This window comes from Anopheles funestus, chromosome 2RL, assembly GCF_943734845.2.
Source record: "Anopheles funestus chromosome 2RL, idAnoFuneDA-416_04, whole genome shotgun sequence".
Lineage (NCBI taxonomy): Eukaryota > Metazoa > Arthropoda > Insecta > Diptera > Culicidae > Anopheles > Anopheles funestus.
The window spans coordinates 83,532,912-83,661,425 of record NC_064598.1 but is presented as its reverse complement, the minus strand read 5'-3'; the positions used below and the strand labels follow the sequence as shown (position 1 = coordinate 83,661,425).

The 128,514-nt window shown below is 40.2% G+C and overlaps 1 protein-coding gene across 1 annotated transcript; it reads right to left on the bottom strand.

Annotated features, from left to right (window-relative positions):
• Window positions 1–54,498: 54,498 nt before the first annotated feature.
• Window positions 54,499–117,975, bottom strand: LOC125764504 (protein apterous). The gene is made up of 8 exons (XM_049428842.1): window positions 116,374–117,975; window positions 103,929–104,128; window positions 103,636–103,843; window positions 101,751–101,890; window positions 66,011–66,184; window positions 65,664–65,920; window positions 58,132–58,328; window positions 54,499–57,979 (listed from the first exon to the last, which is right to left on the bottom strand). The coding sequence occupies exons 1-8, from the start codon at window positions 116,410–116,412 to the stop codon at window positions 57,809–57,811; spliced, it is 1,386 nt and encodes a 461-aa protein (XP_049284799.1). The 5' UTR covers window positions 116,413–117,975; the 3' UTR covers window positions 54,499–57,808.
• Between the last annotated feature and the right edge of the window lie 10,539 nt (window positions 117,976–128,514).

Here is a 128,514-nt window from a genome sequence, read left to right as displayed (position 1 = left end):
TAGCTGGCCAGCGTTCATGTGAAACGTGATCGTTTTTTAATGAGAAGATCGGAGGTTTTGTTTTCTTTTCATGAAAACTTTTTACAGTAGTTTTTCGTTTTCTCTAACCCTTGAATTACACTTGGTCTGTTTGCGACAGAAGCCGATAACTTCCATTATTGGTCCGCTAACTATTTTCTCACACAAAAATCAGTTCCCATGAATTTGTCCATCATGTGTCTGTAACACAGAAATCGACAGAGAAACGGAGCAAAAAAAGGGAAGTAATTTTTCCGTCGGTAAAAGCAACTTAACCAAAACCGTTAATCGATCGACAACCATGTTTTGTTGGGAAGCTGGTAGCAAAACCAACTTTTCGCGTGTCGTTGCAAGTCGCCCTACTAAACACCAATCTACCTGGTGTGAGGCTGTATAGTTTGACAACTCGCTAAAACGTCGCTTTTGTGCAAGTATAAGAGAGAGATAGGAGAGAGGACAGAGAGTCAGTAAAACGCAAGCGCACTAAACAGTTCCTTGATTTTTCTTGACGGAACCGATCGGCAGACAAACATGGCGACATGGCAAGACAACAACACGGGACGGGCACGTTTTGCTGAAGAAAGAAATTCTCCAACGCGAAGCCACCCAACTTCACATACACACACACACGGCACATAAGCTCCACATGAGCGGGAAAGCAAGCAGTTTTCCCCCTTCGGAGTTGCATTAAAAATTCAGCATCATGAAACGTACAATTATGAAAATTAAACCATCCATTTGCAGACATTAATTAATTGATATCGTATCATTATGGAATTATAAATAAATTAAACCTGAATGTGTGGATAAGACGCACACACGGGGGGGGGGGGGGGGGGGGGTTTGATCGGGCCGGAGGTTGGAAGGTTTCGTCGGGAGGGCAATTGGAGGTTAATGTAATTCCGCTTCCGGACCCCTAGCCGTCCGTTTCTCCGGTTTTTTTTTGGTGAATGAGTGAACGTGCACCGCGAAACGGCAACTGTGGTGTGAACAACGATCAATAGATGGGATTGATTGTGATAGAAAATTTGCACAACCATCGAGGATGAAACGACCAACAAAAAAATGGCGCCAACTGGTGATGAAACATTGCGAGAGCTTTTAAAATATGTCAAGAAACAAAATTTACTTTCTTTTTGTTTCTTAATTTCTTAATTTTTTACAATAAATTCATTTCGATTGTCAGTGTTTTAAAAACGCTATTTTAAATAGTAATCATTTGATTCTGTTTATCTTTAAGCTTTAAAATACATGATTATTATATTTTAATTTGATAACCATTAGTGAATACCGATAAGTAAAGCTTTAAATCATCCTCAATCAACAGTTTTTTTATGGTTTTCATATTTCACGGAAAATATTTTTTTTCGTCAATTCTTATAATAGTTAACCGTTTAATAGAGCTATCATTTTGAATCATGTTCTTTTAGCAAATTGATTTAAACATATTTTGGAAAAGGCTTCTTAGTTTTGGACTTAGATTAATTATGATTTTTCTCAAGAAAAATGAATCATGTTTTGCTTCTTAAGAATGGCCAGGCGGAAGAAAAATGGATCATGTTGTTCTTTAAATTACAATTACGGATTCAAGATGCTTAATGATTCTTCAAATTTCCTGAATGTTTCTGAACATCTTTTATGAAAATTCATTAATTTCTCTCCAATAATCTCCGCTTTTAACGAGTTTAAAAGCTTTTTCCGGCGATTAACGATTTTGCGCTTTCGAAATAAAACTTTAAAAGAATTTTATGAAAATACACAGCTGCTGCTAGCCTTCACAGGTATTGACAAGTTGAACTATAAGTTTCGTATTTTGATACAATAACAACAATGAGAATCTTCAAACAGTCTTGAAAATTTGGGAAGTCAATTTGGGATTCGAAGGACTCTTCACTAAAGGTATGCATGAGTTTTCTAAAACATGACGCATAGCACTACAGTATCAAACTTTAGGATATTTTCAAATTATAAAATGTAGTAACTTGATTAAAAATTAGTTGATAATTGATAACTTTACTTCAAGTTGCTAATAGTTGATGTAAAATACTTATTGAAAAATACGTAAAATATAAAAGGAAATAATTTTTAACGCGTCTAATGTTGGGCGTAACGTCAAAGTCGTAAGCTGATTACTACCGTATTTGAGCTCCAAATAATTTTGCAAAACGTTTAATGAAAATTAAAAAAACCCCTTCGTAAAATACGAGTGCTGTATTAGTATTGTGAGCACTTGATAATCTCATTAACTTAACTACAATTTATTCACAATTCAAAAATTATTTTCAAACCAAATCATATTTATTCAATTAAATATTCAAATATTCAAATTTAAATATTCCATGGCTAATACAAGCATTTAAAGGTTACAAATGTTCCTTTCAAGCTGCCAAATTTGTCGCTTCCATTCAATGAAAAACGTCCCGACGGTACTTCAACACACACATCACCCAATTGTCGGCATAAGATCAAACAATCATATCCAAGGATCTTTCCGACGGCTTCACAACATTCAGCAGCTGTGATGCTTCCAAACAAACAAAAGTCTCTAAAAATATTTAAGTGCGACATGAAACACACTTCGACACAAAAGACTGCACAGATCTTATTGGTGTCGAAAATATAGTTCACCTTCAGTGCAAAACAGTGCACAGAAAAAACTGGAAAGCCGTGAAAAACACATAACAGCGATTACGGGTGTGCCTGATAGGGATCGGCACGGCACCACACGATACAGCAGTTAACCGACACGACAAAGAAAACGATCGTTCCCAGCCAGTTTGATTTGGAGAATTAATTAAATTCACTACACAGCTTCTCGCACGCGGTATGGCATTAATGTGACCGTTTGATTGATACGATCTAGTGGTGGTGAGCAAAATATTGCCACGAGTCAGACGAGACGACACAAACACATCCTTCCAAGCGGCACAGAAACACAAAAACACTACACAAGGATAGTTATTAGAACCACCATCATCATCGTATCAGCCACCCAATGTATCGGCACTTTCCCATCCTTTTTTTTTTGGTTTTTGTTGCACCAAGAGGAGTTGTTTTGTTGTGTAAATATCGGCCACTGCGTTATCGTCCTCTTCAAGTGTGGGTGTTTAGATAACCACCTTCAATAATCATCACTCTCAGACTCACAGACGCGTGTAGTGGTGTGCTGTCTGAAATGCTGTTAATTAGTATCCTCGGTAACGGTCGCGAGAGAAGACGGTTCTGTGGGGATTTTCTTTCCCAAACCCTGGATTTGGTTGCCTCTCAAGACGAGGCCACCGAAAGGAAATCGCCCCCAGGAGCAAGAGTGTCAGGATTGTTTGGCTTTTTGGGGGTTGTTGTCATCAGTGCGTTCACGCTGCAATTCACCGGACGAACGCTTTTGGCGGCATCCTTCAATTTAGGTCACTGAGTTAAAAGACGTACTGGAACTTCTTCCAAAAACCAGTTGAATAATTTAAATGCACAAACAACGTTAACCACTGTGAGCTTCCGTAGCTGGATGATAGTCGCACCACTTCGCTACTGGATGTACGGTTTCGAACTTATCACTCCACGACCACGGATAACTGTTTGGCGGCGTACAGCCTCATCTCCATACACTGGCCGAGAAAACAATGGTATTTGGGGCTCCAAGTTTTTCTCCAGTTTAGTTTTGGGACCCGACTTTTCCTGCTTTTTTTGCACCACCGCTCAGTGTTCGTGTTTGAGTGGCACAGACACCATCACAGACATTGTGGCTGTCGACATCGAAACCGCGGTGCGTAACCTTATCACATTCCCTTTTTGGAACGGAAGAGTTCCAATTGTTTGAGGAACAAGCTTCACACACACACTCGCCCGAACTCACGCTTGTTTTGCTCCAGGTTTTTGGTCAAACGCCTGCCGATACACGCGGACTAGGGGAACTTCGGTACGGTCGACGTTTTTCGACGCATGCAAAACGGGAAAAGAAAAGCCGCTCCGGAGCGCCGTGAACCACCGCCGGTGCGCGTCACAATAAAACAAAAATGCACACAAACCGACGACCAAATCGGAACTACTATTTCATGCACGTTCACGAGAGCAGAGGGATGTTGTTTTTTTTTCATAACCATTTTTGTTATCGCCACCAGTCATATTCAAAAACCATAACCAACCCTTGGGTACTGCAGCGTACTGCCTTGGATGGTGACTGGAGTAGAGTGAAAGACAGAGAGGGAGAGATAAAGAGAGAGAGAGAAAAGTACCATGTTTTAGGAGGGTAACTGTGGGTGGTGCTTTTCCAGTCGCGTCGCGACCCCCCGATATGCGCTACGCAATTGTGTCCTGCATCTTCTCTGCAACAATGGACGAGTTTTTGAGAATACATTCGCAACGCGGCGGCAGGTTTTTGCGTAAGTGTGTGGCACGTACGCAAACGGACACACGGATTTCAAAACGTGGGTGAATGGGAGAAATAAAAAAAAACATCTCCGAAAAGAAATGAAGTCTCTCGGTGTATGGATGTGGTGTAGGAACTGTTGGAACATTGCAATCCGAATCATACACCCGAGAGATGCGCGATGGCGCGTTTTGTGTGTGAAAAATTTTCCTCAACAAAAAAAAACCGGGGGAAAGGGGAAGCTATATCGTGAGCAAGAGAACAGAGCTCACCAAGGGGTGGTGAGTAAACAGTTCTCACACGTCGTGAACTAACGGTGTGTTATCCTCCTCCTCCAGATTGGTATTTGTCAGGGCGGCTGGAAATGTGTTGGGCGGACATGCGCAGAAACTTCTGCCGATCTAAGAATGCCTTTTAAAGCGAAAAAGTTCGTTCTTAAAAAAGGGAGAGCAATCGATGGGAGATTCTTAGTAGGCCGATTCGATGACGTGTGAGTACATTTTTGCGTTGGAATAGTTCTCATAAAGTTCGCGAAAGCTTTCTCAAAGTAGCCATAGACAAATCTTAAAGTGCAGCTGATAAGAACTTACCCCTATTCTAGTTCTGTCGAAACACACCAATACCAACGCCCCATCGCAATGACACAAAGAGACAGAAAAATGATTCTTTCCCTTTTTCTTGAACAGGGTGGAAAAAGTCGGAAAATCTCCCACTCATTTTCGCGCATACTAACACACGCACGTACACACAATTGTAGTGAAAAATGGTTAGTATGGGGTGGAGACATTTTTCCCACCCTCCCCTAATGTTGCAGTACCGACCCGTTTCGCAACCACCTCTGTGGGGCGACAAGCCATTCCCCCCCCAGGTTGCAACTACCATGACAACCATTGTTGTTTGATGGAAAATCACCTTCCAACAGCTTCACGCGGAGCAAGTGTTTGACATTGTGTCAATCACCGTGGATGATGGGAGCAAAAGGAAAGTGAACCGCGTCCAGGTAACGGTATCCAGTGGAAATGGCATAAGGATACGTGTTGGATTGGGGCCGGTTTTTTTTTAGTTTTTATCACTTAAGCTGATTCTGAGAATGAAAAATTATCGCCTCACTAATCGATATCGTCAAGGTCTTGGAATTACATTTTGGGGCCATTTTGAGTGGAAATTTTTATTAGCTTAGTTTTTCATTTCACTTACTCGATGGTTTTTTTAAACTTATTATTTTATTTACTGTGTGAACAGAATATTTTATTCTGTTCTGAATATTATATTCATTTTATTGTGTGTGTATTTTCCAGTACTCAAAATTTTGTCATTCGTAAGGCCATTTGTTTTTTGTATTTTCAAAAAAATATTACGTTAAATTGGCCACTAAAATACGTCAATATTTTTACGCACACTTTTACATGTTTTACATTAGAATAAATATTACTCTAGGTGACTTCACTGTTACTATTACTATTACGAAAAATAGGTGTAATTAAATTAAAAAAACTCTCTCAAAAATTCAAGTGGTTTTAAAAGTATCGAAAAGAGCATCAATGTTTCGTACATCTGTCCAGGTCTGGATTCGAGTTTTTAACGATTTTTGGTATTATTTTGTTAACAAATAAACAATTTAAATTTTATTAAAAAGGGCAGAGTATAACAAAAAAAATGGAGAATTGTGTTTTAGATATTTTTTTCTCATTTTTCGCAGAGGGTCAAAAGACCGACCCTGTTTCTTTCTTTCTCTTTCATTTTGTATCACTTCGCACAACATCATTTTTATTTATTTCCTCAATCATTTATTTTATTTTTAATATTAAAACCGTCTCACACTCAGGTTACAGCCTATATTACATTGAAAAAGAGATATACTTCTCTTTAGAAAGTAATTTTATAATTATGTTTTAGATCAATTTCCAACTGTCTTGGAAATCGTTTATCAAAAGAAAATCATTTATTTACTATTAAAATTATTAAACTTCCAATTAAATTCCCCGTCATCATTTAAGAGCTCCCATCGTTAAAAAAACTCCTCAATTCATCTTTAAAATCCCATTCCCGTCTAACGAATAATCACAATTTCCTTCACTCGCATATCGGCACCACGGTTACCGTTTATGGGTTTGTCACGAAACAAATTGTCACTCACTCATGCTGCGTCTACTCTCGCATCTGTTCACATTACCTTTTTACAGCAGAGTTTTCCTTTCAAAGCGTTTGAGACGCAACAGAAATTGAGAGAAAAAAAACTCCCTTAAACGGGGCTGCTCCATCTACACAAGCGTTTTGTGTCCTTCCTAGACCGTCTTCGTGGGTGAAATCGGTACAAACAGACAGAACTCCACGATGGACACGGTTTTATGTCGAAAACACCCTTCGGAAGCATCGGGAATGAATTTGTTGCTGAGCACAATTAATTAAGATTCCACAAGATCGCATCCAACCTTGTTTGGGGTTCCGTCTTTTGGATGGTTCTTAGTTTGTTTGCTGTGACATGTTGCAACTATTGTAACAAAAATCGCTTCATTTTCGCTATATCACTCGATCATCATAAAAAGATCATGCGAAAATATGTCATTAAACCATATAGGTCGTACCTATTAGGTACAAACAGAAAATATGCTCACAATTCAGATTCATCTCATCACATTTTTATTTCGATTCTTTCAATAAGTTTTTTTTGTCTGCGTGAGAACACAAAAGTTCTTGTGAAAACAAACACCTGTAGCTGATTGACCGTAGGAAAAAAAAACAATTAGTTCCTTGTAAGCATTCAACATGACAGCTCGTCCAACCCTGGAAGATCCTTGTTTGGATCACCACATTTCAAAGGACAGCATAATTTTCCTAGCTACAGCATAATGATCGCTAGATAGATCACCCTTTCATTCAGTCAGTAACATTCTTTTGAGGTGGAAAAATTTGACTAAAACATTCCTGCCGTACGACAAAACAACCTTCCCCTCGTTGGATTGTGGATTGTGTTTCACAACGCGTGAGTAAGTAATTTCCCCCACGGGCACATCATTTGCGGCTGATGAGCTAAATTCCGATGCTTTGTAAGAATGTTGGCAGTTTTGCAAACTTGTGCCCAGAAACTATTAATTGTTTTTTTTCCTTCTTTCTTTCGAAACTAATTGGCTGCGGGTGGGTATATTGCAAACTGAGCTATTACCGTAATTTGTTTCCTGATTAGAAAAAGAGCCTTATTTTGTTAAATGCGGTCAACTGTTTGTTGTTATACAAAACTCGAATCTGTTTGTGATAAGTTTTTGCTGGTTTAGATAAAAAAGTTGAACAAAAAACCTAACAAAAGAGAAACATTCAAATCTGCAAATAAACGATATTTGATAGCAACGAAACATTCCTAATTTTTTATTCACTGTCTTCACTTTAAGAATTTAGTACTTGTTTCGCATTTTTTTTTATTTTATCGAAAAAATGTTGTTCATTCTTTACAGGCACACATAAATAATTAAATCAAATAAGTCAATGAGCATACAATGGAATTATTTCGCGTTCGTTATTCATCGCACGGCAGTGGCCACATTTAGCATAACTGACCCATCAAGCTAATTGAAACAACCGAATAAATGTACGCTAGCCGTCATTAAGTCGTCGAAGTCGAAGGCCCGTTCGTGGCTAAATTTATTCAAATAGAACGTCCTATTGACAGCTAGAATAGCAATCGTTACAAATGAATTAAGGATAAGTTTGATGGAAACTAGTTTCACCAACCGTGACCGCTTATACCGAACTGGGGGGGTGGCTCTAACTCTCTAATGATAATCAAACAAAATGGTGCACCAGTCAGCAACATTTTTCTAGGGAAGGGTAAGAAGGTTTCACTAGGGAAAAGGCTCGAGAAGCGAAAAATAAAACTAAAATAAACACGTAACAACCTCAAAAAACAAACACACGGATGCTAAAAAAAAAGCCTGCTTTCGGATGAAGTCGACTTAATTCAATTACCAATTATCGCCTCCTAACTTCCCAGTCGTCAATCCACCCACTCATCATCAAGGGGTGGCCAAGAGGGGTTTTTTGGTGTGGTTTGATACAGGGAAGGATACATTATTTATCAACCGTTCTAAAGCCGTCAATCGCTTGTTTCTAATAGGTTTCGTATACGCTTATCCAAGGTTCAAACACGCGAAACAAAGTGATCTGAAAGCACGAACCACAAGCAACAAGGGGATGAATATGTATTTGGTCAGGAATTCGAATTCGAAAAACATGCCACTTCCGAATTGTGGCGCGGACACAACCGCCACAATCTGGCCCTGACATTAGAAGAGTGATGATTTTCTTCCTTGACTTGACCGAAATGGTTTGGCCTTTTTTTTCGGACGGCCGTTTGCTTGTTATTTGGCGCTAATGCGTGAATTTTTCTACCCCCCCAGGCCACTGAGAAACAAAGCTCCCCATCGCCGTATGGCGATGATTTACCGGTTTCGAATGGTTTGGAGGATTTCTTCAAAAGGGGAACGAGATCGCGAGAAGCGAGAGTTGCGTGCCGACGTTAGTCCGATCGTTTGATCGTGTGCTTTTTTTGTGTTGCGTACGCAGCCACTCGGTCGACTGGGAAGAAAATTAATGAATGAAATCTGAACCGCTGGTACCGTACGATGCCGTCCATGCCCGAATGTTGGAGAATCGGGAATTAGTTTTAGCTGCTGCTGCTTCGCTTTCGCTTCGGGAGTCCACAAATGCTGACAAAGTGATCGCTTCCTTTTGTGCTGGTGGTGCGCAGGATGCTAAATTGGGCGATTAACTTGATGAAAACGCCATTTTGCCGGTGTGGTAATGAATGATCGTCTGCACCGATCGGTGATCGGGGGGAAAAAGGTGAAAAATACAAACAAAAAGGCAAATACCAATCCCCAAAAACCGCAAATCTGCTGTAAATTGGATATATCTTTTTTCGTGTTTTTTTCTTCGGGTCACCGATAAAATCTGTTTGTGATATTCGCATTTTCGTAACAGTACGAACGATCATTTTATCTCTCGACTGTTGTTGTGCGGATGACACCTTTGATTTGTTTCACTTTGAATGCGATGTTTCAATGTTCGGGTGTAAATGTTGAGCTCCAGATTTTGTATCCAGAAGTTGATAAAGAAGAGAAGTTAAGAAACCTTTGGGGAAGAAAAAAGACTACACCAACTCTACGTACACAGCGTGAAGTAAAGCAACGAGGGCCACTTCATCAAAGTCGTGTTTGGTGGGATAATTGATTTAATTCGTTTTACAAAAATACCTTCTCCCATCCCTTGTTGCTTGGGTCGATATTTTACGAGTCTAACCATCCCCTACTGGAACTGTGTGTATGTGTGTGAGACTGTCGATCGAACCACTCTTTTGTAGCGAGTGTTTGTAGTCCCTCAAGCCCCAAAAAGGTCGTACGAGCAGCATTTAACGCAACCCGTCAACACGGTCCGGACGCACCATAAATTGGCAGTAAATCGAAATTAACGGACGGAAAGTACATGAAACTTAACGAAATGAAGCTAACATAAAGACGACACGACCGACCGACATCGACTGAGTGCTCTAAATGGTGCCGCGTAATCGCGGAAGCACAAAACGGTAGCACCATTCATCCGGTGGCTTTGTACGGGGAGGAGGCGAAAAAAAAAGGTGCTTAAGGGTTGCAGTTAATATGTACTGAAAATTAGTGTGTTTCGAGCCGTACGGTTCATTTCCAAACCTGCCCCTTTTTTCCGAACGGTTCGTTATCATCGTAAGCCCGTTCTACACCATGAACCCGACTCGGTTGGAAAACCGTTTTCCTTTCCGAAGATCGAACAGTAAGACGGGACCATCGAATAAAATGAACAGTTTATTACATGTAATGCCAAACCACCAAACCATGCCCCCGAGTATGTTCTTTTGCGGTTCCATCTGGTTCCACCCTTACTGCTCAGCCCCTTTTCTGCCACCCTCCCGAGGGAGGATCGTTCTCATCTCATCAAGTTTTCATTCTAAGCTGGGGAGGTTTTAATTTTTGAATTTGCTCACCCTCACCCGTTGTCAATGGGTAAATCGCGTGCTACTTAGATATTACCAGCCGCTGCACTGCTGACTGGCAAACTGCCTTGCACGATTGTACGGTGCTAATTAATGGATCAACAAATCGGGCTGAAGATAAGATAAGCCTAGTGGTGGAACAAATGGAACAAAACGGTATGAGGCATGTGTGTCAGCAATAGAATTGGGGATTTATTGTACGCGATCAGAACATATGAGGTATTGGTGTGAAAATTCTTAACTTTAACGAGACGCGCGAAAGCTCTGCAATTTTGTAAAACAAAAAATAAAACGATTAATTGCTCATTTTCCTTCAATTTGAAATTTTATTTTAATATTTCTACTTGGTTTTATTGAAACGTTTTAGAGTTAGAATTTTAGTTTTTGTTTTGTGTTTTATTTACTTTAATTTCTAATTTACACTTTTGATATTAGATATAATTTCTGGTCTCATTGATACCTATTTTACACAATCCTCTATTGTTTTATTCCACTAACTTTGAATGGCTTATTTAAATTATATTACGATGATATTTAAATTTATGATAAAATATGGCTATTTTTACTGTTTTTTTTGCAATTGTTTTTTACACGATTTTTTACTTCTGTTAGCTTGCTTTTTATTAAAGCAGTTTATACATTTTTGTTATAAGTTATTAGTTTGTTGATTTGTTTATTCATTTTTAACTTCTTTTTCTTCGTATATTTATTGCTTTTTTAACAAAATTTTTATTGATTTTCATCGTATTTTCATCCTCCGAAGTGTGCGCAATGTTGACGAGAAATTTTCTTCTTGTATTTTTCACTTATTTATTGTATTAATTAAAATTTACGTGTGGAACTAAACATGGATAACAAGAATGGTAAAAGAACTAGAATCTCCATCAATACCTTACCCTAAAAGTTTTTTCACCATACATGACGTCATGTCGTATGTGAGAAATGTGAGAAAACTTGTATCACATCAAGTGCAGAAAAGTCTTTTCGAGACATTCTTCTTGACACTTGTTTGTGACATGCGACTTGCGAATAAAAAAATTATGCCACAACAAAAAGAAACAAGAAACAAAGCTCCATTTTATTCACGGATTCCGGACTTACTAAAATGATTTAATAAAATAAATTAAAGAAAAAGCTTAATATAACCGATATAAATCTTTCATCAATTGCATTCAATCTAATAATCATTTTCTCTAATTAGAGCAAACAGATTTCCAATTAGAAATATTTATTTTGCTACTGTTTCTCTTGTAAACGTTTTTTGTGCAAAAGTTTGTAGAATAATATCACGTATTGGAGCCCTTCGATCAACCTCATCATGGAAGCTATACCTTTAAAAAAAAGATACAAAAAAACCGCCAACAGATCCTTCACGTCTTCAGCCGGTAATGGTGACGGTCTTTCGTTAAACACCGCACCAGCACCCGTGGTACCGTGAAATTGAACAATTAGTTCGTAATGCCACAAGCAGCAAACAAACCGGGCGCGTCCCAATCGCCCACAAGTCGCCCATCCTAAAGGGCTTCGGTGCGATCGCGATGGCGAAACGCGGGGGTAATTTGTTTTTAATTGTAACCAGTGTCGTTCGGTGTGTTTGGTCATTTTTACACCATTACCACCACCACTACCACCAACCATCCACCGGGGACATGTGTGTTCCGACATGAGCCGGGGAACAAAAGGGTCGGCCGGGTCGACATATTTGTGATTTGCAGCAGAAAGCTGGAAAGCTCGTGCAATCCTCACTAAAGGGTTTGTTGATTTGGTGAGTTTGGTTTTTTTTCTCTCCCTGCTCTTAAGTTCTTTCCTTTCTCAACCGATCGCTGGGGAAGTGTGTGGAAGGAAGCTTCGGTTTTTCTCATGCTCTGACGTTTGATGATGCGCGCGGTCCCATTTCTCGCGTCGACCGATTCTTCATTCCTCAGTTGTGACAGTTTTGCCGCACAACCAGGGGCTTTTGTGATTCGATTACGACCGCTCGTACGCGCCCCAGTCGATGCGCGAAAGCTTGCCCCGATGCGATCGATTGAAGAATTACGCATTGGCAGAAGGCTATTATTTTGCACGCGGCAAATGTGGATGTGCCGGTTGACAGCAGGCAAAAGACCTTTTTTCCCCGCTTTACGCTTCCCGTTCGTTTCGCCTGCATTACCTTTTCAGGAGCGGAAATATTTGAAAAATGTTTCATTTTTAATTCGCCCCATCCACGATTTGCAGCGAACCATCTTTGCGCAAAACCGGCGTATGCATAAAAACAGCACCGCTAAGGAACACATTTTCCCGCGAGATTTTTCTTATATGTCGATCGCGACTCGATCGGTTGCGCGCCTCCGTGTGTGTGTGTGTGTGCGTGTTTGAGTGTGTTACGGGGTTTTGTAGCGAATCAAATCGAAAACGGGCAGACGGAAGAAACTTCCAAATGCAACGGACGGTGGAGGAACAAAACAAAAAAGGTCGTTTTTGTTTCCATATGACCAACGGGAACACGTTTTGTGCCGAACGCTGGACAAGGGCATCACAGAGACCGTCCGTCTGGAAGTTTGCCGTTTGTCTACTTTAGCAATTCGAATTGCCCTAACGCACTGCAACACGTGTGAGGTAAGGAATGAAAGGGGAGATGGTGTTTTGGATGGATTTTTTTAATTGTAAAACATTTCCTAAATAATAATCAGCTGGTGTTTTAGCTTCTTTTGCGTAAATATAAAATTGTTTAAGGAAATTTTAGATTAAAAAGGGTTTTCTTTAGTGTTTTTTTTGTATTTCTATCATTTAATTACATTCATTCATCTATTTCCATTTAATTTCGTATTTTATAAAAACTTATGTTATTTTGCATTAAAGTTTGATTTTTTTTTGTTTTTTAAATGTTATCTGCTCGTGATTAAAAGTGCATCCACATGCAGGTCAAAATGCAGTTTATTCTCGTGCTGTTGCATTACGTATGTTGCGCAACAATGCCAGCGCCATTGCAACATAGCAACGATTTCATTTTGCGTCGTTTGTAAATGTGTGCGTGAGGAAGCGATTTGTACACGCCCCTTTTTTATGTTACCCGGCTACACATGAAGGTTGCCCACTAGCCCGTTATGATTTCAATTTGAAAAACACGTGATAACCGAGCATAGCCGTGTTAAGGAGTTCGTTAAATTTTGATGGTTAATTTATTTAAAAAATTTTATGGTAACTATTAGTAAATATAATTGTTTTTTTTTTCTATTTCTGATACTTACATTTTACAAATATTTGATATCCAGTATATTCTAAATAGTCAGAAAAATAGCTTTAGAATTAAAATATAATAAATAAAATCTTGCTCTTTAAGAAAAAAAAGGAAAGCGAAATGAAAACAATAGTACACCTTCCGCACCGGCACTTTGGGCCATGCATTTTATACTCGTTTTGTTTCTGCTTTCAATGGGCAAACTTCATCTTCTTCTCGCTCGAAAGAATTCCACACGCGTGGGTGACATTCGTGCACAGAACACACGGTCATAAATAAGTTGACGCATAGCAAAACCTCCTTCCTTGCCGACTGCATGGCGAACATACACAAAGAATGCATCTTGCACGACACCGGGCGCGAAGGAAGCTGATGAGCTGATGAGTTTTGTTTTGAGTCAACCAAACACCATACGCCATTACCTTGGTAACCATCCATCGCCACCTACGGTTAGGTAGAAGCACCGTCGTAGGTGTTTACGGATGGTAGAAAAAGTTGTTCGTTCAGCTTTTTGAATGCTTTATGCTACCCGTTTGGAGCATTGTTTATGTTTCACTTTTACTCTGTATTTGTGCATGTATGTGTGTGTGTGCGCCCTTTTTGTACGTTTCTTTGCTATAAAATCTTACCGCATCTTACTTGCCACCGTTTGTGATGATGAGACATTCCCCTACTTCATATATGTACTTCTCTTTTGTATGTGTCGTTTTGTTTTCATTTTGTTTCTTTGCCTTCGTGTTTTATCTTCTTTTTTTCTCTCTAACAACCCCAAAAAGCTTTGCAGCATAGTTTGAATGTTTATTATCCTCCGGTGGTAGGTAAGTGGAGCGTCTTTAAATAAATGCTGACAGGTTTTTGCGAACGATGGGCTAACTTTTATTAAAGCTACACTTAACGTCAAACGGATGTGGAGGACGGTCGAAATACAGTCTGTATTGGTGGACGCGCATCTGATTTTCCCTCTTCAACGCGCATAATCCTTCCCTTCCCTTCCTCCTCCCTACCCCCTCCCTTCCCCTTGGCGAACGTTATGTTTAATGATGTCGCTGCTACTACATTCACAGAGTCACCTTTCCAACGGCCACATTGACACGAGTTGTGTATTTTCATTGCTTTTACGGGATGTTTTGTTGTTGTCATAGCTTCGCCTCTCCACAAATCCTCCACTAATGTCACACCCCTGAGCCGGATGACACCCACGGCCGCGTACGGATGCGCGTACTATATTCATAGCGTTATAATTTATTTGTTGCGTACGCTTCTTGTCCGGGTGCTGCTTGCTTGCTTTGGTTACCAATTAAAGCTAGGGCGACAACAGCACCATCAACCGAAATGTAAATGTAACGTTCACTTTAAAGCTGCGTTTTTTTTGGTTGGGTTTTAAATGCTAACTTTAGTAGGAATGTGTTTGGTTTTTTTTTGTCGCAAGCTTGTAGTTTAGTGTTTTTGTATATCTGCTCATCACAGGAAGTACTTAAGAGCAGATTTATGTTTAATTGAAATTACTGTTACACAACGGTGCGACATTACATTCGTTGGTGTCGCATGTACTCGGAATTTATGACGTTTTTTTTTCGTTTTGTCTCGTTTTATTGTTTGATCTTGCTCTTTTTTTCTTCCTTTCAATAAAATCTTTAGTAGCTGCTTTGCTTCCTTTTAACTATTTTTTTATCATTTTCTTAAAACTACAAATAATAACAATAATTAAGTGTTTTGTTTGCTGGTTTTTTAAGCTTTAAATTATTTTCTTTTTTGATATTAAACTCAATATAATTTAGGTTCAGAAAGTATGGAATTTGATCAACTCGTTGCAGTTGTTGAGATATACATTAATGTACAATCTGCACTCTCGTCTTCTGAAAACATTATTCTTGTTTTATTTTTGCATCAATAATTTAACAAAATTTTATTTCCTTTTAATGATTCCTTCAACACAATCAACTCATTAAAATTTAGCAAAAGAAATGTCAACGTGCCATTTGCGAATATATAGACCGTACAAAAGTTTTTACGACCCACCAATGAGTGGAAGAAAATTCCAACAAACCATTCCGTATGCAACAAAAATAAGATCCACTAGAGTTAAAAATTTACAAATTGCTTCGATAAGCAGTTGGGAAATAAAAAGAAAAAAAACCCTCCCTAAACTATAAACTGAACCGTGTTCTTACTGCGGAGCACAATATTACGCGAAAGCTCCAACACTAACACAGGACGAATTCTGATCGACGGAACCAGGGAACGGAAGTTTGGTCCGGAAATGGGAAACTGAGCACGGTGTTGTTTCCTTGTTTTTTTTTTGTCGTTTTATTACTTGCACAGTGGCTTCAACAAATGGCCTCATTAAGGTGGTGTTTACTAAGAAATAAGAACAAAAGAAAAAACCTTCCGACTGGTGCAAATTGCATCACCCAGTCACCCAAAATGCAGTGTGCAGCAGCGGAAGGTTAAAATTTATTTCGTACAAATTTTACGTTTTTTTCCAAATGTACCATCATCATTTGTTTTGAGCGTTTATTTTTTAATGGCAGATGGAATCGGTGGTCATTTGTAAGCGGGTTTGAACTGCGATTTAAAAACGGGTTTTAGAAATGTAAAAAGGTGTCATAAAAATGCTTCATAACAAACGCATCCTTTCAGCAGGACCTTTTTGATGGACGAGCAGCTGGTGTTTTGGGAACCGTTTAAAGGAAGGTAAAAGTATTCATTTCTAAACTTATTTGCTAAATACCCTCATTACACTTACATGTGGCGCTTATAATTTATATTTTTATGATCAAATGTTTCCGCGCGTTCTAAATTTGTACCAACATTAAATAACTAAACACACAAGAAAACAAAAAACAAGACAGTTTTTTTTACACAAAAGTGAAGTAAAAAAAAGAACCCCCAAAAAACCCTGGTACGGTTCAGTTAGCAACGGCAGAAATTTATTTAGTGACCAACAGAAGTGATGTTGTCCCGGGGAGCTTATCGGGGGCCGGAATAAATTCATATTTATCGAAGCGATGTGGTGCCGAATGCTGGATATGCGCTTTTGTATTGTTCACCGTTTCGTTCCCATTTATCATTATTACGTACCGAAAGGCATTTGCTAGCCCAATATTAACCCATCTACTCGGTCAGCAGGCGGCATTATATGAGGCTTGATTGTGCAACAAGATATCCGGCAAATTTCCACGGAAAATTGGTTCGAGTGTGAAAGAGGAACGGATGGAATTTTTGCTAACGAAAAACAGAAACGAAAAAGGCAGTTTGCACAAATCATCACACCAGAAAAAACCCCTATTCATCTATTAATGACGAATGCATGTATTAAAAAGTGCATAGCGTCGTCTAATTAAAAGCATGCAGTCAGCGCATCTTATAGTTTGATACTATCGCCAACTTTTATTGAGGCAAATAAATGTGAGCCGCAAAAATGGCTTCAGCTTGCAATTGCAACAAGTTTGCATCCTTTTGCGGAAAAGGCCTTTTAATGAAACCACATGTGGAGAAATAATTTTCATAATTATATTCCTTTTTCTTGCCTTTTTTTGTTTTGTTTCCTTATTCTCGTTACCGGACGTCTCCAACACGTTCGAAATGCTCCAAATATGTTTAACGTTTGCTGACTGCTGACTGTGTGTTACCAGCTTCGGTTCGCTTAGTTTTACAATGATTTTTGATCGTAATCGTTCAGCGAAGATTTTACCCACCGTTTGCAACATTCTTGCCTGCGTTCGTTCATTTTGATCATTATATTTTTATTGCAACCATAGAGCTGCCGTTTTTTCGCTGCGCTTTCGATAAGCGGGCCAGAAAATCTGATAAGCGCAACAAATTCATCCTTTACCGGTTGCATCCGCGTTAGGGCCAAATGCATAATAAAACAGTTTGATTGCACACGAAAACGAGTCAGCGAGACTGCAGCGGCACACAAATTGACTTAAAATTGGGTCCGCATCCGGGACTATCTGTCCGACATTGGTGGAAAAACAGTCGGTGTCCAATCAGTGACGAAATGGCCACTTTTGCTTCCCACCAAGGCTGCGAAAGGGTGTACAAATTTTAGCCTACCTTCAGATCACGCTTTGCGATACATTTTAATTGTAGCTGTGGCCATGTTCCATGCTGTGTGTGCAAGATGCATTAAGCATAAACATTCGCGTTTGACCAGGCAGCGAAGAATTGAAGGAGAATACTGTATTGGAACGCTTTGCAGGGAGAAATGAGTAATGCTAATACATTGTTGCAAAATTATCAGATGTAGAAGATTATGTTTGTTCTTGTAAAAAAGCGTCAAACTTAAAATTATTAATTCGATTTAACAGATTACACAAAGCCGCCAAATACATCATTTAATGTATAAAGGCTGTGGGGATTAAAAAAAAAGGAATAAAACTTAAACAAATTTTGTTGTTGTTTTGTTCATTTTTAATCCGTATACTGTTTCAGTTATAGTGAAAATTTTTAAATAATTACCTAATTTTGCTATATTTTTATTAATTTTATTTTTTTTAATTTGTTGCATGTTTTAACATTTCTTTTTTCACATTTCATGCTTTCAGTGTTGATTTAATTAATTCTTCACGCGTGTAACTACTTATGCCTTTTTCTTGTAGTACTGTTTTCAAAGTCTATTGATTTTTTAAAAAATAGGATATCGAACGGCTTTTGTTATCTGCATTTGAAGCATTTGTCGCCATTGGAACTTGATGATTTAAATTCTTGAACTTTAGTTGTTATTTGTTGTTTTGATTAGCATGTGGTATTAGTTTCTTTATTTAGAGTTTAATAGTTATAAATATTATTATTCGAAATTTTCCAGCTTATTGTTTATTCTGTTTAATTAATTTCTTCCTTTTTTAATATTGATAAGTTGATGTGGTGAAGCTGACTTTATAATTAATTTTTTATTACTTTGATGTACTTTTATATGAACCCTTTTGTAGAATTTTTTCACTATTTTATACAGCTACTGAATATTACATTATTTTATGCCAAGTGCAAGTGCAACCACGAAAACACGTTTACAACGCTTAATGTTAACCCTGTCAGCGTAAAACAAGCATCGAAGTGATCTGATCGTTATTCCCTTTGCTACCGGTGTTGCTGATTTCGCTCTTACCATCCTCCTAACCCAACCATGAGTTTCAAGACCAAAAATACAGAAAAAGCGAAGCTTCGTAGCGGGAAAAGTAATCTTGCGAACATAGCTTCTCAATTAATTTCCATTTACTCGCGATTACGCACCCGATCGTCGGACGTACGATCGGGCGCACAAGAGCCGCCCGATCCGCCCGAATGGCCAATTCCGGTCCGGGTTGTATGTGTACATCTATCGCTGTTTGCAAAAAAGCCGCCAAACTGTGCAACCTGGCCTGGGTATATCAAGGCCGAACGTGGATTGCGCACGGATAGCGGACAGCAATAAATACTTCGGGTAGCGATGCGCTTCTGGACGCAACTGTGGATGTAACTGCATCTGCATCATCCACTTCACCTTTCCGGTGGCATCGATTGGGGGTTTTGTTTGCACGTTTTTTTTTTGTTTGGTTCGCTGCTAACGGAATGGGAGACGAAACGGACAATGACACGATTTCGATCCATTTCGATCGAACATCAAAGCTAGTGTCGATGTGTGAGCAGTTCGAATGAAGGCTAAACAACGAGAAGGTAGGAGCCCGTTGTGGTACAATGATAAAGCGTCGTTTTGCCGTCGGCCATGGTTTTTCGGGAGGCTGGGAGATTGTGCTCGAAACGATCAAATGCAACTTGAATAAAGAGAGGGGGTAGGATACATGAAAACCACATACACGCAGAGCGCCCGATAAAAGGGAACGATCGGTGCAAAAAAATGAGGGAAGAAATGGTTTCTGTTTTAGCGAACGTTCAAGTCCATCGCGACCAGCAGCCGATGGACCAGATGATGAAGATGAATTGTGGTTGTGTGTTGTGATGATTTGTTGGCTGATTTATGTGCGATCGGTTACACCGGTAGGCAGAGCAATGAATCGTTGCACTTTGAGCTTGCGATTCCTTGGGAAGAGTTTTTGGGGAGTTATTTTTTCGCAAATTGTTGGCAAAATTACAGAATTAGTTTATTAGTTTTTCTGTGTTTTATATATTTTATTTTATTTTAAGTTTTTTGTTTTCAATTTTAGCATCTTTATAAACTTGTTTGTTAAAAAGACATATGTTTAACAAACATAATTTTAAGGTTTTTATCAAAATAAAAGTGTCTCTTTGCTTCAGTGGTGTATATTTCAAAATTCCTGCATATAAAAATTTTTTATTAAAAAATTCATTCACCCAATAATAATGCATCATAACAGACAGGTAAACAACCAAAACAATCAAACACAGAAAAATGTCACCCGAAATAATATACTTGCTTCACTGCAATTAATGACAAATAAAAACCGGTTCAGACGAATGGTTCCTGTTCTACTTGAGTGGGAATTATGCTTCTTGCCGGTCAGTGATTCCAGACACAATACAGACCAATAATTCCAATTGTACCACTCATCATCGTATGATGCTCCTTGATACAGCTTTAATGCTTTCAAATCAGCATTTCTGGCCGACCATCGATCTGGCCAACGGCGAACATTCATTTGATTGCTACCGTGCTGCCAGCTCATTCACAAGTTTTGCCGTAAAATTTCCATTGCATCGTACCGAAATTCTCTCGGGAGGTATTTATCTTACAGTGGTGTTTTGTGAATGTTTTTTTTTTTTCATTTAGTTCTTTTTTCCTTAATGGGTACCCCAGAACGAATCGTCGCAGATTTATCTATTAGTGTTTTTTTTTAATTTCTTGTTGTATTTCTGTCACCTTTAGCTGGCGGGTCTAATGGCGCCAATGGGTGCAGCATCGGTACAGGCATCGGCATGTAATTATGAGTGCTAATGATTATTTATGACATCATTTTCCTACCGTGTGTAATGCGAAGCCCGGCAGCTATGAATCGGTTAAGCAGGTAAGGAACACCTTAAACGGGAGAAAGTAGATCGTTGGAAGATGAACCATAATAAGGTTCTTTCAATAATTGTTTCTTTGTGAAGAAATTCCAAATTTTACGATCGAGTATGAACCTCATTTTGGGTGTTGATCAAGCTGTATGAAGACTTGTGTGAATTGATTTGTGCCTTATTAAATATTTTAGTTCTCATTATATGATCGTCAACACATCTTTCAACACTTGCTTAGACATCGTTCTGGAAAATATTGATGAGATGACGTTTAAAAGAGTCCCTTACAACTCTAATGCATCAATTGCTATCTTAAGCTACATCAGCTACAGCTGTGAGATGCTGAGCTGTGACTCTAAAAGTAATAATCTCTCTCGCACAAATCTTTTTGTCCTCCATTCGTGATGGACCCTACAAACCGCACCTCTTCCCAGCAAAGGGTGATGACAGTTTAATGCAAATGAGACCACACTGTTGTATGTAAATTCCTAGACCTACACACGCACACCCTTGAGACCTATCGCTCGGGAGGGGGTTTCATTCTTATTCTAATGAGGTAATTTATTAAAGTTTTTTATTAGCACCCCGTTAATTGCGGTCGGGAAGCCTGTCGTCGCCTAGACCTACATACCGTTGTTCCGGTATTGTTCCCGAAATTAGTTGCCTCCGTTAATAATGTTGTTGGTTTTTATTTTGAATTTAGGTTTTTTAGTAACTCTTCCGATTGCTACGGCTTTTGCCGGAACTGGTCACAGAAAGATGAACTTGTTCCGGTTTTTATTTCCCCAGTCCCAGGCTGTTGTTTCGAAAGGTGCTTCGTTGCACTTTATGGTTATATTATGCGCAATTGTGAACATTAACACTTTGTTGTGTTGTTCATGCATAGGTAGCTCATCTTCTGGAGTGGAGTCATAAATCGTTTCAAAGTTGTCCCAAACGGTGTTCTGTTTTTTTTTGCTGATATTTTTGTATGAATAAAATACAGAAGGAAAATTTATGTTTCTCTTCCAAGCCCTTTCAAGCTGATAATGTTGAAAATCCAAGAAAAAAAACAGGATTTATGTTGAAAATGAAATATTACATCAAATGTGATTTATACTTGCAGGAACATTGCAACTGAATTATAACTTATTAATTGCTATAATCCTAATTTTGTATGCCTCAAGCTAAACCGCTGCTAAGCCCTCGCAGTAAAGAGAAACAAACTACAGCAGGGAAAAGAGTAACAAAAAAAACCATACGGAACCAATCCACCAGCAAGCATTTGATGTCTTTCTTCTGTCATCAGATGTTGCAATCGGATCCGCGCCAAGATCCGCGTTCCTCGTCATCAGTTTCCCGGACAACATTATTGGGCATTAGTCGGCCGAGTGAGCGTGTCAAATTTGAGCCTTTTTTGTTTGATTTTTGAAAACATTCACCAGAAAAACTCCCCCCCGGAGATGTCTATCGAGACCCCAGATATTCATTTCCCGCTTCATGAATTAAATGTTCGGGGAAAATGTTCGCCGGTCTACTCAGTCGGATTTGCCACGGATACGGCTTGCAATTTGATTTCTGTCAAAAATCCGTAACCGGATGCTGGAGGGTAAGGTCCGATTCGAGTGGGCGAATGAAATACGAGTGACACGAGTAGGACAGGGTTACGGTTCGCCGCCGTACCACACAGAGTCCTATCCCGGTGGTAGGCCGAAGGTTTTATGTTGCGGAGTGATACCGAGGTAGACAATTGATACGGAAGCGCCATGTAAGGATTAAGCGATACGGCTGACAGGACTCGAAGGCACTCGAGCGCATCCGATACGGGTACTGTCCGGGTTAGCTGGTGGAACAGCGGATGGACAGCGTAAGTTAGCGAAGATTATGAGTCGGGAAAATCGGTAAACAATGTTCGAGAACACCTGCAAATTTGAACGTTTTATCAGGTGTGACACCAGCGTATTCACCGGTACCGTTTGGAAAGGTCTGGAGCGATCTTTGTAAAGGACAAGCCATGCAGAGACAACTGTTGACAGATAGATGTTTGATGTTCAATGCAGTAAATTAGAAGAAAAAAGGCAATTATAAAGGTTGATGCCATCTTAAAATGACTTCAAAATTCTATAATTTCATAATGAAATTCTTAAACATTTGTTTTCCAAAAAAAAACGTTGTAGAAATTCAAAACCTTAATAGCTTCTTACTAAAAAAAAATGTTTAAATTTCTATCAAATTGTTAATGTACTATTATTTGAGATGGAGAATTACAAATAATTGAGCCTGCTTTCCACTTTGAGAAATTAGATTTTATTTTTACAAAATGAAACACAATTTTGTACAAAGCAGAAAACCACAATGATGCGTGAAAACCACAAACATATTTGCTCATTATTTGTCGCTACCTAGAATTAAGGAATTCCAACTAAAATACACAAGCTGATTGCTAATTTTCCACCTTATAAGCTTATTTCCAGATACATTTTTTCGCAACCAAGATTACTGAACAAGAAAAGAAAAAATAATTTCTCTTTTCGTTTATTTTCCATTTTGTAACAAACGTTTCTTCTCCGCGCCCAACGTATCCATCATAATGCTAAATAATTTTTCATATCGGCTTATGCTTTGAAACATACCAAAAGCACGCTTGCGTGAGACGAAATGGAGGAAAAAAGTGTTTATATTATTTTCCATTTTTTTGTTGCTGCTACTACCAATTTCTATAACAGTTGGTGGTGTTGAATGCAATCCATCACCTGGTAGACTGGGCGAAAGAATTCATCGCTGACCAGTCGGTCTTATCTTGTGTGGGGTTTTTGCTTCTTTGAAGTGAGCTGGAATCAGGTGCCTTAATTTACGTAAAATATAATCGCCAGGTTCAGCTGATGTAAGGAAATTGAACTAAAAATAAGATCACCTTTTTGGTACTTTTAAATATAAAAAATACTGTAGAAAAGAGTCCTCCGCTATGGTGCGAATGTTTGCTTTCAATTTAATCTAAAAAATAGAAGCAGCTGCGTTTTTGAAGGGTTTTTTTCTGGTTTCACTATTTTATAAAAAAAACTTAAAGCATATTAAACTGTTGCAACAGCACATTCGAGCCAATTTTCGAACGACCAAACACCACACAAACCATCCTCATAATTTTGCAACCGTATCACAACAGTCAGCTGTGAAGCCATTTACGGTGGAACATAAATGGAAAATAAGCGCAGCATGTGACCGAGTGCACGATTTCCACGAGTGCATTTGTAGAAAAAAAGTCACACACCATACATTATCACACCAGAAACTGATAAGTGAAAAACTGGTGTGTACTACTACGGTATACTAACTATGTCGTCCTGGCGCTGTATGCGCCTAGTACGTTACGAATTGGACCCTCACCATGGATGGTGAGTCGTCTGCACGCGTTTACCTCGTACGGGATAAAATTAAAAATAAAACAAAAAGGCACTATTGCCATGTACGATCCGATGAATCGATTGAGCAAAACTGTCACTGGCGTAATTCGTCTCATTTCGGTACCATCCCGCCCCACCCGGGGTCACACAAGGCTGGCGAAGGTTCAACGATGTGTTGCGATTCATTTTCGGTAGCAACCAGTTTCCATTTCCAGATGTTTCACCCATCCTCTCGCTGCGTACCAAAGAAGGATGGCGCGCGATCGTCGTGATGTCTGGTTTCGGTCCTCAATGAAAATGTCCTCACCAAAGATGGGAATCGATCGGTCGGGTCCATCGGTCTAACAAAACCGTCTGACCGGCGAGGGGGTTTCACGCAGACAAAACGGTTTTGTGTTGCACAATCGCAGTACCACCGGTTTGGACGATCGACCGGTACCATTTGGGGGAATGGAAAATGTGATTTGTGTGGTTTGGATTTTCCCCGCATTGCTGTGGTGGACAGCTGAGACAGTCTAATGACTGATATGCGATCGATCGCTACTCGATCAGCACGCAGTCCTATAATCCAATCAGTGGAGATGAGTGAGAATACTGGAAGGATTTTCCGGATTTAATCACGCCGGACCATCCGTTACTCGCCGTGGATCATCGTTAGCTGTTGTTGAGACCAAATTGCTGACATATGGCCATACTGTGGTGAGTCCCGGTTCATTTGCCGGTAGGCCCACCTGGGGTAGCTTTTCTAATCTTATCGAACTGCCTGTATCACCCTATCGCGATGACCGTAGGAATCGCTCAATAATAACCCCTTTATTTTTCCAACAAACGAATGTACCGAGAAAACTTGCCTCCGACAGACTCTCTAACAAGGTGAAATATTCACTTAGCAGCGGAAAATTGTAACCAAACATATTCGAGATGTTTATCGAACCATTCATATAAATCACAATTACTGAGTGCTTGGTGAAGTTTGGCCAGGTTTCACCCTATTGATTGGCGTATCAAACGAAGTAGAAGGATTGTAACATAAGTGGATTGTGGTATGAAGTGGTTGTACTTGTGGTGTGAATAAATAATAATTTATTACAAGATTTGGTTAATGACCACACAAAAACAAGGAGATGAATTTGTAATAAAAGGGATTAAATAAAACTTTTTCTTCGTTTTTATTGAAAAATCGTGCAGAAGAGTAATCAGAAATTGGAACGATAAATAAACACGCGTGTGGTGTGTGAGAAAGGAATAAGAAACACTTCCACGATATGATACAGCATGCGAGAAAATGATCGTTTAAGACCACAAAAAAAAACATTTCTCCCATTCCTGAACCGTATCGTTTCCCAGCTTTGGGCCCGTTTACTTCGGCAGACGCCTTCACGCCTTCTCAAACCACAATATGATCATCCTTCGTGTCGCATTGCTTTTTCTTTTGCAAACACATCGATAGAAACCCATCCGGAAGACAGAAAAGATCGACCAAGACGATGAAATTCGATGCTCTCTCTCGTGTTCTAGTTGGGTTTTTGTAATGGCATGTAGCGTAATACAAGCGCCACAGCTTGCACGGTGTTATTGCCACGCCGACCGACAAAAACATACCAAACAGCTTCAAACACCCGGTCAGGATGGTGTGCGCGGTACCGTTTGAGCATCATATTTCACGCAAATGGTAATATTTCATAGTTTTATGAGCTGCCTTTCAAACGCAGGAACGTAGTGCGCCGCGGGCAGCGTTTGGTTTGCGGATTGTCTCGTGCATGTTGGGAAAAATGGTGAGCTGTGATACTTGGTGGTGATGGGTTGGGTTTTTGCTCGGTTTCGTCTCACATTTATGGGACGTGTCACGTCACATTTTCGATATGCCCTAATGTCATGCGTAGCGGGGACGATTGACGAGATGCGTTGAAATTTGTAGCAAAAAGTAAAAAAAATTAGGAACAATTTTATCTTTCTTGATGTAACATAAATTAATCAAATGTTGGATCCAATGATATAAAAAGCTAAGGCTACAACAGCATTAGGAAATTTTCCAATTTTATGTTTTTTTACTATTTTTTTTTTCATTTAAAGCATTATTTGCGTGGAAAGAAACTTATTTCAACAAATTCGCATTAAAATACATCAATTTATAAAATTTTTCTAAATTTCCCAAAAAAAAAGGTAAGGCCTTAGGAAATTTTTAAATTTTTAGATTTTTTTTTATTTTTTTATTATTTTTTATTCTTTTTTATTTAATTCCCAAAAAAAAGGTAAAGCTATAGCCTTAGGAAATTTTCAAATTTTTAAAATTGTTTTAATTTTTTTTCTGATTTTTTATTCTTTTTTATTTAAAGCATTATTCGAGTGAAAAGAAACTTATTTCAACCAATTCGCATCAAAATAAATCAATTTTGTTTTTCTAAATTTCCCAAAGAAAACGTAAGGCTATAGCCTTAGGAAATTTTCAAATTGATAGAATTTTTTTTATTTATTTATTTCATTTAAAGCATTATTTGAGTCGAAAGAAACTTTCACTCAACTTGGTTTCAACAAATTCGCATTAAAAGTATAGCGATTTTTTGCAATTTTTATAACATGGAGTTTCGCAAAAAATTTCTTAATCCCGTACGCAAACGCGACAATTGCTAAGCGTTTAGTGACGGCGTCAGACAAAAAAGTATGCGATTTTCTTCTTAATCTTGATCTTCTTGTTAGACTTGCGCTTATGTAATTGATTTAGAAAGAGAAACTATCTCTCAATGAAGGTTACTGATTGTTAGAATAAAAAAGTGTAATTTGTTTTCCATGCAGGATACAAATGGTGTTTCGCTAGAATCTATAACTCTTCGATTGAAAAAAAATGCACACCTGAGGCCGTAATTCCATACCACATATCGTTTACTGAGATGAACGCTAATAAGGTAGCTCACGGAAAGAGCATGGCCCTGTTTCTACTTACCACCACCGTGCCTTCGCCCATACCGGTGCGTACCGTCACATGAATGTGGTTGACAGATTTCCACACATCTGCACTTTGATCTCGTGTACTCATTTCGCTTAACGAGACCAGCGAGACGAGTGAGTGTATCGAGGTGTTGTAGGTGTAGGTAGCGAAGTTGGCCACGGTTTGAAACGCAAAGTGCAGAGATGCTGGAAACGTACAAACGTTCCGGATCGTTTGTCACAGTTCAACGCCTGTAGTGGCACATACGACTCCCTTCCGATTTTTCCTTCACATGGTACTCCGCACATTGGATCTCCGACAGCTATTTCCGACGCTTTTCTTTTCACATCACATGTCGGAAAATTCGAACCCCGCTGAGAACGGTTGGTTGCAGGCCAGAGCGTGTGTGAGTGTTTTTTTTCTTCCTATATTCGGTGTCAGAAAGTAAGGTGACCCAAAGTCCCCGTCATCTCACGCCATCTGACTGACGGCTGCCGACGCTCAAGTGTCAGGTTTTCTTTTACCCGAAGGCGTCTATCGTTCGGAGGCGGAAGATAAATAATAAATAACTTTCTAATCGAACGATGGCAACGCACACACACACACCCGGGGAATTTTTTTTGTGAGAAGAGAGGAAAATTTGTTTCCGATTTATTAGGGACTTTTGTGACACGGGTGACACTTTTTCCCGGTTTTGCGGTTGTGAACGTGTTACTTCATCGATCAAATCTCGGTGATCTTCGTCGTGGTATGCTTGACGCGTACGCCAAACCCGGTTTCAGCGTCTGATCAGGAGACGATCGAGCAAAATTCAGTTTCAGGATCAACGTGGAAATGATAAATTATTCACCGGGCGCAACGATCTCATTCCCAGCAAGCAAAGAGAGCGAAAGAGAGACAGGGGCGGATAAAAAATGTCACGGAGATTATTAAAGTTCCTTCACAACTTGAGATTGCTTCTGACCGTGGCTAGTGTGATAGAGCGAACCTGAGTGCAAACCTGTTGCCTGATCCACACCATGGTACCACGGTAAAACAGAGAAAAAGTCGTTCCAATTGGCGCCCACAGACTGGCTTGTTGTGTTATCGCTTCCGGTCAGGTTTATGCTATCGTTGGAAATGGAATGCGCATTCGCGGAGCCATGGACCACATGTTGAAGATAATAAACTATCCATTTGGAAACAATAGGCATGAGAATATGCTAGAAAAGCTGGGACTACTACTCTTTTGTTGAATTATTTATTATTGAAAGTTTTTTACTATCATACATCTAATAACATATTAAAAATCTTAATAAATTATTACTTTTATATTGTTCGTGCTACTTCTTAATAGAAATTTTTTATTCCAATAATTATTTTAAATAAATTCATCAAAACACGAGAGTTAACTTCATCAAAACTTCACTTTTTTATCTGTACAATCTATTTTACAATAATTCTTGACATAAAATAAAAATAAAACAAAATACTTACCATGCTAATGCCCACGCCTATTGCAGCACACATTAAACAATAAATAATAATCGTCGATGATCAATCTATGTCCGTCCGCTTCGATTCCGGACGGTTGTAACCGATACCACATTGCCGTCAGCCAGTTGGGCCGTGTAATGGTTGTAGTTTTTTTTTATTTTGCTGTCTTTCCAATCCCTGTCCTCTTTCTTCATCCACAAAGTCTTCAAAAACCATTGCTTTCCATTCCGCTGGATGTCCAAACAGGAAGAATTCAAAAACTAAACTCACATGGGATAAAAACGGCACCGGTTTTGGACGGCGGTACGCCGTATGTCGTTTGGAAAGCAAGCAAGACGAGACAAACGTCAACAGCGAAACAACCTGATGCTGATCGATACGATGAAGGATCGACCGATCGATAGAACTGTCGTCCGGTACACGGGGGGGAGATGAAAACGGTGCGAGAATGAACTTGTTCCAGATAAAACGCTTCAACCGGACGGAACGAGAGGAGTCCAGCGTACTTCCTGAGGTTCGCCGAAGACTTGCTTGCTGCTCCTGGACATCTATCCTACTATTCCCAGCAACTCACCCTTGCTCGCCCGGGTATTATGAAATGCGATACGGTGTTATTTATGATTTTTAGATTGATTCGAATTGATTGGTGATGATTGTGGTGCGTCAGGTACGATTAGACCGGAGCGTTGACGGACCCGTGCGTCCTATACCCCAGGGGTGGGAGTGTAACTTTCCATCGGTACGCAAGCCGACCGATACAGGCCGAAAAATGAATGAGTAGGCTGTGATCGAATTGTCTCCAGGTGAGATGATCGTGTTCGTTGGTGAGTGGAGGGATAGCGCGAACACAAACAAGAACGTGTTTAGTGAGCTGTCAACCGATTGTCATTTCTGTTAAGCTAACATGTTAATATTTTGATAGATTCCAAAATTGTGGTACTTTTGTGTTTTGTCTCTTTTATCTCTTTGTTTTTTTTTGGTTTGCTTTTGAAAGATAAATTTACTGTTAGCGAATGGTTGTTTAAGAGCGAGTCACACCATGTTGTTTTATATATTAAAAACAATTGTTTATCATGTTTAAAATGTTTCGAATAATTGGTATTTGATAAGATGATTTGTATTTTTATAATCATTTATTGCAGCTACAGATGAAACATTCAATATATCATAATAGTATGTAATCATTTCCTCTCTACTGTTTGCAAGAACCCTCGTCTCTTCTTACTGACTTGAGGCGCTTACCGAACCCTTCACAAAAACGAATCTCACCGAATTACCGCAAGTACCTTTCGCTTCTGGGTACGGTACGCTGAAGTATGAACCTGAGGACACACCCGACCTATTTTTCTCCCCCCAAGAAGGGCACATATGCGTATGCTCACTCCCTTTTCCGTTCGTCTGCATTTGCAAGCGTCTAAGTTCAATTGTACTCAAAACACACAGCAAATTCCGACCGATTGAAATGTGTGCGCAAGACCCTTGTTGGAAGGAATCAAACCACTCGGCACCCGGCAAAACGTGTCGCTACTTGAGTCTTTCAATGATCAGTTTTCCAGGCGTATATAGGTGGTTGTTTTCATCGCTTGTGAAAAACTCCCTGCAATGGTATAGTAGAATTTGCGTACGAAGGGTTTTCTGATATGAATCATATGTTTTTTAAGCATCTTATATCACCCCGATCCTAAACCACCCACTTCCACGGTGAGTCTTTTGCATCGCATTAAATCGGCTTACGGGGGTTAACAAGCGAAAAAAAACAACGCACATGAATTGTGCCATGTAAGGCCCTTCAAAAAATAGAGGGATGCAACAACCCTTATTTTCAAGCGGCTCTGTATTCTTCGACGATACGGATATATCGGTGGAAAAAACAGGGAAACATAAGCGCCCTAGCTAAGGGTTACTCTTCAAACTTTCCCTCGCTCGAAACACATCCCGCTTTTCGACGTTTGGTGGGATTTATTTGCTAAACTTTTTGATCCTCACTCCAAACATGACTGCTGTCAGATTAGACCAGATTCTGCTGAATGATTGCTATCTTTGCCGTACCATCCTTCTACCGCGGGTAGTGTTATTTAGTTAAATTGATCAAGCATTGGCTTCCTTACGGTAGGAACTATTTGTCAAATATTTTGTTTATCTACCGGCAAAACAAAATGCGGGAAAAAATTCCAAACAAATTTGCTACCATATGTTCGATGCATTCGAATAAATAAATGTGACACTAAAATGCATTAATAATGCTTAATTTTATTTTTTGACGATCGCTACCACACACACACACACACACACACGACTGGAAACATTAATAACATTTTTACTTTCATTGCTTACACAAAACCCTTCTCCATTCCTTGCGTTGGTCGAAAAACGATCGCAGATCCGTTACTGCGTTGCGGTTACCACCCCATAGCCACCGTGGCGCTACGGACCCGTAACGAAAGCGTGCGATGCCCAACCATTATCAATTGCAATTATGCTAATAGTTTTAATGGCATTTGTTTTTTTTTTCGGGTGCGAAAGTTAGCTGCCCTCACGTTCGGGTGATGTGTATTATTGCATTAACGCTTGTATTGAGTTGAAGGTTTGTAATTTTTTTCACTCCACATCTCCCCTTGCAGGTCGATTAACTTCTCTTTCCCGCCGGCTCGCCGTTTTCTCGAGGAAAGTAATTATCATCAGGGTGGACAAAAAGATAACGATTAATTCTTTCATTAAAATTCTTACCGATCATTACTTTTGTCGGAGTTTTGTGTTTTTTTTTCTCCTGTTGTTGTCTTCTTGTTATTCTCACCGTGTGCTTTTCTTTTGGGGCCGGGCGTAAAATATTGGATTAACGCACGAATATCGTGTGCGCGTTTTATTGTTTGCGTGTGTGCGCGTTTCGGTTGGTACGAATCATCAAAGTGTCTGGTGAATGGTACGGGTACCGTACCGATCAACTACACGCAGTGGGTGACGAGTGAATTAACACCGATCGGCACGAGTTTTGGCCATTTTTTGGGTAAAGAATTTAATGATTTTGTGTAACAATTTTCACAGGCAGACGGTAATGGGATGGTTTCATTGCTACCGGTATCTGGATGAGACACGATAATGATTGCTCCAGCTGGCAGGACAAACGTGTGTGGTCGATTTTTGTCGTGTTTCATGATAATCTTTGTCACGTAAATATATTTGAATTTAATTATATTTTGTTACCACTCTTATTCAAAACTAAAAAGTAGTATATTATAATTTTATATATTTTTTAAAAACTAGTAGCAAAATTATATAAAACTGTGATGTCTTTCCAAGGAAGATATACTGCGGGCATTGCCGAAACAATAAAAAAATTGTTTTTCAACAACTTCATCACTTTACAAGAATAATGTCTTACAAATAACAAATATACACTTCGTTTTAATACACCAACAATAACAAAAATTAAAAATTTACTGACGAATTATAAGTTAGAATTAGCTTTTAGAATTAGAATTCCGAAGACCTTCGTTAAAACTATTTACAGACAAACAAAATCTTATAAAACATATTTTATCTGTGTTTTACCATTCATATCCGATGTCTATTAATTTTAATGATTGATATCAAATTTCAACATTTTTAAAGCTGAAGGAACTCCATTTGTTTGCATGTTTTTAAATAATTTAAAGCTTACTTTAAACTGTTTTTTTAAATCACCAAACCCATGAAACCGTTCACCATCGAACGGTGGAAAAATTCCATTGCAAACCGATCCCGATAACATAATTTTCCTTCGGGTGTTTGCAAATCCCGTGTTTTTCCTTTCGTTTTTCAGTTGGAAAAATGCCCTCCTACCCAACACCCTGAGGCGTACCGTATTTTTATACCACCCCGTGCCTTCCCTCACACCCCATAGAGCCGGATTATATCGGCTTACACCGGAGCGACACGCGGTAGAAACGGAACAAAGCGTACACCGATCCGTTGAGCTGAAATTCCGGCTTCCTGCACTCCTTCCATCGGATGTCCCGGCCGCGATACGAACCCACCGCATAACAAGCAAAACCCCGACCCGGTCGACTTACCGTCAGGGACGTAATGCGCCCTATTGGCATATCATGTAACACGCCACTAATGAGGAATCGGTGGCCACGTGGCATCGACAAACGACGTTCCAGACGAGCCGACGGCCCACCAATCGATTGTCGTCGTCATCGGCGAGGGCAAGGATTTAAAGGAACGCGTTTCGCTTCCGATTTCCACATAGCTCCCTACCCGATGTCCTTGTGCAAACATTTGCGCTTGTGCCGATTCGGTCTGACAATCGGTGGCAAATTCCGTCCACAATCTCGGGCATGCCGCCATTCAATGGAGAAGTATGTTTATCTTTCCCCTTGCTTTTTTTCTTTAGAGTAGGAACGGGTGAGATGTTGCATACCCGCGCCAAGATCCGGACGCAAGAATTACGCTAAATCGGATCGGTTCTTTCCGCTCCCGACCGGACAGAGCATGACTTGGCAGATGTATTAGGTCCATTCTTTGTGGGTAACGTTTGCGGCAGATGAACATTCCTACCTCTTTGGCTTCCTAGCGGCATAATAACACCCGCATTGTCCGCTGCTCGAAGGTGTTTGAGACGGACGCCACCGAGCTGGTTTTGCTTGGGAGAATGTCGACGATTTACGCGGTGTTCTCGGTGCAAAATTATGCTTGATCATCAACGCCAACGCCGCTACCAACAGCGGACTTCCAAAAGTGGCCGGAACATGTGCCCCATGAATGGCTTCATCCAGGGGGGGAGCATGGTTGGTTCGAAATAACAGATCAATGCGACAGTGACGCAGCGACTCAAGCGGTATTTACATGCCCAATACATTCCATTTTCGCCGCCTGGTACCTGCTGGTGTATTGTGGAAACTTACCCGGGACATGAAGATCGTACCCGTCATGACCGTCCGACAGGTTTTGCTTTATTGCACCGTATTCTTAGTATATTCAAACGTAAAACGCGCGTATAAGCTTACACAGCCACAACAGCATGTCATAATCTTCAAAGCCGAGTAATGAATGAAAAGCGGTGATCGTTTCGATGGTATGAATGAAAGCCGATGAATTACACCGAACGATGCGGTTTTGTTGGATGCCAGACGAAATGGTTGATTGGACGGATACGTGTTCTTCTTCTGCTCTCGCTTCACTTTACTCGCTTCTGTAACCAGAATAGAAAAACAATGCAAACGATCGACAGTGAATAGACTGGAATCAACGGGCAGCTTAGCGCAAAATCCTCAGTGGGAGGAGAATTGACATCAAATAACATCAAGGTCACATTTCAACGGTGTTTGATGAGCTATAGGAATGCATTTAGAAAAAAAAGTCCCAAACAAACATTAAGAAAAGAGTAAAAGCATCAGCAAGCAAAAAGTGATATTTATTTGTTTAAATATTTTAAAAGTAATATTTGAAAGAAAAAGAAATATTGATCTTGCAAGAAGATATTTCAATTTTCTTCAATTTGAAAAGTTTTCGAGTCCAAATCATCACAATTATAGTGTTGGGAACTACACATATCTTTGGTTGGTAACTCTAAAAAACATTAGCTTCAGTATTTGGCGACTTTCCCGAGCCGGTCCAACATCACTACCAAAACCCTTCGACAGGATTATAATTGAGAGACTTCAGGATACAAAAGTTGCCGTGGAGTTACCTTCCGTAAATTGACGATGGGTTTGGAAAAACATCAACAATCACCAACTGTCGTCAGTACAGTGAAGCAATCTGTATTTCATTCTTCTTTTATTCAAAGCTTTATTCGAGTAAAATTAAACTTATTTCAATAAATTCGCATTAAAATACATCAATTTACAAATTTTGCTAAATTTCCCCAAAAAGGCTAAGGCTAAGGCCTTAATAAGTTTTTAAATTAATAGATTTTTTTTTATTTGTCCTCCATATTGTTGTACACAACAATGAACAAAGATTGATGTAACAATCCTTAAATATTCTTTGTATACCCTGTACGCCATCCGTTCATTTTTGTCCATTCATTGCCTGAATTAGTATGTAAGATGTGTTTATTATACTCTTTAACATACAAAAAATTAAAGGCATTTCTTGCTTTCATTTCAAGTAGTAGTAGAACATGTAAAGCAATGGAATCTTTCTACCTATTTCGAGTTTCTTCCCAATGCAGAATTGTTTCTCGGCTAATTTTTACAAATGTGAGAAAACTTTGTAAAACATATTCCACTTGAAATCCAGTTAGAGCTCTAATGAAATATTTCTGTCATACGTGTGATCAGTGTGATGTATGTATTCCCACGAGAGCTTCTCCACCGAGTATCCGGCAAACCATTATCCTAACAAGATGGCACATAATATTATTATCATATTTATACCATTTAAGACACGGTTGCGCAAGCAATGATCAATGAGAAAATTATTATATGGATTCCAGCAAAATATGGTAAAAATTCATGTGGCGTGTAACATCATTTTCATAGTTCATTTTTTATTGTCCGGAAAAGTGGTACCGATCTCGTGCCGCTCCTTAATCGTTATTTTATCGCACAACGACAAAAAAAACTATGTCACTTTGCGACATGCGAACAGAAACCACAGCAGAACCCGACACACTCCCGGCACCAAATGAACCAAATTGAGCCATTCCATTTCCGGCGACACTGTGGCCCACCAGTGAGTGACCCTTGTCATAAATCTTTTCAACACGCACAATCGCCCCATCGTCGTAAGGGTACTCGCCCTGGTACGGCACGGCTGGACAAGTAACAGTGACACGTTCATTGAATTCATTATAATGCACCCGGTGAGGGTGTATGGCGAAAACTAGCAAACGCACCTAAACGGAAACATGTGTCGACAGCACTTTTCCGGCAGATCACTTTGGGAAATTCCAACTTCCTGCCTGGGTTGACATAATATGGGTGTTCGCTTTTTTGCGCTTTCCCCTTTTTTGTGTGAGCTCTGCTGGTGGAAAGGACACGAGCTCCGATTCAAGTCGAGGGCTACATATTGATACCCCTTTGTCGAATGGCTTGTTGTTATTTGTCATTTTGGCTAGTTAGCGAGATAACGATCGGTAGCACAATCGACGGTGCGAGCAACGAATCCAGTCGGGCTGTAGTGGCGAAGGAAGGATTTTATTTTCAACCCTCCATCATATTCACCCTTGTCGTGGTGGTGGGTGAACAAACCAAGCCGAAAGAATTCAATCGGGCGTGAATTTATGTTGTGATTTGACGTCGCTACGTCCCGTTTTTTTCACCCCACGTTTTACGGGAGAATTTTCCAGCATGTATCCGAAGGGACCCGCTAATGATAGGACACGGTTGATCGTCGATGTTGATAATGTCCTTTTCAATTTCCGCAAATCAACAATAGAGTGCTGACAGGACGGGGAAAAGGATTTTATGGGCGAATTGTTGACGATGAAGTAGTAGCTGGTGTGTGTCGGGGATAGAGATACCGATCGCGACAATGAATGGTATGAACGGGAAGTGATGGTTGAAGTGGTTGAAGAGAATGATTCAAAGGATGTGCGTAACGAAAGTAATGCGAATGTCAAATGATACTTAAAGATGTTTGACTTGTTTGAAATCAAGTAAAGTTCGCTACTTAACTTTTTTTTTTGAGAGCGGTAGAAACCAGTAAAATTAAAAGTGAAAAAATAATTAAAGTTTTATATGGAAATACTTACAATTATGTGTAGTGTTGGGTCAAGAGCGAAAGAGGTACCTCAATCGCTTCGCTCATCTTATTGTGCGCGCTTCCCGCACAGCCCACGGGAAAAAGAGGTAGCTCCGTACGGAGCGCTACACACAGGAGCGATTAGGCGATGCGCTCCCCGAAGCGAAGTTTCGCACCACAAGGAGCACTACACACAGGAGCGATTGTGCAATGCGCTCCCATTTGCAAATTTCCTAAGGCTATAGCTCTCTCTCTTCTTGGCTTTAACTACCTTACAGGTCACGCAGGCCATTTCTGGCTTACTAGACTTATTTTTACCACGTAGCCGGATAGTCAGTCCTTGCTACGGGGGGACGGTCCGGATGGGATATGAACCCGGTCCGGCCGTGAGGAGTGGCGCCGTTTAACACATGCACCGTCGGGCCGCCCTAGCATTAAGTTTTTTTGAGAAATTTTGCAAAAAAATTTAAATTGATTTATTTTAATGAAAAAAGGTTGAAATAAGTTCCTTTTCACTCAAATAATGCTTTAAATTGAAAAAGATTGCAAAATTGTAATAAAATCACAAAAAAATCTATAAAATTGCCTATCTCATAGGCTCATTTACCAAGTTTTGCTTATAACTCGGTCGGTATCCAACGGATCGCCAATCTTTAACCTGTGGTCGATAGATGGCACCAATGGCTACATTTTCTTCTTGGACGGCCATGCCCTCAGATGTCTGTGCCAGAAGTTATACGAGGATCTAAGTTCCACACCCTGTTTGTGAAAATTTAACATTTTCCTCATTTCTGCACCATGTTTTGCCTATAACTCGGTCGGTATCCAACGGATCGCCAATCTTTAACTTGTGGTCGATAGATGGCACCAATGGCTACATTTTCTTCTTGGACGGCCATGCTCTCAGATGTCTGTGTCAGAAGTTATTCGAGGAACCAAGTTCCATACCCTGTTTGTGAAAATGTAAAATTGTCCTCATTTTTGAGCAATGTAGCAAAATGTACAAATGTGATATATTTGAATGCAAATTTGTTGCAATAAGTTTCTTTTCACTCAAATAATGCTTTAAACTAAAAAAAGAATAAAAAATCAGAAAAAAATTTAAAAAAATTTTTCAACTCGAAAATTTTATAAGGGGTACCCCTTGCCATTTTTTGAGAAATTTTGCAAAAAAAATTAAATTGATTTATTTTAATGCCAATTGGTTCAAATAAGTTTCTTTTCACTTAAATAATGATTTAAATTGAAAAAGGTTGAAAAATTGTAATAAAATAACAAAAAAATCTATAAAATTGCCTATCTCATATGCTCATTTACCAAGTTTTGCTTATAACTCGGTCGGTATCCAACGGATCGCCAATCTTTAACCTGTGGTCGATAGATGGCACCAATGGCTACATTTTCTTCTTGGACGGCCATGCCTTCAGATGTCTGTGTCAGAAGTTATACGAGTAACTAAGTTCCATACCCTGTTTGAGAAAATGTAAAATTTTACTCATTTCTGCATCAAGTTTTGCCTATAACTCGGTCGGTATCCAACGGATCGCCAATCTTTAACCTGTGGTCGATAGATGGCACCAATGGCTACATTTTCTTCTTGGACGGCCATGCTCTCAGATGTCTGTGCCAGAAGTTATGCGAGGAACCAAGTTCCATACCCTGTTTGAGAAAATATAAAATTTTCCTCATTTCTGCATCAAGTTTTACTATAACTCTGTCGGTACCCAACAGATCGCCAATCTTTAACTTGTGATCGATAGATGGCACCAATGGCTACATTTTCTTCTTGGACGGCCATGCCCTCAGATGTCTGTGCCAGAAGTTATTCGAGGAACCAAGTTCCATACCCTGTTTGAGAAAATATAAAATTTTCCTCATTTTTGAGCAATGTAGCAAAATTTATAAATGTGATATATTTGAATGCAAATTTGTTGCAATAAGTTTCTTTTCACTCAAATAATGCTTTAAATTAAAAAAAGAATAAAAAATCAGAAAAAAATTTAAAAAAAAATTTTCAACTTGAAAATTTCATAAGGGGTACCCCTTGCCATTTTTTGAGAAATTTTGCAAAAAAATTTAAATTGATTTATTTTAATGCCAATTGGTTCAAATAAGTTTCTTTTCACTTAAATAATGCTTTAAATTGAAAAAGGTTGAAAAATTGTAATAAAATAACAAAAAAATCTATAAAATTGCCTATCTCATATGCTCATTTACCAAGTTTTGCTTATAACTCGGTCGGTATCCAACGGATCGCCAATCTTTAACCTGTAAGTTATACGAGTAACTAAGTTCCATACCCTGTTTGAGAAAATGTAAAATTTTACTCATTTCTGCATCAAGTTTTGCCTATAACTCTGTCGGTACCCAACGGATCGCCAATCTTTAAATTGTGATCGATAGATGGCACCAATGGCTACATTTTCTTCTTGGACGGCCATGCCTTCAGATGTCTGTGCCAGAAGTTATTCGAGGAACCAAGTTCCATACCCTGTTTGATAAAATGTAAAATTTTCTTCATTTTTCAGCAATTTAGCAAAATTTTTAAATGTGATATATTTGAATGGCAATTTGTTGCAATAAGTTTCTTTTCACTCAAATAATGCTTTAAAATAAAAAAAGAATAAAAAATCAGAAAAAAATTTAAAAAAAATTTTTAACTCGAAAATTTCATAAGAGGTACCCCTTGCCATTTTTTTGAGAAATTTTGCAAAAAAAAATAAATTGATTTATTTTAATGCCAATTGGTTCAAATAAGTTTCTTTTCACTCAAATAATGCTTTAAATTGAAAAAGATTAAACAATTGTAATAAAATCACAAAAAAATCTATAAAATTTCCTATCTCCTAGGCTCATTTTTGCATCAAGTTTTGCCTATAACTCTGTCGGTATCCAACGGATCGCCAATCTTTAACCTGTGGTCGATAGATGGCACCAATGGCTACATTTTCTTCTTGGACGGCCATGCCCTCAGATGTCTGTGTCAGAAGTTATACGAGGAACTAAGTTCCATACCCTGTTTGAGAAAATGTAAAATTTTACTCATTTCTGCATCAAGTTTTGTCTATAACTCTGTTGGTATCCAACGGATCGCCAATCTTTAAATTGTGATCGATAGATGGCACCAATGGCTACATTTTCTTCTTGGACGGCCATGCCCTCAGATGTCTGTGCCAGAAGTTATTCGAGGAACCAAGTTCCATACCCTGTTTGATAAAATATAAAATTTTCTTCATTTTTGAGCAATGTAGCAAAATTTATAAATGTGATATATTTGAATGCAAATTTGTTGCAATAAGTTTCTTTTCACTCAAATAATGCTTTAAATTAAAAAAAGAATAAAAAATCAGAAAAAAATTTAAACAAAATTTTCAACTTGAAAATTTCATAAGGGGTACCCCTTGCCATTTTTTTGAGAAATTTTGCAAAAAAATTTAAATTGATTTATTTTAATGCCAATTGGTTCAAATAAGTTTCTTTTCACTCAAATAATGCTTTAAATTGAGGTTTAAAAGGTTGAAAAATTGTAATAAAATAACAAAAAAATCTATAAAATTGCCTATCTCATAGGCTCATTTACCAAGTTTTGCTTATAACTCGGTCGGTATCCAACGGATCGCCAATCTTTAACCTGTGGTCGATAGATGGCACCAATGGCTACATTTTCTTCTTGGACGGTCATGCCCTCAGATGTCTGTGTCAGAAGTTATACGAGTAACTAAGTTCCATACCCTGTTTGAGAAAATGTAAAATTTTACTCATTTCTGCATCAAGTTTTGCCTATAACTCTGTCGGTACCCAACGGATCGCCAATCTTTAACCTGTGATCGATAGATGGCACCAATGGCTACATTTTCTTCTTGGACGGCCATTCCCTCAGATGTCTGTGCCAGAAGTTATTCGAGGAACCAAGTTCCATACCCTGTTTGATAAAATTTTGCAAAAAAAAATAAATTGATTTATTTTAATGCCAATTGGTTCAAATAAGTTTCTTTTCACTTAAATAATGCTTTAAATTGAAAAAGGTTGAAAAATTGTAATAAAATAACAAAAAAATCTATAAAATTGCCTATCTCATATGCTCATTTACCAAGTTTTGCTTATAACTCGGTCGGTATCCAACGGATCGCCAATCTTTAACCTGTGGTCGATAGATGGCACCAATGGCTACATTTTCTTCTTGGACGGCCATGCCTTCAGATGTCTGTGTCAGAAGTTATACGAGTAACTAAGTTCCATACCCTGTTTGAGAAAATGTAAAATTTTACTCATTTCTGCATCAAGTTTTGCCTATAACTCTGTCGGTACCCAACAGATCGCCAATCTTTAAATTGTGATCGATAGATGGCACCAATGGCTACATTTTCTTCTTGGACGGCCATGCCCTCAGATGTCTGTGCCAGAAGTTATTCAAGGAACCAAGTTCCATACCCTGTTTGATAAAATGTAAAATTTTCTTCATTTTTCAGCAATTTAGCAAAATTTTTAAATGTGATATATTTGAATGGCAATTTGTTGCAATAAGTTTCTTTTCACTCAAATAATGCTTTAAAATAAAAAAAGAATAAAAAATCAGAAAAAAATTTAAACAAAATTTTTAACTCGAAAATTTCATAAGGGGTACCCCTTGCCATTTTTTTGAGAAATTTTGCAAAAAAAAATAAATTGATTTATTTTAATGCCAATTGGTTCAAATAAGTTTCTTTTCACTCAAATAATGCTTTAAATTGAAAAAGATTAAACAATTGTAATAAAATCACAAAAAAATCTATAAAATTTCCTATCTCCTAGGCTCATTTTTGCATCAAGTTTTGCCTATAACTCGGTCGGTTTCCAACGGATCGCCAATCTTTAACCTGTGGTCGATAGATGGCACTAATGGCTACATTTTCTTCTTGGACGGCCATGCCCTCAGATGTCTGTGTCAGAAGTTATACGAGGAACTAAGTTCCATACCCTGTTTGAGAAAATGTAAAATTTTACTCATTTCTGCATCAAGTTTTGTCTATAACTCTGTCGGTATCCAACGGATCGCCAATCTTTAACCTGTGATCGATAGATGGCACCAATGGCTACATTTTCTTCTTGGACGGCCATGCCCTCAGATGTCTGTGCCAGAAGTTATTCGAGGAACCAAGTTCCATACCCTGTTTGAGAAAATATAAAATTTTCCTCATTTTTGAGCAATGTAGCAAAATTTATAAATGTGATATATTTGAATGCAAATTTGTTGCAATAAGTTTCTTTTCACTCAAATAATGCTTTAAATTAAAAAAAGAATAAAAAATCAGAAAAAAATTTAAACAAAATTTTCAACTTGAAAATTTCATAAGGGGTACCCCTTGCCATTTTTTTGAGAAATTTTGCAAAAAAAGTTAAATTGATTTATTTTAATGCCAATTGGTTCAAATAAGTTTCTTTTCACTTAAATAATGCTTTAAATTGAAAAAGGTTGAAAAATTGTAATAAAATAACAAAAAAATCTATAAAATTGCCTATCTCATAGGCTCATTTACCAAGTTTTGCTTATAACTCGGTCGGTATCCAACGGATCGCCAATCTTTAACCTGTGGTCGATAGATGGCACCAATGGCTACATTTTCTTCTTGGACGGTCATGCCCTCAGATGTCTGTGTCAGAAGTTATACGAGTAACTAAGTTCCATACCCTGTTTGAGAAAATGTAAAATTTTACTCATTTCTGCATCAAGTTTTGCCTATAACTCTGTCGGTACCCAACGGATCGCCAATCTTTAAATTGTGATCGATAGATGGCACCAATGGCTACATTTTCTTCTTGGACGGTCATGCCCTCAGATGTCTGTGTCAGAAGTTATACGAGTAACTAAGTTCCATACCCTGTTTGAGAATATGTAAAATTTTACTCATTTCTGCATCAAGTTTTGCCTATAACTCTGTCGGTATCCAACGGATCGCCAATCTTTAAATTGTGATCGATAGATGGCACCAATGGCTACATTTTCTTCTTGGACGGCCATGCTCTCAGATGTCTGTGCCAGAAGTTATTCGAGGAACCAAGTTCCATACCCTGTTTGAGAAAATATAAAATTTTACTCATTTCTGCATCAAGTTTTACTATAACTCTGTCGGTACCCAACGGATCGCCAATCTTTAACTTGTGATCGATAGATGGCACCAATGGCTACATTTTCTTCTTGGACGGCCATGCCCTCAGATGTCTGTGCCAGAAGTTATTCGAGGAACCAAGTTCCATACCCTGTTTGAGAAAATATAAAATTTTCCTCATTTTTGAGCAATTCAGCAAAATTTATAAATGTGATATATTTGAATGCAAATTTGTTGCAATAAGTTTCTTTTCACTCAAATAATGCTTTAAATTAAAAAAAGAATAAAAAATCAGAAAAAAATTTAAAAAAAATTTTCAACTTGAAAATTTCATAAGGGGTACCCCTTGCCATTTTTTGAGAAATTTTGCAAAAAAATTTAAATTGATTTATTTTAATGCCAATTGGTTCAAATAAGTTTCTTTTCACTTAAATAATGCTTTAAATTGAAAAAGGTTGAAAAATTGTAATAAAATAACAAAAAAATCTATAAAATTGCCTATCTCCTAGGCTCATTTACCAAGTTTTGCTTATAACTCGGTCGGTATCCAACGGATCGCCAATCTTTAACCTGTGGTCGATAGATGGCACCAATGGCTACATTTTCTTCTTGGACGACCATGCCCTCAGATGTCTGTGTCAGAAGTTATACGAGTAACTAAGTTCCATACCCTGTTTGAGAAAATGTAAAATTTTACTCATTTCTGCATCAAGTTTTGCCTATAACTCTGTCGGTATCCAACGGATCGCCAATCTTTAAATTGTGATCGATAGATGGCACCAATGGCTACATTTTCTTCTTGGACGGCCATGCTCTCAGATGTCTGTGCCAGAAGTTATTCGAGGAACCAAGTTCCATACCCTGTTTGAGAAAATATAAAATTTTCCTCATTTCTGCATCAAGTTTTACTATAACTCTGTCGGTACCCAACAGATCGCCAATCTTTAACTTGTGATCGATAGATGGCACCAATGGCTACATTTTCTTCTTGGACGGCCATGCCTTCAGATGTCTGTGCCAGAAGTTATTCGAGGAACCAAGTTCCATACCCTGTTTGATAAAATGTAAAATTTTCTTCATTTTTCAGCAATTTAGCAAAATTTTTAAATGTGATATATTTGAATGGCAATTTGTTGCAATAAGTTTCTTTTCACTCAAATAATGCTTTAAAATAAAAAAAGAATAAAAAATCAGAAAAAAATTTAAAAAAAATTTTCAACTTGAAAATTTCATAAGAGGTACCCCTTGCCATTTTTTTGAGAAATTTTGCAAAAAAAATAAATTGATTTATTTTAATGCCAATTGGTTCAAATAAGTTTCTTTTCACTCAAATAATGCTTTAAATTGAAAAAGATTAAACAATTGTAATAAAATCACAAAAAAATCTATAAAATTTCCTATCTCCTAGGCTCATTTTTGCATCAAGTTTTGCCTATAACTCTGTCGGTATCCAACGGATCGCCAATCTTTAACCTGTGGTCGATAGATGGCACCAATGGCTACATTTTCTTCTTGGACGGCCATGCCCTCAGATGTCTGTGTCAGAAGTTATACGAGTAACTAAGTTCCATACCCTGTTTGAGAAAATGTAAAATTTTACTCATTTCTGCATCAAGTTTTGCCTATAACTCTGTCGGTATCCAACGGATCGCCAATCTTTAAATTGTGATCGATAGATGGCACCAATGGCTACATTTTCTTCTTGGACGGCCATGCTCTCAGATGTCTGTGCCAGAAGTTATTCGAGGAACCAAGTTCCATACCCTGTTTGAGAAAATATAAAATTTTCCTCATTTCTGCATCAAGTTTTACTATAACTCTGTCGGTACCCAACAGATCGCCAATCTTTAACTTGTGATCGATAGATGGCACCAATGGCTACATTTTCTTCTTGGACGGCCATGCCTTCAGATGTCTGTGCCAGAAGTTATTCGAGGAACCAAGTTCCATACCCTGTTTGATAAAATGTAAAATTTTCTTCATTTTTCAGCAATTTAGCAAAATTTTTAAATGTGATATATTTGAATGGCAATTTGTTGCAATAAGTTTCTTTTCACTCAAATAATGCTTTAAAATAAAAAAAGAATAAAAAATCAGAAAAAAATTTAAAAAAAATTTTCAACTTGAAAATTTCATAAGGGGTACCCCTTGCCATTTTTTTGAGAAATTTTGCAAAAAAAAATAAATTGATTTATTTTAATGCCAATTGGTTCAAATAAGTTTCTTTTCACTCAAATAATGCTTTAAATTGAAAAAGATTAAACAATTGTAATAAAATCACAAAAAAATCTATAAAATTGCCTATCTCCTAGGCTCATTTTTGCATCAAGTTTTGCCTATAACTCGGTCGGTTTCCAACGGATCGCCAATCTTTAACCTGTGGTCGATAGATGGCACCAATGGCTACATTTTCTTCTTGGACGGCCATGCCCTCAGATGTCTGTGTCAGAAGTTATACGAGGAACTAAGTTCCATACCCTGTTTGAGAAAATGTAAAATTTTACTCATTTCTGCATCAAGTTTTGTCTATAACTCTGTTGGTACCCAACGGATCGCCAATCTTTAACCTGTGATCGATAGATGGCACCAATGGCTACATTTTCTTCTTGGACAGCCATGCCCTCAGATGTCTGTGCCAGAAGTTATTCGAGGAACCAAGTTCCATACCATGTTTGAGAAAATATAAAATTTTCCTCATTTTTGAGCAATGTAGCAAAATTTATAAATGTGATATATTTGAATGCAAATTTGTTGCAATAAGTTTCTTTTCACTCAAATAATGCTTTAAATTAAAAAAAGAATAAAAAATCAGAAAAAAATTTAAACAAAATTTTCAACTTGAAAATTTCATAAGGGGTACCCCTTGCAATTTTTTGAGAAATTTTGCAAAAAAATTTAAATTGATTTATTTTAATGCCAATTGGTTCAAATAAGTTTCTTTTCACTTAAATAATGCTTTAAATTGAAAAAGGTTGAAAAATTGTAATAAAATAACAAAAAAATCTATAAAATTGCCTATCTCATAGGCTCATTTACCAAGTTTTGCTTATAACTCGGTCGGTATCCAACGGATCGCCAATCTTTAACCTGTGGTCGATAGATGGCACCAATGGCTACATTTTCTTCTTGGACGGCCATGCCTTCAGATGTCTGTGTCAGAAGTTATACGAGTAACTAAGTTCCATACCCTGTTTGAGAAAATGTAAAATTTTACTCATTTCTGCATCAAGTTTTGCCTATAACTCTGTCGGTACCCAACGGATCGCCAATCTTTAAATTGTGATCGATAGATGGCACCAACGGCTACATTTTCTTCTTGGACGGCCATGCCCTCAGATGTCTGTGCCAGAAGTTATTCAAGGAACCAAGTTCCATACCCTGTTTGATAAAATGTAAAATTTTCTTCATTTTTCAGCAATTTAGCAAAATTTTTAAATGTGATATATTTGAATGGCAATTTGTTGCAATAAGTTTCTTTTCACTCAAATAATGCTTTAAAATAAAAAAAGAATAAAAAATCAGAAAAAAATTTAAAAAAAATTTTTAACTCGAAAATTTCATAAGGGGTACCCCTTGCCATTTTTTTGAGAAATTTTGCAAAAAAAAATAAATTGATTTATTTTAATGCCAATTGGTTCAAATAAGTTTCTTTTCACTTAAATAATGCTTTAAATTGAAAAAGGTTGAAAAATTGTAATAAAATAACAAAAAAATCTATAAAATTGCCTATCTCATAGGCTCATTTACCAAGTTTTGCTTATAACTCGGTCGGTATCCAACGGATCGCCAATCTTTAACCTGTGGTCGATAGATGGCACCAATGGCTACATTTTCTTCTTGGACGGCCATGCCTTCAGATGTCTGTGTCAGAAGTTATACGAGTAACTAAGTTCCATACCCTGTTTGAGAAAATGTAAAATTTTACTCATTTCTGCATCAAGTTTTGCCTATAACTCTGTCGGTACCCAACGGATCGCCAATCTTTAAATTGTGATCGATAGATGGCACCAATGGCTACATTTTCTTCTTGGACGGCCATGCCCTCAGATGTCTGTGCCAGAAGTTATTCAAGGAACCAAGTTCCATACCCTGTTTGATAAAATGTAAAATTTTCTTCATTTTTCAGCAATTTAGCAAAATTTTTAAATCTGATATATTTGAATGGCAATTTGTTGCAATAAGTTTCTTTTCACTCAAATAATGCTTTAAAATAAAAAAAGAATAAAAAATCAGAAAAAAATTTAAAAAAAATTTTTAACTCGAAAATTTCATAAGGGGTACCCCTTGCCATTTTTTTGAGAAATTTTGCAAAAAAAAATAAATTGATTTATTTTAATGCCAATTGGTTCAAATAAGTTTCTTTTCACTTAAATAATGCTTTAAATTGAAAAAGGTTGAAAAATTGTAATAAAATAACAAAAAAATCTATAAAATTGCCTATCTCATAGGCTCATTTACCAAGTTTTGCTTATAACTCGGTCGGTATCCAACGGATCGCCAATCTTTAACCTGTGGTCGATAGATGGCACCAATGGCTACATTTTCTTCTTGGACGGTCATGCCCTCAGATGTCTGTGTCAGAAGTTATACGAGTAACTAAGTTCCATACCCTGTTTGAGAAAATGTAAAATTTTACTCATTTCTGCATCAAGTTTTGCCTATAACTCTGTCGGTACCCAACGGATCGCCAATCTTTAACCTGTGATCGATAGATGGCACCAATGGCTACATTTTCTTCTTGGACGGCCATTCCCTCAGATGTCTGTGCCAGAAGTTATTCGAGGAACCAAGTTCCATACCCTGTTTGATAAAATGTAAAATTTTCTTCATTTTTCAGCAATTTAGCAAAATTTTTAAATGTGATATATTTGAATGGCAATTTGTTGCAATAAGTTTCTTTTCACTCAAATAATGCTTTAAAATAAAAAAAGAATAAAAAATCAGAAAAAAATTTAAACAAAATTTTTAACTCGAAAATTTCATAAGGGGTATCCCTTGCCATTTTTTTGAGAAATTTTGCAAAAAAAATTAAATTGATTTATTTTAATACCAATTGGTTCAAATAACTTTCTTTTCACTCAAATAATGCTTTAAATTGAAAAAGATTAAACAATTGTAATAAAATCACAAAAAAATCTATAAAATTTCCTATCTCCTAGGCTCATTTTTGCATCAAGTTTTGCCTATAACTCTGTCGGTATCCAACGGATCGCCAATCTTTAACATGTGGTCGATAGATGGCACCAATGGCTACATTTTCTTCTTGGACGGCCATGCCCTCAGATGTCTGTGTCAGAAGTTATACGAGGAACTAAGTTCCATACCCTGTTTGAGAAAATGTAAAATTTTACTCATTTCTACATCAAGTTTTGTCTATAACTCTGTTGGTATCCAACGGATCGCCAATCTTTAAATTGTGATCGATAGATGGCACCAATGGCTACATTTTCTTCTTGGGCGGCCATGCCCTCAGATGTCTGTGCCAGAAGTTATTCGAGGAACCAAGTTCCATACCCTGTTTGATAAAATGTAAAATATTCTTCATTTTTCAGCAATTTAGCAAAATTTTTAAATGTGATATATTTGAATGGCAATTTGTTGCAATAAGTTTCTTTTCACTCAAATAATGCTTTAAAATAAAAAAAGAATAAAAAATCAGAAAAAAATTTAAACAAAATTTTTAACTCGAAAATTTCATAAGGGGTACCCCTTGCCATTTTTTTGAGAAATTTTGCAAAAAAATTTAAATTGATTTATTTTAATGCCAATTGGTTCAAATAAGTTTCTTTTCACTTAAATAATGCTTTAAATTAAAAAAGATTGAAAAATTGTGATAAAATAACAAAAAAATCTATAAAATTTCCTATCTCCTAGGCTCATTTTTGCACCAAGTTTTGCCTTTAACTCTGTCGGTAGGTGGGCCAATCCTGCGTGCAGCGCTCCGTGTGGAGCTACCTCAAACGCACCGTACACTTTAGAGAGCGCTCCGCTCTTGCAAAAGAGCTACTTGACCCAACACTAATTATGTGGAAGAGCCTAATGCACTTTGATAAAATTTATACATGAATATGAAATGAAATACATGAAATATTTAATCGATTTTGTTTTTTTAAAAGACAACTGGAAGAATTGCTAAAGAAAGTAGCTCCCAACTAGACGACATGTTATGTTAAAGTGTTCGTAAAAATATTTGGAAAAAACTGGAAGCATTACATCATTGTAATATTTGTCTTCTACTGTATAGCTTAGAAGTTATTTGATAATTTATTAACCATTTCCGATTACAGTAAAGAATATTATTTTCGTTATTTTTACACCAACACCAACTCTCTATAGTAGCTTCTCGTGTTTTTTTTCTTTTCTCTACCATCTATCGTGATCCGATCAAACACTGTCCGATCAGTAGCGGAAGTCAATGGTTTAAGCCAAACGGATCAGATATCGGTTTTATGCTGCATCCGAAAGCCATTTCAGCAGCAACAAGCCCTCATCCAACAATGGCACTACACCGTACGAACTGACCAAATCGCACTCATCTATCTCGGACTCGAACGGCCGGGCCGCCATGTATCGAATTCCCAAATACATCGTTGTGTCTTCCGCATCAACCTCCACAGCACCGGCAACAACCAACCAACCAACCCCGAAAAAGCCTTCGCGTGTGGACAACTTATCTAAACACCATCATTCTAAAAACGATAAACTTTTATTTTATTGATTCTGAAATCTATCCACTCGCTCGCGAGCGAACTACAAATCCACCCGAGCATCGTTTCGGACGAAGCACAGGGAAACAGGACAGTCCGTTGCGGTGGGATGGGGTTTACGATCCCGAGAATGATCCCCAAGAGCCACCGCGGGATGTCATAAAACCCGGACCCCGAATAGATACTACGGCTACGCTGGCATCTCACAATAAAGGAAGCTTGACTATGGCTTCTTCGCTAGCTGGCAGCCTTTCCACACTCCATTCAACCGCGCTGAAGATGATTCGCGGGACTCGAATCGGTACGCAAATCGCAGACAAGGCATCGCAACAATTCGGCTATATACCTTGGGGAACCCGAAATGATGGCCATAAAACGTTCGAATACTACCATTTCAATCGTACCGCTCGGTACTCGGTATAAATTTTATTACACCCTCGCGACGCTTCATCGCATGATTGCAGCCGATGTTCCGTTTCCTTCTACGGCGTGTACGGGGAAGAGTCTTCCTCGCTGCACAAAACAAAAACATGATGGCACCTCAATGCCACCGAACGCTGAGCCTACGGGATCGAACCGGGGATGGGTCAGATCATTCGATCGGAGTATCGGAATATGATTATATGCCACTGTTGTTGTGTACCTTTTGCCTGAGTTTTGACTCACAACGCCTCGGGCTAAGGCGCGTATGGCTTGTTCCATTCGGTGGTCAAAAAAAAAGGCATTGACGAAAAACGGGTCTACAACAGTTTCCCAGTTCGCCCTGTTGGCGCCTCCGAAGGCGTCTCGTTACCATTTCGCCGCACTTTGTGCAGTTCGATCCGGTGTCCGGTTTCGGACCGATTTATCTTAGCTGCAAACCAAAGCGCTAAATAACCGCCAGAAAGAAACGCCCGTGACCGTGGTGCGATGTGCATATGGACCTTTTTGCTGGGCGAGGTGGAAATATGAGCTTTTGACCATTATTCATGGCAGACTGGAAGTCCCCTGCGAAATGGTTCTATGTTCTACTGTTCCGTTCTTCCATTATCTAATGTATGTTCTAAACCACTAAACAAGTGCCTTTTTACACGTTTTCTAGCGGGAACAGCCTAAAACCTAAATCAAACCTCGTTACGCATCGTGACCGATGATCGTGTAAAGAGATTTCCCGGCAAACATGCTTCGCGTGCACTTGCCTGTCTTTAAATCTACTGGAAGAAACAGGAGATGGACAATGTCTTCCTCTGGAGGATTCCAATGGCGTGTAGTATTTCTAATTTATTACACCAGGACCACCATTTCTGTGTACTCTTTCTTAAAAGAACCCTTTTTATGTAGTATGTTGGTGAAACATTGAAGCAAGCCAAAAGCACAATATTAAGAGACTTGAAACAGATTATTCTTTTTATATGGGTTTGGAAAAGATTAATGCAAGATATTTCAAAGAAATTTAGGAACGAGTGGCTCATTACATGTTGCATAACAAATGACTTTACCAACTGTGCTCTTCTATTAATTTATCATGTTGCATGTCTTTTTTTTTACTTTGTTGATTTTTAGTTAGAAAGTAAGTAATTTTTTAATGTGTATGGTTTTTTGCCGCACCGAATGTTACTCTTCTGTTAGGATTTATAACTCCTGACGAACTCAAGGTATAGCTATGCATTTTAAGGCCTTTCATTACTACAGTTCTCATCCGAAGGATTTTTCCACTTCACCGCTTTGGTAAGTTCGCATTTTTAATGAATAGGAGAAGGTTTCTCGTCTATTATTTTTTTTGCATTTTATCCAATTGCAATAGCTCATAATCGACAACCTCGCGATCATCCCTTTACATTCCCAGTTATCAACTTACTGGCAGGAATATTGAGTTTATGAAATATTGAGACCATTTTACTATAAGATCTCATAACCTTTTTCAATCGAAATATCGCTGAAAATACCGAATGTTACTTCCTAATGCATGGAGTTATCTAATGGCTTCAGTATTGAAAAATTCGTCAGGCTATCATCTTCAATAGAAAGCTTTTCTTCTATTCTATAAGGCACTATATGAATGAAGACTCTTTGAATGTTGTTTGTCTTTCAACGATCATTGCTTCCTTCAAAAGGACAATATACATGCCTGTTCTTATATCTCAGCAGGAATCATCACATTAAGAAATGAGGAATTTTGAAATGTTTGATATCTTATTATTCCCTATAACAAATAGTCAATAAGAAATATTCACACTTTTAGATACATGGCAGGGAAATTGTTTTTAAGGACCAGCCACATAGGTCATGGCCCAGGCGTGAAGTAAGACGATTGAGTATTATGTCATATTTCATTTTTTTAACACACTGTATTCGAATCTCATTTTTACACACAAAACCTTCCAGAGCAATTAATCATCTTCCAAGCTTGCTCTGAAAAAGTCCTTCAACAGTAGCCTCTCGGGTGCTGCACGCACATGCCTTCAAATCGCCTTCATCAGCCAACGACACACCCGATCCGAAACGATCACCAAACCGGTACAAGGACAGGAAAATGCCAGTCATTCAAATAATCATAACGTCCGGCGCATCGAAAAGGATGCCCCGATCATTCCAACTGCAATCCCTATAAATTACTCAATGAAACAGCAAACGGCTGATAACCGTTTATCTGAGATTTCCTTGAAATCGAACACGGCAAGGTTTGAGTTTGAGTCCGTTTCACCTTCAAGAAGAAAAAAATCCCGGCCGCTCCACCCTCAGGGCCAGGCAGACACCCAGACAGCATCACAAATGTCATTCCGTTTTGTAGGGAAAAAGTCATTGCTGTGGAGGATTTTTTTTTTCGTTGTAGTTGTTGATTTGATCGACCAGGAACATTACACCGTAACGATCGATTTTCGAACAACCGATCGATTCCAACCGTCTGCCGAGCGTTCAGAATCGGGCACAATTTCAGTAGCTTGACAATTCTATATTATTAGGTGGAAATTATGATCATTTGCGTGTCTCCACTCGACATTCATAGCTACCGCAAGTTGCCACCGACAACAGACTGCGGCACGATCGTTTGCGTTGAACACGAGAGGGAGCGCGAGAGAGAAACAGAGAATCGGGCCATCTTCCATTTCTTCCCGGCGTAGTAATTACTGTAATTTGAGGCATCTTTTCTTTGGCCTCCGGGTGTGCCATCTTCCGGCACCCAACGTTACGGAACTCGATTCCTGTTTTTTTTGTTGCACAATCAAAGAAGGTGCACGACTTTTTTGTTGCGTTATTTTTATATCCTTCTCTTTCTCTGTGTACAAATCAATGCCGGCTCTGATGTGCGTTTGTTCAAGTTTCAATTTCAGTTTTTTTAGAATTTTGAATGTCTTTGTCTGGGGTTACGTGTTTTTAAATTGCACTGTTTCTTGTGCAAAATTGTTCAGTTTTTTATTGCGCTTTTTTTTGTTCCATTTTTGCCCACCATTCTAGGACTTTCGGGACTTTTTTTATGCTTTGGTCTCTCACTAGAAGTTTTCTTTTATGATGTTTCCTTCGATTCCTTCTGACCAAGAAGCTTATAATTAGAAAGCGCTATATTTTGACCAATATTAATTGTGGCTGAATGGAATAAGGGTTGGAATGAAAAAAAAACACAAACCATGACTCCCTGCGAGAAGTTTGAACAAAAAAAAGGTAAGCGGGTGAGAAAATTCAAGGAAGATTTTGTTTTTTTTATGAGTTCCATTCTCCAAACGGATCATTTCGTTTCATTTCATGTTGTTTTTTGTTGCTTTATTGCGTTATACTTTTAACTGCCCGTAACTGAAGCCTGGTTCGGTAGTGAGTGATTTCTGGATTCGGCGTCTGGAAAGATGGTACGCAATGGTTACAACTAAAAACCCCTGCGCAAAGAAGCCGCCATTTACGCAAAACAGAGCGCACTGGCTACCGTACTACCCGTTGAAGTCTCTTTTCTCTGCGGCGTGCTTTCGTGCCCTAGCGGAGAAGGGTTTGTAAAACCGCCAAAAAATTACTTCCCTACAACCGAAATCGTGTGAATGGGGGTTACAGTTTAAGTTGTTTTTCCTGACCGTTTTTCTCAAAACTGGAATGTGGAGTAGAAAAGTAATCTATCGTATTGTGCTCGTAGTCTACTGCATCATCACGTCTCAATAGAACGGGGGTTTGTAGCACATAAAACAGGATAATAAAATGTAACGGTTAGTAATACTTTAGCTAAATTTAATTTTGGATTCGTATAAGATATTTTATGATTATCTTCTCTACCTACCAGAATAAAATAGCAAATGTTTTGTACATATAAAATTAGTATAATTTTTTCCCATCATTTTTCAAAAATAACTCCATCAAAAAGGATTGTTTTTTTTATTTAAGATAAAACAATTATAGATATATAATACTATTTTTACAGTGCCATTTGTTAACTATAACTAGGTTTAACTATCCTCATATTTATTTATTTTGTTTCATATAATTTATTTCTTTGTAAGTTCTAATACTCTTTTATTTCATTTAATTGTTTGCAATCGAAATTTTTTGCATGTTCTTTAATTAAATGAAAATATTAATAATCACTTTATTAATACCGAATATCAATCAATTTATAATCAACCAACTAAATTAGAAGCTTTAAACAACTCTAAAAAACTTTAACGAATCAAAATTTTAGTTATTTTCAGGATTTTTTAAATTCAATGTGAAAGTTGTAGCTATTTCTGGTTTGTTTTCAATTTGAAATAGAATAATTACACAGTTAGATCTGGAATTTTTCCATATTTTTCGAGTTTTTGAAATGTGAAATGATTTTCTCTGTTATAAAGCTTACCATGCAGTTGATTGAACCGAAACGGCTTTTCATGATCCAGAAATCCGGAAAGATTTCAGATCTTCTTCAGCATATTCTAGTTTAACTTGAAAATAATCAAGAAATAGTTAAAAAATTTAAACTTTACTTTAAAATATTAAATTCAAAATAATTGTAAACTAGAGACATCAAGCATGGATTAATTTTTTAATCGCTAAACTCTTGGCAGTAACAGCTTCACTAGCACTCAGCAGGTACTCAGCACTTTTCCCGCACTCCATGAAGCGCACAATTATTTCTGATTAAAATCGTATTAATGCACACCCACCGGATTGCAAACTAGAATGGACGGTGTATGCTAGCCACCACACAAATTGGAGCAAAATAAAAAAAAACCCTTACCAAGAACTCGTCCCGTTTGATCCGGCACGTGTCTTCGTTGTTGTTTCCTTTCCCGCCATTAAAATCGCCACCAAATCGCCACCACTTTTTTGTCACCCTGTAGAGATAGGGAGAAAATCCCACATCCCACACGACTATGTTCTTTCCACGCGCGTTAGCAAAGATTTTTTTTTATGAAGCATCCAGTCCTTTAACTTTGTCCTCGGTAACAACGGCACGGCGGGAGATGGGCGCAAGCTACACACGTGCGAGGTGAAATAATGAGCTCTCCATGTTCGGAGTCCACGAGTCGCATTATACCCGCGGTTGATGTGTTGGCGTGAATGGGAAACACGTGCGACAAACATAACCTCCCTGTGCGAAGGTCCTGCCACTACGAGTTTTTTTTCGTTCTGCATTTTCTTGTTAGTGCTGCTTACCTGACTAGATGTGCTCCCCCCCTCTCACCGGATTGTGTTTCGGAAGTAATAAATAGGAAAAACTAACATTTATTAAAGCACAAGTATTTTAATGTTTCTGTTCTCTTTCTCTTTATTTGTTCTACTTCACCGTACAGCTTGACGCCGCTTTTCGGTGCACTTTTTTGTAACAACCTTCATATCCATCCGTGGTTCAGTGAGAGGAAGGAAGTTTTTGAAAATGTTATCACTAGTTAAACTTTTTTGTCCCTTCCGCATTAGCACTGCCTTAAAATGTACGTGTGTGTTGTGTTGTATCGTATAGCTAGCTTCGCATTAATATAAATAAGAATCTTCGTTCCTTAGGATAAGCGCCCAACAGCGTCTTCCGCCCTTAAACAGCACGCTACAATCTAGTTCCTTCTCATGCGGAAAGGAAATATTTTTACCATCTAATCTTAAGGTATTTATTCGCTAGCCAGCGCTGTACAAAAAGGGGGTGTTTGGTGTCAGTGAATGCCACCACACTACTGCAGACTTATGTTTAGTGCTCGATCCCGGCTTCTGTTTTTTTGTCGCCTGAAACTGCTTACATCAATTGCTTGAGCATTTAATTTCGCTACCGTGAGTTACTGGGTCACCGTTATTAACCTAACACACTCCATTCTGTCCCACTTCAGCAAAAGGACCATAATACAGAAACGCATGGTGGAAAATCAAACCTTTCCCTCCAGCATTACGATAAATTATGAACTACCTTACTTGTTCGGGATCAAACCTGTTGTCCTGTTTTGTGACGCAGCCATACTTATTCTCGGGCTTTCCTTCCGTTTTTTTCTTTCTTTTTGGGTTGAGCATTTTTCTTCATCGCATGAACCTTACGTAGGAAAAGAGGGTCTCCTGCTTTGCTTCATAAATCTTAAACATTTGTTACATTTCTTTTAAAAAACACGACACAGTTACTACAGTGAGGCGGATAATACATCACCCGAAGTGGAAAATTAAGCAACACCGGAAGTAAATTAGGAATTTGGCTTTTTTTGTTTTGTTTCGATGTAACTTATGTAACTTTATGGTAAAGTGTTCCGTGTCATGTTTTGTGATACGAAAAGATTTAAATGAAATAAAAAGAAAGACACATAAATACTTGCTGATCGATCGAAAAACTACATTTAGTTAATGGTTCCATTCAATGGAAATGAGTACATGAGAATTGGCCATTTTCCCCTAACAAGCAAGCATCTGAATCAATTCCGTTCGTCGAAGTTGTTACAAGAAAACAACAACATACATATAAACGCACCGGGTCTACCAAAGAGGTGGACAAAAATCGATTGTCTTTTTATGTACACTGGATTGAATTTATTACACTGGAAGTCTTCGACTTCAGTCTGCGGAACACCATTGTGGGATAATCGCCATTGCGTATGGATTATCCTTCTTCCTTTCGGGTGGATTTCGTCCGCAAAACCGACCGCAACAACGGCCCTGGGCCACAATTTGCAATTCATGAGTCCTGAAACGGGCGTTTTTTTTTTTGCAAAATCAAATTCCCGGAAAGGAAACGTAGCTACCGGAGATTGATCAATCAACTCCGATTCAAATCAATAAACCCAACGTCACCAACGAACCATCGCTACTGGTGAGATTATCCTTGTGGACCAATCTTACGCATGCGCGGGGACATTCAATGTCCAAAGCAACGCCAAGAAGGAAAAACATGCTATAAAAAAATGGCCGTCGATCGGGTCGGGTAAGCGGATAGATCAAGCTGAAAGACATGGTTAGCCGGTCAACAAAAACGCACGAACGCGTTTGTTTTGTGGCCGATCATGAACATGAGAAAATCATACCAAGTATGCATATGTATGCTGGTAATCATATGTGCATACATTATTATTAAGAATCTCTTCCACACCGACTTATTCGGTTTATGTGAGTGTGCGCGATGATGTTTGACTAGCAAAAGCCTCAACTATGCCGCCATTTTTTTTTATACTCACTTTTAGTTGTTGTGTTTTCTTTTATCTCTTTCCACACACGCCAGCACTGGGTTTTAGCTACGAGTTGGAGGCATTTTTCCTACCCCAACCCCTAACAGTTCACTATTCGCGTTGGATTCGTTGGTTTATAAAAATGTGTACTCTTGTCTTTTCTTTTTTTTTCTCTGCTATGTTTGTTTCCTCTTCTCGTGTTCTATCTTTTGTTCATATCTCAGCATGTATGTATGTTGCACTGGGAGGTTTTTTTTTGCTGTTGTTGTGCTGCTTCTGCTTTTTTCCTACAGTTTGATACAAGTTTCGTTTTTTGTTTTGTTTGCTTCTCTTCAACCCTTTTGCTTTTTACTGGGCACGTTTATGTTCCTTTTTTTGTGTTGCGGTTTTTTTTATACATTTTTTACTACAACATTTTTGCTCACTATTGCTTCCTGTATGATGTTTTTTTGTGTGTTTTTTTTTCGTTGTATTGAACGTTGAGATTTTTCCATCATTTCGAACCCGCCCACTGAGACATGGGGCAAAAAGGGGGCAAACGCACATGAATACACATGGGGGGATTGGCTTTTGCCGAACGCCGAAAGCATTTACCCTCTAACAAAACCTCAACAACGACATGTGCTGAAAGGTGTACCGATGCAAGCCGCAAGGGAAAAGATGTTCCGGCATCCGGCGGCCAGTGAGTGGGAAGAATTCAATTCCACCGCAAAAGCTAACGGGGCGACATGCTTACGCTTTCGATACATTCATTGCATGTACAAGTAAGTTTCGTTTTACTTCTTGCTCCGTGCCAAAAACCCATTCCCGTTCCTGTTCCCGGCTTGCAGATTTCCTCCCCCATTTGCGATGCAGCGCGTTCCATTTCTCGTCCTCTGCTTACGAGCCGAATAATCGGTCGGAAATGGAGGAATTAAGAGAGAGAGAGAGAAAAGGAAAAAAAAGCACAAAAATTTGAATATAATAACATCATTGTGTTCCGCGACATGACCGTGAGCAGGCATGGTAGCACACGCACGATCAACGGTCCAAACGCAAAATGGTGAGACCACGAACGCACAACCTGTTTTTGGGGGATTCGATTTACATTTTCATTTCCACTGGTTTTTTTTCCTGCTTGCGTGTGCCGTGTTTTTTTCTTCTTTTCACTTGAGGTATTGTACGTTCGGAATTTTCCATTGGTTTTTGGTCGCATGATTGGATGTTTCTGTTGCAACTGTTGCACTTGTTACACAAACTTTCAAACACACACTAGCGCGCACACACGGTGCACAAGCCGCACTTGAGTTTTCACATTTCACTGCGAACGTGATGCCGGTGTGGTTGCTTCATTGTGGCCATTGCTGGGTGCCGTTCCACCGAGTAACCGTCGTATCCAGCGCCGAAGATGCACTTGCCATTGCATTCTCGACTGTGACTGTTGCTAGTCGAGGGACGATGGGCTACCCGGGCCGCCCATAATGTACGAACCGGGGCTGTGCGAAACGTACCCGTCCAGATCGAGCGAACCGTCGCCCTTGTCCGAATCAATGATTTTGCCTTCCTGCTTCATCATCATTCGGCGCCATTTTGCGCGTGCGTTCTGGAACCAAACCTGGTTAGATTCGGGGAGACAAGATACATGGTGCATATGTTAGAAATCGATATGAATTAATGGTGGATTGATAAGAAAATGGTTGCCTATTTTATATATCTCTGAATTCATTTTTTTAGGATAGATATATTTGTTATAAAAGTAATATTTACCTGTAGCACACGTTTCGGCAGTCCCGTTTTCTGTGACAGCTGCTTCAGATCCTTCGCGTCCGGATTGTGGTTGATGGCGAAGTAGGACTTCATCGTACGGAGCTGATGATGCTTGAAGGACGTCCGCATCCGTTTGGCGCGCGACGATGACCCAAGACCTCGGCTAAAGCCCAGATCCAAATACTCGGTGTTCAGGTCTGCAAATGCGGAACAGAGTAACAGCAAACAGGAGATTAAAGAAAATGGGAAAATGAAAAAAGCATCACGATTGGATTAGCCACGGCTTCGGTTCACGTGTATTTGCGTGTCTTAGCTTTATTGCTAACTCACTCCCAACCAGTCCCCAGAGCGCACAGTGAATTGCTGCTGCTGATTTTTTTTAATTTTTTTTCACTAGGCAACAAAACGTTGGACACAAGATGTGGTAGAAGGAAGAGGATAAACCTCGATTCACCCTGTCACTCCACACGTCCAGTGTTCCCTTCTGTGGTGGCTACTTGTTCATTGTGGTGTCGGTAGATATAAAGGCCTCAGGTTTTTAGTGTCGTAGCTCTCTCCACCTCAACCAATCGTCTCCCCCCTCACCCGTATGTCAAAGGGCCACTTGCCAGCAGCGGGTGTGACTATCCCTGAACTCAATGTGAGTTTTGTAGCTGGTCAGGCACCATAAAAACCGAATCGTAAGCTAACCGGCGCACCCTCCGCTTGCGCCGTACCGTTGGGTACGGTTGTTACAGTTGTGGAAGGAAATTGTACATCGTAACCTTCGGGGTTCGGGATGCTGTCTCGCAGAGTATACACCGGTCATGATCAGCACCACAACTTTCAACCTTTTTTTTGGTACGCACACGACGAGCACATAATAATCGTAAAACAAACCGATATGTCTTTATCGGGGACATCGTGAGTGTTACGAGTACGCAAGACTGTTTTACGGCAGTGTATTGCATCTATGAAAGGAAGGGTTTTTTTTGTGTTTTTTTGGAAAAACATGCTCACCCAAGCCTTAAGGTGACCGAGGTTGGCGATGTTTCTAGGTGAACAAAAACATCAACGAAGGAGAAAAGACTCATCCTGAAGGTCATCAAAATGTCCAAACTACCACAAACCGAAAACATGCAGTGCTAGTGACGCAAAAACTTGCTATACCTTAGACAGTCTTTAGTTTTTTGGAATGGAAAATTTACTATAAAAAAAAGAAAACAATCAACAGGTGAAACACAATCAAATACTGGCTTGGAGATGTACACTTCAAGGCACGGAATGTATGTAAGACAAAACCCCTCCGTACACTAAACAGGTACCAAATGTTTACAACTTTGTGTCATAAAATGTGCTCCATCTTCCCACCCAACGGAGCTGGGTGGAATTGAGCGTAATTCTAGCTCACTCTGTTCCCACGGTTTGCTTGGCTTTTTTCTTTAAACTCCCAGTTTTCAATTCAGATTCCCTTGGACGACTGGCGCTCTTGGGGTTTATGCATCGTTCCTGTCTTACTCCTAAAACTGGGTTGATCTGCTGTTGTCTGAACCCGACCTCTGACCAGTAGCCCGACCGGCTACCTGATGTTACGCAAATCCATAGCTTCCTATCACGCTTAAGGTCGTCTAGATCAACTTCAATCCAGTGGGTGGGTGCAATGCTGATCGGAAATCGGGCTCCAACTTCCAGTAGCCGAACAGCAGAACAAAGGCCACTCTACATAACAATGTTTAGAAAAAAAACCATAGATCATAGGATCGCCCTGTTGCTTTTTGGCGGCTATTGGCCAGCGATCGATACAGAACCGTACCTTCGTGCGTCCCAGACAAATTACAGACCTGCTCGACGGGACGGCAACGAACCCACCCCTTGAAGTTGTGATTTCGTGAGCCACTACAAGAAGAAGAAAAAAATACGGATCACTACAAAGCCGCCTGCAAAGCGCATGATCTATCCGATCGGACTATTAGAATTATGCTACCGCTACGCAACACGGTGTATATTATTTCTTCTCACTTGAAGGCGACCGCAGCACATTAACCGGTAGCCGTTGCCGTCAATAGTCCGACCGGCTGGATGGACCGACAAGGAGCCAACGATAAACGATCGCAGCCAAAAAGGGGCCGAAACGGTAGTACTCCCGCCAGGGGTACCGAGAGCAAATAATAACCGGGTTCCAAAGGCCCCTGGTCAGACGCACCAGACAATGATACTGTTTTCCTCGTCGGTTCGGGGTTTTTTTTATAATCTTTTGGTGTAGTTTTTTGTTTTGTTTTTTTTTTAGGAATAACGTTCCGAGTTGGAAGGTTTTCTTTGCTTAATATTACAGTTTAGCGTTGTGTTCTTGATGCCTTCGGGTTTCTTTCATTTACTTTTCTTTTCATTTGTTCATCTTTTTAGCGGTTTCGTTGTCTCGCTTTTACTGCGCGATGAAGTTACCTGAACGCATGCTTCGCCTCCCTTTTGATCGCATCGACCATGGGACCTTTAGGCGCCTGAAGTTGTCAAATCAAAGAAAATCGGAGAATAAACCTTTTGGGGGAGGAGAAACGCGTAAAACGAAGCAGAAATGAAGAGGAGAAGCAACAAAAAAACAATAACGGACAGCCACAGGAAACGGGAAACAGCCAAACATCTACCACCGGAGGGCGTTAAAGTCGACGGCTTAAGCTTCTGTTGTTTTTTTTTTTCTTTAAGCCTTCCCTACTTCCCAACAGTTGGCCACTTATTCTGGCAAAAGCCCAAAGGGAAGATCACTTTGAGGTGGTATAGAAAATTGTGTTCACGATTTTTTTTTCTTTCCTGCACAGCAAAACAAAAGGTGCGTAATTGTTGGCCGTTTGCTCGTGCTGAATTGCGTTGGAAAAGACTTAAACGATGTGGCTGGTGAAAATTGGATAAATGTCCCTTCAGGATAGAGGAAAACGCATCCCTATTCGGACAACTTTGGCAACAAAGTAATGGTTTAGTTTAGTAGAAATTATCTTTACATAAATTCAAACCATATTGACAGCTTAACCAAACTACTGTTCACGGTGTCGTTTAATTTCCGGCACATTAAGTAGTACAGAGTTACTTTGGCCGAGAGTAAAACCAACCGTTTAACGAACTAATCGTTGCGTTGCGGAAGATGTCTGGCATCGTCTTGTAAAAGCTCAACAAGAATGCCCCTTGGAAATGAGAAGGAGGAGCTCTCTGATTAAACAATCGAAAAACCGGTTCGGCGTTCGACCGAACTATCGACGACGACCAGCACGGGTAACACGGTTACTGCGACCAATTCGATGCACCCATCGCAAGTGGATCTTACCAAAAGGGTAGTGGGTCTCCCTTTAGCTCAAAATCAACCAGACTGACCCTGCAGCATCGTTGGCTTGTTTACCCGTTCCACTATGCATCTCTTCCACAAAGGGCTCCCGCTTGCAACGGACCGCGGAACAGGACGGTAGTCGTTAATCATTACAAAAAACAATGGTACTGTCTGCACTTCCTCGTGAGTTGATTTCCTTTTTATTGTTTGGGCCGTATTTTTTTTTGGTCTTTGTTTGTAATATATTTCCATCACCGAACGAATAACCACCGATACCCAAGGTACCTTTTGTGTGGCGGACACCGCCATCGCCGAGGGAGTCGAGTCTATCGGTCAGTAGGCAGTACAAACATAAACATTGACATAAAAACTGACTGGCAGCAGCCGAATGATGCCGATGCGCAAACAGATTTCATTTTCTTTCCACACTTTTCTCAGCCTGATTGCCAATCAACCCGTTCTGTCTACCAACCCTGGACTGGAACGGCGCGTCATCGATGGGTTTGTAGTCCTTGAAATTACAACGAAACATAGAAACGTGCAAAATCCTTTCAGTTGCTCAAGGACCGACCCGAAGAATCTCATGCCAGGCCGTTGGGGGAGCGGTTGTTGAAGGTTGTTATTAACATGTTTAACGCCAGCCCGCCAATAGGACCGCGAAGATCATAAAGGGATCGTAAAGCTCGTACAAATAATAAAACCTTCATATCAAGCTCTGTTTGCAGATTCTTCTTCACGTGCTTGAACATTCCTGGTTTTATGTCAATGTTTTTTTTTATTGCATGGTTTTGATTAAAAACTAAAAGAAGGATGGAGTATCACGAATGCCACGTTTCAAAAGCGATGCATTTTCAACTGGAAACACAGTAAAATGCGTGTGTTTTTAAAAACTGAAAATGATTTTTGTTTCCTGGAACGATTGCCGTTTATGATGCGAGCTGTGAGCTAAAACATACTATCCGATAAGCTTTCGGTTCGTAAATATTGCTTCCCAAATCATAAAGCGATAAATTAATCTATTCTGGAGCTGTTCTTTATTTTTTCCTTCCTTCCTCCTTGTCGTGCTTCAACCGTATTGAGGATCACGTTACATCTCAATATACACCAAGAGGTTACAGTATAGAGACAAAACCCAAATAAAACGTAACAGAACGTTTTACGAAATCAGGTCAGAATGCTGGGAAAGCAACTGTCGCGATCATAAATTAACCCAAAGTAATCCAATCTTAAAAAACAAAAACAAAAAAAAACACTCCAACCAGATGACAAAAAAAAACCTGCGCATCGTCACATCTGTGTGTCCTGCTGATCTTTGAGCGAGTGTGTAAGCTTCGAACCCGGTGGAAAATGTGTCCGATAAGAATCTTCTCTATGAACCCGATCGGGTCCTTTCGAACCGGTTGATAGCTCATTCTACACCCCTGCACACCTCCACAAACGGCGTTCCCGCGAACAGCCACAAGGACCGGTGTATCTTTCCCCCGGGGTCCTCGTACACACGCCGAGACACAGTGACCCGCTGGGCAATGCCCGTGGGCTTCGTGGCAGCGTGGCAAGCAAGCCACGGCTTTTATTGAACCTACGACCTTTTACAATCTCTTTCTTTATGATATGTTTATTAACTTTTCGACTTCTTTACTGCCTTATGGGCCGATGAAAGAATGATCGCACGAGAAAACAACAAAACCCCGCTCGTTTGCCGGGGTTAGGGAATCCGGTACGGTAGGGGCAATATAATCGTGAAGACCCGGCGAAACAGTCAGCGGCAGCATCGTCGTGGAAGACACTAAAGAAAGAGGTGCGACCTCGAGACAAGACCCGGGCGGCCTTGCTAGCGGAACCCTTCCCAGGGAGGCCAGAAGGCGTGCAACTCGCATTTGTCTATTTTTTCATCCATTTCGGGTGAGTGCTAATAGAGATAAGCGATCCCGCCGACAGACAGGTCCGGGTAATTCGGCCGCCGGGTATTCCTGGAAGCTGGCTAAACGCTCCCCTGCGTTTTTTTCTTTCGAGTTTCCTTGTCTCACCTTCTGCGCCGGTAGCAAATGGTGTTCCCCGGGTCCGGTGTTGATGTCTCTCTAATAGACATCACAAACATTTGCCCAAAAATGTTGGGACGGTCGGATGTTTCACGATTTCCAGCTTCTGATAGCAGGAAAGAACTTTCGATCATCCAATTTCCGAGAAAGGGTAGCATAACATGCAAAGCAACACGGAAGCCATTTCCGGCTGGAACTCCCATTGATGGATCTTAAAGTGATCGTAACTCCCCAATGATGATGGCCTATCACCTTAAAGGTCCGGAAGCTTACCACCTTTTTACGTCTGTGGGGTTATCATTTACTCTCATCAAATCACGTCCTATTAAGCTACCGAGTATCTCATCAACTCACAGCAATAGCTGACAAAATAAGACCAAAAGACTGTAGACAACCTTTAGAAAGGAGCATCCTGTAGCGTTGAAAGGAAACGAACCTCCAAGTTCTAAAGTCGATCACCGAATGGCGTGTCTTAAATGGATCACGTTTGTAAATGGCACGTCATTAGCACTCGCAACTGCTACTGCAGTTTACAGGAAACCATTTTTGAGGCTGTTAGAAAATGATTTCCTTCGAATCGCAAGACCCATAATCGAAAAATTCTTCTAAAATCTAAAACATGTCCAGTTACATATGGCTATTACATTGTTTTCCAGTTTTCTTATAACCATAAATATTTACATCGTGTTTACTATCAGGTTAATCATGGCATATTAATCATCTCTGCGAAATGTGCTCAGGCAGCCATGTCTTGTTTGTTGCTGTACAAAATAAAAAAACAAAAATCCTTCCATTTTTCATTCTTTACTCCTTCCTGTATAGTTGAGTTTTTTTCCTTCTGCGTTACACCACTACGGATCGCAAAACGTAACAACATTCCGCGACATGACCTGTCACTCAAAACCGAACACACACGCGGACAAACCATCTGCCTTGATGCCGACAACAGCATGCGGGGCAGTGAAGCAAAAAAAAAATGTAATAAAACGATACAGCGAAAAATTCAAACGGAAAAGGTCAAGTCAGCACTCTCTATGCTCGGTACGTGCACTGCGAGGAGTTGGAATTAAAAGCGTTACAGCATAAAACAATATCTGCAAAACCCAAACGGATAAACTCGGCTGTGGTCCCCATTCCAGATCTGCTGGCACATCGCCATCAAGCGGTAGCTAAAAGCTCACTGAAGCAATTACAACGATAGCCATCATGGTCGCAAGGCAGGTTCAGAGATCGCTACTTCTTGTGTTGTTGTTGTTGCTGCTCCCCTTGTTTTTGTGCGACCAGAGCGGCGCGAAACAGTTGCGCGAAAAACCCGCCCAACAACGGGCAGATGCCGCGAACACCATCGTATCAGCATCGTTCATCACTCCGCACAAACGTTACATACTAAATATTTATTTATTTCTGTCACCCCGGCGCTTGCCGCAAAAGCTGGCTATACCGTCCTCTCCCATCGAAAGATGTTGGCCCCCGGGATGGAAGGAGGCGGTGACGCTAGGAGGTAGGGGAGAACGACGGGTCTTTGGGTAGCATCATAAATTTTCACCGAACCATGTTGCGTAGAGGCGTGCGAACAGAGATCCCCTCAGCCGATCGTTTGCTGATGGAAGCCACTTTTTCCCCTCTTATCTTTCTGCTTTTCCCTATTTTCTTCTCTCCTTCTCTGTCTCTAGGTCAAAGGCAGCTTATCTGAAGCTAAGCCAGCGGTTCAAAACACGCGATCATAACACACAACCCGAACGCGAACAGAGCCAGAGTTACAGTCCGCGTTTGGAAAGAAAATGAAGACAAAATAAATGAATCTATGAGGCCGTGCGTGTCGCGGTTGTAACGGAGAGATGAGGTGGAGGACTCCGGGAGGTGAAACAACTGTATTACAAACTGCCCTGCCCTCTGCTCACATTTTCATTTTATCCAAACCTGATCATAAATTCATATTTTTGCGAAATTCAAACGTTAGCGATCGTTATCAGGACAATGTAACATATGATACGGTGAGTTCATCAGACCCCTCGCTAAGCCAATGCGGTGCGATGGTATGTGTGGTCTTACATTTTCAAACAGAAAAAAATACTCCTAGCAGATGAGACACTTTGTAACGTGTTTTTCCTACTCACTTTATAAATGGTGAAATTGTATCAAAGCTAGTTTACCCTCCATGAGATACAAAATATAATGGAACTAAGGAATATGCAACTTACCGAGGCTAGCCGTCATGGCTTCGATATCTTTGGGTTTCCGCTTCCGAGGTCGTCCCTTCTGACGAGGTTGTTGCGGTAGACCGGTGACGCCATGCGGTGGGTAATAGGTGGCCGGATTTAGCTTGCCACCGCTCGTCGTCGAGTCACTCGGGCTGAGCGGTGCACTCGGCGATGTGCCGTACTGGCTCTGGTAAGGACACTGCATCGGCATGCCAGGTAGCGGTGTCGTCGCCTCAAGCGGAAGCTCAATGTGTGATCTGAAGTGGAAGAAAGGCAAGAAGCCAAATACAGTTTCTTGCACTCACTTGCGGCGAAGAAACTATGGTTCGAATATCCAGCTAACTTACCGACAGAAGACGGCCGAGTCCCGTATCGTGAAGTGGTCGCCCTTGGTGAGTGGCGTATTGCAGACGGCGCAGGAAAAACATCGTATATGGAACACCAGGTGCCGGGCGCGCATCACCAACTCGGAGGAACTAATCGATGCCAAGCATTTGGAGCACCGTCGCGAACCGAATACCCTGCGGATGGAGGAGTGCCAAGACAAACGCCTTATTAAGTATACCATCATCGTTGCTATCCGGCAGTCGAGTTTTTCCCACCGGAATTCTACAAGTTCCTCCTTCGCTTCCGATATCGTCCCGTTGATGCTAACATTCCACCGCAAACCGAGACGCCATACCGTCCCATTAATCTTGCATAATGCTACACAAATCCCCCGAAGAGTCGCGACTCACATTACGCGCCTCGACAACAAGTGTCCTCAGCAATCCGTCTCCGAGCCCACCGGCGTCGAACTCCGGAGATCCGTTTCCGAGAATTCCAAACAAACTTACCAACCAAAGCAAGGAAGGCACCCTTCAAACATATCAGCTTAGAACGAAGTAAATAAAAAAAAAAACGACAACTATTTCCCAAATGTTTCAGCCCAAATCTTCGTTCCAGTTCGGTGGAAAAACGGAACGTTCGAAATTTATGTTGTAGGCGGTATGCAACATTTTTCGTTCTACATCGTTCGACCGAGTTTGTGTTGGGCCTTAATCATATTCCTCCCGATTTTCCACCGAACCCTCTCTATCTCTCATTTGCCTACGTCACTCGGTGGTGCGACCCCGGAGATCGGGTCCATCGATGCGCGAAGCGCTTGTCATGTGCAGAGACCCAGAACTAAAGCCCGCCGACGGCAACGATGAGTTATGATGTTGTTTTACGGCAAGGAAATTTTGGGCGTTACAAAATAGACAGTGAGCTGCATGTTATGAAATGAGTGAAAGATGGCGTAGTTATCTTACAGATTCAAGAAAAAAAAAAAGATTTTGTCTCCAAAGTAAACCTTATTATTTAAATTTCTTAGGATTTGTAGTAATTGAAGTATCTGCCGAGAAATAAAACATATTTTTTCGTAATAAGTGCTTTATTATTATTTAATGTAAATATCTATTTTTCTTGTTACACTAAGGTACACTTGTAACAAATATTGATGACAGAAATCGTTTGTAAAAAATACCGATTTGCGACCATTCCTCGTATCTCATATCATAAAGTGTCTACCTGCCGTGTGCGTACCAAAGCGTACGTACGACGATCTAAAAACTGACCCCAGAAAGTCTTCGTTCGCAGCGCTGCTGGATACCGCATTTTATGGGTGAAATTTTATTCCAAACTTTATGTTTTCCCGTGAGCCCACAGTGTTTCGAGACGACGAGGTGTTGTCCCCGATCCCAACACGGAATCCTAAGCACACGGAAACAGCTGACGGACGGACAAGCAGCGGGTACTCTCGTGCCCCCGCTGGGGATGCTGATTTTATGATCTTATGATTTAATCTATATTCCTATAAAATTGCCCACCACACAAACCGCCGGTCCGCATCGAATTGCCATCGGTTAACGGCCGTGTGCACCTGCAGTGTGCAGACGATTCCTACCAGCTCGCAACATCGCACAGGGGGTTTTCCAATTGGACACAAAATTATACGCATATACCCGCTTCGTAAGTGGGGTTTTTGATCTTCGCCCCCGATGACATGAATTAAGAACGGAGGTGAAACCGTTTTGCCCACTCCGCCGTTCAGCCCGGGTCGCTAACGGGTGTCAACCGAACCCACCTGAAAAAGCATTCCACAGCCAACGAAGTGCAAGTTGCAATCGAAATGCAACGAAAAACACTGCCAACTGATCACCGGAGTAGAGTGAAAAGTCAGTGTAAAAAGGCACGGACACGAAAGGTATAGAACGAGCTGCGACCCGCAGATATTCATAAATAGAGACATAAAATATTGGGTTTTACTGTTATCGCTCGCTGGGCTCTTTAGCAAGCTTATATGGGGTATTTAATGTTTTGTTTGTGGATCGTAAAAATTTCAATAATATCGCATCCACCCTCCCCAGTTAGCGTGCGTTTGTTTTGCGAAAATGAACCGTGCGGAGGAACCTAAATCAGGAGGCCCCATCAAGCCTCCCTGGATGATGTGGAGAAAAGCGAGAGAACGATCGTGGATCGGTTTCGACGATGAAGGTAGCAATGATACCGGTACGGTACGCGCATTGCTTATCCCAAATTTATCCATCACCTGCTGGGACGAGCATTCGTTTACGATCTTTCTCTCCGTTTTTGCGAACCCCGATGGAGAACGGTTCGAGTGAGGCAACAAAACGAAAACAGAAAAAGAAGCAAAACCCCAACAGCGATTCTTCGCAAGCTCCCGCGGATGCGTCAACGACTTTGGGGACAGCGAACGGCGTGCGAATACATCCAGCAGGTTCATAACTCATAACTGCTCCCAGCGAGGAACTCGATCCGCTCGGCAGCTTCCTGCCGGCAGCACTGACCCTTTAAAGGTCTCGGGGTGGGGGGGGGGGGATCCGGGGAGACGAATCCACGCTGAGGAACCCACACTGGGAAACCCAACCTGATGGCTAACAAATTTTCTTATTTACGACCTTTGGTTGCATAAATCCTCCCGCCATATGTGCCAACGGCGATCGCCAAGATTCTATCTTGTTCGGTCTATGCGCTTAACATTGAACCTGGTCGATGATTTCAATCTTGATGACAAAAGCCACTCGCGTTGACCGGTTGACTGATTTAGGGAGCGAAAGCGAAGCGTTTGGGCAGATTGGGAAGATTTCCGTTCGCAAAAAAAAAAACCATGTGGCCAACACACATCGTGTTTCATTCATAAATCTGCCTGTCGGCGTCACAATCATAGCGACTAGTGAGATCGCTACGCGATGGTTAACCATTGGTGCCATTCGCTAATCCTTGGGTGAGAATAGAACATCTGTTAATAGAAACCTGAGGATGCTTCGACGGCCCAGACACATACAGAACGTTGACAAATGGTTCATTTTAGGTGGTATAATTGTTCTACTGCCAAGTCCAACATCAACGAATGATAGAAATCAAAAGCAAGACATGTAGAGACAATGTACATGAGTAGTTTGCTAACTGTCCCCAATATTCCCTACTCAAATCGATTCGTTTCCCAATTCTTAAAGCAAACTCAACCGGTTTATAGTGTGTTCAAACTTCACATAATTGCAATTTGGTACGGTATGATAGGTAGAAAATTACTTCAAATCATTACAACTAACAAACGAGTTCGATTGTTCAAGAAATTGACATCCATATTTCAAACAGCTACCGAGCTGGTTAACTGTCACCATTATGCTTGCCTTCCATAATGATCCGCTTATCTGTGGTGGATTCCCTACTCCGTAAACTGACCGATCAACGCTAGGCTATCTTTGGGGTGTCATTTGTTTGCCTAACTAATTCGCTTCTCGACTGACAAAGACACCGCGACAATCGCTAACGGACTTCCAATCCCAAGTGGGATGTTGTCCGGAGCTAAAATGGCCCACACCATGAAGCTGTAAACATTCGCTGTTAATGTTCACAGAGTAAAGAATGCATGCTGATCATTTTTGAAGATTTCGAGAAGCAGAAGAAGAAACATCGACACATGTTTGCCTAAGTTCTTAAAAATGGCGCTTGATATTTAAGTTGTCTGAGAACATTTTTACTTTCGGATTTATTTTCAGTGATTTAGTGATAATTTTTTTTCTACTTCAACTCATTCTTAAAATCAATTCTGGATTTTGTTGAAACCAACCTTCTTTTCATTCATTCAAGAAAGACATGAGATAATCTACCGGGGTCTAGTTAATTCCATTCCGAAACAACCTGGCCGATAAGCATGGCCATCATCGTCACCGACGGCTTCCGCCGAAAAGTGCCAGAAATGCGCGATCATACCTCACCAAATTACGATAATGCCGAGCGCGCTCTCAGCGCGAGTCACGTTCGTTCGTTTATCATCGTCGATAGGGCAAACGACGTTGATTAAATTATCGTCCAAAAGTCGTCCCACAGCAGCACGGCAATGAAGCATAGCCCCGAAAGCTGCACCGTATATTAAGTTTGACACTTTACCGATAGCTTGAAGCCCAACGCAAACTACGCGTGGTGGCGACAACCAAGGTGCAACGCACCGGCAGTTATAAATCGGCCATGTCCGAAAAAATTAATTGACCCACTTAGCACCCAGCACTGGCCTGGCAGGAAGAGAAGCCCGTTGCAGTTTCGCTACCTTTCCGTAACGTGCATGCAGATGCAGTAGTTGCACGCCCGAAACGGTGGGACGTTTCTCCTAACAGAGCCATTTACTTTCCCAGCTCCCAAGAAAAAAAAACCGTACCCCACCAGCACGATACCACCGGCGAACATTTGCCGAGGTTGAAGAAGGCGCATGAAGCAATGAAGAAAGGAAAAGAACTAAACCACACATACGCACACAGTGGGTTCACCTTTCCACAAGAAGCCATTTCTCGTTTTTCGGTTCTTATCTTTATTAAAAGCTCAGAATACAAATGAGTAGTATCGCGCTGTCCTCGTATATTTCGTTGATGATCGCTCTGGTAGTCGACGCGGTTTTCTTGTGCCTTTTTGTTAATCTGTCCAAACCGTGTGGACATTGGCTTTCTGGTTGATATGCCTGGGACCAGAGAGATTGGGGCTGCAAAACGGCAGAACCAACAAAAAAAAACGAAACTTCCTTCGTTCGCTCCCACGTAACCATGCAGGCAAGTACGTCCACACTTAGTGCACGAGAGAATGTTGGATGTACACGTTACTCCGCGCTGTGTGGATGTGTGGCGAGTGAATGCGATTTTTTTTTTCGGGGGTTTTTATTTTGTTTCGTTTCCCCATTTTAAAAATTTGTATTTCGTTTCACTTGTTGTCGTTGGTTCGCCTTTCGTCTTATTCAAATTTTTCAAATATTCATAAATTACTCGTTGATTAAATAAAATTAACATTTAATTTGCATAATTTTTCAATTTTCAACTCTTTTCTTCACTCTTGTGTTCAGTGTTTTGTTTACGTATTTTGTTTGTTTTTCTTTCGTGTTGTTTTTTTGTTGTTGTTGTTGTTGGTTTTGTTTCCCGATTTTCCCTCATTCTACTTTTGCGTGTTCTTTGCAAGATCACTCCATTCAAAGGTGGCAAAGGTGGGTTCTTCTTGGTGCGAGTTTTTCTGTCTTTCTATCCCTTGCTTTGTTGCTCCCGTTTCATGCTGTTTTGACTAGCGCACAGTCACTCACGGCGGAAAGCTGTCAAAATCGTTTTCATTCATTCGGGATTATGATGGTACGTTTGAAGGAACGATAAAACGAGCATCCAACAAGATTAATCGATTTCCAGAAGGTTTTACCTTTGATTCGATTAACCTTGTTTATCTTGGATCCAAAACTGGATCAGTGATTGAAAGCTGAAAAGAGTAGCAATAAGCGACGAACCTCGGATATTTGAATATTTTGAAAATTGAACCGAATACCGCTCGACTTAATCACTGAATCCACCCACCCCAGTTGCTCATTGTATCATTATCCTCATTTACACAACGGTGCGGTAAACACATCATCACATCAACTGCCCACAAAACAAACAACGCAACCGTTTTTCCCAACGGTGGCATATATGCATTTGCATTTTGCACATCATATTTTGACAATCGTGAAATTCTTGTTTCGCTTGCCACTTTACGATGTCTCGATGTCTCGGCTGGCGTATATTCTGCTTTGTTTCGCGGAAATTGCACTTAGCCGCAGACAGGGTGCAGATTTTTCGCCTCACTGCATCCGTAACTCGCTGACGGTTGGTAACTTTTCCGAGGAATTCTGTTGCATTGTTATGCCGCTGTGCCGCTACGTAAGTGACTTGACGTCAATTTTTCGGCTAAATTAACATTCACAATAACATACACGAAAAAAGAAAAATGTGTCGGTATCTTTAGAGCTAGAGAGACATATTCCATACCGCTTGCCGACGAAATTCCTTGAAAGCGCCTTTCTGATGAGACTCATTTGCATGCCTCAGTTACTGCAAGATCAGCCCGGGAAATATTGCATCATTTAAGTAGAAAAAAATATTTCCCCAAAATAATTAAACTATTATACATACTTTTCCCTTAAAAGTATCAAGAAATTTTACTTAAAAATTAAATTTTTAATTCCTTACACTCGTCCCGATAGCCATCAAAACAATCGGGAAATCTGCGATTAAACGCAACCAGCTTTATAGGGCGTGAAAAATGAAGTATCTTTAGCGCAGACTCATCAGACACCGCCATCACCCGGCAGAGACCATCAGCTCGTCAGCTCGCGGATGATAAGACCCAATCCCAAGAATGTGACGCCACATCGGGACCAAACAAGGAATGGCATTTTTATTTGTTATTCGGATGAAAAATTTGCTCTGATTCCCAGAACACGACATTAAATCCATCTCGCACCGTGTCAACCGATGGCACCCATGGTACAGCAAGCCGATTCGTGGCAGTTTTTTTTTTCGGTTCAGTTTTCACGGGTTAGTTTTGTTCTTTTTCGAATGATTTATAAGATGCACATGTGACCGTTTTCGTAAGAAACAGTTTTGGGTCCTTTTTTTCGTGGGAAGGGTTGGGGCGGAGAGAGAGAGTACAATTTTTATGTTAAACATATTGTCCTCATTTTCCATCCTTCCTGCACCATGGTACGGAAAATTGCATCGTTTGCAATGTTTTTGGGTGATATTTTATCACCCCACCTTTAAAACTGCCTTGAAGGCCGGTAAAAGCAGAGCCCGCGATTGGTCGAAAGGCACGGCGATTATAGTGCCAAGCCCACGGGCACGATGCACCGGGATCAAATTTCCACCAGACGCGGTACATTAGGCCCATACACGGCAAAGACTTGAGACACATCGCTCAAGACACCGAAACCGAAAGCAGCATTCAGTGCCTTCACGTGAGGAAATTTATCATTCCCCACACTCATCCCACGTACCATCCCGCCGGCCCTTCCCGTTGGAAGACGAGAGGGGTGGCGAACTGTAAAATATGATATCTAAATTGAGATATCCGTAAATCATGTACCCGTTCACGGAAGACGAATGTCTCGGGTATGGCCATTCATCATAATCCCATTCGCAGTACCGAAGCACCGCCATGGAAAGGGAACGTCCGGGGTACGGGATTCGTTCCGGTTTTTGGAACACACCACACACCACCCAAAACGGTGGACGGTCGAGCGCGACGCGTTAAGGCGACAAACGGTTAGGATGGCAAGATTCGGATCCAAGAAGATCCGGAGCCGGACCAACAACTTGTACGTACAAGCCGTCATTCGTTGTTACCTCTTGTTTTCCCCCCTTTTTGGACGACTTTTGCTTCTTATTGGTTGTGAGCGCAGTAGATCCCTCTCTCTCTATCTCTCTCTCTCTCTCTCCACCAAAAACAGATCAAGTCCATCTTTAACTGACTGACTGACGGGCAGAATGGCCACAGTCGCTTAACTCATTTCGCTACAGCTCGGATTAGTATCCATTTTTTTGTTGTTGGTTGGTCTTACTCAGATTTCGTTTTGCAGAACGTTTTTATTCATTTCACTCCGTGCGAGGAATGATTTATTTGTCGTAAATTTAAGCTTTATGACTTTCGGAAATGTGCCCAAGATGCGTTTAAATGCTCGCACATCGTCTGCGCTGGTAGGTGCTAGGTACTGGTGGAACGCTTTTTACGCTTCTTTGAAGTAAGTTTGTGTTCGGGGCACACACTCAGAAGCAGGGCTACGATCGTTTATATGTGGTTTTTGCTTGAACTTGCGCTATTTGATCTTTGAATTCATCACTAGTAAAAACGCTCATTATACAGATTTATAAGACAGCTTCGCAAAACTACGCACTTTACGATCATATTTTTTTTCCTCCTAACTGTACGCAACAAGCTCTTCATTAAATTACGCAAGCAAAAGAAACTTAAACTAAATGTAAAAGGAAACTAAAATATACTACAAACAAAAAAAACAGTTCTGCTTGATCGATTGACATTAATGCACCGGTGTGTGTGCATTCGCCATCAACAGTGAAAGAAGAATTATATTTTTTTCAATTTTAACTTCCTTGAAAACCGTTCACCTAACAACATCACCAATATCCCGTGACCGTTGGCCATTGGCCAGTCTTGTTCGGTGTCGTGAATCACATCCGCCAAATGCAACAGCTTTACGATGACACCGACGCGAGCTCATATTCGCGACACAATAAAAAAAATACTGCCCAGAACATCGAGAATTTATGGTTCAATGAGCGCGCGCGCGCGCGTACTCACTCGTTTTACGATCGCTAAATGGCCTATGAATAGGTTTTATAGCACTGCCAAAGTCATGCGTCTGTGAGCATATAGGTAAAAAAACGAATCAATACGATTTGAGCTTACGAAGAATGCTGTGCAGCTGCACGGTAACGTCAGACTCAAGGTACAGGTGTAGTAAATCTTGCTAGTAAGGCAAGGTCTCCGATGCTACAATAATTGCAATGCATCAGATTTTACGGGACTCGTATATACCAAACTGTCAAACACCGAAAAATGTCATTCTGCACTGTAAATAAATCTTTCACTAAAGTTTGCTGTTAAAAATCTTGACCTCACAAAAAAGATCTTCTCATGCGTGTAAAGCTCAACCTCGTAACCAAAAACCATTCTCAGCGACATGTTGTTACATGATCACATTTTTGGGGGTTTTTTTTGGAGAGTTAAAACATCTCCCACAACGACAAGATTCACCGCATTTCATGACGCTCAGACGAATTTCTTGGAATGGAAACCTAAACCCATTGGTCACCATCCGGACGCAGTGCTAGAAATCTACAATAACTCTAAAACACTTTATCACTGGACACTATCGCTATCGTTACTCGATCTACAAAACAATCCAACACCAAACGCACTAAGCATAGTCGGCTTGTGGTTCCAAACAAAAACAAAAGCAAAAAAACACACACAAGTCATGTGTGTGGCAGTCTGTGATCGCCAAGATTTTGTGTCTATTTCGTTGATTTCCGAGTGCTGTAGAGATCACTCACGCGCAATAATAACCGTAAATTATTTCCCTAAACGATGCCTTAACCACCAGACCGAGCATTTCCATCGGGTGCCAGAAGCGGGCATTATTCTTCCTCTACTGATATCACCACTGTCTGTTGCGGCTAGGGTATCGTACGCTATGGACCACATCGATCTTTTGGCCGGCGGGGTGAAGTGGTCGCTCCACCTCTGGGGAAGACACGCGCGTCCGAACACAAATCACCATTAGCAGCGTTGTATGGTGCGGTGCGGTCCCCAAACCAGCGAGAACAACTCCACCGCGGAACGCTCGGCTCCCAATGTATTCGGGATGGGAGATCTAAAATTAAGATATTTTTTATTGATTTTCTTATAAAACGATAATAAAAAAGAAACAGAATCTCTTCTAGGGGCAGGTTACCATCGGCTCTGGAGAGGATCACGGAGAGCAGTGGGGGAAACGGTGGTACTGTTGTGGAAGATGAACAAGCGCTGGGAATGGAAAGCGCCCGCGATGGTGTAGACCGATAGCGATGATATCTGTCGCACCGGCAACAAACGGGGTTTACATAGTGGAAGGTTGCTGTTACTGCTGCTGCTGCTGCTGCTTCTGATGGGAAACTGATAAACGCTAAACAACTCACTAAAACGACACAAACCCTAGCTACATGGCGTATGATCGCCAGCTTCTGCTGTTCAACCTTTCCAGTGGAGACCGGGCAAAGCGAAGATGGGTCGAACACGAACAGAAAAGAAGGCCATGTTTTTGCTTCGCCAGGTATGCCCGGTACGAACAAGCGACAAGCTGTTCATGGTGCCAAGCCAAAACGGCCAGTTAAAGTTACTCACCGAGCTGAGGAGCTCGTACGGGAGGATCCCAAAATGTCACACGCCACTATTGGCGTCGATATAAAAATGAACACTATATTGAATTATAAATTAGCTTTATTGAATCATTCTCGTCTAAATCGGTAGACGATCGGTATAGTGTATCGTTGTTTGGCCATTTTCGGAGTTACCAAAAACCGACAAGCTTCTCTTAGAAGAAGATTCGTGAGTAATACGATACTGAAGCTTTGTAAGCTAGATCTTCCCATTGGGTGACAGTACGCAACGGGAGCAGATCGTAACAGTCCTGGTGTCGTCACGTAATAGTAGCATTTACATGTCCCGTTGGGACAGGGCGAGTTCCCATGCAATAGTCGCGTTCCCAAAAAAATAACGTGGTGTCCGACTAAGTCGCCAGTCGTCCAAATCGCGCTGTACCAATTCAGCAACTGGACGGTAAAATGTCTGATTTACGACCAAACCTTCAGCACGAAATGGTTAAGGACCTGCATCACCATTCGGTACGTCTGCGGGCTCGTTGTCATTCGCTTCGTTCCTGTCAGCTTGTCGACGAGTGCTTTAATTTATTGGGTGATTCTCTCCGTTCCCTTCGGTGCTGTACCGTTGCAAGGGTGAACCCGTTCCAGATTGTTGCTCCCCGATGGATCTTGTGCGAGGAAACGCGATACCATTTGTGTAGCGTTTGTTTGTCCCGGACCGGGGGCAAGGTCGTTGTCAACTCGTTACCCCGATCGGGTGAATACCGATCGTGAGCTCCGAACCGACGCTGATACACGTCACCGACATCAAAATGCATACATAACGAAACACGCCACACCGTTTGACACGTCGGATGAAACCAAGTGTCAGGAAATGTGGATGAGAATTTTATGCGTCACCAAACAGAACGCTACGCTGTAGGCATATCTAGTCCCGAAGATCTGGTGGATCCTTATCCGATAACTGTACGCAATGCTATGAGACGCAGCACTAAAACCATATCGTTTCTTTGTAAGGATTAAACCTCGACAATAATCAGCACCAGGGTTATTGCGGGGCCGAAAGTGCAGCAGCATAAATCATACTTTTTAAATCCTCCGTAATCTCCAACGAATCATCCACGAGCTGATACGGTGTGCTGCTGTGTGTTCGGCATTCACATGCGCTTGTAAACCATCGCTACATGCTCACCGTGCACCGAGTGTCCGGCCATGCACCACCGTCTTGCGCGGATGATATATATTTACACGTGTTGTATTATTTTTGCGTACTAGTACAAGCCTGTTTTTTGTTGTTTTGCTTGTTTAAGGCAATGATCTTCCCCAAGAACCGGATAATACCTGCGGCATAGAGCGCACCGGGGAACCCGATAAGGATCTAACCGGCCGCAAGATATCCGATTACGATTTCAAAATATCGTTCGCGGCGCCGTTACGCGTTAGTCTGTCGCCGGTTGCACCACGGGGACGGTCAATCGGACGCTGGCTGCTCACAGAAGACTTGGTCCACGGCGGAACGGAGTACGCGTACGCCCACCGGTACAACCCATACGTCCAGGGTCGGTACGGTTTTACAACGTTCTCGATATGTGCATCGTCAGCTTTATGGAGTGCAGTTTATTACCGCTGCGAGCGAAACGTGCTGATTATGCAAATAATACAACGACGCGTTGCGCGTCCAGTTCGCACAACTATGTCCTCCGGAGTGAAATGACGCTCCGTCCCAAAAACTAGCCACACAAGAGAATTATGAATGATGGCCCAAATACGTTCCAAGGGTTGTAAAAAAAAAATATTAGCACATCAGCTATAAATTTCGAACGTTCTAGCACGGATGCAGTATAATGTTTTTAATCCGGTTATGTGAAATAAAAACTCTCACCTAACCAGCTGAGTTTGACATGAAACATGCTCAGATAGGAACATGCCCTCGAGGCTATCATAAAGCAGCCGTTATCGAAACCACACTTTCCATACAACACTTATCCTTTTTTTCCCAATACAATTCCCATACGATGGTTGGGACGCTACAGTCAGGCTGTCCAGAATAGGAGGTAAGCAAAAAAAAAAAACCCACCCGAAATCATGCGTGACAGTGTTTATCCTTAAACAAATACCGTAATTATCGAATTTATTCAATCGACCCCTGGAGGATCGAAACAAACCCATCGAGTTTGCCCTTCATGGTCTGGTGTCTGGTGAAACGTGTAACCCGGGCATTACCAATGGCGGCGTTGTTTGAGCGATTCACAGCAAGACCCCCCACCGGGTACCGGGTGTTTACCCGACGGAAGTGGGAACCGGAACCAAGACCCTATCTTCCACCGGACAACCCACAAACAATGGATTACAATAACAGGAAAAATATGTTGTTTTCAAGCTGCACCACACCGAAACTGCAGGCCGCGCTGATTGACGCGACGTCTGTGTGGCTTTCCCCCTCGGTGTGCAGTAATAGAGATATAGCATAAACATGCGACGCTCCCGATACCGGCGCATTATCACAGCGGGAATCACCGGGTGGAAAATCTTCTGGGGTCACCGAGGGCTAAACCCTTCGCGTTAAACGCGAACGCGGAACAGAATCCTGCCGAGTCGACCGAGAAATGGGCGGGTAACGTGCGTCTCGATACGCTACGACGATGTGACAAATACCAGGGAAGGCTACAAATAAGGGACCGCCAAGGGCTGGGAAAACGCGACCTCCGTATATTGCGATGCTACCATAGGTAGTCTGTTGCCGGAGGCGATAGTTTTGATCCCGGCTCGCTTCTTATACACTGAGCTCCGCCCGAACTCGAACAACTCGAACTCGAGTTCCAACTTCCCAAGGTTACCCAATCGAGATACCCCTCGGCTGCTGTATGTTCATTGTTGATCACCAGAAGAATTTGAAGGGAAGAAAAGAAAGTACGATGCAGGAATACCCGCAAGGGTCAACTAGCGACCTATATATTTCTCTTCACACAACAAAAAACAAATCGCCCATATTTGTACCGCTCCATCGTAAAGCGATTTACGGTATTGCTTCATTCTCAAACCATACTCCAAACTTTGCCCGAACCGGAACGAAAATCGTCCCAAAAGAAGTGATAATTCTTAGTCACCATTAATGACTGGTAATGAGATTCATGTCAATAATTCTCCCCTTTTCGTCTGCGGACGAACATTTTTAACCAGAGATTTCGCTACCAAGATAATGCCCGGGATTCGCGAGATTCCAACAATGGTAGTAATCCTATAAATTCTAATATACACCAACATCAGCATTTTTCACCGCCCGAGGGTTAAACTGTCGCCAAAAAAAAAAAAGTGGAGAATCAAAACGCGCAACTATTTCCAATGTGCGTCGAGGCTAAAGAAGGACCGCAGGATCGTGAGCAAAAATTTGAATAAATTTCCGATTTATTCAGAGCCCACCTGCCTGATACCGGGTGGTTTTTGCCATTGCCATTGACTCTCGACTCAACAGCAGCAGCAGCAGCATCAACAGCAGCGAGCAACCGCACCAACAGCAACCGAAAGGAGTGAAGCCATTTCCTGTCAACGCCTAATCTTCGAACACTAATCTCTACTTTGCGCGCGCTGTTGAACGATGCCCGCTAAACTTCCTTCTGCCTTGTTTATTTTTGCTTTGTTTACATGGATCGGTCAGAATGAACCTTATCGGACCACCGGATCACGATCGGTTTTTGGAACGTTTGGAGCGTCTTTAAATAAAATCACTCGCAGAAACTGATGTCCGGGCACGGGGTGGACGGTGAGTTAGTAAAATTGAATCATCAATTAATGACACATTGATGTCCTCGCCGTGCTGATCATCGATACTGATGAAAGATCGTCCGGGTATTTATCACCCAACAACGATCCTTTTGTGTCTATATTTTGGGTGCAGTTCGTGTGAAAATTTATAAGATTGCATATTCTTGACGATATGAAGATCCTCCTAGACAACCTTATCGTTTTTTACTCGTCTTTCAATTAGGACACATTAGCATATTTTTCCCATTTGCTGGACCTTTGTTGACGCTGATTTAGTTAAATTATTACACATTTAGATTATTACTGATACAAACATATTTGTAGAAATGAATTTATATCCCATATATCTATCAGTTCCATTTCCAACGCTCCTCGTCAAAGTTTTCCAAAACTGTATCTCCTGAATCCACCAAAAAAGGAAAAAACAAAAACAAAACCATCCAGTTACAAATCGTACACTTTGTCGCGCATAATCATAACTGTCATTAAATTAGCACAAAATTCTTCAAACACACCAAAACGACACCGCACCAGGTGAGGATGGTTGGCAACGACAGACAAGGCGTCCGTGAAGGCACTAATCTCGTTCGCGGGCGGTGATTTGATCAAATCTTTATGGGTCTAATAAAACTTAACCAGCCCATTTACCGACGCCGATGATCTTCAGAGACCATCTCTCAAACCAACAACAAAAAAAACCCAACTGAAACACATCACGACCGGTCGTATCGTGGGACGGGAAAGGCGCCAGCATGGGGGCATAGATTGAAAGCACTAGTGTCGGCGCACAGGTAAGCTGTGGGACTGAAATAACTGAACTTCGGGACTTGGAGCACGGGCAAAAGCAGAAAACTCTTTCCTAGTTTTACCGAAAAAACCCCCCGTAACTACGCCATGATCTTTGACTGTGCGTGAGCGGTCAAGACACGAACGGTCTGCATCTCATAAACTGCCTGGGATGAACCTCATAAAATTTCCCGCCGGAATTGGATCTGTTTTCGCCGCCGATACTGAACATCAGATGCCTATAGATTGAATGTTGCACTTGGAACGCGAGTTCCCACCATGGAAGCCAGTATTCCCCGGGTGTTTAGTTTCAGGAGGACGACTTATCTTTTGCATAATTTATAACACAACACAGTTTACCCTTCCAGATCGATACGGTGTCCTAGCAGGTTTGGATCTTGTAAAACTCGTGTCACCACAACCTCTGTGTTCTGGCCCTCCCTTCGTTTGGCTCCGACAAGGTGCCCTTTAATTAAGTTGTCAGGCTCGGCTGTTGCTAAAGAGCAACTTCTCCTTCTCGTGTTTCTTGCTTCGATTTTGTTCAATGTGCTTTTGCACTCCGAACGTTCTAACATGCCTGCACAAGGAACCTTTCCTGCTAAAAAGCGGATAAAAAGCAATCGAAACGTACGGAAACACCTGACGTTGTTCCTATTAATTATGGAACTGATGTGCCGTGAAATGTGACGATGATGATGCAAAGCTATTAAAAACAATCTTCAACATACAAACTGTCACGAAGGGAAATTCTAACACAAACAATATATCGTTCCATGTTAACGTATCATCGAAAGCTGCATCGATGTTTTACTTCTAATAATAAACTGTTCTATTGATTCCGAACTTTACCCCTCTTGTGACAAAAAAAAAACACTGCAAAAGAGCAAATATTGCCGTATTATACCTGAGAATGTTTACACCTTTGGCAAGATATGTTTTTCCATGCACACCTTTTTATCCCTCCCATGTCCATTCCACTCATCCACCTCCAACGATGACTGTGAGCGTTGGTTTGGGTTTGACATCGTTTTGATTGCACCGAGCGGTTCCGTTCGGCTTTGCGATGACATGCAAAAGAATGACTCTTTCTTTCATTGCCAGCTGCTCCGGTTCACACAAAACGCACAAATACCGTCCGTTTTTCCCTCGTGTGTTTCCCCCCGGTTTTGTCTCTCTCTCCCTCGCTACAAGATACCTTCTTATCAACCTGTCATCGTGAGCGAAGTAATAGTCCCCGAAGCACGTCCAGTAACGGTCACTTTGGCGCTCGATGTGTCACTGTTTTGTGGGCTACATTTTGACAGAAAAATCAATCATATCGAGAAATGTCGCTCGGCTCCATTTATCATCCACACGGTCGTATTGTGCTGGTGCGGAAAGACACGATGCAGGACGGAGCGAAATAAAGCCCAACGGATGGTGGTTTAAATCTCCTTCATCTTCTTGTATTTTACACACTTGGTTTGTATGATTTCGTTTCATTTTTTTTCGCATTATTATGACATCAAACTTGTTGGAAGAGTTAAGCAGAAGTAACTCGTTACTGCCGGAAGGTGAAACCCTGAACATGCGACGTCTGTACATCATAAAGCTGTTAAAAGGCCATGAATCACACAACTGATATGGTACGGGGCGCATGTACAGAAGAGTTCATCATCATCGCCGTAGATCTTAAAAGCAACGATTGCCACTCTCTACTGTAGCAGAGAACTCATGCCAACCATTAACTTTGCGAACATCTTCATCTTGCGCCGAAGTGTATTGAGGTGCAGAAATAAAGATCAACTCCATTCGTACGTACAGGGTGACAAAATGCGCTCGGAGTAATCGTCCTAGGAATAATGATGGTTAGTTTAATGGAGGAAGAAGTAGGTTTAGTTTTTTACGAGTTAAGTGTTTTATCACGAAGAAATCGCAAACAGGCAAGTTGTACAGAGTCTAACAGAGACTCTGTATGATGGATTGATTATTTAAATACAAACCTTTAAATATGTTTACTTTAACAGTCACGATGTATAATTCCTTTCGTTCTCTATTGTACTATCACCTAGAACAGCGAACCATGAGATCTCGACTCCTGTTGCGAGTAACTTCGCAACGCACCTGAAAGCAATCACCCATAGGCCTCGAAAGTCGCTCGGGCACGCATAAAGTACTTCCTCTAATAAATGCTTGCATGTTTTACGCAAGATTAACATCTAAGCGGATAGCAACCGCTGCGGGGCAGAACTACCAGGAACTCGTTGTACGTCGACGACCCTTCCGCACAGCTGCAGCGGCACCTTCACGTCACTCTGACTATTCTCTTCTGCGTTTTTTTTTTCGCTTCACAGCGGAGCTGACAGGTTCGGGGCGCTTCCAAAAAGTGTATAAATTTTACTGCCACACTGCCAACTGAAAAGGGAGACTTGCGCCTGTCCATCATGAGGCTCGTGAGCGGGTTGCATCTGTAGCTGGGCGGTTTCGAGGTGCGTGCTGATGTCTCGCACCGAGTGTCTCGAGGTCATGAAGCTACCATGATCCACCTGCGACCAAATGGATCAGTTTGGGCACTCATTCACCGTTTCCCCTTTTGTTGACGAAGTCACGAGGATATTTTATTTGTAATTGTGTTAATACTTCAGAATTTTTGAGTACCTCGTAGCTCGTTCCCAATGGACAATCGCAAGATTATCACTAAAACAGTGTAAGATGCCTCAACTTGATCTATTCTCTTTAGCTACACTTTAACCCTAGATCACATGAATAGGCTACAACTCCAAGAAACCAAAACAGCCCTCGCAATTATATGATTGTGAACTCACCATTTACGTACACAACCTTCGAAAAACCACTGACCGCAAGATGTTACATTTATTGATACCCAACAATGGTACCGCAGAATAACAAATATCATAAATGGGGAGGAAGAAAACCCAAAAACGGAAAACTCATCCACCATTCAAACCCTCCAGGGCATATCCGTTCGACGGGGCGCCACGTGTATATATATTTTTTATATTTTGTTTTATTTCAACCCTGCTGCATTGGCACTGCATCCGGAATGCACACAGCCGGACCTTATTAGACCCAGAGCTGCCGGCGATTCTGCGTTTTATGGTAACTTTCGAAACGTCCAGCTCAGCGCAACTCCGCGTGGCCATAAAATCGAAACCCTTAGAAACGTATAACCAAAAACTACAACCGAATATCTTTATGAACAGAAACCGAACAGAATAACCGTTGGCTTTATGATGGGTCAGTCCCTTCGCAGCCACCGAACGGTGCAAGGGGCCCTTCTAATAAACCTCCCCAGAAAAGGGTTGTGCAGTTTTCTGTACGGCGCGTCACAACGCGTCACGATTCAGCTTTGGGCCAGGGACGCGTACGACTTGTGCACCATTTCGTAACCATTCGATTTAACCCATCGTTCGGCATATGCAGGTATACAAGGGACACCAGGGGGGACGTCCCGGTGAGTGTGGCCCCGGGGGGACGCGATTGCACCGTAAGGTTTCCTATCCGTTTGCTGACTTTCTTTATCACACGCACAAAATCAATCGCACAAGTCAAATTATCATTTCAACATTCAATTATATGCTCGGGTCCGTCCTCTTCAGGGAGAGTCCCCGGGGGATACCACTGTGGAGTTGTGCATGCAGCCGTCATCGACTGCATGTTCACGAAGAACGATCCGTCCCGGACAGTCGGACAGGACAGCAAACTGCCGATGATGATGCTGATGACGGTTGATTATGATTATTACGATTATTTGTTATGTGGATGACGATAGGTTTCGAACGGGCGCTGAGGTGATCCTCTGCACGTTGCACATTTTATCGCCGAGTTCTTTGAATGTCGCTGCCTGATGATGACCTTTGTGGGTTCTGTCTGAATCTGGATACGTTAAATATGACAATCTCGATTGTCTGGAGAAGACGATAAGGAATCGGAATTCTGATGAAGATAATTTCGTTTTCATTTGTATCATTGAAGTCATGGAGTCATGGAAATTCCGACCGGATGTTCAATAAATGCCCCTGCTTCAGCCCAGCTCTGGAAGAATTCTGCACCACCATTAAGAATTTGCCATATAAAGTGTCTTTTATTTTAATCTTATCACTGATGGAATACTTATATCATTTTGCATTTTACAAAGAACCCATGCAAAGCTCCATATGAACCATGAAACGGAAATAGATGTCGTGGCCTACATAACCCACAACCTTCTTATACGTTGCTTATGGAAAACGTCCAACAAAACAGAGTAAGTTGGAAGCGTATCAACAGTAGACAGCAAAACTAAAGAAGAAGAAAAAAAACCTAAACCTTTTAGGCTCATTTCACGCACGGTGACTTATCTGACTTTCTGATGAGCCCGCGGGACCTAACCGAGGGTGCCTTATAAAACCAGCCACACGGACCGGACCAATCCATCAATTGGCGCCCCATCCCGTGGGGTCGCACCCACGCCTAAAATTACTAAATGACTTATTAAGTCAAAGCCGGTGCGTTAATTCATTGTGATCTTCTGTGTGTGTTTCCTCCCCTCTTTCTACCGCCTCCATCCCCTCCTTGTGGTCAGTTGCTTGGTGTGGTATTCACCGCTCACATTATCTTGCCGGCACGGTTCTCCAGCTGGAAGACGTCTGGTCAGTGGGCCGGCAAGTCATTTGCGGGTGACGATTTCACCACGAAATCGCGGACAGCGCTAATGTGCTTTAATGCAACATTAGCAAATCACCCCATTCGTAAGCCTCTGTCTGGTGTGTATGCTTCATGCTTTTTTGTGTGTGATTTATTTGAAAGCAAAACAGTTTTTTTTCCTCTTCTTTCTGATCTACTGAGGTAATTTTTGTTTTCTAATAAGTCATCTATATTACGCATCTATTACGGTGGCGGGCGAAAGTCCAACCGGCTTATCGGCAGGCTGCTGGAGGGTGAGATGATGGTTGTGGCAGATCAATGGTCTTCAATGCTTAATGAAGACATTTTTCAAACCAAGAGTAGCATAATTTGCTTATCAGCTTGATCAGGGTATATTGAAAATCATAATTAATTAAGCTTTGAACGGTAGCACATATTAAATATACAGGGGATATTTCCGAAAACAAAAAAAGCTAAAATTAAGGCATTAGATTTGGAAAATGTTATTAACAAATCAATTCAATCCATTAGAGCGTGATAAGCATTGACACGAGGCGATTTCTCTCAACTTTGAACGAACCCGAGCTGGGCAATGAACATGTTAAGAGCTCGCCCACGCCACGAACATGTCAGAAAACATCCTGCTCACTTTAATAGCCTTGTAATTTGCCTTGTTCTGAGTGGCAAAGATGCAAGAAAGGAAACAAAAAAGGAAGAAACTTATTCAAAATCAAACATAACCTCTTCCCGATATGAACTAAGATCATCTCCCCAATGTGTACCTTCAAATTCCTCCAAACAGTTTCCTCACGTAAGACAAATCACATAAATTTTCGAACCATTTTGTCGCCAAAAGGAGTCGTGTAAAATATCCACTTTCATTCCACTTTTTGCATCGTTTTCGGTGCTCAGGTCACCGCGAATGAACACCACCCAGCACAAGTATGTTTAAAATATTATTTATTAATATTTACCGTAATTTATGGTGATGGAAACTGTTACCACCGTACAACGAGAGTTCTCTTACAAGCTGATCCGATGCATAGGCTGCAGAGAGATTTAGCAGAAGAAAGAAACCAAAAAATTCCATCCTTGTAGAATAACATGCATGCTGCTAACAAGACTTAAAACAATCGTAAAAAAAGACTGTTTCTTCCAGTGCAGCATAATCCATACGGCTCCATATGTAAGGAGTCACAGGCACCTTTCCGTGGTTGATTATTTTACGCGCGCTCTTTTCTTTTTCAGCTCTTTACGAACCGGTCTGCACACACACAAAAAAGAGTTCAACGTGCGTCAAATACTTGTCGTAGCGCCGGTCCCGACCGTAGAACAGCAAGTGCGACACTAACCGTACCACGGCACGACGGCGACGTTAACAGGATTTGAAAGATTTAACCTGCAAGATTCGAACCCGCTCATCTGCACCTGTACCGTGCGGTCGCTAATCTTGACCGTGCGCAAAAGGCCAACAAGACAACCGACCGACAGGACGGGTATACGGCGGGCGACCCACGACGGGGAAAATGATATTTAAATCAAGATAAATTAAATTTATCTAACTCTTTTATTTATATCCCATGTAGCTACACATGTTTCGAAGATTGTGGCCCGGGATAGGGCGTTTTATTCTTGCCTTTCACCGGGGTGGGGGAGCGAAGGGTGAACCCGGGGCGTGTTACCGTGTCGCATGCATGCTGTGGACGCGCGATATTCAAGATGCTTTTTGGAAGATAAAATATGAACACCATCACAGAACCGTTCTTCCCTGGAGGTAAAACTATAACCTTTTTACCTTTTTGTAAAAGTTGGGTCCAACATTTTCACGTTCACTCTCGACACCATGCGTCCGTGAGCGGTCGACGGAGATCGTCTGTTTTGTCGTGCCTCCCCGCGGGAACCCGTTACACCCAACAAACTCCCTTTTTCGGTCAATGGTAGAAGAAAAAGCTACTTCGCAGCAGTAGGAACCATTGTCTGCCGTGACCTGTGACGGACCGGATGACAGGGTCCACCCTGGTGGTGGATACATGCGGCCACCGAACGCCACCGTTGAAACGTTTAGCATAAACAGCAAGCCGCATTTAGATGGCTCCGGAGTCATCCAAGAAGCAGTCAACCGAAGCAGTTCCTAAGCCGGCATTGAGGAAATGCGCGAGCGCGCGCGCGCACATCTTTGTACATCTTCATTGCGCTGGAACATTGGTGGGTATACGAACATGCGAACGCAAACAACCTCAAGAAAGAATAGACTAACCTACCAAACCCGGAGGGCGCCACCATTTGGCACAAAACGTGGTTTTTAAAATCAATAATAAAATACACCCAGCACAATCGTAAAACTGTTCCCCCTGTTGCGGTTTGTACCGCAGACAGCAGTAGTGGCGTTTGTGACTTTTGTGGCGTTTTGTTTTGGGGGAGGTTGAAAGAAGGAAAAGAAGGCCCCATCTACCCGTTTGGTTGGGTATGTTTTCGTTTATGATAATTCGTTCACTGTTTGAATTTCAAAGCAGAAAACTATTAAACCACCAACACAGACAGTGAGAAAAAGGTACGCGATTGAAGAAAGTCTGCAAAAGGCGTCATCGGTGGAAATACGCGCCTACAAAAGCGTACGATCATGAATGAACCCCGCATAGGCACGCAAACCAATGCAGCATCTTTTTGCAGTGGAGCTTTTTTGTGTTTTTAATGCATGGAAATGAACCGCAAGTGGAGTAAAACCTAGCTACTTAAAACGTATAGTAGTAATATTTCACCAACTCATTCACGACCTCGATCCCGGCGTCTAACTGTGTCTGACGTTTGGCAAGTTACCAGCAATTTCCGACAAAAGTAAGAAGGAAACAAATCGGAACCATTTCTGTACCTTGCAGCTGGGAAAAGGCAATAAACGCGCCCACCCCGGAAGCGTGTAAGTTTGCCGAAAACGGAAATGCATTGTATTCGTGGCGGAAAAAAAATCGAGGTTTATCGTCGTTGGGTTTTGCGAGCCAATCTCGTTCTGTACGATACGCTTAAACCTTTGGAGTTCGTAATTAATACGCTCATGTCAGTTGGAAACTTTTACAAAGCGATGTTTGTTCTAGTGAACTACATTTCGGTGATAGAAAATGGAGGAGTTGTTATATGAAGCTGGAGATAAACGGTCAGCATTGAAAAAAAGATCAATTTTGTTTCTTAGTTAATTTTTGTAAATGATTTCTTCAGGAAGGCTCTCAGGAATTTGTAATAACTTTAATGTTCCAACAATATCGTTTTAGTCTAAAGTTTAAAAAAAATCTAAAATTATCTTCATTTTTTGCTTCTTAGTGCATGTGTCGGGCTTAAAACAAAATTTTCTCGCTTTTTAATAAATTTGAGATTATAATATGAAACCTTTTTTTTCTCTTGAAAATCCAGGAAAACGAGTTTCCAAGAATAACCGATTGTCCGACCGTCATGTTTTTTTTAATTTTAAATTAAGTTTTACCGCAAAACAATTATGACACAACACAAGTATTTTGAAATATTTCACTAAACACTCCACCATTGTATCAGTTTCACGCTAGATATCATGTTAACACTCGATGCGGAATGTACCTACATGAGTGCCCTTTCGAGCATTCGAAACTTTTCTTGGTGACTAACGGTTTTTTTTTCTCTTAACTGCTGGTAGCCGATCTTCACCCTGCGAAGGGATGCTTCAGGAACTTTAGCACGCACTTTACGCTTGATCGAACTCAGGTCCTAAAGTACCAACAAGACCACTGTGTATTATCAACCTCGGGAATGTCGGTTAGTAATTGAACAATTACCGGAGCAAATAAATGAGACCTAATGAAATAATTGCTCCCAGTCGTCAGGTCAGGTGAAGTGTGGCATGCAACGCTACTACCGCTGTGTGGTGCAGATAATTGGTGCATAGTGTCAAAGGCCCTTCACCTGGTTCACTGCCGGTTGGTCGAAGAAGATCAACCGTAACCCTGGAAGAGAGAACAGTGGAACAGTTTCCAGCTGAATGAAATATCAAGGTCGTGAAGAATGTACGGTAACGACATGGTACAAGTAAACTGTTGAACTTTAGTTTGAAAATGATTCAAAATTATCTGAAATAATCTCTCTGCATAGGGTTAATGGTGTAGGAGGCAAAGTTTCGTTGATGATCGAATTTCCTGTCTCTCTCTCTCTCTTTTGGGCAAATATAGCAACCTTGAAATCACCAAGAATAACGGTCTGAAATCATTAACGCGTTACATCGAGCACAAATTAAATTCGTCTATTTCCGTTTTACATTTTGATGCATTTTTATTTTTCGTTTTTGTTATGGTGATATCAGAATTCAAAGAAGCTTTTCCGCAAAGCTCAATAGTTATCTAGGCAACATTTGCAAACGTGTGAAAAACAACCGTTACATCTTCACAATCAGTCACTTTAGCGAAATATTCATTTAACACCTTCCATTGCCAAAGAACCCCCCATAGAAAACCGAAATACCCGAGCTGTCAAATAAAATTTGCAATCACAGCTAATTGGAATTTGTATCAAACGGACACTTAACCTAATTCATGCCGTTCCAATTTTTGGGGGCCTTATTCCAGCACCATTGTGCTTTTTGCAATTCTATCTATAATTAATCACTCCCATTAAGCGTAATGGTTATCGCCGTCCTATGTGGAAGCGCATTGACAGGTCTTTCTTGGGGTGGTTGTTACGCTGGGTTCTGTTTGTTCTTTTATTTTTGTTTGCCCACGGTTCACATCCGGCTATCAGTAGCCTACGAGGCTCAGTAGCGTCAATGTCTAGAGAGCCCCCAAATCTTAATTGGTCTCGAAATTAGCTAATCGACACCGAACTCCAACGGTACCGTGGCAAATGGTAACGAAAGCAACCGCATCTCAGAGCCCCGTGAATAGGTAATCGGTGGGGTCATGAATACTTATCAGTCTTATGAAAAACCACCAACCCACCATGGTAGACCGATCGAAAGAAAGAAAAAAAGCCGAACCACTTGACAACTTCACTTCGGGGTGCGTGTGTGCGTTCCCTTTCAAGGCGCCTGTCACACTGTTATCATTTTGGCACTCAACCGTAATCGAGCGGCAACCGTGGCAGAATTCCGTTGTCTTCTTCTACAACCCGGTCAGGCGTGAAAGTCACGCGCCAAGCGTTGATTTGATGTCACTGGGCGAGTAATTAGTGCCAGTAATTTATGAGATCTCGATTCACTCGTGGAGGGAGAGTCTCGAATCGATTGAGGTCTGAAGCGTTTGAGACGGTGCGTTTAAGGGCAGAGTCACAGTAGACTCTTCCGAGTGCAATTTTTCATTCCATTCTTGGATCCTCCAACCTTGGGTATGACAAACGCGAGTGCTAGCTTCAACCACATTGCACTCCATTCGAGCGTCGCTGCTCTAATCTCGGTGAGGAAATCAGAAAATAACAAATATTAATAACAAACAAAACCCCACCTTCGTACACTGACCACCTTCGTACGCATCGCATTGGCAGGTTTACTCCATTGCTTTAATTACCTTTAGATCGCCAGAGGAACACATCGGTGTACGGCGGTACACCGTGAACAAATAATAACATAGCTAATGCTTTAATAGCAACAAACAACAATCTGTCGCAACGCGGACAACCGTGTCGTACGTCCACCGGGGTTGTCCACTGTGTGTACATATAATCAAATTTGTCACCCTAATTATCACATCGTAGCACGCGCGACTACAGTACCGCGATCAACCTGACACGAGAAGATCCCGGTTCCAGGAAAATGAGGAAAATCTCGGGTGAAAATTATGTGCCAATTGGCCCACCCCTGGTGGTGGTGGCGATGGTCCATTCCCGAAGCACAATGATTATCGCGCTTGATGATGATGGTTATGAGATCGGCACTGTAATGATTCCCGCGGTCGGATTGCTACAGCCCCATGCCGGCCACCCGATGGTTGATTAAGTGAAACCGCAACAGCGGACCGACGCTACTGATGATCGTACCGGCGAGAAATTATTATTCTCCGGTAGTAAGTTTTACCTTCTTTTTTTTCTGCTACCAAACTCAAGGTAGCCGCCACAGTGGAAGGTACTACTCGTTATGATTGTTTTGATAAGTAAAGCATGATTGTAAAGGTCCGATAATAGTGTGCCGCGTCCGTTTGTAAGGATTAACGAGAAAACTTTATTCGCTCGCACAGGAATTTAAGGGCACCCGGGGGGAGGTTTTAACGGTTGATAAAACGGTTGCGGAACCAGATCGATGCATTTTGATTGAGCACAACGAAGCGAATGGGAAGACAAACACAAACGTTTCCTTCTTGCGTTGGATAAATTGAGTCGATAAGCGCCAAATAAAGTGCTCGAATAATATGTGATGAATTCATTCTAACGATTCTAACGAGCTACACACGTGGTTGATGATCGGTGCTGATGCTTCCTAACAACTCAACTTCCTCAGTAAGTGTATCATCATCCATTCCCAACGACAGCTCGGAATGTGGTGCCGTTTTCCACGGTGTAATTATCTCATAATCATAAACAAATCATAAACAATAATTTTTAAATATTATACTTACACTCCACTCCACAACTTTACAAAACAAAAACTTCTCTCTCGGTAATTTCTATTGCTAAAAATGCAATCCTCGCGCTTATGTGTACGTTTATCTCCATTACTTAGGGCGATCTTCCCGAAAAGATTATAACCTTATGCTTTAATTATTTTAATAACCGAACCTTTTCCCCAACGCTACCATTTCTAAGCGAACGCAACGAACCACGGGTGTAATTAATTTTCGAATTATTCTCGCCGACAAATGAAGGCTTTCTTCGGGTTGCATCCATACCCGGTTCACCTGTGTCGGCGAATGGCATAAAAGCGACGCGGGTGACCGAAAACCGATACCGAACCATCGTCAAGATGCACCAAAACCGATAACGGTCGACGTCGGTGTGGAGTTTCTGGCTTTAAAAATAAAGAAATGCGACTTGAGAAAACTTTGAGGATCACAGGAATTTATCGTTTCATTGCAAGTGCACCAGAGAGTTGTTCTGGTGCGTGTGCAAGGTAGTTGCTGCCATACCGAACGGTTGTTTTTTTTCTGCTTTGCTATTATATTTCAGATCTTTGCTTCCCAGGTGCAGTTACGTGTTTTCCCCTTCCATGGTGGGGGAGAATTTTCCCAGGTGGAGAGGAATGAGCCCATGAATTATGGAAAACCAACCAAAGGTGGGCCCCTTTTTTTGACGGAGAGCGGTTCCATCGATCTATCGATGTCCGGAGATGATCCTCGGAAGTCGGAAACCAACACACACAGACACACCCGAACAGGAAGCTTTCCGTCATGAGTGCATACGAGTGTTCCCGTTCCCGGAGTGTATAATGGTAGTCGAAGAATGTCTAATTGCTGCATTAAAATGCAATCGCCCGATACTGGACTGGTTGGACCATAGTAAGCCGCTTGCTGAATTATGTATTTATTGCTTGTTAGACCACGATCTTAACGACTCGTTTTACTCCCTTTAATGGTCATTCATCCCACGTGTGTCCACCCGTGGAGGGTGAGCGGCAAACTATGTTGATTGGTGGCGCGTTCCGCAGCCAGTCCGGGCTGTCTTCCATCGCACACCGTTAATGAGCATCCAATCGAACGAACTCTTAACACGAGGCTCGGTGACTTTGGGGCTAATCTCAATGAAATGCACTTCGGTACCGATACTGAGAGCGTTTTTGTTGGTGTTTGTTTCTGGTAGCATATAAATTAAATGCACCCTTACCCGGTGAGGTGGAATCTAAAACCAGCCTCAAAAAAAAAGTTGGAAGCGCTAATCATTCTGTGTGCAGGACCGCAAGAACGCGATATCAATTTTAATAGCTATTTTATTGTTGTTTTTTTGGAGCTTGGGCGATTTGAAATTGTAATTTCTACATCACTGAACCCTGTTGGTTATCATCATTCCGTTTCTAACAAAAAAACCAACTAAATGGCCTTTATTGGATAAACATTGTTCCCGTAGCTTCCGGTGTTGATTGTTTGGTTCTGTACCTTTTGTTTTAGCGCACACGGTTTCACATCGAACAAAACTTTGAACAAAAAAAAAGAGACCCATTTAAATTGCTGTATTTTCTTTTCGGTACAAATGAGTAAACGAAATTAAAGCGCAACCGAATCGAATGAAAGTCCATTAGAAATGCACCAGAGCGTTGGAGAGCCGTTTGAAGCAGTAGAAAGATTGAGTTCGTTAAATCATGCAATGAATAAGGTTAGAAGCATAATCTACATTTTATTCAATTAAAGCATGTTTAAGTAATGAAATTTAAAGACGAAGAGGGGGTTTTTTTAAATTTTATAGAGGAATGTTCGAACTACTTAAAAAATTGAGTTGGAATATACAGAATATACAAATAAATGAACAAAAAAAACAAAAAAAAATACGTTTCTCTTCAAAACATTGTCAAAATATGAGCGTGTGGTATCCTCTGACAATTCGTCAAAAACCATTTTAATTGAGAAAGAACTCTGCACACAAAAAAAACATTTTTAAGTAAAACTGATTCAAATTTTAAATCGCTTGGAGTTTTGGATTAATATTTTTATCAGATATTTTAGACTCATTAACGTACAAAGAAATGAAATGAAAAATATATTTTCTCAGTATCTTTATTTTATATTTTCCTTCAAATAGCATGATTTCATTCTTCGTTCTTTTCCAGTTAAATGCTCACTTTTCATATTTTCGCTAACAAAAAAAGCATTCTATGAACCATCTGCTCAAAAACAAACAAAAACGATGCCACTAGCTTTAACCCATTTCGCAACACCTTTTGAATGCGTCTCTCGGCTACAAGTTGTAACGCTTGTAACAGTTGTGTTTTATTTATGAGGCTCCGAATCTCCCGAAAAAATCAGCAGTTGAATTTTCAAACAACTGTGTCGAGGTTCCAGCTTCATAGAAAATAGCAAAACGGACAGAATTTATGCGTCCGCGCTATGGAAAAGAATGGAAATCTTATGTCAATATCAATTTAGCTGTTGCTTGTAGCTTGTTACGAGCGTCCGAACATTTCTATTCAGAAGCCGCTACTGGTTTCAAAGTGAGCTATCTTGTACAACCCACCAAAAAGGCATCGTTTTCCTTCAAAGTTGGTGTTGTTCATTCTGTTGCTGCGTGGTTAAAATTAATAATCATCACAAAAACATCAAACGGAAGCGAGCAGAATAACGCAATCCGCGACCTTCTTTTGCAGCGCGTCCAGTTGAGGTCGCCGCACCTAATAATCGTTGGCCGGTAGGAAAGATGTTTAGTGAAATGATCACATTATAAAGAAGAATATATGAAACTTGTCGCACATATCATTACCATCGTTAAAAAATGTTTGGCGATGAAACATTCGCACATACCAGATCGTTTGCCACATTAGCGAAAGGAAAAAAAATGTATTAATATTATTTTACCCAACTCACACAACTACCGTACCGTTGCTGATTGTTTTAAATCGGCTCGGAAAATCTTGGCAGATCATCATCGAATTAGTGAAACAAAGCACAACAACTATTAACGAACAGCGGATGCGGGACATGACATAATGATCGTGTCCACCCGTATCCGCCATGTTTCACCGTTAAATCATTGCTTCCGCTTCTGTGCGAAGTAGCAAACAAGGCGTGATTTTTCTAATATTTCGGTTTTGTTGAATTGTTTTTGTTTTGTTTTACCTTCGATCAATGGTTTTACAAAATAGTCACCGACGAAAAAAAACGTACAGTGGCGTACGACCGGTAGCAAAACCGTACTGGTGTGCTGTTGGTTTCGTGCTAGAAAATTAATAATCCTCCCAAGAGAGTGGAAAACTTAAGCGTTTTCAGCCAAAGCAAGCAAACAACCACCAAACCAGCGAAAAAAAATCAGCCCAAAATCTACCACCCCATAAACGCACCACCATCCGGGGAAAGGGACGTCTAATGGGCGTAAGAAATAGTTTTCTTACAGTTCAGTGCACCAGAAAATCACTTAATCGTGCGTCCGTGCTCGCTGCCCGGCATCGTTCGGTGCCGGTCAAAAAGAAAAGAAAAGAAGAAGCAAAAAATAGGAAAGAAAAAAAAACGAATGCTTCCAAAAACCACCAGAAAAAAAGCTCAACATAGAGAACCATTCGAAAACTATGGCATGATGAATGGCCATATACCGAAACCATTTGTTTCCAATTTGCACTGGAATTGCGTTAACGGGTGTCAGCGGTGCTGTCGATGTGCGTGTGCGTATGTTATGCCGAAATGTTTTTCGAATGGAAATTGCAGCTATTTTTTTTTTGTTAATCTGCGTTGAATAATTGCCATTGCTACCGGAGTCCGGAAGAATTATGCCATTTTTTTTTTAAAGAAAAACCTTTCACACCTTTTCTCGCCGAATAGACCCTAGAGGGTGAAAATTCCGTTTTTTTGGTTTTACCGTGGTATGCATATTATAAAATTTGAATTTACAAATTTAGACACCTTCGTTAGCATGTTGCTGGTATTCGTAAAATAGAAATCGTTTGAATATTTCAACACCTCACACTTATCACAAAATGCTAAAAAAAGAAAGCGTTCCATGCATCAGTGGAACGAGTAAGATTAATGCATATATAATGTGTTTTGCAATTAATTTTTGTATGCCACATATTCTGTTTATTAAGTTGCAGTAAAAAATAATTTCTGGTTAAAAACGCTTAACCCCATTAAACGATCTTTATTTTTAAAAAACTCATCTCCTTGTTGACTTCCATCACATAACATGATTTCCTGGGCATCTTTCTTAATTCCACCACAGCACCCCGATGCAGTGACCCACAGAGCACTGATAACAAATGATCATAAGCGCATTTACGAGACGCAGCGAGACTAATTACGGCTCATTACAAATTAATCTGCCCTCTAGCCGAGATCCCGACCGTAACTGTCAGTCAAAACATCGCCCTCAAAACATCGAACCTCGGGCCACACCGAACAAGAATCTCATTTAAGTATTTACTATTTAACACGGCATGATTGACAGTTCCGGCGTCTAGCAAATGTCAAACACAAGTCTTCACGAGCGACAAGCTGGAACAATTGCGTGCATTGAATTGGAATAGTGCACCGACCAACCGAAGCTGATACATTGGCGACATTCAGCTTACATGGTGTTTGATAGTTTGCTTTCTTTCTTGTTTTGATAACCTACACAAAGGCCTACGACTGCATTCTTTTGGTATACAATGCATTAGAATGCACTCCGAATGCATTAATGAGCACAAATGCCACACCACCCGGTGAGGACTGTTGTTTTTATTACATTCACCAAAACAGGTCGTGTGTACATAAAGTCCCATATTCACATACGATCGAACTACAAAACGAGTGTGACGAGAAACCAGTCCACAGTGATTTGGTGGATCACCGATCGCCATAAAACAACCCACATTTAAATGCGATCAACCTCTAGTCCGGACATCGAATCAAATCGCACCTACGATCACAAGGGATCGAACGATCTCATTTAAATGCGATCGTGCCCGAGTCCCGTACCGGATCGGATCGGAAAAGTCGTTAAATTTTTTTGGCGCCATGCGAACATGCGCCTCTATCAAAATCACCCAGTGATTAATGCAGTAGTTTTTTGGATGGGAACAAAACGAAGCCTTGCTCCCTTTAAAGCTACGTATTTCACGGTCTTTTCCTGGTTTGATTAAGTGACTTTCAGTGAGCTGATGTAAGGAAAAAAAAGAAACCCAAACGGGAACCTTCACATGATCAACAAGTGGAATAAATCATTATCACCCCAGTGCTAAATGGCTATTAAGATTACATTACTATTACAAAGGTCCTTTTTTTTCTTGGAGCTCCCGGTTCCCAAAGAATGGCACTTGAAATAAAGTCATGTCGTGTGGCTTTCTTGCCGCATCCGGAAGGATCGCTCATTTTCTTTTGTAACAAGACACACAAAAAAAAACAAACATCAAAGCAACGTGGTCTGAGAACTCAATTGAAACGTGTGTTGTGTCTATTGTTGTAAAACCTTTTACCTTTTATGGAGCGCGCTTGTGTGTGTGTGTGTTAGAAGAAGTACTCGGCCTTAACTGGGTGCCACAAGGAAGAAGGTCACCATCGCAGCAGGGCCCATTATATTTTCCCCCTTGGTTTTGATAAATGAAACATAAATTATCGACCACCGAGGGGTTACCCCGGTAGGGTGCGATCCTACGCCCGCAGATACCGGAAGGCGGGATAGCATCAACACGAGCACTAGAAAACATAAGATAGAATCCCCTTCAACAACAACTGCAACACAACGGAATGTGACACAGGACATACCGCGGCAGGTGCTTCGGCTTTACCTGGGTTCGTTTCCTTTGGCAGTATTGAAATCGGAACGCAACGAAGCGTAAAGAAATGACCTAGAAAAGATAGGTGAACTAGGGATCTAGCTTAGAGATCGGCGACCGATAGCGAATTGATAGCGAAGCAGCGCATCGAAACGATCTGTTAAGGTCCTGGGGCAAGCCAGCGGACGAAATGGAAGCGTACCAACCGTAGTGTCATAAATTATTTCAACAATGACAGAAACCGGTAGATGAATTATAATGTCATATCAATCTGCTACCTCTTGGACAGTGACATTTGTTTATTCCATGCTCGATAGCGTTTAACAAGGATGAAGGTTTTCCTTCCACTCAAGGAATGTTCTCTTTCACTCACTCGATCGTACAAGATCTTTTTGCATTCCTTTTGTAGCATTAATTGCAGTTTAAAAAAAAAACCACATGTAAAATGTAACAAAACGTATCATTTCTATACCTACAAAAACTCACCTTATCAAGGTGCTAATATGTAAAATCGTGTCACGAATATTAAGTTGTACGTTTGTAGATGGAGCAGCAGAAGAATAAAAAAAACAGAACAAGAAACGGGATTACATCAACTCTCATTCCCATTTACACATCGTGTTGCAGAGTTCATTTGCAAAAAGTTTGCTTCCACTCCACCCGGTTTTCATGTTCGGTTTAGCATATCTGTTGTAAATTCATATCGTGCGTTTGATGTGCTATTACAAAAGCAATTTATCATTCCTTTTGTGTATACTTTTTTCCGTTCCATTTCTATCTGCGTGAGGTTTTACTCGCCTGTTTTTTTTATTCGCTTACATTATCATGTTACATTCCAACCCATCCGACAGTTATTCTGGCGAGTAATTTCTTTCCCTTTCTTGCCCCTTTCGCTCACGGTTGATACCATCTTCTACCGCCGATATTGGCTGGTGCACTCATATGCATACCTTTAATGTCAGTTCATACCACTGTTCTTTCATGCACTGGCTCAACATTGTTGTGCGCGATCCGTAGTATTACACACGCTCTTATCGACACTGCCGGTGTATCATTTAGAAGGTAAATATCATTCAACAGTGTTACCACAACACGAAAGGCGTTGTTCACAAACGCGTGCAATCTGCATGGGGTTGCATGCAGGAAAGCAACAACAAAAAATAAACAGGAATACGCACAGCAATTCACATGTTTAAGGAAAACGATCTATATTATACGTCGCCTGTGCTGAATGAGCAGCTTAAGATGTATGGAAGTAGTGAGTAAAAAAACAGCACACACATACACCGCTAAAGTCGATCAATTAATATTTATGATCGTCGATCCGCGATCGGTGCTATGTAAAACACGTGTTCGACAGCTATTTAAATTCTGACGCAAAACGCCATGCACGTTGCAGATCGGAAACTGTTGCATTCGAACCCGATGCTAGTATGCTCTTTTCATTTTTTTTCCTTTGCTTTATCTTTTTCTTTTGCAACTCCAACAGCGAGAAAGCTTTGACTTAGCTTAGCAGAAACAAACGACTACAATGATTCCGCAAGCAAGGAACCTTTTTTTACATTTTTTTTTCATATTACATTTTTTTTTCAAGCGCATGATTTTGTAACTTCTTACTCCATATAATCCACGAGGATAGTGCATAATGGTGAGAAGTCGTTACGGTTATCAGCGTTCAGTGTGAGCCATGTTTCATGGGTTGTTTAGTAGGGAAGTTCGTAGTATTGTTTTGTTTCATTTGTATGTTGGTTGTTGTTGTACAGCGTGGAACGCAGTGCAAAACGGAACAGACGTGCCATTTTTGTATAATTATTTATAGTTTTTTGATTTGTTAGAAACATTTTGTCAAACTCATCACACTCCAACCCGTCCGATACCGTACTATCGGCATTAGGCTTTCTGCAAACAACAAAAAATATCTGCAAACGATCATCATCATCATGCAATGGTACGTCTTGCCAGTGATAAAAACGTAAAATCAAACGAAGTCGCGGCATTCGCGCATCGGATTCATTTTACAACCCTCCTCCGAAAAAAAACCAGATCGTTGTTGAGAACCGGCGTAAAGTGCAATAAAAGTGTAAAGCAATAAATTTCGGCAACAATTTATTGCTACTCTTTCGTCGCCCAATTCTCCAACAGTTCACGGATTTCAACTACCCTGAACTCCCACAAGCAGCACGCAGCCAGGTACTGCTGATTGCTATTATTTATTGCACGCGCTGATGATATGGGTGAGAAGCTTAGCCGTGGAAAATCGGAAAGCTAATCTTTCTTCGCAAAGTATTCGAAAAGCAGTCGGAATGCGATGAGAACAGTTTGTACTTAACACTTTTGTAAAATATGATTGCGAGAAAATAAAACACGATCATTGAGTATAATGTGTAATGAATAAGTACGACTTGAAAAAATTTAAATAAAATTTCTATACTTAAAACTAAAATCAAACCTTCGATGCCAGGTATACAATGTTTCTGCAGGCGAGCTCTAATGTGATGAATTTTATATTCGCCAATAAGACTTTTTACAACCCCAATAGTTCTGCCTGCGGCCATATTAAACACCGATTCGGTTTCACATGCATCACACATTTCGTCTAAAGCGTGCAAGAATTTTATTTTTCTACAAATCATGGCATCTTGCTGTTCTTGATCCCTGATATGCTCTTTGCTCTTTTGAACAACCGACGTCGATCGTTCGCATCGTACGCCGGAATGGCAGCATTTTTCCGGGTTATATAATTTTATTTGCACATCACTTCCCGGACGAGCTCAAACGGGTTTGATCTAATGCTTAAGGTGGAAGATTCAGGCGCATCATCGCGATTGGTCATGGTATTGATATGCGAAGGATCGTGTATTAGAATTTCTATAATATGATTTTTTGCTGAAATGCAATTGAATTAATTTTTTTTTATATTAAAGCTTTGATATGTTTATACATTTTTAAAATATTTATATATTTTTTGGTACAATACATTTTGCGTTACAAGACTGTCTTCTCTTTTGGATGACATGTCGTCCATTTGGATGACCTCATCAAACTGAAGCAATGATTGGAAAAAATGCAAACTAAATTTCTCATCCTGTTTCGTCACACATTCGAAGTCAATTGATAATGCACACTAAATTCTCCACAATCACAACCAGTCACCCAGCGTTACATAAAATGTTTACAAACTCGGTAATTGTTTTGCAAATACAGAATGGCATCCGTTTCGCCCTGCCGTCTTTGATGTTGGTCAATAATTTGCGCGTCTTTTGATAGAATCCGCTAGGAAAATCTTCCGCAATTTGCTGGTCAATGTTCGTATTTTTGCAAACCCTACTAACGGAGCGTAGCAAACAAATGCACGAGCGCCAAAAGCCCAGATAAGCCACGGCGACCACCGGTCAGCTGACCCCGCCTAGACGTATGTTTCTATTGTCCGTAGCGAAAGCATCCAGTCGGATGGATTCAATTTATTTCACACTTCAATACCCAAGCTATTGTAGCATACGGATGAGGATCACCGATCGATAACCTTGCGCGGTTTCGAGCTGAACAGAAAGGATTCTTATCATCCGTTCCGTTCATGTGCCGTTTTGCAGAAAGAGAATAGTAGTAAAAGTGTTATTATTTTTTGTTTAATTCTTAAAGTTTTGTCTCCCGCTGGTTCTTATCTAGCATCATAAATCATAGAATGTGTTGTACAAAAATTGCTGTTCAAAGAAAAGGAAAACCGAATTTACCAAACAGACCAGAAACTGTGAATACAATAAAAATGTTTCTCAAAAATAACACGTGCGTTATCAAACATGTCGGCTTCTTTGAATAAATTTTAAAATGTCAAACATTTACTCCGTAGTGCTTCTTTATCTCAAAAGAATGGATGAACTTTATTCGGAAGCCATTTCAATTTTTGTTATCAAATAATTACCAAAAACACCAGTCTGCAAGCAGCGCACATGAATTCTATATTATTTCGGTCAATATTGAACCTGTAATTGATCATTTTTTTTATTTTGAAACTAAAAGCGATTCATAACTTTTTAACTTTCCATGACAAAGTTGTTGCAATACTTCATATCAGCCAAAAACAAAAGGGGGGTATCATTAGCGAGGACACGTTCGCCCTTGAAAACGGATCGTGACGCAGCATGCATCATGCAACGCACGCAGCTCCAAACGCACTTCCAAGCTGAAAACCCCTTGAGGGCTCCTCGTCATCATCATCGTCGTCGTCCCCGGGTCTAATCCGTCGGACAATTAGACCCACCCTTTCGCTTCTACGATGCGTTACCGTGGGCTGGTAATTTATGCTAAATGCCCATACCCTAGCTGCTACTCATCGCGCATCTCTCCTTTCGTCTCTCTTCCCCTAGTTTTGTCACTCACCTGTAGTAATCCGTTTTGCAGTAGATATTGCCATCGCGTGAAAAGCAGGAATTGGCACCTTCGAGGGTTTGCCGGCAGATGCAACATTGTAGACAGCTAGCGTGCCACTTGCGCTCCACAGCTGACAGGTAGAAGCGATCCTGTGAACGTGAAAGAAAAAAACAGTAACAGAAATGCATAAGGACAACGGACGAAAGTGAAATCAATTTTCTCACTCAGCAAACTCACTCTCCCTCACAGGCGCAACCAGCTGAAACTTCCACTAATCACCGTCCCAACCGCGGCACCATAATGGTTTTTTTGCAATAGAAAGATTATGCAATTTCGCCAACACTTCGGTAAAATGCATAATTACTGCACTTGTCCCTATCGGTGATCGTGCGTGCGTTTGGTGCTTCGAAATGCTCGAAGTGAAAAGTTTATGAATAGTTGTTTTTTTTTTGTTCAAATTTCAACACGAGCTTAACCGAACAGCCGCCAGCACACGGTAGCATCATTGTATACAAAATGCAATTCTTTGTTGCTACCGAAAATTGGACATTCGGCAAGTTTTAGCACGCTTTCAAAATACAGTTAAAAAAAGGCATATGAAAATTAAAATAACCGCACGAAATCGTGCACAGGCATGCTTTTGCTGAACCGACGCCCGAAGTGTAGATAAAAATTGGTCAATTATCGGCTCTTGACCGGTTCGGTTTTTTTGGTGTTCATCGTGGGTTAAAACTAAAATATCTAAAAAAAAAAATCAAACACACTTTTATGCGCTTCATAATACGCCCCGGAAATACATTTCAAAGGGTGATAATCTAAGAAGAAACAAATAGCGAACTCATAACCTCAACCAAATCCTACTGACAGCTGACTGATCCATTCCGGGGGTTTTCTCTTTGATGGTAACGTTTCAATAACGATACATCTGGAAGGTGTTATGATTTTGCAGCATTCACATTCACCAGCAGCGAATGCATATGCAGAAAAAAAACAGGCAAATCAACACAAAATGGTCAAAAAACCATCCGGTGAATGTGGTTAATTTAATGCAACAGATTTTACTTCACTACCGAGAGTTAACACTTAATAAATCCATTCAATAATTCGGGTTTACAGCAACCACTAAAAAAAAGATAATTGAAACCCAAACAATGATAAAAATGCCGCTTTGATTGCTGGTTTTCTTTGGTCCTTTTCCTAATTGACGAATGTTTGTTGTTTTGGGTTTAATTTAATTTTATATTTTTCCTTTTTGTTTTCTCCCATATTCTAACGAGTGCGGTTATTTCAGAATGAGAGAAAAAACGAAACAGACAAAAAATTAAATGGCAACCGCAACCATTGTAACAAGGTGCTGAATGTGAGAAGTTCTTCTGGACTGATCGATCAGATTGACAACAGATGGTGTAGCATTGATTGAATTTCAACAGCAAATCATTACAAAGAATAAGGTTTTTTTCGACTTTGATAAATCTGATTCGTGATTCATGCATTTGAATCTTTAAATAATATAATTAATTCCAAATTTCTATTATGAAGATATATTGATCTATGAAGAATTCGTGAAGTGTTTCATATATATGTAAACACATTTTTATTCTAAAAAAAATTCAAGAAAAGGGTAAAAAGATGAATTTTTAAAGATCGATAAAAAAGAATCAAAATAATTCATTCGGTTTAACGATTCATGAATCTTGAATCAGATTCACCCAACACTCGAAAATACAAACAAGTCTTTGGAGATGCCAAGAGATTTGTGAACCTTTTTTGAGAATTTTGAGAGCCATGATTCGAATGACTCTCTAACGAAGATTCATATAAATGACTCTCCTCAAAAGATTTTCTCCCCCCAAAAACCCCAAAAAAGAGTACCCAAAACCCAAACCAGCCCTACCTGAATCGGCATATCACAGCCCGCACACTCGTCCAGCCCGGTCGGCGGTAACTCGTTGGAAGATTCCGGACTGCTCGGACCGCCCGGTGGTTCCGATTTAAGCTGGATGCAGCTATTCAGCACGCTGGAGCTGTCCGAGCAGTCGCTCCGGTTGAGATCGGCATAGTAATTTGGTCTGTCCGCTATCAGCCGATCCGGTGACTCGAAACTATTACACAGAGAAACATAAAATAGACAAACTCAGAACGATTAATATCTCGGCTTGGGAAGCACGCATGTATGCAGCATCTCACCTGTGGCAGCTGTCCGCGTAAAGATGGTTAACACCTAGCAAACCGTTGCCACCGGCCACTTTTAGGCTGTGTTCGCACGTATCCGTGCAGGAGATGCAGGTCCGATGGTTGAGGTTGTTGTTGTTGCTGTTGAGCTGGCATGCATTCGACAGGTCCGGGCTTCGCTCTCGCGGCGGGCCCAGAAACCGAGCACTCGGGTGCTGTGGAATAAAGACAACCAAACATTCATTTCAAAACTTTTTCTACAATGTTGCATATTTTTGGCAAAACAGTAACCGAGGAAAAAACTTCCCGGAAATGAAGAAAACTAACAACTAATACAAAGATAAGCAGGGTAATGCTTAGGCCGGCTTACGCCCGCCTGTCCACTTTGATCTTTGATTATGTCAATTAAGCGTCATATATGCGAAAACAATAAATGTTTGGAACGCATGCATAATACGTTCCCAAGCAGGACCACCCTTGCTTTATTGAATGTGCAATTTGAATGAAGCACGAGTACGAAACAAAAGCCTCGTCCCCTGTTGTATCCTGGCTTCCCTGCATTGGGAGGTGTTTTGTTTATGGATGACTTTAGTTGTGTGTTTTTTTCCCTATGTTTTGGATTATTTTCCAGTTTTTTTGTATATTTTTAACACTTTTGCAAAAAAAGTGAAAATAAAAAATCGTACTTGTAAAGAAAAAAAAAACACAAGGGTTTGTTCAGCCCCAAACGCCACTAGACCGTCAACGGCAAAAGAATTAAAATAATTGTACATTTACAAATCCACTACCCAGACAAGCATTTGGTAAAGGCAATACGCACGGAACCGAGAAAATGTTTCTTAACAAATCTGCTGTCCCTTTTTGTTATTTATGCCACCACCTTTAAAGGTGGCTCATTTTTCTCTTTCACACTTCTTGCCCACCCTCCTCCTTCTCCCCACCTTCCCCTATCGACCATTCCAATTCAATACCATTCCCAGTATAACATTGCAAAATGCAACGAGAAATGCAGATGCAACTACTGCACCGACGGAAAATCGGAACGGAATGAACGAACTGAAGGGAATGAAAGAAGAAAAAAAACTACAATTGCAATGCCCAGAATAAATATAAGCAAACTGACGCGTCTTGCATCCTTTGCCCTGTCTGCCGCATTCGATTGGAGATGCATTTTCCTGTTGATGTTTTTTTTCGTTTCTTTCTTCCCGCCTTGCCCGCACTCGGGTGTGCTTTCATGCCTTTCATGCACTTTGAAGATGCGTCTGGTCTTTTTGGCATTTGTAGATAATATAAAAATTTCATGCTCCAATGAACCTTCCCGTAAACATGCATACACACAAACACACAGTGTATGAGCACAGAGTCTGAACTGTTTATACATTCGCATTCATAATTTTCCACAGTTCCATTTCGGCTGGTAGGAAAATGAAATCCGAGAGAAAAGCAACAAAAACGTGGCTTTAAAAAGTGGTTGAAGAAGCGAATGAATGCCTGCGATAGCATAAAAAAGTATACCTTTTGCTTTCCAGTTTTTCATTGATAAGATAACGAAATGATGGCCGAAATATGCTGCAATATGAGGTTTCAAAAGTTTCGCCTTAAAGCTACGAAAATATCTACCGCACTCAACCGTATCGTGATGAAACGATTAGGTCAGTACATAACTTTCAGAACAAAACAAGCTGTCTACTGACATTTTTATATTTATTTATACAGAATATAGAACGAGCTTCTCGATGCCGAATAGACGTTAGATGTCGGACAAGAGCAGAAAAAAAATCTTGCTTTGAAATAATGTTTCAAAATATAGCAAAGCAATACACGCAATCAAACGCTTAATGTGTTCTAAATTCAGACCTTCGACACAAAGGACATACATGCGTGTGACCCTTGCCAAGACAAAATCACACAAAAAAACGTTTTCTTACTGCAACCGAATGACTTCAAAGGCCGCGCCGCAAACGATTGTAGATAATTCCTTAATAGCGGCAACGACAAAATATACAAAAAAAACTGTTTTTCTATCAAAAACATTACGCACATTTGCTACTAGCAAAAGCACAAAAAAAGCACAACAGATAAGTTTCGAAAATAGAAGGAAATTTGAGCCTGAATCAATCGTCAAATTCATCAAGCGTTCTAATGAAGCCCTTAATCAATTGGTTCGTAATTTGTTTTTCAATCAATCGCTCCCGACCGGGTTTGCGTGGGTTTTATGGGTTTGCGTGTAAATTTTGTGTTTTTATAGCACGCTCAGTACGCACTTAAGTGTGTTTTAGTGCCGTGCGTGATGACATCGGTGGCGTATTTCTTACTTGACCTGGTACAATCACCATTCCATTGGTGCGTAATCGTACGACAGTACAGGAGAATACTGACCTATGATTTTCAACATTTTTTTGTTATAAAACATAGACACTCGCTTGCTATAATACGATCATGGCAGGCAGAGGACACACGCCTTTGCTGCTGATAACGATGATTTATGCAAGTTTGATAGCGGTGCGCGTGTGTGTTTGCTTTGACGATGGGATTGTTGTTTTTCCCAACCGGGCGAAAGTTCTACTGGAATTTATTTTCCATCGGGTTGTCCCTTCATGTAAAGTTTTCTCATCGGTTTATCGTCTACCATAAGTCATATGAAGATTAAAAATATTTTTAACACCGTTCAGTAGTATCTCTTTAACACTTGTTCATCACAATGTTTTATCACTTTGCAACTGATAATCAACAAGTCGTTCTTTTTTCTCGTTTTTTTTCGTACAAAAACTAAACAATCCTTCCCAGTGGAGGTTCGATTGCCGGACGTGTATTTTGTGTCAGTGATTATGTAGACCGATGCATCGAAAAACACACATAACACGACACGCATTTATCATGCATGTCATACAAATTACCGTACCGGCACTCAAACGAAACCCATCCCCTCCCACACATGCAAACCTTTACCGAAAAGGCACTTGGCGTGGTAAAACATGCCATCGCTCATCAGCAAATGATATCGTCCGGACAGGCATCGATCGTCAATTAATAGCCTCAACCTGTCAAGCATTCAATTTCCCTGTTTCCATCGCTCCATTTGACTTTCTGTGTCTGATTTCTGAGCTTGACAAGCGCAAATTAGTGTCACCCGGTACGTCACATGAACATTTCCATGCACTATTATTTACTACGGTGCACCTGTGGGACAAAAAGTGGACATTTATTTACAATTTATATGTTTTTTTTTACCAACGAGATGAACTTTTCAAATAGGAACTAAACATTCAACGTTTTATGCAATGATTGATCAATGATTTTTATAAATATAAGTGTGATTTTCTTGATTATTAACATAATTTTGTTTTCTTTTATTTAAATTCTCCATAAAATTTGTGAAAACAAACAGAACAATTTCTGAATTTTTATGATGTTTTTCATCGAAAGTATTAAATGTACACCGGAAATTAAAAAAACATCATACAGATTTCAAATGTCCACCTGTTGGTTATACACTTTCCCACCGTGCACTGGGGCCAACTACTAACGTGAAGCATCAGACTGGAGTATTTGAAGCAATATCGGCTAAGAGTTTAATTGTGGTTTCCGCTTCGAAAAAGGCAAAGAGAGTTCGCTCTGTATCTTCCATCCTTCGAGCAAATTGATGACTTCTAATGTGTCAACCTTTTTCTTGCTCTTTGATTGGAAGATTTTCCCAAACCTCCACACCGACTGACAAACACTCAAACACGAAACATCTGTTCCGGCCGCCCTCTACACCAGTACACGAATTCTCGATTGTCGGCAAGCGAATAAGCACCCCCCGTTAAAAGATGAAAATGAAAAATGGGTCTCACTGTTTCTGTCCAAGGCGCCTATTTGCCTTTTCCCGTACGCTGTAAGAACGGAAAAAACAAACAGTTTTCTACCGTACCCATTTCCTTTACTTCGGCTTTATTTCCCCGAACCCAAAACAACCGGAAGCGGAACATGAAAAATCACCCCATCCAGCACGATCCATATTTATATAAATAATTAAATGACACTTCACAAATATTTGTCTAACTGTCTCGGCTTTTTGCGACGAGCTGGATGTTGGTGGTTTTTTTCTCTTTATTCTCGTGCTCATGCGGCCGTATCGCTATGGTTTGTATCCTTTACTCCTTGAGGCATGGTAGTAGTGCAACAAATCAAAGTTAAATAAGGGGTGTCCAAATGTGATTATTCACTTTCTGTTCATTCTTTCCGCCAGCAAAAAACCCACTGTCCACCAGATTTGGTCCAAACTGCCACGAGACCAAAGAAGAGCAGAGTGGGGTTGGGTTTTTTTCCTCTTTACTTAAGCTTAGAGCTATACAATCGGACGGTTTATAGCCGTCACTAATGAGTGGAGCCAAGTTTTTTGATCGGTCGATTTATGCAGTGTACAACATTGTTTAACGGCGGTGTTACACCGAACGTGATGCTATAAGAATGGCGATTAAATAAAATAAAACAAAAGATACAAACTATCATCCTCTAAACTTTTGCGGCAATGGTTGAAGAAACAGGTATTATTGTTTTTATTAGGCATTTTTGCTTTGATTTACTGCTTGCACCGTTCATGTACTGTTTAGTAGTAGTTAGTATTGTTAGTAGTTAGTAAAACACACAAAAACCACCAACAAGGCTCAATCATTACTTAGCATTCAAATAAAATTACTTAAATCGTTCGCCTCCCTTTGCCAACTAGTTTTCTCACACACATTTTCCACCGATCGTTTCAGATCCCTTTTCCCGCTTTGGCGCGCGCTCATCTAGGCTCGTAAATTCACACAGACATGAGCGTGCGCGCGCCCGTTCGCTTACCGAGAAAGATTGTAATAAATCTAGCGGGAACGATATAAATCACAATTTTATTCTCTCGTTACTGTCACGCGTGTTGTATCACATGTGGACGTACAGTGACAGCTTTGAAATGGCTCCCTTTATGCCTTCCCCGGGCTTGCTGCATACTTTTCCGCGATTTAGGTTCCGTTGCATTCTTGGTGCTCTGGAATCGTGCAGCATAAATAATACATACGGAGATGATTTCTAGCCAAACGTGCTTACTGTAATAACATCTCAAGATAAATGCTTTGATGAGTGTTTGATCGTTTATTTGCTCATCTCTTTTTACTGATAGTTTCTTATTTTTACAGATATTTTTTCCTGCTTTTATATTTATTTTTATATCGCAAATGGTATTTAGAAAGTAGAATTCTAGATAAACCTGACCACAGGAAAAACTATTTCAAGATGAGCATTTTTACACTAGAACGACCCACATTTCACTTTTCAATTCACTTTACTTTCATTATACGCCTCAAATATTTGAAAACGCTGTAGACTATTCAAAAATATTCTCCATGAAACAAAACTAATCATTTTGACTAATCCAATCGATGTTGCACTTTCTCCATTCTGGACGTTCTAGTGTAAATGGAGTTTTTTTCTTTCGATCGTTTGTTTCATTATTTTATAATCGTGCCTTCTACACAGTTCCTTTTTATTGTCATTATTTTTTTAAATTACTTCCTCCCATGATAACCAAAAATGCTTTCATTTTAATTCGGTTACTGCACATCTTACTCAATATGGCGCAAAGATTTTTTTTTCAAACTTTTATTTTATCTTACTTTATACTTCTCTCTTCCCTGAACTGCATCCCGCTGAATCGGACACGCACCAAAGCCGAAATTGTTACCGAAAAAGTTTCTCGCGTCGCGTAAATTATCATTATTTCTCACTCGGGCGAACAAAACGATCGCTTCTTAGCAGCACCAGCAGCAGCACTTTTCGCACTCAATTTGGCTTTCCGTTGTTTCCCCTCCTTGCCAATGCTCTGTGCAAAAAAAAAAATGAACGTCACCGTACACTGGCCAATCGATTCACCATTCGCATCACGACCACATCGATTATGGGCCCCATTCCCATGGCTTTCGTGTTCGAACGCACTTACGCAACATCGATCCGTTGGTGTATAAGGATCGGTCGCACCGGGTGTGTAACGACACCCGATCAATATTGCTCTCCATTTTTTCTGTTTATTTTATTTTCTTTTCAGTTACATTTAACGTACGCAGCTTTTTTGCAGCACGACCAACTCGTCTTAAGGGTTTGTTTCCTTAAAGCTTAGCTTGAGTTGACCGTTTCGGTACAGGGCGCATGTCACACAGACTCACACACACCACCGAAAACCCTCCATCTTATGGCCTACTTTTAGCTGCATCTTGCCGTGCATGCCAGCGGAGGAAATGCCCCTAACGTTGTTCGACACATTTGGTCACACGGCGCACCGTGATCGTGTACGTTTTCCGAGTTTTCCACACAAAACCATCGATCAATCAAACGCCCGGGGGTTTCGTGTCGGTGTACGATCGACCGATTTGTACACCGTCGCCGGTCGCCTCATTCGATCGATCATCACCAAAATCGATCCATATCGGTTCACCCCTTCACTCTCCTCCGGCTTGTCCCTTTCCTTCACCCCTTTCGACCGGAGCTGGACGAACCTAAAGGGCATCCATGCCAACGAGGATAAGCATCGAGCTGCGCTTATCAACGTTTATGGTCAACCGGTGCACACCAAAGGTGCACATAAAATGTGTATTTATTTTTTTCCTCTTCCTTCTCTCTCACCTTAAACTCCACCAATTGCAATTGGATAAGGCTAGATAAATTGATCTTATTGGGTGCAAAACAGAAACAAAACTCGCTTCATCGCCGAGGGTACGTACATGGACGAAAATCTGATCATGGCCCCGATTGCGATCGAGCAAAATAAAAATGTTTTTCAGAAGAAAAAAAATCAACCTCACACACACACACGTACAAACTGCAATAAAAAATGCACCGCCAAAGGGTTGCTTTTGCGCAATCGCATTAATCGCATAGTTTTAACGATCCTCGTCTCGTTTGTGACCAGCCCGAAAGCCCGCTACAAACGTTCCTCCAGTGTTGCACTTTGCATTGCACTTGCACTGCCAGCCAACGGATGGGCGAAAAATGGCAAGGATGCACCACCGGGATGCGCAATTGCTTTCGGCCCACTGGCGAGCAAATAAACAAACGCGCGCGCGAACGCATTTAATATTTTCAGTTGGGCCCTTTCGCGCCACAAACACACACCCATCCATCGGTAGGGAATTGTACGCACATTTTCCTCTGCGCGCCATTTCTCCAAACGAACCGCGGCGAGCGATGCGCGAAGATGACGGCCACGCGCCGTCAACTTTCCATCGACTGTTTCCTCGGGAAATTACCCAACGCGGCTGAATCTGGTGCAGGCACCTAGCGGCGGGAAAGGAAAAAAAACAAACAAGGGAAAACCCTCACCCTACCTTTAAAAAAAAACAACTTTAAGTCATCAGATTTCAAACTTACTCCCGAAATTCAGCCTCCAATTTCAGATGGTAAGCAACCGACAGAGAATCGGGAAGGAAAATTTACGCAATTAGACAGGACTCGTGGTGGAAAAAGCCGAGAGTGGCAGAGCTGAAGGCAGGGAAGTGAAGTGGCGATTTTCCACGATAATTAGCGGTGCGTTCGCTTTGCGCTAGAACTTCGCTAGAATGGCGAGACGTTGCGAGTGCGAGCTGGAAAATTGTGATCGCTACTGGTGATTATTTGGGAAGGTTTTCCATGGGTAAGCAAAGGGGAAGGGGGAAGAGAGGGGGAAAACTATGAAAATGAAGAATGAACATTTCGATGATCCGTTGTGTTTGCCATCTACACACATCGGATCCACTTCCCGCCTACCAGACTGACAGGTTCCATGCTGTAGGTTAACGATCGTGGCGTGAAGAAAAGTATTGCTCTCGGTTAGGGAAAACAGTAGGCAAAGTAGTATTTTAAAAACGACAAGAAAAAGCCGATTTTTTGAGACCTGATACATTATGATAATATATATAATAATAATTATGATAATTAAGGATCCTTAGCAATGTGGAGATGAAATATGTTTTGAGGAAAATTATCAAGATTATCCTTAACTATAAAGGGGGAGCACGTAGAATAGCTTATCTCGATTTTCAGCGTTTGCCGAATTATGGTACAATGTCGTTAATACCTGCTTCTAAATTTCAATGTTTCAAAAGTTGCCTAAATGTTCAATTAACCTTTGCATTACCAGAAATAGAAAATATCTAATCCCTGTTAATAATTCTTCTACATCAAATATTGTATGTACCAAGATATGTAAGGTCGGGTATTCACAAACTTTTAAAATACTCTTTTTTTGTTCACATAAAACGAGTGATTGAAACAAATCGTCTTCTAACTCTAATCAACTTACCAAACCAACTGTATAATCGAATGATTGATTTTTTGTTTCTATTTTGCCGTGTGATTGCCACTTAACTTAACCTTTTTCTTTCAATAATCTAAACGACATCCCATAATCGCGAAAGCGCGTCTCAATGGTTTAGAAAAAAAACATGCGTTTGAAGTGCGTTTGACCGCTTCATCGAAGCACTTTGAAGGATTAATTTTTTATTTAATTTGCCCGGTCAACGGGTAAGATTAGATAAGCAGCACAAACCCGAGTCGGTATTTTTTGGGGGATTGTTCGCTAGACAGCGAGATTTGTTCCATGCGAAAGTGTGACAAGCTTTGAGTTTTATGGTCTGTTTTGACTCGTACTGTTTTGCGCGTGCGAAAAACGAAAATAAAACCATTTTCAATTTCCGCCAAAGGGGCTATCAATTATCAAATTTGCTGCCCCGTCGAAGTCAAGGTTATTTTAAATAATGCGTTTGGCTAGGCATGTAAGTGATAGGCGTGATTTATTTTAACAAAAAAAACCATTAAAGTACATACAAAAAATCAAACTAGAATACTGGAAGTAAATTGTAAACATACAATGTTTAAAAAATGCCGCACACAACAATCGTTTGGTGCTGCCTTCATTCACTACTTCTGGGTGGATTCGAAAGTGTCTCTATCAGACTCTAGCGTTCCATCAGAGTGGGACAAATGCTAAGCGACGGTTTCCCGGCAGCCGAACGGAATGTTTTCAATTCTAATACGAGCGCAACGAATCTTTGATCATGATTTAGATTCCTGCTATTTTGGGACATTCGGAAGCGGCATCCCATATTTCACCGGCACCGGGACCCCAGCAAAGTCAAAGGTTGGGCCCCCGAAAACCGAACTAGTCTCCTTCAGCGTCCGTAGACCGTTATCGGTTCCCAGTGTTTGCCAAAGGATGGATACCGGCTGGTTGCAATGTCGCCATCACGAGCACATTGCTGACATTTAATTAGTGCACCGAGTGCCAAAGTGTGGAATGTGAAACACTCGCACCATATACCAAATGTACCTTCACCCAGAACCGTTGGCAATCTGTGACACTCTGTCGCTTTTCGGGGTGCTCTCTCTCAAAAAAAAAAAACTAAAATGCAAGGTCTGGCGAGAGATTAACCAGGGAGCAAGGATTACAAGGGTGAGGAATTTTATAAGATTAATCGAGCTTCCGGCACACGATCCGATGGAAGTGATCGATAAGGTGTGTTGAATAATTTTGCTATAATTTTGAATCCTAATTTGGTGTATTTTAATAAAATATTTGTACCACCTTTTTTAACCCAAATATCCTGCATTTAATAGCAGAAGCTCTTATTATTTATTTACATAAATATATTTTTTAGTTTGGTACGAACTATTAATCTTTTTTTTTCTTTTGTAATCGCATAATATTAAGAATGGTTCAATGTTTCCTTGTATTCTTTTTATTATAAGAATTTTTAGGTTTAGAACGCAACTCTGGTCAGTTACTTAACGTTAACACCAATTTGAAGCGTCTGACATCCTCGTACGTAGTAGTGACTATTCTTTTTCGTTTTGGTGCTATAGCCTCAGGGTGTCTTGTGCCAGACTTGACTTTCCTTGACTTTATTTACGCTTAGCAAATACATCAATGACTGTCCGGTGGTATAAGGGTTTGTGGAGTCGGTGTAGCTCCATAGGATTGACATAAAATTACAATAGGATTCATACGCTTTTCCGAAGGATTGACCATCACTACACGAAACATGTCCACTTAAAGTCTTGGCCATAAGGTCAAGAAATAGAGCAGACCAGATCAGCAGATCTCTTGAGACAAGAAACTCAAAGACTAAAGCCATAAATGATGAAAAAGAATAAACAATCCAAAATTAGGGGAGAATCAATCCAAAGGTAAAGTAGTAGAGGTCCTGTTTTATAAAAGACCTGGCACAGGTACTACAAAACCTGCCACGGACCACCTCATTCAATAATAGGCTGTTTTACTATGGGTAATTCCAGTGCTAGACAGATGGCTATTAGAGAAAAAAAAAACAGTGTGCAACACCGAGAATGATTGTCTAGAAAATTAAGAAAATTTAACGATAATAATGGAGATGCTTTAATCTTGAAGTACCCTATTTATTTAATCCAATGAGTTTCTACTGTGGAGAATTGTGGCCCAACGGATAATTTCTCCTTTCTCCTTTATTATCTTAACGATTTACTTACAACTTAATAGTCAACTTTCTTTATGAGTGGTTCAATTCGCTTAGGAATTTATTTCAGAATCTCTCGATTTTTGTGCTGAAGAAGTATTAACTACCAGGGTATTGGTAAATGATTTAGTAATGTTGATATGTTTCCCTTTTTTGGTGCAAAAATTAACAAATAATACTTTCTTAAAGAAAAAAAAAACATTATTTGCTTAATGTTTATCAAATCGTCATTTAAAACTAAAATTGTAATTATTTACAAAATTTACAAAAACACTGGTACAATCAAGATTTGCAAGCATTTTTGGTTTGTGATTACTTAATGAAAATTTTCAAAGACTATGTTGTAATGTATTTTGGAAGTTACACTATATACACGATATGTACAAATCATGTAGTAACTAAGACGGATGAATTTTATGACATAAAAAATTAATCGCTTTATAGTTCCTGTATTAACATTTCGTTTGAGGTGATTCAGCACACAATTTACAGAAAAGTTTGGTATAAATTAACTAATGAATATTTTATAATAGAATTTATATATTCCTTTTTGTTTTCATTTTATGAATAGAATTTCCCTTGGAAAGTACATAATTGCTTTATATTAAAACAAGAATTTTTATTTTTAAATTATAAATCCTAATCCTTAACCACTCAATTCCTCACTTTTGTTGCAAATTGTTTCCTCTTTAATTTAAAACAAAAACGTACAAATCGACCCATTTTATAAGAGACATCGTTCACCAACGTACCATTTCACTTATTACGCAACATTCGCGAGAGCAATTCATTGATAACTGCCGTCGGCCCCAAAAAAAAACGAACAATTAAACACTCTTTAACCTTCCGTTCAACCAACGCTGTCGGCTGTCCTTGATATGAAGGCACTCGTTTTTTTTTTTTGGGACCTCGTTTCTCCCAACATTATTGCACAAATCTCGAAACCAGCCCTGATAAGGTTGACAGCGCATACGTGCGGTACGTCACCACCCGAAAGCAGACAGCAGCTTCATTGCCCTGGGTCGGAAATATTTCGACCTAAGGCTGTTTGGGGATTGCTTTTTTCCGTTAAAGAAATTATCACTCTCAAAACATGGCACATCGTTACGACCTGTTCTTCCTGTTTATTTTTATTTTATTCACTACCAGATAATCGGTCCCCATCCGGCATGGTTTTAACACCCCGTCCGTGCCATTTTTGGGATTATCAAGACTGACTTTTTGGGGGCCTTTGTGGGTAACAGACTTTCGCACACCATTTCACCCTGTCAGTCAGGGATGTGTTAGAGGATTTGGTTTTCTTCCCTCTCTATAGAACCCCACGATGACCTCCAGAGGTTGCTTGTTTGCTTGAAGCTATTGGCCTATGATTTAACAGAACAAACCACTTGGGAGGTTAGTGTAGCTCATCGCGCAATGTCTTAATTTGTTGCAAGTTGTCGTTGGACCGGGTACATTAACGAATAATCCAGTTGCAGGAAGAAGCAACTGAGAAGACTTTTTTTTGTTGGTTTGTACAAACATAAACAATTCCCCAACAAACGGCTTGCATCCGGCAGGAAATGTCTCGTTTGGTTTTAGTTGATTCCAAGAATTGATTGCCAGCTTTAGCACGTAAATTGCAATCTTATATTTATTTGGAATTCCACACATGAGCATGAACCGGCATATGTTTAATTGCTTCACTTGCTGTGCTATGTTTTAGTTTACTTGGAGGAAGTTATTTGGACATTAGACATAAGGTTATCAGGAAAGAGCATTATGTTGCTTCAAGGCTGTAGCCATTTATTGTATGCAATATTTTTGATATTTTAACAATATTATGATATTGCCGACGGAATCCACTTAAGTAGGTTATTTATTTAGAAACAGTAATAAGAACACGGAAGAACGAAACCGTTCTCTTATCAACGATTCCCAATTCGTGACAAACTGGTTCAATTTGCTGTCGTAAGCAAGGAATCGAATATTCTACTCACCCAATGCATTACAGGGCGCTCCTCCGTGCACACGCCCATGTGAGAGATCGGTGGCTGGTTGATGCTGTTGACCGGTACTACACCCAGCGGGGTCCTCGCACCGGGCACCCCGTGTTCTGCCGTGTGCAACGTCACCGTAGCCACCGTGTCGCACGTATTTCACGAAACGGTCCACCGGCACCGGAACAGGCCGCCCAGGCTGTGGTCCCCTTCTCACTTCCTTCGGGATATCTTCCGAAAACTGATCGGATGTACGGTTAGTGGTTTGAGGCAGGTTCGTGATCGAGGTTCGCCACACAGTCCTTCCTTTTGCACACTTAATGTAAGCTGTTTTTACGCTCGCTAGCTTTGCATGGTTGTGGTCTAAAACTTCAAAAATGGCGTCGTTCCAGCGAGGAATTCCTTTAAAACGTCAACGAATAGCACATTTTTTTTCAATTGCACTCAACACGGGACACTTATTGAGGTAAGAAACAGCTTTACCGACGACGAAAACTTTTTTTTACACTTTTTTACTTCAATTTTTCATCTTCAATATTCAACGCAGTTTGACAGTTCATAACTCAAATCCTGTTTGATTCTAGTGACACATCGAAGTAACCGCAGCAGAGCACTTATCAATGTCACGCACGCGGGTGCTTAAAATCACGACATTAAAGCGATTGAAATCATCCATAGTTCACCATGGAACGAAAGGACTAAGGACTCGTGGAGGTTCGTGCTGCAAAATTCTTCCTTCAAAAACACACAACCACAGCTACAAAATCACACATACATACACACAAACACACACGCGCACGTTCGATTGATTTTTTTTTGCTTCTCTCACTTCTGCTTCTGGTACTATGATGGTACTATGATTCGACCCTTATCAGTAAGCATTACCAACACAGCACACGGACACGGCACGGAAAAGTGTATGCGTGAGCGAACGCACAACCAACAGACACTTGTCGCACGAATGCCGAAACAACGCGCGCGCACACACAGTGATCACTAGTGCTCCTGCTTGACTACTTTGCCACCGATACGGGTAGGTAACGCACGTTACAGTGACCCACCAAAACAGCAACCGGGTAGTGATACACCATTAGAGAGAAAAAAAAATTACACACCCCCTTTTCCCCGCCAACGTGTACACTCTGCTCCTTTCGATCAATACACACGTGAACACATTTAGGGGAAACCGATCACCCTTGACGGAAGAAACGAATAAAACCGCACGAAACGCAGCAAAACGTGCGGCACCGTTACAAAATCTTCGCGAAATCCACACGACACCGGGCAAACACTTTTGCTCTGCGGATGACAACGACGGCGACGACGAACGAGCTGTTTGTTTTCTGAACCGACGGGCGCGGGCGCATGCGTTGTTGCGGCGTTGGTTTCCGTTCGACTGGCGCGACGTGAATGCTCGAGACCGCGAAAAAGCCTTTTCAAAAACATATGGCGAACGAGCGAGATGAACGAGCTCAAAAAGAGGGCGTGGCCTATGCGGGGAGTTTTTCGCAGATTGCACAAAGGGTAGGGAAAACAAAAACGGGAGAACAACAGAAAAACGTCAAAAAGAAGCTCAAACTTGTTTACGTACAGGGTGGCTCATAGGCCTTTTCTTTCACGTGTGTAATTTGGTGGAAATTTTAATTTTCTCTCACGAATTCTTTCTCTATGGAATTCTTTCTCTATATTGAACAGAGTTTTCTTGAAGTTTCATTCGCCCCTTCCTATAAAGTTTGTATTCCTCTTAGTAGAATGTTTCAATGTATCAGAACATTTTATAGCACGTCAGCAACAGCCACAATACATGAATGAAATTTTCCTTTTTATTAACGCGTTTCCTTATTATTAACTGTTTGCGTGTTTCTTGGTTGCATCTGTTTTCCCCTTTATTATCGTATCATTTCTCTCCTTTTCTCTCCACTTTGGTTAATGGTCTTTCTTTCTCTCTTTTTACTTTTTACTTTTCTCTCTCTCTCCCTCTCCTTCTCCAGCTTAATTTTTATATATACTTACCGTCATATAGGACGCGTTCAGTAATGTTTTATGTATGTTATCTCTTCGCGTTAGCGTTCTGACGTTCGCGCTCGCTCACCATTCTCGCGAGTGCGCTTCTTGCGGCCTTTCGCACGTACAGGAGCGAGCGTTTCGCTTCTATTTCACTTCGTGTCCGTATTCTTTTGGGGGCCGTCGAAACGTCTTCGCATCAGCATCCCGTACCGGGGTAGCGTTCGTTGGACGATCAGGCGAACGATCGTCATCCCTCCAGCCGGCTCCAAAAAGCCGGCACCAAAACGCGTCCGGCAGTAGCAGTCGGGGCAATTTATAAAATGAGATAAAAACGTGTTTTTTCGCTCCGACTATCGCCGTTTGTTTCTCACTGTCTTATATTGTGATAGTTTTAGTCCGTTTATATTTTATTGTTCCTTTTTGTGTCGATTTAAACAAATGATTTGTTGTATTTTTTGGCTCAAGTTATGTGTCATTCAATTTTGTAGCTTTTTATAATAGTTTTTGTGCTAATACAATAAAACAAATAACAAGAAACAAAAATGCTTTGTGACATTCTATTTTAAGCACTCTTAATGATCTTTGAATTTAACTAATTATGGAAAATATTGCAGGCCATGTTTATGGTTCAATAATTAAATGTAAATTGATTCCAAATATCAATTATTTTTAAAAAGAAATTATTACTTTTATTTTTGTCCAATGTTCTATTATTTTTTCGTATGTTACCTTGAAGAGTAATTATTAATTTATTTTGTTGATATAACCACATTCATAATACATTGCACCAAACATCAATCACAGCATAGAACGTTTCTACTTCGCATCACATCACAAAGCTCTAGCAACATTCCTTTCCGAGACTTCCCTAACGAAGGCCTTTCGTTGAAATGTGACGTAAAATTTGATACTACTTCTCCGGCTACCGTATATACCGACCAGACTGACGAACCGATCGCATAACATCCGTGCTAATGATCAACGGTAAACCAGCAGCCAAATGAAATTCCACCGGCCTAATGCCACTGCCGGTGACAATGCAAGACTTTGGTCTGTTCTTCTTTTTTTCGCATGAAACCTAATGCGTTGAAGAATCAGCAACAAATAAACAAAAATGTACAAAAAAAAAACAACCGTTTGACTTTGCGTTTTCCCGAGCCATCATCAAACGACAATAAATATTGTACCAATGACACCGATGAACGAGATTGAATGGAACGGAATTGAGTTTAGGGAAGATGAAACAAGAAAGAGAGATAGTGAGAAAGAGAGAGAGAGTAACAAGCAATATTTTAACCGCAAAAATAGGAAACGAAAAAAAGCATACTAATAGACATAGTCGACCGAATCCAGTCCATCACACTTTGCTCGAAAAAATCCCCACGAGAAAATAGTTCGAAACTTTGATTCCAGTACATAAATACGTTCCGTTTCCGAGCTGCGAACAAACAATCGGCCACTTCCACCCAGGCAGCCGGGTACGTAATTTATACCTTTAATTTTGTGCCGCCGGAGACCGTGCGTCGGATGGCGATGGAGGCGCTAATAAGCCTCAAAGGCCCTCGATAGGGTGGGAGGAAACACCAAAAACATTGTCACTCGAGACACGAGAAAAATCTCAACCAATCAAAACGGTGGACGAAGAATGTCACAAATGTCGCAAATATTATTGTTTCCCGCTTTGTGGTCTTCGGATGGTTGGCAGGAGACGACGACGGCACAGAAAACAAATCTCATCACACTGCCCCTGAGGAGGATCTGTCAAGGAATGACTTCACGGGCTTGGAATGACTTCATTTGGTATCCATCTTTATGGTCAACGTGCGGAAGTCCGCTTCCACTCCTACGTGCGAACCAGTTAGAATATGCATAAATTGAAGATGATGATGATGATGATGATGGGAGTTGACGATAGATTTGGACAATTTTCTCAAGCTCCAAAACTTCCACCAAACTACTGGTCACCATCTCACTCAGTAGCCGGCCAGTGGAATCCGAACCGAATATCTCGGGAGCTACTTATTGCGCTCATCGGTCGTGTCCCGATCGGGTGTCCAAGATATCTGATTCAAACATGCTGCCGTTCCCGTTTTCTAAGGCGGCATAAAGCGATACAAAATATATGGAAATTCGGTGGCATCGTTATATCTTAATGGCGCACTGGGTGCAGGAAACATCAACCACTATCGAGTTCCAGCTGCAGTGAATATATATGTGGGAAAGCGTCGACAATCCTGTCAGCCCTACGATCGTTATGGAGACTCCAATTCCAAGCTAAAGTTTTAACACAAAAGCGTGTTTATAATACCAACGAGCCGACTTGCAGGGCCAGCAGCAGCCCGGAATCACTTGTTATAGTTGACAGAAATGATTATGAATGCGTTTACCGATGTGTCGACAGATGAACAACTGTTTGTAACCTCGTTCTTGAGGTTTTAGATGATGAGGGACTTTAAAGCAACCAATTTTTGATCACCAGGCCGAGATTATTCAGGAATGCAATATGGGTTGGAAGCATGAAGCTGAAGACTACCTCACAGCGTGGAAATGAGTAGCAGGCGAATGAAGGGAATTTATTTCAAATTCATATTAAATAGCCTTACCTTTCTACATAAGGGATATTTGAAATCTAATAAAGAAGTTTGATTTTAGATAGTGACTTAATCGTTTCAGTTTTGTGTAGATTGTAACTGAAATGACAAACAAAAAAACATTTCTAAGTAAAAATCTCTTTAATAATTTTTATTCCTTTTATACTTGCTTTTACAGTAATAAAATTAGTTTTAGTTTATTTTAATTTAAGTATAACTATTTCTTTCTTAATATAATATCAATTCAAATCAGTGAAATAAAATAATTAATATCAGCCCCCTTTCTAATATTTATTTCATGGATTGTACTCAAAGTAATACCGAAGTTTAAAGAATATCTTCAAGGAACAATGCTATGGAAAATATCAACAATATATCAACAATGATTTGAGTTGAATTCAGTAAATGATCAAGCATGCGAATAAATTGAGTTTGATCAATACAAAAAGAAGATAATAAGTACTAAGATAAAAACAATTATATAAACAAAGAAAAATCGAAGCGTTTTTTATTTTAAATTACAAGATTTGTTTAATATAATGATTAAATTTGTTTTATCGAATAATAATAGTTTTATTACAAAATTTGAAAGGATTATATGTCATTTATACTTTCATTTACGCAATAAATTTTAAGTAATTTCAAAACCGTTTTTATTTGACGATATCAAGCTTGATATTCTTTTAAAATATTATTAAATCATTGTAATATTCAATTAGACTAACTCTTAAGAGTTAAAAGTATTTATCCGAATTTTTAATATTTATTTTAATCATGAAGTACGACCTGGTCGTATTGTTTTAATTTTTCTTTATTTTACTACTGTTTATCCCTCGTTTATTGATTTGTGCAAGAGAATGTACAAAAGTACCTAATTTATTATGTAAATCGCAGAGATTAGCCTTTTTTACTAACATCTAAAAAAGCTTATTATAGTATAATTTTTGTTATACCTTGATGTTGTATTTATTCATTTAAAAAATACTTTATAGTTATCTATAATCGGGATAAAACGGGATTGATGAAAAATATTCAATTCCATTGAAATCACGTATCCAACATATTGTACGACGTTCGTTTTACGTTCATTGGACAAGAAGAACGATGAGCTGAATTCGAGCCTTTTTCCTCCATTCTGTTGCACAAATCTGTCCTCAGCCCCAAAGGCCGCCGATAAATAAACTTGAAACTGTTTCAACAACCCTCACAGCCTCGGCAGTTGTTGGTTCCTGTTTCGATGTTGCTATCGTGCAAGTATGACAGGACTGGAAGTAAAAAACACACACATCAAAACAATAAACATTGAATGTGGAAACTTTAGAGCGATCCTGCTAGTGCATATGCAATGCGGCTCCTATTGCACATTGCAATTCATGTGCAACGCCTCCGCGGAACACGTGAATCACGGTTCAGCAGTACCGCGGTACGTATCGGTGTTTGAAAATAATTATTATTAGACAAAACAGAATTTCAATCACTTCCCAACAATATCGACCCACTCGTGCGATACACCGTTGGTGTAAGTTTTTTTTTGTGCGATGTGCGATTTATTTTCCTCTTTTTTCCTTTTACGAAATTCTCCTTTTTTTGTGTGCTGTAAAACCGATGGGAAACGCTTTTAAAAGGGAGCTTGTACTTGAGTTTTTTTTTGCATCATTCCAGTACGGAAAAAAGGGTGGTCAGGTCACCGCAAACATCATGTAGCATTCACACTTTGAGGTTATTTTTTTTTTTCATTTTGTTTGCTACACCTTTTCCCCATGCGTCGTTTTAATGCTTTTCGCTCGGATGCCTCCATCCGCAAAACCTATTCAAAACGGTGGCATTCAAAGGATTAACCATGGTTTCGCATACACGTGGGAGGCATTGGCAAGAAGCACGGTTGGCGCGTGATAAGTGTGCGCGGTCGCGAGAGGTTTTATTGATTCCGCGGAAACGCGTAAACCGACGTTCAACCGGCCGCTGTGTCGCACAGAACCGGCGCAATGATTTATAGCACTTCATCAACGTATCCCGCAACGGGCGTGATGGGTTATCTCTCACGTTCACGTGGGCATACACAAGCATCTTCCCGTCCAACCCGCAAGTTCTCAACCGACCAGAATCCTTTCGGTTTTTTGCCTCAGGTCTTTTCAGGTGTCATCATTGAACCGTAAGTTCTTCCTGCGGTTGGGAAGCTGTTAATGTGGGGTTGAGAAAAAAAACCTTCGATCCAATCGGCTAGGTGACGATTGATTGCCGATTGATCTTGTACCTGTGTTCCCGGGAAGCCACGTTCGAGTGGCTATCGGCACGATCTATTGATGCTTCTGAATATGGTTGGAAAACTAACGTATCGTCGGTACGGTTTTGGTGTGAATAATGCTTGGGAATGGGAATCAGAATGCGAGAAAAAAACAAAAAAGAAAAAATCATTTAAAATTGTACATACAAAGAGTATGAAGTTATAATGAAAATAGTAGGATATTTCTTCAAAAAGATATATTAAAGAGCAATATACATTATTTCTAAAATAAACTTATTATGTACGAAGACGAATAATTCAAAGTTCACAACACCATATGTGTAGTTTTTCATCGCCTAATTTATTTACTATAATTTAATTAAAAAGAAATTTATTTTTTCTTTTTATAACATTGCAGGTTCGACTATACTTGTTTCTAGCAGTAAGTACCAAGAATAAATACTTGCGGAATGTGACTGTGATGGAGTTCACATTGTAAAAATATTTGTATAAAGTTAATTCAAAGTTAAAAAATATAAATTTTGAATACCTATTGCTAACTTAAAATTCGACATATTCGCCAAGAAACATTTTTTAAACTAAAATGGCATTTTTCCAATTTCGGTTATTCTAGTGTTAATCAAGAGACTTGCAAGAGATAAACGACTATTGAATTATTTTTTTAAATTTACGTAAATTCTAATTCTACTATTTTATATTTACAAGATCCATTTCTAAATTTGTTTTTATTATTTTGAAAAAACTGTCAAAATAGAAAAGAACAATTTATTCCCTTCCAGATCATTGAGGAATTAATGTTTAACCCCTTTCATAATTCTGTAAACTATACTGTATCATATTTTTTATAAGTAATAATTTTTGGCAGCAAATGTTTACAACATCGCAACATAACGATTGATTGACAGAATTAAAACAGCAAAATAGGGGAAGTAAAAATGAGATGAAAAACCTCAAAACCCTCTTCAAAGGTCTTGTGTGGGAGCGTTCTGTTGGAGAAAAACTACCCAAAGTTGTAGTTGAGTTGTTCGTTGTTTTTTCCGCTTGATTTACTTCATTTTTTTCGTCCTATTTCAAAAGCCTCAAAATACCTGTGTGCCGCTATAGAACAACGGGGAACAAAAAAGCACACTCCTTACCCTAAAGCCACGCGAAAGAACAACACGTTGAGCGGATTTTGTGGAGTGATTTGTAAATATCATAAAAATGGAACGTAAGCACGTGGCGCACCGAAATTCGCGCATTTCCTACTTCCGCACTAACGAAGGGTCTTTTCCGGGAGACGTGGTTGGTAGCATTTTTTTTTCTCTCGATTGATTAAAGGAAAAACAAGGACCAAAAAGGGAGGGTGGAAAACATAACAAGCCGATACCTTTTCTTTTCACTGGGAACGGGATCTGTTACGGTCCGGTGGGAAAACGTGTTACGGATGTATGTTTGTTCTAATGTTTCTGGATAAAGAACTCGAATCGTTTTTTTTTAACGTATTGTGTTTTTCACCTTTCCATCGGAAAGTTTCCCCTCTGGATATCTGAAAGTCTAACAGACGCACCTACGTACGGTACGGAACAGTACACCAAACGTCACTAAATGGCTTTTGATGATGTGCTTAATTGTTGCATAAACAATAGATCCGTACCGGTTCTGGTGCACATTATAATGTGAAGGGCACGTGCCGCTTGAACCATGTAACCCTCCTGGACAAACGTGTATGGCGTGGAAGTGTAGTTTTCCACCCCTAGCCGCATTCTACAGTGCATTCCAATGGGACAAGGTTAATAAAATGGACCGATATGGTTTTTTTTTTCTCTCTCTCTCTCTCTCCGTGAAGTTTTAATCGAAACAGAAGTGATGGCTCAATTCAAACTATTTCACGAAATACCATGGAAACAAAGCGATAATCTGCATAATGCCAAAAACCCAAATGTTTGTGGTCGAAATTGTGTGTGAAAATAGAATGGTTTAATGGAGAGGAAACAAACAGACACGTAAATATATTTTTGTATTATTAGCAATTTATAAATTGGTGTATTTTCATGCGAATTGGTTGAAATACGTTTCTTTTCACTCAAATATTGCTTTAAATTAAAAAAAGAATAAAAACTAACAAAAAAAATAAAAATAAAATTTTCAACTCGAACATTTCATAAGGCTTCCTATTTGTCTCTCTAACAGAAGTTATTCGAGGAACCAAGTTCCATACCCTGTTTGAGAAAATGTAAAATTGTCCTCATTTTTGAGCAATGAAGCAAAATTTTTAAATGTGATAAATTTTAATGGAAATTTGTTGCAATAAGTTTCTTTTCACTCAAATAATGCTTTAAATTAAAAAAAGAATAAAAAATCAGAAAAAAAATTAAAAAAAAATTTCAACTCGAAAATTTCATAAGGGGTACCCCTTGTCATTTTTTTGAGAAAATTTGGAAAAAAAATTAAATTGATTTATTTTAATGCCATTTTTTTAAATAAGTTTCTTTTCACTCAAATAATGCTTTAAATTGAAAAAAATTGAAAAATTGTAATAAAATAACAAAAAAATCTATAAAATTTCCTATCTCCTAGGCTCATTTTTGCACCAAGTTTTGCCTATAACTCGGTCGGTATTCAACGGATCGCCAATCTTTAACCTGTGGTCGATAGATGGCACCAATGGCTACATTTTCTTCTTGGACGGCCATGCCCTCAGATGTCTGTATCAGAAGTTATTCGAGGAACCAAGTTCCATACCCTGTTTGTGAAAATGTAACATTTTCCTCATTTTTGCACCAACTTTTGCCTATAACTCGATCTATATCCAACGGATCGTCAATCTTTAACCTGTGGTCGATAGATGGCACCAATGGCTACATTTTCTTCTTGGACGGCCATGCCCTCAGATGTCTGTGCCAGAAGTTATTCGAGGAACCAAGTTCCATACCCTGTTTGAGAAAATGTAAAATTTTATTCATTTTTGAGCAATGTAGCAAAATTTAAAAATGTGATATATTTGAATGCGAATTTGTTGCAATAAGTTTCTTTTCACTCAAATAATGCTTTAAATTAAAAAAAGAATAAAAAATCACAAAAAAATTTAAAAATAATTTTCAACTCGAAAATTTCATAAGGGGTACCCCTTGCCATTTTTTTGAGAAATTTTGCAAAAAAATTTAAATTGATTTATTTTAATGCCATTTTTTTGAAATAAGTTTCTTTTCACTCAAATAATGCTTTAAATTGAAAAAAATTGAAAAATTGTAATAAAATAACAAAAAAATCTATAAAATTTCCTATCTCCTAGGCTCATTTTTGCACCAAGTTTTGCCTATAACTCGGTCGGTATCCAACAGATCGCCAATCTTTAACCTGTGGTCGATAGATGGCACCAATGGCTACATTTTCTTCTTGGACGGCCATGCCCTCAGATGTCTGTATCAGAAGTTATTCGAGGAACCAAGTTCCATACCCTGTTTGTGAAAATGTAACATTTTCCTCATTTTTGCACCAACTTTTGCCTATAACTCGATCTATATCCAACGGATCGTCAATCTTTAACCTGTGGTCGATAGATGGCACCAATGGCTACATTTTCTTCTTGGACGGCCATGCCCTCAGATGTCTGTGCCAGAAGTTATTCGAGGAACCAAGTTCTATACCCTGTTTGAGAAAATGTAAAATTTTATTCATTTTTGAGCAATGTAGCAAAATTTAAAAATGTGATATATTTGAATGCGAATTTGTTGCAATAAGTTTCTTTTCACTCAAATAATGCTTTAAATTAAAAAAAGAATAAAAAATCACAAAAAAATTTAAAAAAAATTTTCAACTCGAAAATTTCATAAGGGGTACCCCTTGCCATTTTTTTGAGAAATTTTGCAAAAAAATTTAAATTGATTTATTTTAATGCCATTTTTTTGAAATAAGTTTCTTTTCACTCAAATAATGCTTTAAATTGAAAAAAATTGAAAAATTGTAATAAAATAACAAAAAAATCTATAAAATTTCCTATCTCCTAGGCTCATTTTTGCACCAAGTTTTGCCTATAACTCGGTCGGTATTCAACGGATCGCCAATCTTTAACCTGTGGTCGATAGATGGCACCAATGGCTACATTTTCTTCTTGGACGGCCATGCCCTCAGATGTCTGTATCAGAAGTTATTCGAGGAACCAAGTTCCATACCCTGTTTGTGAAAATGTAACATTTTCCTCATTTTTGCACCAACTTTTGCCTATAACTCGATCTATATCCAACGGATCGTCAATCTTTAACCTGTGGTCGATAGATGGCACCAATGGCTACATTTTCTTCTTGGACGGCCATGCCCTCAGATGTCTGTGCCAGAAGTTATTCGAGGAACCAAGTTCTATACCCTGTTTGAGAAAATGTAAAATTTTATTCATTTTTGAGCAATGTAGCAAAATTTAAAAATGTGATATATTTGAATGCGAATTTGTTGCAATAAGTTTCTTTTCACTCAAATAATGCTTTAAATTAAAAAAAGAATAAAAAATCACAAAAAATTTAAAAAAAATTTTCAACTCGAAAATTTCATAAGGGGTACCCCTTGCCATTTTTTTGAGAAATTTTGCAAAAAAATTGAAATTGATTTATTTTAATGTCATTTTTTTGAAATAAGTTTCTTTTCACTCAAATAATGCTTTAAATTGAAAAAAATTGAAAAATTGTAATAAAATAACAAAAAAATCTATAAAATTTCCTATCTCCTAGGCTCATTTTTGCACCAAGTTTTGCCTATAACTCGGTCGGTATTCAACGGATCGCCAATCTTTAACCTGTGGTCGATAGATGGCACCAATGGCTACATTTTCTTCTTGGACGGCCAGGCCCTCAGATGTCTGTGCCAGAAGTTATTCGAGGAACCAAGTTCCATACCCTTTTTGAGAAAATGTAACATTTTCCTCATTTTTGCACCAACTTTTGCCTATAACTCGATCTATATCCAACGGATCGTCAATCTTTAACCTGTGGTCGATAGATGGCACCAATGGCTACATTTTCTTCTTGGACGGCCATGCCCTCAGATGTCTGTGCCAGAAGTTATTCGAGGAACCAAGTTCCATACCCTGTTTGAGAAAATGTAAAATTTTATTCATTTTTGAGCAATGTAGCAAAATTTAAAAATGTGATATATTTGAATGCGAATTTGTTGCAATAAGTTTCTTTTCACTCAAATAATGCTTTAAATTAAAAAAAGAATAAAAAATCACAAAAAAATTAAAAAAAACTTTTCAACTCGAAAATTTCATAAGGGGTACCCCTAGCCATTTTTTTGAGAAATTTTGCAAAAAAATTGAAATTGATT

Coding starts and splice junctions, on each gene's coding strand:
- LOC125764504 (XM_049428842.1), bottom strand. CDS start 116,412: ATGGGCGTGTGCACGGAGGAGCGCCCTGTAATGCATTGG. Junction 104,129..116,373: donor AGCGCCCTGTAATGCATTGG/GTGAGTAGAATA, acceptor TTTATTCCACAG/CACCCGAGTGCTCGGTTTCT. Junction 101,891..103,635: donor GCTGTGATATGCCGATTCAG/GTAGGGCTGGTT, acceptor TCACGTTCACAG/GATCGCTTCTACCTGTCAGC.